Below are 143,822 nucleotides of genomic sequence, written 5' to 3'. Positions count from 1 at the left end.
TCGCAGTTAATCTAATCCAGAGAGCTGCTTCTTCTCCAGCTGTTTATATTTTTGTGGAAAGAGCAAAAGTGTGACAGACAGGTATTATACCTTATTTTCCAGTATACTTTATTTTATAATATTTTTCTCCATCGTAGTTGCTTCAAACTGTGGTGTTCTTAGTCTTTTAAATCCATCTGTGTAAGTTCTATAGTGTGCTCATCTCAGCTGTTATTACCAAGGTTTCTTAGAAATAATCCTGAGGCAGGTAGGTAATATGTCTTTATCAGCAGTAACACTCAAATTGTGTAGTAAGGACAAGAGATTTTGAAAGATCCTTGAAAGGAAAAAATGGGATATAGTTAGAACTTAATAATCACTGAAACTTAGTGGGACTGTCAGCCATTTACTCTCTATATCTACCGAGGACACAACGATGGGAACAAGCATCTCAGGAATGCTTTCTGATGCCGCTGTAGTGAACTGTCAAATAAAAAAAGATCAGAAAAAAAAAAAAAAGGTTACCCACATTTACCTAACTAACCTGTTGCATATGCTTCAATATATGAACCTGAAAATGTTTTCATGGTGTGGATTACATACCGAAAATTGTGATATTGGATGTGATAACATTGCCACACATTTTGTAATTTTACTACACATCTGGGGCAACAGATTATTTACTGCACATCTGGGGCAAGTAATTATTTCTATTAGGGCAATATTGTATCTTCAGTTGTTTTCAGAGAATTTGTTTAACTTTCATGGAGGAAAAAACCCTGAGCATGATGTAATTAATGCTTCCTAAATTATTGGCAGGTGCTCTGCAAGACATAGTAATGAAAATCTCTGGAAAATCATCAGGGAATTACTTTTTCTGCCGTGTTGCAGCTCCTGAAGGAGTTGCACAGCTGGTGGAGCATATTGCCCGTCACCGTGCCAGACTTGGCATTTGAAAGGCTGCCAGCTTGCTTTGTGCTGTTGTGCGAGTCATGGATCAGCAGTTTGCAGCAGTATGAGGAGAGTAAGCATTTTATTCTTTGCCCTCTGTAGGATCACACAAGTTAATACTGCATTTATAAAGAGTCCAATTTATTTTCTGAACCTACCAGGTACTTGGGTTGTGTTACCTGATTAGATTGACCTCCATGCTGCAGGAATCTATAGAGAAGTTATGTTTTTGACATACTCTAGTAAAATTTCTCTTACTATCAGTGTTTGGAGTCACTCTGCATAGCCTGCTTTTCATGTTTTATGTAATTTTATTATGCTTTAGTATTTCTTTCATAATCTCCCTGATTTTACTAATGCACAATATTGCAAAAGCAGTATAAAACTAGTCAACAGACTTTAAATCATTCGTGTATCTTTAAACCTCTTATGCTGATTAAAAGTGTTAAGGCTATTAGTATTTTTTATGTAACTGTGTCTAAATTTAGTGTCTGTTGCAGTCAAAAAACACTGATATTGCAAACCATGATCCTAATCTGCTTCCTTTTGGAGTTGATGGTGACATTTTTTCAGCATAGCTTTTGTGTTTCTGTGCACTAATGATTAGAATAGAACTAACCCTGTGTTTATTGTAGAAATCAGTGTGACTTTTGATTTTCTGATTTCTTTTCCAGGAGTGTCAAAATACTACTTTTGTTGTGTGCAATATGATTTTATTTACTTCTGGGCATTGGCTTTGGTTTTTTATTTTTAATTCTTGAATTTTTAAAAAGTGATTTGAGTAGCCCATAGGTTACTGTTCCATTGGAAGGACAGAACTTAATTAAGAAGTTAATATTTTTCCTTACGTAAAATTCTTCTGGTTCTGGTATGGAGAGGCAAAAAGAAAAATAAATGTTGAACTGGATGAAGTTGGATAGCATGTATGTAGTCCATACCTTCCAACTGAATAGCTGTAAAATACCTGCATGACAGTCTCATCCTATAAAACTGCACCTAATGTCCATTCTGTGTAGTCTGGTCTAACTGTTTGAATAACTTAATTATTATGAAAAAGTAACAAAGTCGTGCCATCATTTATGACTGATTTTATTTCTTGCAATATTGTGCACTGCCTTTGGTCATGTGTGGTCTTAATTTTACATGTACATGAGTTTTATGTCATAGCTGACAGCTTGCTGCAAAAAGCCATCATAAAAAAATAAAGAAGACTGCTGGTGTGGAGGTATTAGAACATCCAGTGAAGGAAATCATGGCTCTGTGTTCAAGGAGCCCCTTGGAAAAACTGAACATTTTGAACATTTGAGTAGTAGCCTTGTTGCTATTTACATATAAAAATGAGTGCCTTTAAGCTCGTGTATGGAAATGGGTAATTTACATTATTTAAACTCAAAATTGAAGATTGTATTTCTAATGCATGTGTGCATGATCTCAAAACCAGCTAGAGACTTGTGTGAGCTGTACATACAAGTCAATTGTTACATACCTAAGAGTACAGCGCTTGAGTGCTTCTAGTAATTTTACTCCTACTTTGGCAGGACTGTTCCACTGATTGTTTTCTAAGAAACAAATAGTTTCCAAATTATACAGTTATTTTTTGATCTGTGAATGGAATTTTCCTTTGCTTGTCAGAACATAGGCTCTAACAGTGCTGAAGTGCTTCTAAAATAACTCATCTAGTCAGGGGGCAGTACGTTTTCTGCAAAGTGAGAGACTGCAAAGTCTTTTTTTTTGAGACTGGGAAAGGATATATTTGCCTTGGTATTATTGGTTTGGAAATACAGTATGGATGGAGTGAAGAAAGAGCTTTAGGCAATGTGGAAGGAAGGAGAAATTACCAAACTGTGATGACTTTTCTAGGGAGATGGTGTTCTGCTTTGCTTGAGAGAGCGATGGATGTCTTGTCAATTATTCCCCATAGAATTAAACATGAGTTTAAGCTTTGGAAAGGTTTAGTGGCTAATTTTTCAGCTTCTGCAAGCCTGTCATGTCAGAAGAAGATAATGGTGTGTGTTTTTTTCCCGGATGAGTTTACGTTAGGATTATGAACAGCATCATAAAGAATTAAATCCATTGATCACACAGCAGAGTCGGCAGGTCTAGGTTTGATGGCTGTAAGTTGCTTATGAAGCAACTTGAAGTTCTGTGCTGGGTGATTTATTTGATTCATGCTTCAGGTTATGGCTAAGGGCAGGGTTAGGGGCACCAGGTTATAAATAGAATTTTTGTGCAGTCTCACGGGGAGAAAAGCAGAAATGAGGCTTAGTATAGATGCATAAGAGCACTAAAGGCAAATCATGGGTGTTCTTGGAAACTTCCACCCTATCAATTGATACTGGGTTGACACCAACAACAAGAAGTTACAAGACTCTTTATTTCTTGTCTATTCATAAAGTTTTAATAAATTCAGCGCTCCACTGTCACTGGTCAAAGTGTTGGTCTGTATGGTTTTGAATACACAGCTTTGTGTAACTTGTTGGATTAGCTGATATTTATTTCTGCTTTTTATTTCATTATATTGATTATACCATTCTGCCACTTAATTATTCATTAGATAGTTCAATCATATGCAATGTAATTGTATGAAATCCAGAACCAGAGGGAATTTTTATTGGGCCGCTCAATACTGAGAAATCTTCCTTGTGTTAAAGAACTTTTCATTATGATATTGCCCTTTTTTTAATTCCATGAGCTTTCTGAAATAGTGTTCAAAACAGTGCTAATTTCCTAAGCATATACTTCTGTAAGTCTTGATTTCTGATTGCAAGTGCTCTGCTGTGTCTTCTGTGTATTGTGGTCTAGATGCAGGGAAATCTTTGAATACACTTTGAAAGTCTGCTGCCTACTGATGTACAAGTGTAAAATCTCTCTTCTAGCAGTGCCACACACTGCTTATTGTACAGACCTTTGGCTTCTTTTGTGTGATTGATGAAAACTGCTGAAATATAGTATTATTTACAATATTTTGAAAATTGTCAAGTCAGCTGCTTTGTTTTGACTCCAAGGTTTCTTTTTTCCATTGTCTAGCAAATTTGTAGCCCTGGAGTTGGTAAGTAGCTTGTGTCACTATGCAAACAACTGAAATTTAGTAGCAAGGCACCTTTAATATCTAGTCTCATTGGGCATCTATCTATGCTAAAAAATGGTATGCTTTGGGGAAGGCATGGGGGAAAGATGGGAGTGGGGAAGACAGGCAGATTCCTACTTGGCTGTCTAATTATATTCCCATGGCAAGTACTTAAGAATTACTTTCTGGATCGTCAGCTTCAGCCTATTTGTGATGTATGTTTTTAATACTCTGCTGTAGCATAACTACCTCCTCTGGGCTTTTTTCTCTTAGTCGGATGGGTAGGCATGTTCTACTCCATGATCTGCTGTGGTGTGTGGATAGAAGAGCACTTACTCTTTTACTAACCCCAGGTATATCATGTAGGTGAATAGAAGCCTAGAGCTCCCTTGCTGCTTATGCAAAGTGGAGGATGTGATGCAGAACATGAGAAGCTAAGACCTTCCCTTGGTATTATCTGGGTTTTTGCACCATGGCTCCCGGGGTCTCTGTGCATTTTTTCCCCTTAGGAGTCTCTGTTTATCCATGGATACAGTAGATGGATGGTTGTCTGAAATGCCCTTTGTTTGTTGTTTTATTTTTTAATTAGGGAGACTAAGCTCAAGAAAAGAGTACATTAAAACAGCATCCTTGAATTTCTTACTCTAGTTTACAGTTTCATACATTCTGGCTCTTTCAGACACCTCGTTGGTTCTCTTGGGACACTCAGAAGCTCTGCTTTTTTGTTTTTTTTCTGTGAACTCTTTTAAGAAACAAACTCAATGCTTTGTTGTTTCTGCTTTTCCACTCTTTTCAGCTTGTGCCAGCAGCAGTCCTGAAATTGAGCCAAAATTAGGATGTAGAGTCTCAGTAGCTCAGAAAGCTTGGGGTTATCTTGTAACACTTGTGGAGTATTGGCTGTTCATTGAGAGAGGAGTTGTTGTTCTTTGGGGATGCATGGATGCCTGTATGAGGAAAGTCTGTCCTTGGTTTGAATGCTTCAGTCAATAAATGGGATATTGAATAGAATAGAAATTGTCTGCCCTTGCATTGCTGCTTGTTCTTTAACTTCACTGTCTGATTAAACTAATGCAATTCATGGAATAACCATCTTAATAATACAGTCACAAAATGTGTAGAAGTTACAAAGACTGTCAGGCACTGTTTGAAGCATGAAGTTTTTTCCTTGGTTCTATTCTTCTGGGAATAAAAAACATGTCTAATTTTCCATGACTTTTACTGACATTTGATGGGCAGAACTGTCTTTTCAGAATATTGTATTTCTGAAGATAATAATGCTGTCTTGAATGGTAAAATATGAAGGAGGTTCTAGATATTTTTGAGTGCTTTCCATCATATCCAGAAGCTGTAGAAATAACTAATTTTAGAATCCTCTTGGCTGGTTACTACTTACAACATCATTAAAAGAACATGGTAGAACACATTGCAGTTCAGAGATGAAAAGCACATTCTCCTGCAATGGTCAGATGAAAGTAAGCAAAGAATTTCAGTGCAAACACTTTCTCTGTGCCTTTCATGTATTTGAAAAGAATTCCCAATATAAAAGCAACTGCAAGTCATTTGATGGTTGAAAAACCACACCAAAAAAGAAGAAAAGGCAAAGTTTGTGATACAAGCTGGGCAGAAATCAAACTGGTATGGCTGGTATTAGTGAAGACCAATCTTTTGTGTAGAAACCCAGCTCATGTGTCTAGGCTGTGATGTCTTGCTGCCACGTTCACCTGCCCAGTTCCAGGTTCTGTGCTCTAGAACATGCAGCACCATCACCGCCCAAAGTCTGCATTTGTGGCTGCAGGGCACATCTTGTGTCTCAGGGTGGTCTGAGGCTGGAGCTTTGAAGGCCAAAGAACCTTGATGATGCAGTTTACTGTGGGCATTAAGGAAGCTTCTTTGGAAAAGCAGGATGCCTATGTGTCTCTGGTCCAAATAAAGTCCCTTTTCAGGAAAGTACATTATTGGAAACAAAGAAACTTCCTTCTGAAATGGCATGGTGTTTGAAATTACATTCTGTGTCTGAACAAACTCATCCATTATAACTTTCAAGTAATTAAAAAAGTCTCACTTCTGATATCTCGCTTAAAAGGATAATTGATTTTTTTTCCTTTTTAGCTCCCCTTTGTACAGTTATTTGAAACCTCCTGCAGAAAATGTGAATTTGTTTTCAGTATGTATATTTTTAAAATGCTAGTTCCTTAGCAAGTTATGCAAGCCTTTAAAACAAAAGCTACTATGAAAAGAAATCTGAATAAAAGAATTTGCATAGCAATAGTTGGTATATGTGCAGAAACAAATGGAAATCTGCAGAGGGAAAAATACCCCAAATCTAGAACAGAAAAATAAATCCAAAGTAAATCATGAGAGGATTTTCCACAATTTCATGTCAAAGACTGCTGAAGTATTAGTGCTGTGCTACTTTAATATTATTTCAATATTTTGAAATATCTAGTGCTGTAAGAGCAAGGGTAGACTGCGATTGCTTTGCTTTTTTTTTTTTTTTTTAAGTGTAGAGTTTGTCTCTACACTTTTAAGCTGTGTGGTGCAGAGCAGCTGGGCACTGCACAGCCATGTGGGGCTGCCCTGCCTGGCACGGGGCCATGGCCTGCCCCAGAACGGGCAGCCCGTGGCATGGGCAGCCCATGGCCAGCAGTACTGATGCCTTTGAGCAGGAATGGCAGCTGAGAGGGGCCAGAGGTACCATGCTGTGAGGGTCCTGCTCTGGGAAGGTGACCCACACCAAAGGAAGGATCCTTTGAGGGAGGGGGGCTGTGGGCGCTTCACCCCATCGAAGTGGGCACAGTGAGCTGGAAACATAAAGGAGTGGAGTGGCAATGGAAAAACAGTCAGAAGGAAAGAGCAGCAGGTGAGACTGCAGCCCCAGCCACTGCCTCAGCAGGGCAGTGGGACAGGCTGACTAACTGGGCTGTGACCCATGAGAAGCTGAGATTAGAGAGGGGCAGGAGAGCTGTTCATGGGGTGTTTATGCTTTCCCACCCACCCCCCAGCACTCAGATGAGCAATCAGAAGTTGGTGTTAACTGTAAATAAATTACAATAGGACAAAAATACCCAAGTTCCCAGGGTGTTCTGCTGGTGGGAAGCCTGTGACTGCCCACCCTGAGAGTGTCCCTTTGGGCCCACTCATCTGACCAGTGGATACAGGCTGTGTAAACATCCAGTGCTGTCAGCCACTGGTGCTTGATTAGCAATGTTCTAGACTTCATGAGCCATCCTGTTTGCTATGTCTGCCTTTGGAAGGGTTTTGCCAGTGTATGATTTTTCACCAGATAAGTAAATTACATGGGATTTCTTGGAACCACGGTGCAGTTGGGTTAGTCGTGTTGCCTGCAATATGGGTAGGCAGGCGTGAGCCAGCTAGCGTCAAAGCAGCAGATAAACTTGTCATTTAGGAGCAGGCACTAATGAAGTGTGAGCTGCAACCATATGTGGAACAAACATCTTTATGGTGTCAGTCGTGACTTTCTTGTTGCTCTTGTTGAGCTGAGCACTGTGAGGCATTGTCTGCTCTGCAGGAGGCACACGGGGAGGGCCTGGCTGCATAAGCTGTTACAGCAAAGCACTGAAAGTCAGGGGTTAGTGCTGAAGCTTTGGGTAACATGGGATTTCTGCTAGCATTGCAAGAGAATGGTCTTTTTTTGTTTCAGCTGGTACTTACAGCCTCACACATAAGGAGTCCACTTGAATTTCTGTATCCCTAAATTTTTATTACTGTTTGTCTTAACTGACTATTTAGAGTTGTACTGCCTACTATGTTGTTAAATTTTGGAATATATTTATCTACAATCATTTGTATCTTTCACAATACTGATGTTTCTCTTTGGTATTATTGTACTCTTTGCAGCTGTACTACTTTTAAATGTGTTGGACAAGGGCCTAATAGTTTTCTGGAGTGGTGGATGAGGGAATGTGTAGGTTAATGTGAGTTAGGAGATACTAATCTGGCTGCTGGAGAGCCAGAACCTGCCCCAGGGAGACTGCAAGGTGAGATGGTGCTGGCTCTTAGTGTCGTCCCCCCCCACACCCATGGTCTGAAGAGAATTTCTTCTTTACCTTTTCTCAGATCAGAGCAGTCACATCAGTTCTTGCTGCTTGCTGGAGAAAGGGAAGACTCCCATCTGGTCAGGGAAAGAAAAGAGGGGCAAAACTCTCTATCAGCCTGTTGGCTTCTGCCCACGTTAGCATCTTGGTTAGGGGTAATGGAGCCAGCCTTTGTGGTCAGGGTAGTACAGAAATTTAGATCATGTGATATGGTCACAACTCATTGTTTGGAATGGTGTGCTTAGGCTTGGTGTCTTGTAAGTCTAGCAGAGTGTTGCTTGTTATTTGTGAGCTACATGCTCTGATGAATTGCTTAATGAGAATCTGCAAGTTATTTTTCTCGTGCTGCAGCTGATGTTCTAAACTAGCCAGCCTGGGAGGCTGGATCCTCTGGCCAAATATTTACCCAGCTTTTTGGATGCATTTTTCCAGTATCTGCTGGGATTTATGTTCTGTATTAAAATCCTGATTTGGGTATGATGCAACTACTTTTAAAACTAGTTGGCTGCAGTCATAAAGGTAAAACCTAGTGATGGTCCACACTCTGTGAATACTAAAGTGGTCAGCTCTCAGTTTGAGTGTGTCCCACCATTATGTTAAAGCTGAGTATGGTCAAGGTTTGAGAGAATGCCAGCCCATATGTAAGCAACCTGGACAGGTGCTGCAGGTGTGTGGTGGGTTGAATAAATAGAATAAACAGAACTGGGTTGTATTGGCAGAAAGGGTCTGCTTGCTGCTGCATTTGATGTTGGCAGGACAGGGATGAAATACATGTCAAATGGTTTAATCTAGCTCTCGCAGTCTGGAGATGTGTTTTTATCTTGGGATATAATCTTTTTCATATGACCTTGGGTTCATGGAAGCCTAAAGGTGGCTTTGAGTGCCAGATGGGCCAAGAAACATAGCTTGAACTGAGAAAAGAGCATCATTTGCTCTTTGGTAGGTTTTATCTACTTTGGTTTATTTTCATTTTAATAAATGTGCACAGACATGCTGGCGTCTACAGAGTTCCCTTAAGGATATATACTAAATTCATCTGGATAAAAATGGGAGGAAGTAAGAGTTAGTAGTAGATTTGCATGTGCACTTCATTGACTGACTTTCACTTAAACAAAACATGAATAAGAAATGCTGTTATACAAAATATGATTTTTAGGTACTCTTTATATCTTCCCAGTATGTCAGGAGTTCGGGAATCTTCTGACCTTCACCATTCTCATATTCACCTGACCTTGACTCAAGTGGTGAGGTAGAGGCACTCAGGCATTGGTGGTAGGGGCATATGAAAAAACTGGAAACATGAGCCTTTTCTCCAATAAATGGTTGTGTTAGGGCTCACATGGTAATAGTGCTGTCACTTCAGTTGTGTGTTGATGTGTGGTATGTGAACCTTTTTTTTCAGATGATCCTGACTTTTATCTTCAAGTGTAGGGGATACTTGCAGGGAACAAAAGAAGTCAGCTGGCCAAATTTTGCTCAGCTTTGCAATCAGAAGCTTTAGAAACAGGGTGGCAATAGAGGGGCATTGATATCAGAGCATTTCTTCAGTTGAAAGCAAACAATTGTCCTTTCACCTCTAAGGGGATAAGGGGAATTGTTAAGGAAAAAGAAGTCATGAAAAATTGAAAAACAAGGCCACATGGTGTGCAGGGAGTGGACTTAATTGGTTGCACTGGGAAATCATCAAGAAAAGTCCCTTCTTTTGATTTGACTCACTCCAGACTGTCTTTCTCAAGTTGTCACTTGCCTGTGTGTGCTAGATTAAATGGTATCTGTTTCATGTTGCTGTAGAGGTATGTCTGAACACAGGAAGTAAAGGTTTTGGTTGATCACATTCTTTTCTTAGTACAAGGTTTCTAGGGGATCATCCAATAAAGACTGGAAAGTACTACTATTAGAAATAAATGCAGAGCCCTTGAAATCAAATAAAGCTCGCATGTAATTATAAAACCCACACAGATGGAAAACCAAAGCCAATTAGCAAATGGTATCATTTGCCTCTCTGGGATTATTGCTTACTGTCTCCAGTTCTATTAGTACCAGCGACGACTGTAGATTTGGTTGTCAGTAATGCTACACTATTTTGCCTTAAGGGATAAGATGCTGGGTGTTCCTATGTGCCTGTTGAGGAGACTCAAGTTTTACAAATCCTGGTGTGGGTTCACCCAGCAGTTAAGCACCTCAAGGGAAGGTGCTGCTCTTGCCATCTTTCACCAGCAGAGCGATGTCCAGCCAGACTCTGTGCAGTGGCTATGCTGGAAGATGTTCCGTCCCCTACCCCAAGATTTTTATCTCTGAGCATGAAGATGCACAGTATGGAATGTCCCTTCAGCTGGTTTCTGTCAGCTGTCCTGCCTCTATTCCCTCCCAAATCCTTGCCCACCCCCAGAGTGACAAACGAGAAAGCTTTGATGTTGTGCAAGCGCTGCTCAGCGGTAGCCAAAACCACTGGGGTGTTAAGTAACACTGCTCTAGTCACAAACTCAGAACACAGCAGGGCATGTCCCTGTGAAGAAAGTGAACTCCATTTCAGCCAGTGGCTGTATACCACATTTGGATACAGCTTTTCAAAATGAAGAAGTCCTTTCTTAGTGAGATGAATGAGGTGCTGCAGGTCTGATGACTGATGAGGATATTTCTGGCTATCTGAAGCAAGGTAAAATAAGGACAAGTCTGGAAATGTGTGAAGTACCAAAATAAGAATCAAAGTTACATAAACCTTTACCTAAACTTAGGTTAAAAGTTTCACTTTTTTTTTTTTTTTGTCTCCCTCAAATGCTTAACAATTTGTGGAAATATCTTACAAATGGGCTTTAATCAAGTATCCTGACAATTAATAGACCTTCTGATACATTTTCAAGAATAAACTCCAGAGAGTTTGAGCACTGAGAAGAGGGAAGAACTTTCTCTATTGCTTAAAAATGAGATTTGAGTGGGAGAAGAAAGGAAAAAAGGAGGTGAGAGAAGGAAAAAACAACTTTCTGATTAAATCTTACTTAACTTTCTGAAAGCACGACAAATAGCAGAACAGAAAATCAGATTGACTGAAGGATCTGAGTTTTCATCCAAAGGTGGCACTAGCCTTTTGCTGTTTGAATTTTTGTTGTGAGCTGGGAAATGCAAATACCAAGAAGCCCTCAACTAATCCAACGCTTACCATTAATCCCAAACAAACCATCATTAGTATCTGGATTTATCCTGCTTAGTCCTTGCTGGATAGTGAATTATGTAACCTTTGTTTTATTAACATTTAATGGAAGCTTATTATCAGGTAGGTTACCTCTGGAATAAAAGGAAGGCAAAGAAATGTAAATTTTCTGCTTTTATTTGTTTTTTGTTTGAGGGATTTTTGAGGATTTCTTTAAGTAGTGAGTGGATACTTAATGATAGTTCCATAAATAAACTGACTCAAAACTCACATTGAGTACATTGCTTGGCAAAAAACCCCAGCTGTTAGGAAAATTACATAGCCCTCTTCTACTTAACTAGGAGATAATTTTGATAACATAATTTAAAAACTAGTCTTGGTAGGAAAGAATTTGATGTGATGTTCAGGTGCAAAAATAGATACTTAAAAGTCTTTTTAACAAACGCCTTTTCTTGTGTCCTCATATATTGTTGCAGACTAGTTTTAGTAGGTGTGGTAGAAATAAGATGACAGAATTTCCACAGTCACAAAGCTCATGAGGCTCAAGATCTTGGCCTACTTAGGGGGAGGAGTTGGTGCTGGAGTTGTAAACAAAAGTTGCTAGGTGAGCACTGCAGGGAGGGGGAAGGATTTTGAGGTTAAAAAGTATGAAGGCATCCAGTGCCATAGGATGTTAGGATTTTTGCATGCTCATGATGCAGTATTGCAGTGCTGGTATGCAAGTGATTTTGGAGTAGTTATCAGAGTTGCATCAGACTAAATGCTGATAAAAAGGAGAGAAAAGTTTTGTAATCCTTGATGTAAATGTGTATGCTGAGTAGCAGACCTGCAGATACTCTGTGATTTGAGCATGTCTAATGTGTGATAAGAGAATATCTTTAATTCTATTTACCAGATGTTTGCTTCAATTTCTCTCTCATTTTTCCCAAATGATAATGGTTCATTATCAAATTGTCAACATTTTCTTAGTTTCATAAGACTCCAGAGATGGGAGTAGTCCCAGCAGTCAGTCTGAAGCATTATTTCATGCCTGAGATAGAAGCAGTCATAGAGGCTCTGTGTTGGTGCAGCTCTCACCAAAACCAAAGGCTGGACAGTCCTGACCTGATGTGAAAGCTGAAGAAGCTCACTGAAGATCTCGAGTGCATTTTCAGCTGAGTCTTTGTGTCCTTCTGAGCTTACACAGCAGTTCAGCTCCTGCAAAAGGCTGAAGGTTTTAATTCCTGGGGCAAACTCCAGAAAGATGTTTTGCTCTGCGTGTGAGGTATTGCATCAAAGTTGTGCCTGCACTTGATTGCCACATCTGAGATTATCACTTGGCGCCCTTTGATAATGATTAAATTCCTTTCCAGAAGTGAGAGATAAATCAAAAGGAAATTTATTTTCTAAAACTCTTCTTGAGAAGATTTCTGGTTGGGGGGTTTTTTTTGTTTTTTGGGTGGTTTTTTACGTTTTTTTGGGTTGTTTTGTTTGTTTGTTTGTGTGTGTGTGTGGGGTGGGGGTTTGTTCTTTTTGTTGTTTTTTTTTAAATAAAAAAGCTAGCTGTTCCACTCACATAGTAAATGGATGTTGATGAAAGAACACTACAACTGTAGATAATCATTCCTAGTATCAAGTCAAGTTTACCACCTCTGTCTTCTATGAAAACTTACACTGAGAATAGTATAAAATTAGAGGAACTTCCACGTGATTTTGAAGGCAATGTTTGATGTAAATAGAAGTAAAAATGTTCTGAGGACTATGTTTGCAACTTCCTTTTTGTTTTGCTACTGCAAAAAAACCCCAAAAAACTGTAATATTTGAATTATCCAAAAATTACTCAAGACATTTTCAAAATTCAGTAAAAAGAAAGCAACTATTTTATTAGATTAGGTCATATATTTTAAAAATAGAAAGATTTTAATAAATACTTTTTCTTTCTAATAACAGATTCTGGTTTTACCAACAAATTTTTTCTCTGGTGTTGTTAGACCATCATAGCTACTGTACTGATTTATACTCATGAGAAAAAATTTGAATCATACAGAATTCTAATGAAGGTGTTTTGAAGTATCTTCACAAAGTATGAGTTTAATCTGCCTATTTCAAGAAACAAGCATACTAGGATAATAAAATCACTGAATTACTGGGATAAATGCCAGCAATTTCACAGACTCACTAACACAGCATTACATGAACTTTCCTGTGACTCTTGATATCTGCACATATCTGAGCATATCTGGTTACTCATTTAGATTATTTTGAAAAGTTCTGAACAAAAAAATAAAGTTAGGTATTTGCCAGATTCAAGAATTGAATGTGTTTGATTTCAGCAAGCGTGTAGGAAACCTAGAAAATTGTGGATTTTGCACACAAGGTGATTTTTAAAAATCCCAATGTTAATCTGATTCCCAGATTAAATGAGTCAAAATTTTTTGCAAATAATTAATTTTGACTTGACCATAATATTTAGTAAAACTCATAATGACAGTTCCCTAACCCTTGAATCACAGTATTTGTATTAGTATTAGTTCATCTGATGAACAGTTCTTTAGCTCTTTAAAATACTGTTCTAATAATGCATGTATTCTACCACCTTAAAATCTGTATGCTTGGATTTCCTAGCACTTGCTGGTTTGTGTTGCTGTTAAATGGAATTAGAGAGAAGCAGAAGTGTCAGAGGAAAGCACCAGGGGCCAAGGTTTGAGTATCGAGTATCAAGATCCTGCAAGATATGCTTGACTTTATTGCCTTGTGTAGATTGTAGATATCAGCTATATTCCTCTTTCCTCTTTGTCAATTGGAAAATAGGGATGCAAGAGTAATAAAAATATGGCTGGCTTAAAGGAAAGGTTAAGCAATAATTTATTCAGCTGATAAACATCCACATTGTGACACTTACACTCATAGAGTGTGCTTTGCTTGGCAGCTGAAGGGATGATAAAAGCCCATCATCTCTTGGAAATGAAATTGCACAGGAGGCACAAAGCAAAGCATTAACAGTGAAGGTAATTAACACTCAGTGCAACAGCAGCTGACAGGGTAGTTTCCCCACTGGGTAGAATTTCAGTTTGAAGGTGGAAGTCTTATGAAGCCTTTCTTTAACTCCAAGTTTTGAGCCTTATAAATAGTGGATTCAGAACTGGACCAGCCATGTGAAAGGCTCTGTTCTGAGTATGTGTATATAAGATGTTGGTGGGTATCTGATCATCCTTTAGGGGGGAACTGTGAACATGAAGTCTGATGCTTTGTAATGTGTTCCAGCAGCCTTGGCTGAGAGACACAAATAATCATTCATTGTGGTTATATCATCTACTTTATATCATTCTAGATAAACTAAATCAGCTTGAATTGATTGCATGTAAATTATCTATAAAATGAAAGCAGAGGATAAATTTTGCTTCTTGCATTTAATTTTCTGATATACATGGATAAAGGGGTGAATTCTAAAGATCATTGACAGCATTAAACCCTTGTATTAGAATGAGGATGAACTTCTGATCCATTAATTCAGAAAGATGTGCAAGCACCAAGCACTTGTTGATTCTGGAGATTTTAATACTGAGGAATCACCAAGGATGTTAGCAGAGTCAAGTTCTCAAATCTAACAATTGCATTCAGAGAACTTGAATCCAGCTGGGACCTGAGGCTGTTTCCAGCAGGTGGAGTTGGTGCCAGCAGCATGTTGAGATGGGAGTGTGTTTGGAGTGGCTGGCAGCACGAGCTACTTGTGGGTAAAAACAGTGTTGTCTTATGCCAAATCCTAAAAAGGTCTCTGTGTGCCAATGTTCTGATGTCCCAAAAAAAGTGGGGATTCCTTTGATTTTAAACAATCCACCAAGTTGCCAGCAGAAGTGCTAACATATGTGGTTTATTCCTGCTCTCCCACCTCCCTTCTTTACTATAGGAATTGCTGTAATGGAGAGAGATCACCTATATAATTCAGATGCCTCCTTCAGTGGTTTTGACCCCCAAATGAAACTTTAGTGGCAAAACAGCTCCCATATGGTTTTCCAGTCACAGGTTCGGCAAAGAAACACATTCTCTTGTAAACCATATAGATAGGGAACTTTTTAGAGATGTTGATAAGTTTCCATAAGTGTCATCTCTATTATGGTTTTAGGGAGTTGTGCTGTATTCTTTTACTTTCTTTCCTAAACACCAGGTATTCTCTGCTTCAGATTTGACAAGGTGGCAAAATGCTGCAATAGAAGAGAATCCTAAAGTAAAGTATTTAGGCAGAGCAGAGATCAGTGTCTTCCTCCCTAGCACCAGTTATGCTGAGACTGTGCCAGGTAGTGGGGAAAAGGTGAGTGTGCAGCCCAGTGCAGCTGTCAGCAGCAGGGCTGCTGATCTCTGTTAGAGATCTCTACTGAGCAGCAAATGCACGTGAAGTAGCAGGTGGTTATCTGAGCTAAGTTAAGAAAGATGTGCCTAGGCACATTAAATCCAGCTCAAATAATCTTCACCAGTGAGGACAGCAGATTTATGTTCCTATGAACAGGCTGTGTCTGAAATAGCGGACACAGCTCCCAGAAGGGATTTTCACAGGCTTTGGCAGGCAGTCTCCAGAGGGATTTTCACTGGGTGGGTGTTCCCAGAACAGATCGTGCGCATTATTTTAAGGGAAAGTTAAGAAATGAAAGCATTTCCCCTCCACTCGAACCTTGGCCAAGGCTGAAATCCTTCCTAGTCGGGTTCCTGCTCTGCTGACCTGCCTGCAAGATGCCTGAGGAGTGTAGATGAGGCTGGGGGAAGTTCTTGCAGTGTAATGTTGGCTGTCCTTGTGTTAGGGACCCAGGGGCTGTGCTGTGCCTATGTGCTGTGTATAGGCCCTGCAAAGCTGAACTGGATGATGCTGGAGGAAGGGCAGCTTGCTTTGCTCCCTGAACCACAAGCTGGGTGTGCTGCCATAACCACCCCAGCTCTATCCAGTGAGAGCACTGAATGTGACTCTTTTCTAAGCCCACCAGCACATTGAGCCTTGTAGCTGAGCAGAAGGGAATCAAGCTAGCAGCAGCACCAAGCACAGAAGCAGGACAGAGGGAGGCCATCTTTCCAAAGGTCACAGCTCCCTCCTCTGCCCTAAACACACGGGGAAACTCTCTCTGCCAGTAGTTTCTTCTCATGGCTCTGTCCCTAGCTGCAAACCAGTCCCTGACTAATGAGGAAGCAGCTTCTAGAGAGTTTATTGAGTGTCCTCCTCGCCAGACCCTGTGCTTCTATCATATCTGTCTGCCTTCAGGCCAGCTGGGTTCTGCATCTTTACTGTGCAAAATTGGATCTTGCCCTGGGAAGATAATGCGATTGATCTGGCAGGTGATTTTCAGGATCAGTTCCCATAATGCCAGGTAGGTAAGGCAGGACACACTGTGAGAAGCCACACAGTCCCACATATGGGAATTACTCTGGGTTTTTTCTCCAGGGCCTGAGGAAAATTGTGAAAAACTCCTTTGGCCTAAACATGGCTGCTTCTTAATTCACTCTTTCTTATCTATATACTAATGACAAACAATCCCTAAAACAATCCCTCTGGTGTCCTGGAAGTGCAATGGCTGCTATGTGCAGCACTGGTGACTCCTACTGCAGCACTGCCCCAAGGCACAATATCCAGGATGTGCCAGCTCAGAGTGGTGCAATGCTCCATTTTGCTATAGTTTCTGAAAACCTGATTAGTTTAAGGAAGAAATGAAAAAGTTTTTTGGTTTGTTTCTATAACGACTTGCTGTGCCATCTGCTGCTTTTTATTCTTGGGTGCCACTCAGCCAACCAGCAGCTCAGGTGCCTGCTTTCACAGTAGCAGTGGGACCTGCAGCTAAACACCAGCAGTCCTGTGCCCTGGAGCAGCATTGGCAGGATCCCCTTGCTTCCAGGGAAAGGTGGCCAGCTTTCTCTGTGCTACACAATTCATATCTGTGTCATTTCACTTACCTGTACTTTGAGGGTCTGGCACATACAGTCATGCTTCAGATTATAGTGAACACTACCCTGCTGATGTCAGTCAGCTTGAGTCCCTTGGAATCAGAGAAGGCTGTTTCATTCTGACTGCCAAAAAAGTGCATTAGAGTTTAAGATGTTGATAGTCACAGCCACAGACATTTTACATCCTCAGTGATCAGTGGAAGTGAGATGAGAGGCCTTGACTCACCCTTGTGCCCATTTAATGCAAGTATAGTGCCTCTGGTTGTGGTAGGACTACTCCAGATTTGTGTGTGAGAGTGGGCATGGGGACTTATGTTCTGCCCCACATCACTCAGTGACATTTGTACCCAGATCAGAATCTGAGAAAGCAATGGCAGAACATGCATTGGACCACACTGCCCATTGGTGTGGTTTCTCACAGTAGTTTTGCATCATGGTCATTTCAGGGAATAGTTAATTATTTTTTATTATTATTATTACTGCTATTATTGCTATTGCTATTATTTGAAATTAGTTGTGAATGCACTGTTGCTTAGAGAACACCTCTGGATAATCAGGTAAAAAAAAATCTTCTGAACACTGATGGAAAGTCTCTCATAACCATATCTTTCCAGTTTAGCTAACTGGAAATATTAGCCTCTGCACTCCTATTCAAAATTTAAGTTTTGAATCAGTTTAGTTTTTAACAGTTGCCTTCACCTGTAGTATCTTTTTTTTTTTTTTTGCTATTTTGATCTAATATTTATTGATTTGAATCTCCTAATAACTGAGGGAAGTCCACAGACAGAGATAATGCAGAAAATGTGCTTGATGGTGTATTATCCATATTAGAGAAACCATCTTGGAGGTATCCTTGCCAGGTGTTTATGTTAAAATCATAAATCAGTCTTGGAGAAGACAGTGGTTTTTTTTATATTTGGATTTTGACTTCTGAACATGCTGCCCAGTGAAGTTGTGCAAGCCTTTTAAGCTGGAGGTTTTCAAGCTCCAGTTCAACAAAGCCGTTGTTGACCTTTTCCATTGTTGGAAATGATCCTCCTTCAAGGGAGAGATTAAACAGTCCAGGAGTCTCCTTCCAATGGAGATTTCTGTTATTTTGAATCTGAATTACATTTATCATCTTTTTCCATGGTCATGAAAACTCAACTTTTACATCTACATGAGGTCATGAAAGCATAAAGGAAACCTTCTAAAGCTGAGACTTGAAATAGCAGGGATGGCAGTGCTGAAGAACAGCAGGGCCTGAGAGTCACTTCAGAGCAAACTCGAAGGCAGTCTCAGCAAGTTTCCAACTTCACCTTGAGAACTAGCCTGAAAAAGATACTTTGGAACCTTATTTTGGGCATATTGAACAAGACAAAGTGACACCCAATACAATAATAAAGATCTGTCCCAGCTGTATAACTTCAGGATTCTGTCCAGTGGGGGATTCAGCAGGAATGATTCCCTGAGTAACATGAACATAAACACTTTGCTCTTTATAGAAGTATGTGGGAAAGTAAGGCTGTCAGCTATATAATGTGCTGTGGAATCACCAGCACAACAATTCTGATCAGACCTGACACCTCCCATCTGTTTCTATATGCAGTCTGCTCAGCATAAATCATAAACAGATGGTGTCATGGTGTCAGTGTCTCACAAGTCATGCTGCAGTCACCGGGTGTTAGCTAGGACTCACTCAATGCCTAACTTTGACACTTCACCCTTAATTGTTGAGTGTGTTTCATCCATAGAAATAACCTTTTATCCCTCTGAAGCCAACTGCTTGCTGGTTTCCATGGTGTGGGTGGCCAGAGAACAGGTTTTTCCACCAGCCAAGCTGTTCATCTTCCAAAGCTCCCTGGCTGCAGCACCATTGTCAACAAATTTTTCAGAGGATCAGGGGCTGGTAATGCATATTGACTCCCTCCAACCCATTTCCCATCTCTTTGCCACCCACATAGTTAGCCTGATTCTCAGAGCAGCACATGCTTTCACTCTCATCCTACTAATTTGTTAGCTGGGGTAGCCAGTCCTTTTGCTTTACTCCACTTGATCTCCCAAGCTAGGCAGGGCTAGGTAGCCTACTTGAATAGCCTGCCTTCATGTAAAAAGCTTCCCATCAGTCAAGGGTTTTGAAGGATTGGATAATGGCGATATAGGGCTTAACCCTTATTATTTATGACTACTGTTGAACATCTGGCACTTTAGTGGGAGTTGTTTCTGGTTCAAAATCCAATCAGCTAAATTCTTCTTCTGATTTTTCCCTGAATTTGCAGCTGAGCATATTCAACTACATTTGAATGACTGAAATTAATTTTTCTCTTTTGTGATTTCCTCTTTGGTCGTATCAAGGATTGAGTTTGAAATTCATCTCTCTAATGCTCTTAGAGCCCAATCAGCAAAACTGTAGGAAATTCCAAACTTCTTAACTCTTCTTGATATTGCTGAGATCCAGAGTCTTGGCTGTCCTGTTCAGCAAGAAACTGCTGCTTCAAAGCTTGGATCGAAGTCTGGACCTGATGAGTTCAAATAGGTGGGAATCAGCTGTGCCTCAGTTTAACTGATACCTCTATTAGACTCCTGGGCAACTCCTTTTAGCAGTGCAGCTGCAACTGTGGGATGTGACATTGGCTGTTGATGGCTCTGTCCCAGAACCCATGACACAGGATGGACTTTGTCCAAGAGGGAATGACTCTTAGTTTGCAGAGGCAAAGCTTCAGGATATTAATTCCTCACCTCAGCAGCAGCTCTAGTTCTTCCTGGATTTCTCCAAAGTCTGTGTTTGAGAAAACCACCATGTGAAAGTCAACAGCATCTGAATGTCTTGCAAATCAGAGCAGCCAAAGTTCATCTGCTAGCCTGTCACTTTGACATGTGTGTCTGTGTTCAGAAGTGAGGCACTGCACCACTGATTTATTTCAAATCAAGCAACAACAGACAAAACTCCAAAGCAATTTTCAGCCTGAGTAATCACTGCAAATTTGCTCCAAATGCTGAACAGATGGAATCTGTATATGACTTCTCTGAGTATAAACACAAGCACCCTCTCATATTTCAATTGCTGATGTAACAACACAATGTGGCTCTTGCTAAAGGGAAGGTACATGAATTTGGGGGTCTGATTATTTGTTTTCTCACTGCAGTAAAAGATCTGGTGTATTCACTTGCAAATAACACATGACACTTGCCAATTGGTTCCTCTCCATTCAAATATTTAATCAGCAAAGCAGTAGCATGAGTTCACTGCAAAAGGTGTATCATTGATATAAAAACAAACTTGGGCTTAATTTGGCTTCCTCTTGCCACATTTGGTCACTTCTGATATGCACACTGGCCTGAAAACAGAAGTGGAAGAGGGGGGATTCTTTTCTTGAGTTGTGGCCTCCTCCCAGGCTGAAGAGGAAGTAGCCTGGCAGTCCCCAAACAGGGCTCATCCACAGTCTCCTCACTTCCTCTCTGGCTTTAGGAAAGTCTCTACACCTCAACCTACTCATGGTTGTGTCTGTGAACTGAGAATAGATGGTTTGAGATCTGTTGATGAAAAACATACAAGTTAATTATCTGAGCGTTGTGGTTTAAGATGGGGATTTCAAAAGGGAGAGTGAGGCTCTGTTCTACCTCTGCTGCTGGTGTTTGAGGCCCTGCATAAACACTGTTGTAGCAAAGGAGGAATAGGGATAACACCCTCTCTACTTCTCAAAGGAATGACTGGAGAACCCACAGTCTTCTAGTGGGTGTTCTGGGACAGGTAACCCTGACTCAACAAAGGTGCTCCCCAGAAGGGACCTGTGCCCTCCTCCCCAGTGCCTCCAGAGGTGATTGGGATCATGGCTTCCCTATGAGTGTGTGGAAACCACATTGCTGCTCCTTCCCTCAATGCCTGGCTTTAAGCTCTCTATTTTCCTTCTACTCCCATAAATGAGCTGGGGTATTCCTCTCACCTTCTTCCCTTTCGCTGCACTGTTCTCACCTCCTGAGCACCTGAGATTGCTGCCCCTTTTCCTTCTTCCCCGCTGTCAGCTCCAGACCTGTGCCTGGTGGGAGGTACCCCAGTACTGCCCCACTTGCTGAATCCCCAGTGCAGCAGGACTCTCAGAAAACTTGAGCTGCTGCAGACAAGTGACCTAAGCTTTTCCTGCCACCTTTTCCATAAATCCATTCCATCCAAAACATATCCTGAGTGGAAGAGGGGCCAAGCAGCCAGATGATTGCTGTAGCTGATTGCAGCATCTGCTGGAGCCTTATTAGTGTTTTAGCTTTCAGACGTAGTTGTGGGATAGATTTGCTAGCTTCATTTGCTTCCAGCGAAAGCTGCTTTAGGCTTACACATGAGGCCAAGTACCCCAAGGGAGGATTTGACATGGCAGACCTATGTGTTAATGTTTTACATAATGTTCGATAAGAAAACCAGCTGTTATTTGCTCTTAGTCAGTTGACTAGAACTTCAGCAATGATGGCAAATTTACTTATGGCAAATTTATTTCCTGCTGAAGATGCTGAAGGTGTCAAAACCTCACACATAGTATCATGTTTGGGAATGTGCCATATTCTGAAATGTGTACAGGATTTTCCAGCTTCCACTCTTTCCTTTTAGATCTTACTAATATCATCTGTATAAATATAGAGACATGCAGATTTTCACACCTTAAACTTCTTTTACTTCTCTGTTATGCTCCTCTTCTGTTTAATAGATGCTTTTAATCTCTTCATTTTTGGCAGGTTCTCCTCCACTCTGGATCTAGTTACATCTGCTTGATTTTTTAAACTCTTTTTATTATTTTTTCCTCCATTAGAAAGAGAAGGGAAAGGAAGGTTAGAGCAATGTTCCCAGTAGTTGTCTTCTAAGGGACTTCTCATTTTGTGGCTGTGGAAATCAATTGCTGGAATCTCTCAGCCTGCTATTGCTGTCATAAAGTGCAGAAGTTGGCCCATGAGTTTCCTATGGTATCACTTGCTGACTCTGCTGCCTTGTTAGTGGGCTCTGGCTGAACTGATATTTATGACAGGCACTTGCTGTCTCCCCTTTGAAATCTATTATACTGATGAACTGACAAAATATATATCAATAATATTTGTAAATGAGAAAATATAATCTAGGGGATAAATAGCAATTTGCAATTTTGGTTTTCTCACCTTTGCTATCCCAAAGGCTGCCCTCTCTGTGTGTGTGTGCCCCCTGATATAGGAGCAATTACTTTCAAATGTACTTGCTTTCATTACTTTCAGATTCAGTCAGATTTTAGTTACTTTGAGTTATTTTTTGCTGGTTTTCACTGATGAATGCTGTGTCATAGCTTGCAAGTCACAGGATGGTCTCCGGATTCTCACATGATCAAGTAAAGGAAATTTATTTTAGTGCCCCAAAGCTCCTGCTAGTTCCCTGCATGCCATGTACCTTTTTCAGTTATGTGCTGAGAGGCTGCATAAATCTTTTCAGGTCGTATCACTGCTGAGCCTCAATATCCTTTAACTGGAACCTCATCACCCTAAATGGGCTTTCATCTTTGCTGGCTGGTTTCCATTTGATGTTCTGCTGCTGTGAATTGGGAACTGATGAGTTTCATCCCACTGTTGTCCACCTAATGGTGGATTTAATAACACTTTGCAGTCTGATACAGCACCTTCCCAATAGCTAGGTAATTCTTCTAGTAATGCTATTTATGAGAATTAAGTGAAAGCACATTCAAGGATATAGGTATCTTCTAAGCGATGGAAAAAGATAGTCTTGCTTTTCACTCTGCTCCATGATACAGAAAGCCACAACTGAAAAAAAAAAATGCAGACTTTGGAAAATCAGGATAATAAAATCTTGTTGAAAAATGATCATTAATGTGTTCAGGGCTGAGATTTTTCTTGGACCTTGTGTAATGAATTCTGTGGGGAGGGTAGTACCAAATGTTATTGCTCTGATGCTGTGCCTTGGAGCTTTATCCCTCCTCAATATTGCTGCCCAAGGGTAATCTACAATACCATGGGTCTAACCCAAGCTGCTTGCAGGAGGAACAGCCTTTAACCCTGCATGTTTCAGCTCCCAAGGGAGATGACTTGTCTTGTAGAATTCATCTGGTTTAATTTTTCAGGACCCAAGTTATGAGCAAGTGGTTTTCCTTTTTACCAGTGTCACTGAGAAAGTGCTCACCTTTCCTTTTATGGTTTAGTATCAGATGGAAGATGCTTTTCTGGAGGAAGAGCATGTCCCTGATGACCTGACCTCAGTCAGGATGTGGTACTGCAGATGCTGCTGAAAGAATGACCACTTGAAAGATCATGAGATCTGTGTAGTGTTTCAAAATCTATCTGCTTGCTCAGCCAAAGGAAACATAATAAAAGGGGTCATGCTGTATGTTATCACATTGATTTTACAAAATCAGAGTATGTTTTTTTGAGTTAGGTAAACTTCTGTGCATGTGTTTTGTCATCTGAATAATATTTAGCCCCATGGTCACTTTAAAATTTTCTGCATATTTTCAACTGCTGCAGAATTTAAAATCCTTTCTATTTAATATAGTTTTCACTGTTTGAATCCTTGAAAAAGAACTTGAAGTGTTCCCTGTACTTACACTTTTGAGAGCTGAAGCTGTGCCAGAATGCCTTCACAGATCCTGAAAATGGTAATTATAGAAATGGAAGTTAGATGTATGCACCAGGAACCTGGGGAGCTGCAATGTTTCTAGCTGCAAATAGATACATGGCCTAGGAAAGTTCAGCATGGTGATTCTTGACAACAGAGAGGGATGTAAGAAATGTGGACCAAAGCAAGTACTTTTCCTTCTTTTCCCATTATTCTTGTTATTTGCAGTATTACTTTTGGTCACTCATGGCTTCTCAGAGGAAAGCCTCCACTTAAGTGTCTTACTGGTCTGTACTCTATAATTTATGTGACAACTTGAGCTGTGCATGTGAAGAGAAAGTAGGGCTGTACTGGGGAGAACAGGACCAAAAGGCTCCTGGGTAAGCAAATGCCAACTTAGACATGGTGAAATCTTCTTTTTTCTACACGAAAAATGTTAATTAAAAATAAAATTTATAAACATCAGTGAAGTTTTTTTTTTCCATTTTTAGCAAATGAACTCCAGGTAACTCACCTTAGCCAAATGTATAAATATTTTTGCTTTCCAAAAGAAAAAATGTATTTTAAAAAAAAAGAGTACACAGAAAAGTATTTGGCTGAAACATGCTCTAGTTTCTCTTTAGATCATATAAATCTTTCATATAAAGTATATATTCTCTGTTGAATAAGTTTTGGAATAAAATATCTGGCCAGCCTCAGTGTTTGTAATCAGCACTGCAGCTGGTCTGTGGCCTCAAACCAAGTGAAATGTAGATTGTAGTCATGCTGCAAATGACCTTCTTCCTCCAGTGCTTCTGAAAGTTGCTGCTTTTTCACTGAATATTTTTGACTTGGTTGTTCCTGGTGTGTGGCAGCTTTGCATGTAACCAGAGCACATATCCTGTGCTGTATATAGCTGGTGCTGCCAGTGCTGCCTCTCCAAAGGCAAGCCTGGGGGGATGAAGCCCTAAAGCCTGGGAGTCAGGCTGTGTTGTACTTGGTACAGGAATCTGACCTGCACAAAGAGAGCCCAGCACAGCACAGTGATTCCCAGGGTGTTGATGTTCTCCTGGCAAGTGTTAAAGCAGCCCCTACTTGGCTTGGCAGCACGTTTGCCTGGTTAGATCTCCCCAGGGCCCTTCTGCAGGCAATTTCTTTCGGCAGGGCTTGTGCCCTGGGCATCAACAGCACACAGAGTTTGTCTTGTCTTCTCAACGCTGCCTGAAGATTTGTTTCTCCAGGCAGAAACAATGTGTACCTGCTTCTTGGGACTTTTTTGTGGCATCTTTGTGTTCCTGGAGCTGTACACAGGCACAGTTTTGACAGCCTTAACCTAGTCCAGAAGAAATCAGTAGGAGAGCCATGAGGTCAGCTTCTCTCTTTAGTGAGCTATGTAATGTTTGTATTATGTGACTTAGAGAGAAAGGACACATTTAGCTTATGGAATCTCAACAAACAATCATGTCTTTGTGGAGTTGTGATGTTGCTGGAGACGAAGGTCTTGCATCACTGATCTCAAATAAGGGCATTTTCTGCAGCTGATCTTTGACTAGATGAACAGATACTCAAACAAACACCCCGAAGACATTTACCTATATTTCAAAACAAATTTAGTAGCTAGATATTTTTCCTAACAAATGACGGCTTGTTTATGATAATGGAAGTAATTGTTTTATTCTTCCTCCTGCATCATCTTGTGGTAAATCATTTTTTAATCCATCACAGGTCTGTTGAGAACATTTGGAGAAAAATAAAAATGTAAAAACCTTTCACACGCAAAGTGCTGCTCTGCCTCCCTGATTTTTCTCAGAGCCAATAGCTCCTCAATGCCCCAGTTCAGTGGAGATGGCATCTGAAAAGATTTCTGTTGTTTTCTAGAAACCTTTTTGTATGAACAGTACCAAAAAGATAACAGGGAACAGCCACATGTATTATTCTCTGTTAATACCAGTAGCCTCTTTTGGTCTTTTTATAGGCGACACCAGGTGAAGGAATCTGTGCCGACCTGCAACAGAGCAACCTACTTAGCTCTGCTTTGTGGTCCTCAGTAAAGGACTGCTCAAAACTTTTTTGCAAAAGCTATTCAGTAACTTTTCTTTTTAATCAAGGAAACAGTGTTGGGTTTTATAAATGCCTTATTTGCCTACAATCTTGAATAGTTTCTCAAATTACAAAAAATGGAATGGTGTAAGAAACTTTCACTTCTTTTTCTCTGATTATCTTTTAAATTTTGCCTGGAAAAAAAAATCTGATAAATTTTTAAATTTTTTTGAAATAGCCTCTCTGTGGCCTCATTTCTTTACAGGGCCATATCCACTGGTGCATTTATGTACAGCATGCTGTGGCTCTGCTTAATTCAGCTGTCACCCTTCTCAGAAAAACATTTCGATGGGATAATTTCCGCTGCAAATTCAACTTGTAGATTCATCCTTCTCCATTGTAGGTAACTAACCTAACTGAGGTTTTAGGGGGATCTTACAAAATTGTATCTCATTTCTCTCTCTTAGCAGTAGAATCCAGGGATGACAGAGCTCCTAAATTGTGTGGCTTAAGTTACATGTCTGAATACAGAAGTGTGGTGGGATGAATCCAGGTTACTGCCCCCTGCCCTTTGTCCATCTGGAGTGGAGTTAAAAACAGCATCACAGAGCACAAGGCCCAGCCTCATGTGTTGGAGGCTGCTCTTGTTATTCACAGTAGGGTTTGCAGCAGGATTTCCTGTGTGCTCTTTGAGTCCCCTCTGAAAGCAGAACTGGTGTTTTCTGGACAGGTTTTTTTCTAGTGCTTATTGTCCTCTCCATGCTCTGTGGACTGCAGTGAATTGATTGCTTCATCCCTGATTTGCTATTATTCACTTTTTGCTGATAGGAAGTTGAGGGAGGGAGGGAGAAAGAGCAAAAATATCTGTAAGATTGGGCTCTTGGGGTTAGAAGGTTATCTGCACTTTTAGAGTTAGTCTCTCTTTTGCTGACATACAGTCCTTTTCTGGAAGGGTGTTTGGGTATAAGACTCTGTGTCCACATAGCTAAATAAACCAACATCTGGTGGTGAGCTTAAGCCCTGGACAGTAATTATCCATGTCACTTAGTTGGCAGGTTACTGCTTGCTGTCTGTGGCTGGGCCATGCCAGTTGGCAGTTGGCATGGCTCAGGGAAGATGATGCTCCAGAGACCATCCCTCACAGGCAGGATGGAAACTACTGCGCAGTGTCTGACCCCTCCTCTGTCCCCTGACATGCTCCAGCAAGCCTTGCTTCCTCCAGCACTCCTGGAATGCCCTCATGCCTAGCTGCATGGCACAGATACTTCGCTTGCACTGGCTATAAAATTATCACTCTGCTGAAATCACATAATGTGTTTAAGTCATGTTATTTCAGGCCTTTTGAATTAAACACCATGCCCTGTCCCAGTTCTTAAGGACACAAAGCTGCAGAGGACATTTCTGATCTGGTCTGTGCAGTGTGGATGTGAAGATGAACAGGAGGCTGAAACACCCCTCCTGCACAGGGAAGCTGAGAGAATTGGTGCTGATCAATCTGGAGAGGAGAAGGCACCTTCCACTACCTAATGGGACTCAAGAAAAGTGGAGAGAGACTTTTTATAAGGGCATGTAGCAACAGGACAGGGGGGGATGGCTTCAAACTGGAGGGGGGTAGGTTTGGATTAGATATTAGGAAGAAACTCTTTATTGTGAGGGTGGTGAGGCCCTGGAACAGGTTGTGCAGAGAAGCTGTGGATGCCCCATCCCTGAAAGCATTCAAGGCCAGGTTAGATGGGGCTTTGAGCAACCTGCTCTAGTGAAAGGCATGGCTCAGGGCAGCAGAGATGGAATGAGATCATCATGAGGTCCCTTCCAACCTGAACTGTCCCATGATTCTGTGACCCACTGTGGTTCACTTGGCCCCAGCCTCAGTCCTGTTGTTATTCAGGCAGAGAGGCTGGAGGTCTGGAGCCAGGTACCTCTGTGGGGAAAGGGCAAATGACCGGGTGCTGGCTGTAAGACCTGCATTCCCAGTGTTCAGGGAAAATGGGAGATCTGCAACACAGAGGCACTGGCAAAAGGCTCTTTTCTGGGTCAAAAGTAATGTCATTTTGGGATTTATGAAAGCTGGTAGTTCAGCCAAAAAGTGTTGCCCTGAAAAGAAGGTCTAAACAGCCTCTGTCTGTTGGGATTTATCTGTGCTGTTTGTCCAGGCCTTCAGCCTATAGTCTAGGGCAAAAGTCACATTATTTATGTGTCCTATTTTAGGTTTCTAAAAGATCTTTAAATCTTAGTAAATAAAGCACAACCTGAAATCAGGTAGATAACTACACATGGATGAATGACTCTCCCCTTTGGGCTGGGGCTTCTGGGGAAAGTTGACAGAGTAAGCCCGTTTTAGCTTTTTTTCCCCTTTTTTCTCCTCAAGGCTATTTGGTACCAGAGTTAAATGCAGAAGTTGTGCCCACTGGGAGCTTCTGCACATTTGACACCTCTCTGAGGTCTGACACTGACCGCTAGAACAAAGCTGGAGTGAATGAACTTGATAACAGATGTGAATTTATCTATTAGATATCAGAATATGTCCGAAGAACAAAAACAAAAACAAAAAAAAAAAAACCCAAAACCAAACAGTTATTTCTGATAGTTTTCCTTCATATAAGTCTGCAAGTCTTTTCCCCTTCAGAAATAGAAAATGGGAAGTACTTTTTGGTCAGACATGTCCTCTAAATTCTGTGGTTTGTGCTCCTTATAACTGCAGTTGCTGAGTAGAAACAAGTGATTACTGTTTTCTATTGTTATTTTTAGAACATAGATATAAATGGTGCAATAAAAGCAGAAGGGACAAAATAGTGTAGTGCTTCAAACTTTCAATGTTTCAGAAAGAGCTACTGAAGTCAGGCTCATGCACTAAGCTGTGGTGTACCTGGTAATACTGTCAAGAGTTGGGGGTGTGTGTCTGCAGTGTGTTAACAGCAAATCTGAGGTGACAGGTTTTACAAGTAAGCTAGACATGACATTTGTAGATCACAACCTGTACCAAACCCAGTGGCTGCACTTCCTAAGGCTCACTAGGAAGGATGAGGCTGGAGTTTTCAGTAAGCCACTAGCTTTAGGCTCCAACAGTTGGAAATTATGAAGAGTGTTATGAACCAATGAATGCAGATCTAGCAGCTCACTGCGTGCTAATACTGCAATGCTGGGCAGCCCTCAAGGTCCTTTTTAACCAGTGTAACTTTTTAAACTCCTTATCCTTGTCTCCAGTGTAGAACAGTGGGTGATCATGTTTGCAGAAAAGATCCACTGATGAGGAGAGCCAGACTATAACTTGGGGGTATGGTTGTTTGCCCACAGGCTGAGCAAGGATTTTCTCTGTTCTTGTTTTGCAATGGTCTGCTCATCCCCCCCTTCCCCCTGTGGTGCTCCTTTAAAGGGTTGCCAGAGGGAGGGGCTGTAGAAGACAGCCTCAGTGATACCTGTTCTCCTGTGCTGAGGATCCTCTGACACTGATTCTGCAAGAGCTCACAGCCAGCCCAGTGGCAGGCTCAGCAGGGCACTCTGGTGTGCCAGCATTCTTCATTGTCTAGATACAGCAGCAGTTCCTTCCCTCTGCACCAGAATGTCCAAGCAGAAGCCAGTGCCCTTCTTTTGCTTGTTTTATGAAATTGAAAGTAATATTTATGTGACGATCATTTGGACTCTGAATTCCTCTAGGTTCACTTACTAGGTTTAATCAGCATTACTCAAATATTTTAGTAGCTTCCTACTGACCCTCAGGACTATAATAAAACCTGAAACAGAGCAATTTATTTGCAAGCCTTTAAGGACAATGCAGCTCTTTTCAGAAATGCATCCTCCAGGAGCATAGAAAGTAATAGCTTTCCCTTTCCCCCACAAAGAAGGATGAAGTTTCATTTTTAGTTAGGCTTTTGCACATTTCCAACCTTCCTCTCTAGGTTTTCTTAATAGCCACAAAGCTTTCCAAGCTCTCAGAAAAAAAAGCCAAAAAGGACTGTGAGAGGCAGAGGTTTCCACAGGACATTTGGGTTATGCATGGAATGCAGACATGGTCTTTCTGTAGCTCAAACATGGTCCCAAAGCCTCCTGGTCCAGCATGCAGCTTCCTGCTGTGGAGGCCCTGGGCGGGAGCAGGGAGATTGATGGGTGCTTCCACCACGGTGGGATGCACTACATGAGGCTCAGCAAAACTCAGCTACCCTTCCCAACACAGTTCTGCCACCAATTTTGAGCCTCACCTGCAAGAACTTCTGCCCTAACCTTTGCTGGGCTACCAAATGCCGCTGCCTGAAGTTTTATTGTGTTTAGACAAACATTCACTGACGTCTAAGTACTCTATCTACAGAGTCATGCAGGGCAGGGACATCTTCCCACTAGGTCAGTTTGCTTAAAGCCATTTCCCAACTGGCCTTGGACACCTCCAGGAATGGGGCATCTACAATTTCTCCAGGCAATGTGTTCCAGAGTCTCACCACCTTCATAACAGATATTTTTTGTCTCATTGCTAATCTAAATCTAACCTCTTATAATTGAAAACTGTTGCCCCTCCTCATGTCACTACAGGCTCTGGTAAAAAGCATTTCTCCATCTCTTGAATAAACCCCGTTTATAAAAAGCTCTCTTTATATAATGTCTCTCCAGGTTGAACAACCCCAGCTCTCTCAGCCCCCTGACAATTTTTGTGCCCATCTTCCATCTCCTACCTGGAATGGAATCTGTTTTGCCAAATACAGGAATTGCTAAGTGATTGCCCTGTCTTTATCTCAACACATGAACTTTCTTCCTGGGTTTTTTTTCCTGTTTTCTACCCCATCCTATTGGGTGTGTGAGGGTAGAGAATGAGCAGCTGGGTGGGAGTTTCACTGTCAACCAAGGCTAACCCACCAGAGGTAGCACCCTTGAAGCACATTTAAAATACAAATATAGAACATGTTTCTTTCAAAATGATTGCTCTTATTTGGCAAGAGTTCTTGCCTATTACACACTTTCAGCCCCATTCTTGGCGTAAAATGAGTCAAATTTTTACCACGCTGCCCTCTTGGCTCTGTAATTCTCTGGCTTTCTTCCTTCTCTAATATAGCTGTGATTTGGAAAGAAAAAAAAAAAGATGAAATGTTGGCTGGAACAGAGATAGTAGGGAAGAGTAAGCAGTGCACTGACTTGAAAGGCTGGTGTTGGCTACTGTCCTGACCAATTGTTTAATGTGCATATGTCATTGGAGGAAATGTATAAACAGCCCATGGAGCAGGAATCAGGATCTGGGGGACCACAGAGTTCAACACCCTTTTTGTTTCTAGGTGGATTCAAGGGTGTCAGTCTTTAGTCTGAGAGCCAGTCGTGTATGGACATTGTTTGGTGAAAAAGGACTCTGTCTTCTAGGGACTAGAATTTCCTAAAGCACCTTTGGCATGCAGCAGGTCTCCAGAGCTCAAATGGATCATGAAGGCTTGCATCACAGAGTTGAATTCCGTGCTCCAAATCAGCCAAAAGTGATGATTTGGAATTATCTAACAGTTATCTGGACCTGTTTCTCTCTGGCTTTGACCAGCCAGTTTCAGAAATGGGCTCACAGTGACATTTCTAAGCAGGCACAACTGCATGTTCTCCTTGCTTGGCTCAGGCAGCCCTTCGCTTGGTGTGCCCATTTTCAGTGAAGCCAGCTCTCCTTTCCGCTGGCCTGTGGCATTGCCTGGGGAGCCCCAAACACCCCACCCAGATCTGTGAGCTCTCTCAGGTTCTGACAAACTCAGATCCCCTTTGGATTTAGCTCTCAGGTCAAAGTATCGAATTTGTCTACTTTGTGATTGATCCTAATTTTAAAAAAAGGTCTCTAGAAAGGTGAAACATTAGTGTGTTGTATCCTCTAACTTTGCATGTTGCACAGGGGCAGGTTGGAGACTGTATGTCTGAGCTAAACAAATCTGAGACAAACTTCTTCAGAGATCTAACAGCCTGCTTAGTACTTCCTCAAGTCCTCTCTTCCTCTGCTAATCCAAACACCCCTTGACTTGAAAAGTCAAGAGGCTTGTGCTCCTCATAATCCCAACAAGATTCTGCTAACCTTGCTGCATTTCAATACTCTGGGCACTACCTAATCAATTGTTTTTTCATGGAGAAAAGGCAGATTTTTCTTGTATTGCCATCACTCCTGGAAAATAAAACAAAGAATAGAATTATTTCAATTGGAAGGCAACTACAATGGTCATCTAGTCCAACTGTTTCAGCCCTTGATGGCCTGTTAATAATGGAGCTGTCCAAAAGCTTCTTAAACACACTGACTGGAGGCATTGACCCCTCTCTAGGAAGTCTGTTTCAGTGTTTGACCACCCTCTTAGCTCAATATATTCCAGCATTTACTCACAATGGCATATAGAGAAGCACTTTGTCTGGGAAAAGGCTGCATTGTATGTGGAAGGGTTAAACTGGACAAGTTCTTCCTGCAGAGTAGTCGTATGTGGCTGCTTTCCTCCCCAGTCAGACAAGCCCTGCAGTACCCCTTTGAAGAGATAAATCAGGAGTTTCTGTGAAGCTCTACAGTGTGGGCTGTTAAGATCCCAGTTTTTTTGATCAGATGTGAAGTCAAATCTGCTAAGGATATGGTCATGTTCTACCTGAAAGGCTTGTTTGGGGTTTTTGTGTGATTTTTTTAACTCCTTCATGGCTTAGTTCCAAGTTCCTTAGTCTGATTTAGTTAATCGTAGACCATTCGTTGGGGTAATGTGTCTATTTTCTGTGACTTTCCTCTGAGTCATGAAGAGCTGGACAGAAAAGCAGCTAGCCCTGCTGGAAATGCTTCTGGAAAAAAATAATCAGAGTCCCAGGTGCTACTTATGGCCTCTTCAGATTAATTTTTCAATTGTCTTTTTAGAAATTATCAATTATGCAGATGCTAAAGAATGTCATAGAATATATGTTAAAGTTTTGAGTTGTCTGTACTTTCAGCAGGAATGGCTCTCTGTACCTATAAAATTGGAGAGATTGGGTGAAAACCAATGCAAAATACAGCATTACTTTTCAGTCTCTGGTGACAGATCAGATAGGCCCAAGAAGTTGGTCCATCCCTGCGGTCATTCTTTCTCAGCAGTGCTACATCTTATTGAAAACTTTTATTCTTGGGTTTTGAGTATGGCTTCAGTCTGTCTCACTGTGAATGCACAGTACTGAACAATTCAGCATTTTTTCTCCAATGAATCTAGTCATACTTCCTACATCCCAAACTGTCCTGATGGTTTGTATGCCTGTTCTGAGGTCATTGTGCTCTTTTGCTCTGATCAGGCACATGTGCTCCTACATAAGCAAATGCCCCCCTTCTGAGCTGTTAGCTCAAAGTTCTGCTCTCTTCTAATTTCAGAGAAAACCAAAACCTCTGTGAAATTTTGTTGAATTAAACTTTTATTTAGCAGAATTACCTTGAAAGCCAGAAATAAGCCAGAATTGAAACTTCACAGCTGAAATGCTTTGCTTATATTTATTTTGTCTGTGCCTTCCTTGAAGGTAACTTAGAGCCACTGCATTTTTAGTTAATACCGAGAAAGTAAGAGTTATAGCTATCTTGTAGAAACACAAATTAGATTCAAGTGATAGTAACATTTCTCTTCCATCCTCTCCATCTCTGGCTTGGTCGAAAACTTCTGTTATTGGTCTGAAAGTTTCAGTAGATTGAAAATTTCTTTGGCACATCCACATGAAACTTGTGGATGTTGTTTACTGCCTTAGGCTGTGATGGTAATTATATATCAAATGGCAGAGTGGAGCCTCTAGAGAATGGAATTTCCTCTGAAACATTAAGCCTGTGCAATGCTGTTCACCTTGTCTAACCATGTGCTCCTTATGTATGTGTACATAAACTTTCAAATTTTACTTATATCTAAAAAGAGGTTTTAAATTTTCTACTGATGTAAGCATTAGTTCTTACATGCTGCTCTTGCATGTCAGAGATTTAGTTCTCACCACACTAGGAAATGCTTTTACCCCAAGTAACTGATGTAAACCTGCAGCAGAGACCTCCAGTGTGGCTGCCATAGAGGAGGTGTGGTGAATAAGAGGCAGGGAAAGGCCAGGAGGGTGCAGAGCTGTGTCCAAGTCCTGTCTAACCAAGCAGAGCTAATGGTTTTGAATTGAGGTTGGGGATTGTTGGTTGTCATACTGGTAACAACAGGAAACCAGGAGCCCTCACTCTCTGCTCTTCAGTGACACCTTGTAAACACAGTTTGAGTACCTGGAGAGTGCAGAGTGAGGATGATTTAAATTCATTATTTAAATGGATACAATGACTATCTTGACTCTCAGTGTACTGTTTGTGTAGGAACCTCTGAAACACAACTCCTAATTAAACGCAAGGAGAAAGAAACCTTTGCATTTTCATAATGCTCCAATCTTTTATTTTATCTCATAGTAACTGTTTTGCTATTTTATTTCCTTTGTATTGAGCCTAAGACCAAAGCAATAACTTTGTTAAAAAGCAATCAATGATTTTAGTAAGCAGCAGAGGAAGTGCTTTGACTAAATGACGAGGGTGTAGCCAGATCTCTGTGGCTATGAGCCTGTGCTGCTGGCACTGCTCTGTGCTTCGTGTCTCAGCCTCCCTTGGTCCCTGCCCCATCCAGTCCCTGTCCTGTCTCATTGTGTTGTGGGTATGTGCCTGCTTTTCCCACTCTGAGAGCTTGAGCAGCTTTAAGTCTGTTCAGCTCACATGAGAAGGGCTTGAATAATTACACCTTGGAGACTTTCCTGGAGATGAGGGTAAACAGCAGGGAAGCAGAATTTTATTCACTTTTAAGCAGAACTTACCAAGCTCTTGGTATCCAGTGTGGAACCCACCAGTTTCTTACTTTTTTCACTTACCACTGTCCAGCCCAAAATGAAGCAATAAGTTGGTGCATAGGCTCAGGCCATTTGCTTCCTACAGCTTTCACATACCAGGGCTACATTTCTGGAATTCCTCCTACTCTTTAAAACATAAAGCTCCTGGTGTTAACAATTTCACTTGCTTTTCAAATTGTGCCACTGACCTGGAATGCCAGGGAAGAAGGCAATGACTGGCATTGGCATTAGCCTTATCCCCAAGATGGAAAGCAGTATTCCTCCAGTCCCATCTGACTTTATTACTAGATAATAGAGCAGAGTATACCCTCATCAAGCTGGGAAGAGTGGCTGATAGATCAGAGGGTTATGCTGTCATCTGAAGGGACCTTGACAGGCTGGAAAACCAGGCTGACAGGAACATCTTCAAGTTCAACAAGAAGAGAAAAATCCTGCACCCTGGGGACCCCCCAGCTGGAAAGCAACTTGGAAGAAAAGGACCTGGGCAATCTGGTGGATCTGCTAAGTTGAACAGGAGCCAGCAATGTGCCCTTGGGAAGAAGGGCTGATGGTATCCTGGGACCCATTAGGCAAAGCCTTGCCAGCACATTGAGGAAGTTGATCCTGGCCTTCTGCTCAGCACTGGTGAGACTATGCCTGGAGCACTTTGTCCAGTCCACCAAAGGCAGATGGGCAGAAGCTGAAATGCAGAAGGCTCCTTCTGAACATCAGAAGATACTTTTCCATGTGAGGATGACTGAATACTGGCACAGGTTGGCCACTCCATACTGTGCAGTCTCCATCCTTGGAGATACAAGAGTTCTCTGGATTCAGTCCTTGACAACTTGCCCTAGGTGACCCTCCTTGAGCAGAGGGTTGGACTAGAGGACCTTCAGAGGTGCCTTCCAACCTCAATCATTCTGTGATTCTGTGATCTTTCCCTGTTACAGACTGTAATGTAGGGGATGACCTTGTCACTCAAATTTAATACTGAATGTCTTTGCTGTAGCTAATATAATGCACGAGAACAGTTTCTTGGTGCAATGCTTTTCTGAAATCAAAAACTTGAGCTAGAGTGTATTAAAAGGAATCCTTTCTCTGAGGCCTTTGGGATGAAAGGAAGGACCCACAGGAATAATTTCTAAAAATAGATGTGGCAGGTAAACCTGAGTATATCTTGGTGCCAGCTTTCACATCATTCATGTTCCTCCTTTGTCACCCACAACTTCCTGTGGATACACCCTTTGGCCTGGGCAACATGAAAACAGCACTGGGGATCTTGCATCCTTCTTCAAAAGTAAACAGTGTGAAGGAATTCAGCAAAAGGTGACTCTCAGGCAGCAGGTGAGCAGGCAGGCCCAGGTACAAGAAGGTGCTGTGAGGCAGTCTCAGAGAGAGCAGAGCAGTACACAGACACCGAGTCCTTCTTTACACTATGAAAGGTCTCATCACACAGTACTTGGACTGTGCTCTTCAAAGCACACTCTGTATAGCTGTATGTTTCATTGAGAAGCACTATGAAGCTTAATCAATCCCTGCATGACTGTAATCAATCACTATGATGTTTTCTGATCGTGATGATCAGCTGGAATGTGCTATTTAATATGAAAGCAGCGTATACATAATTTCTACTATGGACTGGCACTGAATAGCCTCACAAATTTATCAAACTGTTAATTTGGCTTTAGTTTGTCTAAATGTTTCAGTCTAGGCTGTGAATTCTTGTACTTAGAGAGCATCCATCCCTTTTAAAATTGAGCACACTGCTTGCCTTCCCTTTTGAATACCTCAGCTATAAAACAGTTGCAAACACTAAAGTCAAATCAGCAAAAAATTGTGGGAATCAGAAGGTGAATACTATTATTTTAAATTTACTTTCAAATACTTTTCCTAACAGTATCAGGGATATATTTCTTGTATTTGATGATGCACATTTGCTGATAAGCCAGGTACTAATTAACATACCCTGCACTTAGGATTCCCTAGTGACAATCAAAGAACAAAGGTCTTGGGAATGATTAACAATCAAAGCTAAAGATAACAGCTGACTTCAGATCAGTCTCATCTTTACCAGGATGCATTTGGCTACAAAGACATGAAGTAACCCCTGTAATCCTTTAAGTGAGGTTACTCCAATCATACAGAGGCCATAAAAATAGCACTTGAAATTTAAGAGGTTTATCATGGCCAGCGCCCTACATGAAGAAACATCAAAAAGAAAATATTCATCAACTGTTAAGTCTGCTTAGGCTGGAGAGGCCATCTAACAACTATGGCACACACTGCAAGCTGGGAAAATGCACTTCTTTTTCCTATCCCGTACACAACCAGTTAACTCTCAGTTCTGCCTCTCCCTCTGTCCCCTCATCTTCACTAAATCCAAGTGATCTCCTCTTATACAACATTTAGGTGACTTACTTTCTTTTGAGTGTGCTGTCACACTCCACTCCAAATATGATCAGCTCTTTGCTTTTTCACCCTAATGTTCTGCTCTAACTATGCTGAATCTTAAAGCATATTCTATTTTGGGAGTATGCTAGCTTTTGGCATGTTTATAAATCAAGTCCTCAACAGCCTGAAAGTGGAGTGATGGTTAGTGTCCAAGGCTGCAAATCAGCTTAGCTTTGTTGCTGATAAATATGACAGAAACACGTGTCTGCAACTAGTAAGTTTCTCTTGCTAGGACATTTTTAGGGGCAAAAAAGGAAGACTTTAACACATCCAATTGAAAATCTCTCCCAGACATGTTATCTATATCTTCTTAACCTACTGTTCTGGGGCTGCTGGTGTAGAAAGAGCAGGGAGAACAATTTAAACCTTACTGAAATTGAGCAAATTGGATTGTGGCAGCTAAGTTCAAGTGAAAGCTTCTTGTAAATGAAGAGCTTACGACTATTTGGTTGGCAGAAAGCCATGTGATCTTACTCATCTAATTCGCAGGAGACTTTGAGATAGTGACAAATCCTACTGCTCCAGTGGCTGCACATGTGCAGGTGCAAAATCACAGAGGTACTCCAATGATTAGTGAGGCATGAACAGCAAGAAGGGGAGACAGGATGCTGCTGCTCTGTTGTCAGTGCTGCCTGTGACAATTTTGTGACTGTAATTTCTTATTTGTCACCTTAATGTCAAAGAATCAGGAATGATGGACTCAGTTCCCAGTGTGGTAGGTACTCTGCAAACACAGAACAAAAAGGCAATTTCTGCCTCTAGCCCCAAGCCTGCCATCTAAGAATAAGATACAACCCAGCAAGGTGCAGACAGCTTAATAGGAATATGTGGGATCCAGTGGAGACATTATTCTCACTGTCAGAGGCAGGTTGCTCCAGCTACCAGCAGCCTGGCTAGCTGGTAACATTTTGGTGACATCATGGCTAAAGAGATTTTAAGAAATGTTTGAGGGTACACATAAGCACATCTATGGAACTTCACTGACCACTCATGTTGTGTGAAAGCAAGGTAAAGAATGTAAAGGTAAAGAAAAATAAAAGAAAGTGAAGAAAAATAAAAGAAAGTAAAGAAAAGTAAAGAAGGTAAAGAAAGAAGATGTTTTAGGGCTTCCAATGAGTGGGTCCTGCCACAGTCTTTTTAGAAGCATATTTGAATCCCTGTGAGAATGACTAGAAGACAAGGGCTAGACAGAGGTAGAGGTCTGAAGAGCTGTGAGCGAGAAGATGAGAAAAAATACATAAATGCCATGCAAGGATAGGAAAAAGTAAAGGATCCAAATAGCATCACAGGAAAAGGAGGATTTCTAGAAGGATTTTGAATGAGACAAATAGATAGCAGGGATACTGGTAAGAGCAACCTGTCAGAGTGAGATGTCTCCTGGCCATGGAGACAGAAGATAAGACACAGAATGGCAGGGGTGAAAGGCTAGCAGTGTTTCCCAAATGAGCTGGAGAAAAAAAAAAGGAGAGATAGTGGGGCAGATGGTAGCTCTGTTGACTCTATGTTAGATATGACATGTGTATAAGCAGCTATCAGACTGACAGATTTGCATGTAAGTGAAAGGCAGGCACAGGTGAGGGGGCACAGGTGAGGGAGTGCAGCATTTTTATGGACAGAGGGCCAGAAGAGGTTGAGGACTCCAGTCCAAATCCAGTTCCTAATGAGTTTGAGAGAATGTCTTACCCTCCTCTACACTCCCTGTCATTCAGCTACCTGTATAAGACAAGGGTAGTGTTAATTGGATGGCAGGAGATTTAACTGATCCATGTGCAGTGCTTAGAAACCTCTGCATGATTCTGTTATCAAAGTGCAAAATATTATTTACCCAAATCTAGAAAATGCAGTCTTTCTTTCACGAGTTACTTTGGTGACTTCCAGACACCTGCTATTGCTTCATTGCACATAAAAGAAAAACCCCACCAAAACGACGTTCTGGAGTTTCAAGAAGCTTCTCTACTGTAAAGGAACAGCCTTGAAGACCACAAAGTTGTGGGGCTGAAGATCTCTTCAGTTTCCATTCTGAAAGGCACCTTAATGTAGCCAAACCTCTCCCATGCATTAAGCCAAGAGACTTGCCGTGGTTTCCCAGGTTACAGTTCCTTAGTGTCTGTGTCACAGGAGGCCAGGAAGCACACTGAAGTGCAATGCAGGTTTCATTGTTGTGTGGTGCTGACAGAGAACTCACTTCTCACACAGAAAATTAGACAGGCCCTGGTACTTCAGGTATTTTTAACTCATGTTGAGAGTTTTAGAAATAGGAGAGGTGGATAAAGGAGTGCACGTTAATCCATGGTTCACAGCATAAGGTGTTGCTCTTTCAAGCCTACGGCATCTGACAGCTGCTGTAATAAATTCCCACATGGGGAGGAATGATCTGCTGAGCACTCTGCTGGACTTTGCTTTCTAGAACATGTGTGCTGGTAGGTGTTCCAACTAGGGGAGATGGCTTGGGGCCTGAGGGCCTGCCCAAGGGTGCAATCACAGAAAATAAGCACCCTTAGCACTCCTCCAACCCTCCCAAACCGAGGAAGTATCTTCTTTAGCTCCATGACAATGTGCTACCTAAAGGCCATGGGGAGATTTTCTGCATTTTCATGCATTGACATGACTTGACCTTGGAAGGTGCTCCCTGTGTGGAAACCACAGTGCCTGCACAGGGCTCCAGCAGGCTCAGTGGCCACCTTGTACGTGCAGCATCCACACATACAGAGCACTTTCCAAGGACCAGGGCCATCAGGAATCAGGGGCTGCTCATCTGCTAGAATCAGTGCTTGTCATACTAATTTCTGCTGCTCCAGTGGTCCCTGTTCTCTGCTCTCTGGTATCTCTCCAGCTGTCTTGCTCTGGCTCCTAGGGGCATGCAGCTTTGGTGGTCAGTGTTTCATAGTGCCCAACACCACAGGTTCCAGCACAGATTAACAGAAGTAACAGAAACAGGCACGAGGGAACAGCACCTTCTGTGCTTGGTACGGTTTGAAAAGAACTGCATAGCAATATACACCAAATATCTGGAGTCTGACTTCAGAGACATGAAAAACTAATTTTCATAGTGATTAAAAGCCACTGAATAAAAAGACGAGCCTGGAAAATTAAAACAGGCTTCGTCATTCCATTTTCCAATTGTCCTGAAAGGAGGAAAAGGGGTCTTTGTAGAAAGTCTCTAAGAAAAATTCCCTTCCCAGTTACTTTTCTGGATTTGCTGATGGATGGGACAGCTCACCGGAGAGGTTATTGGTACATTCAAACATCAGTTTCATAAGCCTGTTATTACTAGAATCTGTGGGATAATTAATGCTTGCATGAGAAGTTAATGAAGGACAAAGATTCTTTACTGCTGATGGTCTCAGTGAAACAACTGTCTGGAACATATGAAAGAGCTATTGTCAGTAACAAATTACCATTACAGAGAGCCACATGAATATAAATCTTTCAGAAAAGGTGACATGCTCTTTATTTTGCAGCTCTTATTCTAACAGTGACCCTACTGTCCACGTGCATTATCTCTCTGATGCACTCATTTGGCTTCTTGGTGAGTGTCTGTACTGTTGAAGGTCTCATCATTCTGCAGCTCTGACAGCCCCATTTACCTGCCACCTGAGTCTTGTTCTTCTGTCTAAAAACTCCTCATCTCTTCTCAGTCCAATTTAACTGTCTTATGTGATCTCTGAGCCAAATACCCAGATGTAGAGGCCAGCATTTTAAGCAATATCGATGTCACTGTTGTGTCACTGAACAAACAAATGTCATGTATCCTTCACCTGTGCAACGTGCTTCTGTAGAGTGCTGCTAACTTGACCTTTCATTTGGGTGGTAGCTTTCTCTCTCTAATGGCTGAGGGTCAGCAAACCTCTGGATACAAACTTGGAGGTAATTTAACTCATATCTAGTAAATCAACTGGATAAGAGTGTGAATAAGAACACAAATCCTGATTGAATTTAGGCAATCTAAAGGTAACAGGATAGAGAATTGTGGGTCTGGTTAACACTGTTAACATCATCTGCAGACAGGACTGTGTTTGCTACTCACTTTAAAATGAAATGTGACCTACAAGCTAGTTGTCATCCAAAACTACATTTTCAGCACCTTTCAACTTCTCTTGCATATTTAAGAAAATGTTATATAAAACAGAAATGCTTTCCCTTCTGAGAAAAAAAATGAAATTCTTCTGAGTTCTAGTTGGCTGGTTAATGAAATGACTTTCCATGTGGGTAATGATTATCTGGCTGACTGAGTATGAGTTGATCCTCATCTCATCAGGTTGTGATTTTTCTGTGATTGCTGCAAATCCCACACAAGTGCCTAAAACCTGTCAATTTTCCACTAGATTTAAGTTAGTTTAGGTTTGTAAAGCTGCTGGGGGGAAGAGAGCTCCTTGTGTATTCGGCTGCTTGGAGAGTTCTTGCGCATTGTTTATCCCTGCTGGTACTTGAAAAGACTTGCAAGGACAAATTGGTGCATGGTTTTGCTCAAGATGTCTGTGCATTGCTTAGACTTAAACCCTGAAAATTAATACTGGCCAGGGGAAAATTCTTTGAATGTGGCCAATCAAGCCCTTTCATATAAAACTAAGCCTAAAATACAGATAAACAGGTCATCCCACAAAACCTGCTCTGCTGCTTTTAGCTATAGGTGACCCTTTATACTTTTAATTCTCTTTTGGGAAGGCAGTTCATGTGTAAACCTGGATTCTGGACCAAACCTTTACAGTGTCACCTCTCTTGGTCATCCTTCACTGATCTTGCTAAGACAGGAGCCCGTACCTTGCTTAAAGAGAGGTTATTATCATGTCATTATGTCAGAGTGGCTGCAGTTCAAGGGAGAAGTGTTTTCACTGAAGAGGGAGGGAAGGGCTGCAATGCTAATATTGGCATCTTCAGCCAGTGAGAGCACACAATGTGCCAACACAATCCCATATGTATGGAACATTCTTATATATATCCACAGAGGGATAGCACCATAGTATGACCAAAGTTTTTTAAGGAATGTTTAAAAAATATCTTTAACATAATAGGGAGCAAAACTGGCTTGATATCTGTGTAACCTAGAGGAGGAAGAAGGGGAAAAAATAGGAAGATTTTTTCCTGTCCTGCAATGGATGTATGTCAGCTTGAGGGGCAAGATACTGGTAACTTTTCTGCTGCAAATTTTATTGACCTCATAATGTTCCCTGTGCATTTGTATTGCTCTAGACCAGTCCTTTTTGACAATTTAGTAATCTTGGAAAGATGAGATGAGTGAACCTTCAAAGCTCATGCAGGAAGTGTAGAACTGAGCAGGGTACTGACCAGTGGTTTTCAATAGACATTACTCAATACAGGGGAAGCTGTTGAATGATGATACCTCAAAGCTCAAGGAATTTTGCTTTCTGGAAATGCTAGATGAGTGGACAGAGTAACAGGAGAAAGAACTTGCCTGATGCATGGTGTGGGATGTCTGTCTTTCATAATACTAAATAGCATAGACGAAAAGAAGAAAAAAATAAAATCAAAGAAACATATTTATAGCAACTATTCATTTTCTATTCTTGCAATGCTGGACTTAAGGGAGGATCAGTTTAGTAGCACTTGTCTGTAGACATAATGCAAGTCAGAGTAACTCAGCCATATCATCAGCTGCAACTGGTAAAAACAGCTACATGTGTTAGCAGGAGCATTGAAACAAGACAAACCATAAATCCCAGTGATGCTTTAAAAATCATTTAATCTTTAAAAAGATGTCATAAATAAAAGATTTCTTCATGAGAAAAGATCTGGAAAAACTATAAACCAGCATATCACAAAACAGTCAGCTCTACACTATCATTTCTAAAGAGGTAGAAGTGTCAGAAATTATAGGAAAAGACAAATGTGCTTTACTAAGCCTGTTCAAGGAGCTGACATTAACTACTAACAGCCACAGATATGCACATGTGAACACATTCTTCTGCAAATGCTGGACATAAGTGGTGAAGAGACTCATGTAATTAGTTTGCTCATGAAAAGCATAGAAAGTACACCAATCCTTGTGCAAATGCAAATGGCAGAAGCAACAAACTGAATATAAACAAAAACATGAAAATACACATGAATATAAAATACACTGAATATAAACAAAACCAAAAATATGATGGTGAGTGATGGAGAATGGAAAATGTTTTTTGTTTTTGGCCACATGCAACAATTGTTGCAGAGTTTGCAAACAAATAAAATGAAAAATAAATAGCGCTATACTAAACCAAAAAAAGCAGCAAATTCAAATGTGAGATTGGTTGTCTATAACATGATAGAAGCTAAATAGTTTTCCAACATCTGACTGGCCTTAACTGCAGAGGTCAGACAGGGGTACACAAGTAGTGTAACATCAAAAGAGAGGGCACAGTTCCTTTATGATCAGGAGGAGAAACTGGATCATCCAGCAAAATGAGTTATGTAATAGAGAGAACCAAGAACTATAGAGTTTGAACCACAATAAAGATGGGCAGCTTTCACATCAAAATAAAGTAAAAGCAATCTCTTAGGAATGCTCAGAATCCCATGTGATCTCGGGAGAAAGATGTAGACATCAGGTTCTCTATTGCCAAGAGAATAAAAGCACCCTTGACACAGTGCAGGGTGTCCTGTAATAATGTAAGGACTGGAAGGATATGGAAGGACTTAGATTCAAAAATCTGAGGATGGGGAGAAATTCAAAGCTGTTCAGTGCTGTCATGGGGAACCCAACATATTTTTGGTAAACTGCAAATCTGCTCTGCATTACAAGAAAGAGAATGACAGGTGGGCAGATAGACAACTGTGTTGCCTTATCAGGAAGCAGCCTTCTAGTATAAAAAAACAGCAACAGAAAATAAACTATGCAAACAATACAGACCCCCCTTTCCTGTGAAACATCAATGAACCAGTGAGACAAGCATAACATCTGTACAAATACAGCTGACTCTTCACACCCAGGTCATTCTTTCAAACACCAGCAAATCATCCAAACATTGATACTTAGAAAATGAGATTATAAATTTTCCAGGTACATTGGCACAATGGTACCTGGAAAAAGAGGGCAGTTCCTTACTGAAATAAGATGAGCACAGACCCATGCAGAGATCTAACAAGCTAGTTATGGATATCTGACACAAGATTAAGGCATCTTTTATTGTGTAAGATGAATCAGAATAAAAACCCTTACAAGAATGGGCAAAGCTCGACAGACAGATAAATTTGCTAAGAATTTAAAAGAGGTCTGCAAAAAGCAAAGAAAATGGGCAGTAAGTTGTTCCCAGGTAGAATATTTGGAATAGTTCATGGTAAAGGTAACCTGTCACAATGTCTGATACTGCAGCTGGGATTGCAGTACCAGCACTACTCCAGCTCACAAAAATGGAAGAGGGACACTTGCCAATCAGCAAACTCAAGAACTCTGAGTACTGTGAGGTCATATAAGGATCTAACTGTTTGGGGGCAAAAAGGGCAGACTTCTATTTCATGGGGACATGAATATGTATAGTTAGTACAAACAAGAGGCAAAATCACAGTGATGAAAGGTGGTGAAATATTCAAATCTTGAGACTTGAGCATCAGTTCTTAGAAAACACAGATCTAACAGCAGCTGTTGGAGGGAGCACTCAAACCTGAGCTGCAGTGGCAGGAACAACAGCCAAGGATGTCCTGCATTTCCTGGAGACATGCACTCATGCCACAAGTAACTTCTCTGGAAAACTACCTGGTAATAAAGCATGAAAGAGCTACTGTTCTAAAGTAAGAGGAAAACATTCTCTGTTGCTAAGGGAAGTCAGGGCTTAGTTAACTCACCACTTTTTTCATAGCAGATACACATATATATGAGTACAGAATATGCCTCATGATGCACATTCATGGAATGATTGCGATGTGAATTGATTAACTCCTTTCATAGACACGATTCTCAGATTTAGTTTTGCTGTTTACATTCTAGTAAATGCCATTCTTGATTTCAGCATGGGGCGATGTTCCTTCTCTACCTTTTGAGAGCTGGATACTCTGAGCAACCCAGCATAAGGTTTGGTGACAGCTGATAGGGGTTGCTTTCTGGCTTCTTATGCAGGTGACATTTAGCCACTGGGTTATTCTTACTGGTGTTCCTTCTTGAACTCAGTCTTCATAGAGAGAGAAAAGAATTTTTCTGTATTTTACATTTTGTAAATATGCCAGCTTTAGGTAACAATTTAGCTCTTTCTGGGACAATGAAGTATCATCTGGTGTAGTGAAAAGTCAAAGGTACTGTGATAACTCTCCAAATATTTCTGGTTGTTAATCTTGGATTTTCAGTCTCAGGCAAAATGTACACACATCATAAATATAACTACAATGTAATGGCAACACTTGTCTTTTGCCTCCTCGGTACTGAGAAGTTTGAGGCTTAAAATAGTGATGTGCTTGCCACATGGATAGTATTAGATAGACAGATGGTACACTGTTCTCACTTTGTAATCATACAACCCATATTTCCATGGACCTACCTACTGCCTGATAAGTCAGCATGTGAATACAAAAGGTTACCCTGTTAGGTGTGCCCTGGTAATTGGAGAATTGTCAAGTGTCTTCTGCACTGCTGAGCACACTGGTGCATGCCGATTATTTTCTAGGGTTTTAAAATGTATCTTACTCTTTTAATAACTCTTGCTGGAATGGAGAAACAGAAACTGATGTGCCTTCCAAAGAGAATTCCTTCTCTCTCACTGGGAAAGTTGTGTTCCCCTCATGCATCATAGCTGCTGACTTGGTGGCATATCCTATGAATGGGGTGTGGTTTTCAATTTCCTTTGGGACTCCTTCTAACATACAGACTCATGTTGTAAGTGTCCTGGCTTGTTTTTTATCACTTTTTTTTTTTTTTGCATTAAAAAATTCAATTAATTTTGTAAATCATTCACAATAGTGGCTGCAGTGATATCACTGGTTTAAGCACCTTTTCCATTTAACCTTGCCAGGATTATATGACTTTCAATCCCTACTGTGTAAGCTCTGTGTAGCAGTTGTTCTGGTTCCTTTGTAGCTAAGCTTATCTCAATGTGATTTCTGTTTCTTTGTTTCTGAAATATTACTTTTATTAAACTTTTGCTTTCTTAGATAAAGTCTGAAACAAGCATTTCAGAGGTGCATAGGGAAACCCATTGTATAAACAAGCAGTATCTTATGAAGACATGAAAAAAACTCTTTGTCTGGGAACTCCTCAGATACACAAAGAGAACAAAACTCTGCAATTTCTCTCCATGAACAGTCTATTGGTTTTGCTGGGGTATCTCCAAATGAAAAATCAAATTTCAATACTGGGTACATATTTTCCAACATGCCCAGAAGTATGTTCCCAGGGTTCTACATAAAGGTTTTCCTTAATTCTTTCTTCTCTGAAATAGTCTTGTTATACAAGCCTAAAAATGCTCTGGGAAGGATTAGTGAAGCATATTATCTCTGATTTTTTCTGTTTCTCTGCACACAAGTTTATCTAATCAGATGGTGATTGCAGAAGCCTGGATCCATCACAGTTGTTAACATCAACTGAGGTTTGCAGAGTCCTTCCTTTCATCTCTCTTAGCTTGTCCTGAGACAGCAGTTTCCAAATTGATCCAAAGCAGCTATTGCTGGAATGACTATAAGGAATAGTTGAATAACGATGGTTGGGCAGAATTCATTTATTATTATTTTCTGCATGGTCATCTATTTTCTATGGCTCACTATGGTGTAAGGAAAAGATCTGATTCCTATTAAAAAAAGAAAAAAATATTTGTATTGATTTCACTAGGTTCTTATTCGGGTTCTGTGGCCTCTTTTAGTCATGACCTTGTTAGGGTCCTGATTACAACAATTAGTGCACTATGCAACACAAAAACAGTTTGAATGCTGAGAGCTGTAAATTGACTAAGTGACAAGTGAATCCTCAGATTTTATGTTCTTCAAAAATTTTGTATGATAAGGTTGGGAGCTATTCAAAGTTTCAGTGTTTTGCTGCTAATGAGAGCTTTTTATGGTTTTATGGATGCGTATACATAATGGTATGGGACAAAGAAAATTATCAGCCTTGTTAGGGACTGAGTCCCATCTGTATTCTGCAGCACACAGCTCTCATTCTCTATTTGTCTTTTGTAGGAAAGTGTTTTAATTCCTACTGGAATTCCTACTGTGAAATCACTTTTGGAGAAACAGAGAAACATACTAATGCAGAGACTAATACATCTGCCTTGAGGCTATTCTTTGTTTTTCTTTTTTTTTAGCACAACTGGCCTAGCCCAGCAAAAGGAAATAAGATGATAGAAAAGGTGAAATGGTTTCTTCGTTCTTCCTTTTTCATAAACAAACAAAATGTACTGACAGATCAAACTCCTCCGAGTATCAGCATTTAAACCAGTTGCCAGCTATCTGGCATTAAAAACAAATCTTCTTGTTGAGACTCAATCTCTTCAACCTTGTTTTGCAACCTCCAGTACTAATTGGTGCCCAAGATACACGGTGGACTAGCTGGCTTTTTTATTTGTTTTCACCAGCAAAGCCTCTCTCTATCTTCAATAAATTATTAAGTCCTTTGTGTGTATGGATGATTATTAATACTGATTCTTACTAAGCCTTTACATACACACACACATACAGATAAAAAATGTGCAATTGCTCTCATTTTACTTAATGAAGTTATAGAGTGATCTGTAGAGACATGACACTGTGTGCATGTTGTAAATAATTCAAGAGTGAAACAAGCTGCCTGAGCCTTCAGAATAAATATTGCACATCACCTAAAATCAGACAGACATTTGATTTCACTTCTTTAACATTCTTCAGGTAGCAAAAGAGAAATGACTGAGAAGTTTAAAAGTACTGCTGAGCTAGATCTAAAACATTTTCTCTCTCTCCCTCAAAGTATGCTTCTCAGTGAAATCTCAGGCTGTAAAATATTTTACTTGCTAAATAGCATTAAATTTTTAAAAGTGTGAGGATGCCTTAGTACCCTTGAGTTCAACAGAGAAATCGTGACTATTCATTCTAGCCAGATATTTTATCAGGGCAAGGAAAAGATTTTCAGTGTTTTGGATTCTGTTACAATGATTTCTGGTTGAGGCTTTTTCAACAACCTGCAAGTAAGAAAAATAGCAGTTAGGATACTTGCCTGTTGTAAGTTAGCATTTGAAAATCACTGGTGGGCGTGCAAGTGCTTGGTGTCTGCAGGTAACTCAGTGTGATCCCCTGCACAAAGCTCTTGAGTCAGGGGCACTGTCTCAGGGACAGCGAAATGGTCTGGATTTCATGTAACTCTACTCACATGAATTGGATCACCTGCCTGTTCAAATGTGGAAAAAGTATCAGGCCCAGAGCGGAATTTTTATTTTGTGTGTGTGACTTTTAAGCATATTTTTTTCCTGGATGACTGGCTTGCTCACAGTTTTGACAACGAACTGGAAGAGTTATTTTTCTCAGGACTTAGTCCAGGGTCCATCACTAGGGGAAGAGTGGTGTTTGTGCTTCTGAGCTCCCTCACCACCACAAGCGGCGCAGCAAATCCCCAAAGCTGCGCCTTGCTGCGTGCCCAGCCCCGGCAGGCAGCACTGCAGGATGTCTGCCATGGCACAGGGCACTCACACAGCCACGGCACAGGGCAGAGGAGGCTGTGCCAGGCATGGAGCAAAAGGAAAGCAGGAGGCAGCCTGGCTCTTGAAGTTTCTGATCTCTTCTGGGGGGACAAACACAACTAAAACAAAGCTGTGCCCTTGCACTTGGTTTTCTTGGCTGAGCCTCTGGAGATTTTGTGGGTTTGCTCTGCATATAATTAAAAATTCATTAATTAAGGTTAGCTTAAAAACTGAAAACAAATTTTCAGGCTGGTTAAATCTTCCAGAATTCTTGCCTTTTTTAAAAAATTATTTTATTAGAGTTTGGAAGGCTGACATAGGAAACAGTTCAGTTACACAATAGCTTGCTATGAAACATTCACCTCAATGATCTGATTTATTCCCAGCTTATCAACCATCTTGATAGCTCGGGCAGGAAAATTACAATAGATTTCCAACAGCAAGAACAAAATATGGCATAAAACACCACCCCACCTCTCTTTTCTTCTCACAGTCAATGCCAACAGCATAACCAATTCTGTGAGACTCCATCAGTCCCCAGGCTAAATTCAACTTTTTAAAATCACTGTGAAAGGGACAGCAGATCACTTTTCTCCAGATAAACATTTATTTAGCTGTATTTTTATGCTATTATTGAAGGTGTGTGTGCATAGAAATAATTGTATAAAATTATTTTTTCAAAAGCTGTGGTGTGAGTGTATTTTATGACAATCATTACAAGCTGTCTGATGCCATGGTGCTCTGTTCTCTGGCTGTTCACTTCCCTGTGCCTCCAGGCCAGCTGGGTATGGGTAGGATCTGTTCCTCGGGGTTTGCTGTTGGCAGGTCTCACCAGTGTTCCAAGCCTTAGCAGAGCAGCTCCCCCATGACCCACTCACAGCTGACTGAGGCTGTGGGCTGTGTGGAGATCTCATTTACCATCTGACCCTCCAGGAGAAAGGTGCTCTCAATACTCCATGGTCAAATCAGTGTTTCAGCCCTGTAGGATCTGCTCTGCCCTCCTTCACCTCAAAGGTTTCCTGATGTGCAGTGGCAGCTGTTTACCTGAGCAGAAAATACTGACAAATCTCGAGCAAAAAGCTCCACCAGTGATGCTTCCATCTCCTCGTGGATCCCTAAGAAGAAGAAAACCATTGTTTCAAGGAGAAGGACCTTGAAGGAGCTGAAAGTCAGTAAAAACCTCAGTGGGTCCCAGGCAACACCAAAGGTGACATTTTGAGCATATTTTGGCACCTTTCCTGGGGAAGGCAGCTCTGGAGTAGGTCCTTTAGGCCACCCTGGGCACCACCACACAGGTGTTCAGTGTGCAAGTCAAACCAGAGCTGGTGGTTTTCTAGAGGTGCATCCCATTCCACAGTCTGCAATTATAAAATTTTTCTAGTGGCCACTGATGGTAGGAATGATAATTCTTTTAATCATCAAGACAATTTCTTGCACTAGGAAGAGGTTTTAGACATCTCCCAGGTCACTTTCTTTGCCCACAAATGAAAATTTGATAGTCTAAAACATGGTTTAAAAGGCTATAAAGAGCAAATAAAACTCAAGTCTCTAATGCTTTGTTTCTGAACCTGTTCTGAACAGAACATTTTGTATGGAATATTTAAATCTTTAAGTGTTTCTGTGGTCAGTTTGCTGATGCCTGAAGAGAATATGATATTCATTACAAAGGTTTATTCAAGTTTTCTTGCCCAGAACACAGTTGAAACATTGGATTTTCCTTTGTAACCTTCACTACAGGCAACACATAGTTCAGTAAAGCTAAGGCTGAGTAAAGTCACAGGGAAAGGTTTTATGATGTGAGCACAGGCAAAAGCCATGAGTTGTTCCTTCCCATGCCTGAGAGAGGTAATTATGGTGTTTCAGAATATATAGTGACAGATGGACAAAGGTACACTTTTAAATTTAACCACAAGTATAATTTAATACCCATTTCTGAGCAGAATTGCTCTGTGTATTCATTTGCATAATTGGAAGGGTCTTGACATACCTAGCTGCACTTTCACTTCCAGTAATGCTCATCTTGTTTTTCCCATGGGCTGATTAAACTTTGCAAGCATCTTGTATCACAACCCTCCAATGCTCACCCTGCTATCAGGAGGGAGTTTGGATTTGCTCGAGGAACCTGGTGCTGCTGACCCTTAACAATTCCATTTCAACTGCCTGACCTTGCTGATTAAGTAACTCCAGTGGTCATCTCCAAAGGGTGGTATTATCCCTTGTGTCAGAAAGGACTTCAGCTACTGAAAAGTGTGTATGGGGAAGTTTTATTTTCTTGTCACATGCAAAAAGATGAACTGTTCTCACTTAGAAGAAAGCAATAAGGACAAACAGATGCTCAGCAACAGCCCAATTAATTATCCATTTTATAATTTAAAGTTACCCCAAAGCATGTCTCTGGTTTTACTGACAGTTGACTTACTTTTATGTTTAGCTCCTTCTTCACTCCATTGTTTCCATGGTAACACCTCTGAAACATTGCTTCTTTCTGAGGAGATGAAACGTAAAGTGGCTGGAATATCTGAGTGTTTAAATATTAAATGAAAACAACAGAAAAATGGTGGAGTGAGTCAGACATTACAGGCAGGTGACACCTACAGTATCTGCTAGTAAATTGGACTATGGGGTAGCACTACCTTTATTGTTCTCCTACTATAAGTTGAAAATAGCAGCCAGCTCTTAGGAGTTGTCCTGAATCTGGGCTGTCCTGATGCTGAGAGGCAACTGAGCATGCTTATGACCAAGCCTGGCTAAAAGATCCTGCAAGGAGTTAGGAACAGCAAGAAAGTTAATTTACAGGAGTGCTGTATTTATTATTTGTCAGTGATAAACATTTCTTGTTAAAATTGGCAATAACTGCAAATTTTCTTGGTATTTTGCTGTAAAATCTGTTAGGAAGCTAACACGGAAATAACTGTAAAAAGCATTCCTGCCAGTGTTTGAAAATACACCAACATTTGCTTTGACCGTGTCTTTTCACTAATAGTAACAAACATCAGTTATCTGGGTTTGGAGAGGGCTGTGCTGCAGATCTGGCCAATTTTGTAAACTTAGAGGGAATTTCTATGGAGGATTCTTAATGTGCTGCAGCTACAGTGATGTCTCTCTCCTGCTACACCAACCCTTTTCCAGTTCACAGTACCAGACTGGATCTTCAAAGCAGACGTAGTGGTGCTCATTTCCCCAGTCTAGTTTGTTTCACTCACCCTTCTGATCCACTTTGATTCAGGTTCCCTCTGCCTGCTCCCACCACAGACTGGGCCCAGCCCACTGGCTTAGAACCATCTCTTGTTCTTGTGTACCAAAGCTCTCCTTCCCTCCCTTAAGCGCCTCTTTAGACAAAAACCTTTCTCCTTGCTGTTCTGAACCTGAATTTCATACCAGCCTTCTCAGTTCTCTCCCCTCTTGTCCGAACATAATGGGAGCAAATTAACCCCCCTTTATTATCTTTTCCACATGAGACAGCATGAAACAACAATGAAATAAATGCCCTGAATTCCTCATACAGAACACTCCATTGAGCACTCTTCTCACTCACTTGATTTCTCTCACTGCCATTCCCTCTAGACTATCATTTTACATGATTTTATACACTGAATTTATTTTCCTAGGACAAGGCTGTTTTCTTCCTTCTGCCTATAAAAGAACCTGATTTCTGCTAACTTTACAGAAATAAATGGTAAGAATATTCTTCCCCTTCTCTGATTGACAGAGGTACAATTCCTTTTAGCTTTAACATTAGGTTTTTAATAGAATAAACCTTTGTTTTTGAAAATATGTGGTCATATGAGGAGGAAAATTCCCAGAACTACCCAAGCTCTGCTCACTAGCAGTGTTAAAAAAAGATGCCAGCCAAAGTAGGAGGTGTAAATTTTCTTAACGTTTTTCACCATAATTTTATTTTAAAAGTTTTGATAGGCAGTCAAACAGCAATTTCAGTATAAAAATGGGTATTAAGTTTCAGAACAAGCCCACTCAACATTAGGGAGAGTTGGTGTTGCCTTAGGAGAAGGGAATTAACAAGATGACCTTTCCAGGTTCCTTCAAGCATGTGCTCTACAAGTCACAGAATAAAGACAGTCCTCACCTTTCCAGTATTATTGTTTCAAGGACATCAGTTTCAGGACATGTCCCTGCGCTCGTATATGCAGCGTTTGGAGTTTCAGTTGTTTTTCTCCATAGTCACTAAGGATGAATACTGGCTCTTCTCTTTCTAATCTAATGAGGGAAAGGAGCTGCCCTGTCAAATCTCACCCAACTACCCCAACAGGAATTTCACCCAACCTCTTTGGACTTCGGGCTTTCAAGCACTGACACCACCTGAGGCTTTTTTTTTTGGTGAGAGAATTCTCCAAATACACAGGAGGCTTCCTCCTGTGTATTCATAAGATCCCAGCAGCCTGTGGTTTGCACTAACAACATATAACTGTTGAAAATTTTTCTCACTGTAATGAATCAATTTTTGCTTAGTTAATGATCCTTCTCATTCTGAGGGACTAGCAAAGGATTTTGGAAATAATTCCCAGCAGATACGAAAGCTGAACAAAAGGGCATTTCACTGAGGTGTGTGAAGATGTCTCCTCAGGAGCTGTTTTGAATTTCACATATTTCAGACACATAAAACTTTCCAAAAAGAAAAAAAAAATGGAGAGCATTTTATGGAGCTGAATTTAGTTTCTTTATCTGGGAGTGAAATGAGATTATGAAGAGCAAACGAATGTGCTGTATACTGATGGAAAAAAGTGCTGTGATGAGCCCCTGTCCCTTGTGTTTAGCATGATGTCAGCTAACCTCATTCCTTACAGTTAAGGGTAAGCACAGTCAAACTCCCCCAGTCCTTTGGCAGCAGGGCTTACAATCAATACAAAGCTTGAACCCATGCGTAGATTTGAAGAGGAGAAAAGACTTCTGTTTACAGAGAGAAGAAGGAATGAAAAATTTGCACTGGGCCTAGAAAATCAAGAAGTGGGGAACAAAGTCATGTAGCAAACAGTGGGAAAGCATAAGGGAAGCAGAGAAATAGGCAGAAGAGAAAGTGACTGTGAGAGCAGAGAGGAATAGAAAACCAGTGGCAAAATGAAAACATAGTAAAGTTAATTGACAGTGGAATTCACTGCAGACGGCAAACTTGAGAAACTGAGAAAGACAGTATGTGTGTGGGGAGCATATGCTTTGTAACAGTCCCTGCAACTTAACCCCCATTTCAGCATGGCTTCATGCACGTGCACGAGTTCTTCAAATCTGGCAAGGATTTAATCAGATGCCTATATCCCTGAGAAATCTAGAGGGCTTTAAACATAGATGCTGGGATGAATTTGGAGGGCTTAGATAATATTGATTTAAGGGTGCAAATATTGAGGTTTTTCTAACAAAATCCCTTTTTTAGCTAGATGTTGATTGAAACCTTATGAGCAGAAGGACACATTGAATACCACTGATATGCATAATGTCTCTCCTTCTGTCCTGCAAGAAGACATTTTGGTGGGCTTGGAGAAATGAAGAAAGCTGATGTACCTAAACTAAAATGTGGGAGATAAAGAGTCAAGCGATCTTTTTTTCTTGTACTTTAAAGATCACATCAAGTGTATACATCTGGTTGGTGCCATTTGCACTTACTGTATGGCAGGAAGATTATATCCATCAGCTTGACCTCCTTCCTGTGCTGATGTGAGCTTGTTTGTGGCATGAAGGATATGAAAAACTCCTGCTTGTAGCATCCCTGCATACTCTTTGTTGTTAAACGTACAAGTAGGGTCTTGGTGAGCATGTGGGTCCTAGTTAAGTGTTGGATGTGGGGTGTAACCACACAGGCTCATCAGTAATACAAAGTAGCATTATCCAAGATTATTAAAGAGAAAACAGCAGTAGGAAAACTGCATGACATAAAACACAAGGGAGGAGTTGGGTAAGTGAAAGGAAAATGTGGTTCCATGTTACAATATGAGACTGACTTCTTCATAGCATTTAAATTTCAGCTCACAGTTCAGATATTTACAGCCTTGAAAACAAAACAAAGGTTTGAGTTAAACTGTAGAAATAACTATTAAGGAATACTTCTGCCCCTGAGGCATGCTAAAGTACTATGTGGTAACACAAGTGGCAACTCTTCACGAGAACTGGGAGACAAAAAATCTGAGAATGCATAGAAAGACATGAAGGATCTCAGCACATGGATGAGTCCTGAGTACCACAGCTGGAGCTTTTCTGTAATATAGTGGTCCCAGTCCTGGGTTTACCCATCTCAGAGGCTCTGGCTGAACCCACAGTCCTGATGCCAACAATGGATCTGCTTTCTAAATTTCAAGTATGACTCAGCAAAGCACCTTCCACCAGTGCTTGAGGACCATCTGGATATATATATACACCTAAGGAGGTGGGGTGCCTAGAGTTACAGTTCAACACTTAGATATTGATTTGCTTTCTCTGAGCTTGTATTGTAAAGTCATATTTGTGTGCCCTCCTTTGCCAGGGACTTGGTCCTAAATAAACACAGGATTGCCTTTTCCTTGACAGTGCCAAACTAAGGCTCTCTCTATGGCTCCCTTATATGAACCACCTGGGCCAGCTAGAAAAGGCAGGATCCCAGTCTCTTTGCTCACCAATGCCTTTCCTCTCAGTTAAATTTGTACGGCTTATGGGAGATTTTTGGGTCCTTTTTGAAGGAAACGTTGGCTTTTCTTTGGTATTACCTCTTGGCCTTGCAGATGAGACAGAGGTGTTGATACTGGGATGCCAGTTGTATCAGTCAAAACAGTCAGACTTGAAAAGGCTCCAAGGGCTGGTTGGGTACCTGTCACAAACACCTTCTAATCATCCAGAGCTTCCCAGCTCTTCTGTGCTGGAAGAGTCTTCATGGCCAACTAACAGGGCCTCAGTTTCCAGCAACCGTGCATGCTGCTGCTTTTTCTGCTCCTTTTAGGGGGTGCCATAGAAAATTAATCCAAACATACTTCTCCTTCAACTCTCAGCAGCATCAATATTTTCTTCTCAGATGAGCTGCTTTCATGGATCTCCTGTGAGACACTTCCCTAATTCAAAGCTTTTTTGGCTGTTTCTCAGTTCAAGATACTAATTGTGCTTGAGATGAAAAACAAGCACATTTGGCAGTGCTAAATGAAACTAACATTAGTATGTGCTTCTAGTGAGACATTTTGGCGTGGGACATACACAAAAGTTAAATTATCACAATGATAAACACAGCAATAAGAAAGAAGATTTATTTCTTGTGTTTGACTTAAAGACAAGTGCTATTTAATATTTTCTTCCTCTATACTTTGTTTTGACAATGTTTCTCAAATACCTTTAATTTTCAAAACGTAATTCTTTCAGCAATCCTAGACCTAGTCTGGAAAACATTTTGTTCTGATTATACTGGAAACAGAACATCTGAAGTATCACCAAACCACTCACTGTGAAAGCATCACTCAGAAAACCATGTGTGTCTTACTCTTTTTTTTTTTTGAGACTATTAATGGAAGCCTTCACTGAATTTATATTCAGTTGTTCTTCTTGCAGTAAGAGATAGCAATAACTTAAGATTTAAAAATTAAATGCAAATTTCTCTAGTGTCACCCTATGCAGAAAACATTTGCTTCTTTTTTGCTCCCCAACACTGTGCCACTGTACCCTCATACACAGCATGGATGTCTTGAATCAGATGAAAGTTCCAGTACTGGACATTGTTCCAGTAACAACCTCCATGTGAATGGCTCAAAGGTACTCAAACAGACCTTCCTGGCGAGAGGTAACTGAAGCTGAATTCTGCAGCACACCTTTTCCCTCTGAGACATCCTACACAAACAGTTACCTGACACATTTCTCAAAAAACCCTCAGCAAAATAAAAGTGATTTGGAATTCTGTTCTGAAAGTTTAGTATTCAAGAACAACTTTGAGGCTGCCCTGTGATCACCAGACTGATTAAAAATGCTAATCAGAAGCTTGTATGATTAGGAGATTAGTACTGTCTGAACTTTGATCTGCCTCATTTGTGTACACTGGAAAGGGAGAGACACACACCATCACACTGAGAACTGCTCTCATGGTAGCAGATTTCTCCTCTGTAAGGAATTCATGGAGGCACTCCTCACTGTTCTGGTTCTTGTTTCTTGCTTTCAGGGGTTCACAGGGAAGGCCACAGGGATTATATAGTCACTAACTGTTAACTTTAAACCAGACAACTTTTTAACAGCCAAGAAAAGGAAAAAGCTCTATGTCAAAACAGGCAATATTATAACTGCATTCCTGTTACTAACCATGTGCTTTGGTTTGATCCATGTGATGTTCATAGGATCCGACAGAATTAATGAAAATCCCTCACATGTGAAACTCAGGACCTCTAACAATGGTAAACAACATATTGACATAAATATGGAATATCTGTCAATAACAGCCTCAACTCCAGACACAAATTTACCTCAGTTGTGGCAAACTTGTCATTGCATGTCTAAAAATCAATAAATCAATACCTCTTCTGATCAGGGGTGCCATGGCTTTGAAAATGTCTTCAGTGTAAAGAATAAATAAGTAAATAAACACAGTAAACATAAAAATCACAGGCAACTTTCATCAGTTGTGGGAAGAGACCCAGCCATTAGAACAGCCTCTTTGAAGCCCTTATAAGTGAAGAGTGGCCAGGCATTGGAACAAGCTGCCCTGGGAAGTGGTGGAATCACAAACCCTGGAAGTGTTCTAAAAATGTGTAGATGTGGCACTTGGGTACATGGTTTAGCGGTGAATGTGTCATTGCTGGGTTAATGGTTAGAACTGATGATCTTACAGGCCTTTTACAACCTTAATGATTCTATTATTCTAAGTAGATTATAAACTTATTTTACTAAAAACCAAACAAATCTCTGCAATCTCCTCCAGTGTCACCATCCTTCCATTGCTAGATAAAATCTTCACACAGAAAACTACAGTCTTGTCAGCACTTCAACTCTCATTAAACACACAAAAAGGGGATGGCAGACTAATATTTGCTTTGCCACTTTGAGTGGATGGGCAGGCTTTAGCCCCAGAAAAGAGGTGATGGAAAACCACGTGAAGAATTAGCTCCCATCTATTACAACAGCTGACAGGGTATAAAGTGGCATCTCTACTGACATGGCCTACCAACACCTTCACTGGAGCCTAAAGATCTTCAATTAAAAAAACAAGTCCACTATAAATAAAGGTGTTGATCTACAGACCTTCTGTTGTCTTTATTCGTCTTCCATTGCCTCTGTGTCTAATTAGCCTGTAAATTCTTCTGGTCAGGGATAGCTTTCACTGTTCTGGGTTCAACTTTGAGATTTCCTATCTGGCCACAGAGAGAAATCAAGAGACATAACCTGATTTGTAAGCTTCTCTATTACCTGTTTGTGCAGTAGGCAAGAGCTCTCGCAGTTACTGTTCCTCTCTCAGCAGCTATAAAGGGGATGAAAGAGAAGAGACTAGAGCATGTCTCAGTGCCATTCTTCTGACATGTTTTCCTGCTTTAATGTAAATCAGAAAGTCAAAAGCCCACAAGAGCCTAGGTGCCCATGGAGCTTGGACAGTTAAGAAACACAAGTTTCTGTAGCTACGAGCATGTAAAGAAGCAACAACACCAACACCACTGCTCCTCTTTGGCTCTCCAGCTTGAGGAATGCCTTTTGCACTTGAGACAACTGGCAGTCTTCAGCATGAATTCAGAGCAATTTCACATGCAGTGCGTACCAGAGCATCCTGAGCATTGTGCTTCTGCATCTTACTATAGTGGATAGAATTCACAAGCAAAACTAGAGAACACATTTGATTGATGGGAAAACAAAGAATTGGTGATATTTTATTTGTGATTATTTGTTTATGTGGGTATTTGTATTATAATTTTGAAGCCATGACAAACAATGCCAGATATGTGTTGTATGTTCTGAAGAATACAGACAATGATCCAGAGGGAATCATCTGAAAGGCCTTCTGTCATAAACCAAATGCTGTATCAAAAGGAAGATCAGATGAGTTAATCCCGTTTTGTCTTCATGTGCTTCCCCATGCGTTTCTGGGAGGAATACAGAACCGATGCGTGCGCTGTAGGAGGAAGTTACCACGACTCGTTGGCTGACAATAACCACTTAAGTAGTGTAAACATAAAATTTTAGTTAAAAAAAAGAAATGAAATCTCGGTGGCACAGCCTAGAACTAATCACCATTCCACAAAATGGGTCATTAATTTGCCATCCGAAGCCCCCCGCGTTCTTTGCGGCGCAAACTGCGCGCAGAAGCGCCATTCTCCCCGTGGAAGCCCATCCTGAAAGGCACCTCCTGAGACAGGTGGAAGAGCCCCGAGCCACCGGTGCTCCTCGCCAGCCCCGGGGCGCTGCTCGCGTTCCAAGGCGCTGCAGCCCCTCAGGGCACCCGGCCCCGGCCCCGGCCCGCACCTCTGCACGGCGGCACCTACCGCTGCCCGCTCCCCTCCGCGCAGCGACGCCAAGCGCGACACCGAGAGCCGGGCATTCCTGCGCCGTGCGGGGAAAAGGATTAATTTCGCCAGTTAATGCCTTCCCCCCGGCCCGGCGGTGGGGAAGGGCACATGCGCGTTGCCATGGGTGCCGGAGGAGCACCCAGAAAGTTGCGGGAGAGGGGCGGGGAGAAGGGGCCGAGCCGCCCGCCGGGGCTGAGTGCCCGCTGGCAGCTGCTGTCACCGCGGCGGCTGAGTCGGCCACCTGCCGCCTACGGCTGGCGGCGGGGGAGGGAGGGAGGAAAGGGATAAACTTCAAACTTGGCCGGGCGGGCAGGGAGCCGCATGGATGTGTCCGTCCTTCGGCGCTGACTCGCAGCCCGGGGCGCGCTGTGGGGCGGCCGCTGCCCGAGGAGCGCGGGGCGCCGCCGCGCCGCTTCCTCCGCCGCCGGCCATGGGGCGCGGGGCTCGGCCCGGCCCCTGAGCGCGACGCCTCCCCCCCGCTCCGGGCTGCCGCCGCCTCCCGCCCGCCGCCACCTGCCTCTCCCTCCGCTGCGCCGCTGCCGACCTGAGGCCCTGGGCATCGGCTTATCTTCGCGCTGCAGCCGACCGAAATGGAGCCGTCCGCGGGAAGCCGCCGGGAGTGATCCCCGCTTTCCCACCGACCCACTGGCCGCCCCCTCGGCGCCCGCGCTCGCTCCGATGGAGCTGGAGGAGACGCCGCTCGCCCCTCCGAAGACCATGCTGCTTATGCTGAGGAAAGTTCGCAAGAGGCGGGAGATGCTGCTGCAGCAGCTGGGCTTCATCTGCGCCATCCTCTTCTTCGCCTGGTGCATGTCCAGCCTGCTCTCCAGAGCGGGTGAGTGGCAGCGGCGGCGGGACCGGCGGACCCCGGCCGGCCGGGTGGGCGGCCGGGGCGGTCCGGGGGGGCTGCGGCCGCCCCGGGGCTGCCGGGGTTTGGCGGGGTCTGGCGGCGGCGGCTGTTCCCGTTTGGGGTCTCCCAGTGGAAATGCCCCGGCGCGGGTTCCTCGGAGAGAAAGCCCCGCGCCGGGCGGATGCACGGCCGCAGCCCGGGGAGAGGGAGAAGCTGCCCGGGAGAGGGGGCAGCTGCCCGGGAGAGGGGGAAGCTGCCCGGGAGAGGGAGAAGCTGCCCGGGAGAGGGAGAAGCTGCCCGGGAGAGGGAGAAGCTGCCCGGGAGGGGGGGAGATGCCCCGCTGGCGCCTGCTCGTCCGGGGCTCCCCGGGGCCGCGCCCGCCGCGCCCCTCGGGTGGGGAGCTGCCCGGGCATCGCGGGGCAGCGCTGTGCCTCCGAGCGGCCCTGGAGGAGTTTTCCCCCTGCCCTTGCATCAGAGTGGAGTTCTCTCCAGCCGCCTGTGGTTCCCTCTGCAACTTCGGGCTGCCTTTCGTTTTGTCTTCACGTTGTAAACCTCCATCAGCTATAGCTGCTTCTTTTCCCAATCTCACACGCACCCCCAACACCTGTCCCCCCGTCACAGTATAGATTTGACAGAAAATTCTGCATTTTAGGCTGCGAACGGTGCTAATCTTGGGTTTTATAGAGAGAGTTTTGTAACAGAGTCTTTTGCATCATTTGTGCATGTGCTGTATTGATAAATTGATGCATTTATAATTAACCATATCATTCCCATTTGCTCCTATGCCTGCTGGCACAGCTTGGGCTGTAAGTATGCTGCTTCAGGCCCTCATTCTGCAATATGTTTTACATCCCTCAAATACAAAATCTAAGATTGCTGGGACAGCACTTGGGTCTCTAGGCTGTCAACAGTCCTCGAAGATTTAAGAACAAAATTGACCAAGCCTATTACTAAGCATCTACATTTCATATAAGAAACTTAGATTTCAGTGCAGTTAGGATGGGTCATCTGCTTAAATTAAAGCTGAAGTTCAAGTGTGTGCTTTAGGGAAGGAAAATCTGCTGAAACTTGTCATAGTTTGTAATGCTCTTGTGCTCAAATTATTGCCTGGCTTGTTTGAGCTGTATCTAGGATGGCAACAAGCCATCCATATAAGAATTCGGTGTCTTAGACCATATTAACATATTGCTCATCTTAAAACTTTGAACTTGGAAACAAGTAATGGGGGTATGAATATGTTTGCATTGCTTGAGGGACTGTTTTTGTTGCATTTGTTGTTTTCCACAACTTTTTTAGGTTTTCATGAAAAATGTCATGAGTAATGAAAGTTTTTAATCTCCTGGGTTATCATCTAAATCCCTCATAACCTAATTTTTGATAGTATGCTGCATCAGGTAGGGTTTTTTTTCAGCTGGCTAATTTACAGTACATATTATCATAAACACTGACCATCTGTTGTCTGTGTTTCTTATAATTGTGGCTCGGAATATTTTACTCTGGAAAAACTAACTTCCAAACTAGATTTATTTTTTTCAGGAGTCACTTAGAAAACACAGGCATTACATGATGACAGTATAAACTCTAAAATTGGCCAAGGAAGAATTTTTGTTATTACAAAATGTTCATTTGAAATTGATAAGATTGAGGTGGAAGTGGTTTAATTAAAGGGTTCTATTCTTTCTTTGATTATTATAATTGCATATGGCACATGATCTCCCAAGTGCTCCATTTACAGGTTTTGTTGAGAATGCTTCTGGAAGATGTATTTTGGTAAAAGCTCCACTGACTTCTAAAAAAGTTTTTATTTTTTTAAGACTTATGAGAATTCAGTGCGATTTCCATTTTCTTTGACGAATTATGAACAGTTTGATATTATTAAGCATACCCAAGACTGAAAAGTTCAGAATAAACTAAAATGTAACTGGAACATATCCATATGCATTTTTATTTTTTCATGAAAGCAGTAATGTAATATGTGCAAGTACAGATGACTAAATGGAAGTGTGATTTTTGCTCATGTCAGCATAGCTGGGCTGGTTTCATCTATAGGAGCTGCAAGTGTTGACTTTCACAGGTACAGGCTTCAGCATTTGCTTGCTGCAGAATATTTTCCTGCTGTGGGTCACAGCCAAGTGTTCTGGTAGCTCTGATAGCCAGAACATGCCAGCAGCTCAGATACGGTGCCCAGCTGCACCCTTTGGAGCATGGAGCACGTGTCTGTTGGCACGTGCTCCAGTCACACCTTGGATTTTGCCCCGTTTGCATTCTGATGGTCTGTCCATGCTCCTTGTTAGTGGGCGCCTGTAGTCCAGCTGGGATGATGCAGGAAAAAATTGGTGCTAGTGGGCATAATGTCTTTTTATTTAATGTAGGCCAAGAATCAGCTGTTGCAGACAGAAGCATTATATCAGGAATATGGAGGAATAGAAGGTTGATGGCATCACCTAATGGGACACATGAAGAGAAGAACTGTACAGAGCCAGGTAAATTGGGAAAACTTTGTAATGTCCTATAAGCTCTTGAGATGTATGGGATAGTTTTGTCATGACCAAGCTGCAGTGATGTGTAAACATCAGTGTTAAACTTAAAAAACCCCAACAAATCAGGACTGTTCTGTGTAGAAATGAGGTTTACTGTGTTACATAATGACATGATTTTATGTATCAGAGGCAAAAGGTAATATGTTCAGATTATGGGCATGTTTAGGGTCATTGTGAGACTAGTGTGCCGACAATTCAATTTCTGTAGCTTTGTTCCTGCAGTGATTATTCATTTCTGTCCAGCTGATGTGTGTATATTGCACAAGTCATGAGAGGTGTGCTCCTCCTAAAACCATGGGTAGCTAAATATGCAGTGCTTTAGATGACATCTGAGCTCAGTGATTTATGTTCATTACTGTTACACAGTTAATGATGGTTTGCTAGTTTAGTGATAAACTGTGTATTCAGAGTAGGAATTTATGTTATGTGGAGGGAGTTGATGAGGTAAGTGGTATGGAAACCCTGGAATCCATTTTAACTCAGGATGTCTATCTTGGCCAAGCAAAAAGAATTGATTGAGGGCAGGAATAGATGATGCATTTTAGTATCACTGTTAGTCCACAATGCTTTCATCTTCCCATCTGTCTTTCCAGTGTGTATTTCCTTTCTCTCTCTCCTTGCCTCTCTGTGGTTTATGGTGTGTGGGAGATGAGACATTTTGCCAATGGCACTAGCCAAGTTAATTTAAAGTTCAGATTTTTTTTTTTTTATGTGACTCTTTGATAAACTCGGTGGTAGCAATGGAGTGTGCTCCTTCTCGGCAGCAGTGTCAGCATGAGTTCTGGGATGCTGTCAGCCCCAGGCACGAGGAGAGTTTGGAGCAGTGTTCCTGCCCTCACTTACATGTTTGTTGTGATACTGAGGTGCCAGTTCTATAGACTGGGGATCACTAGTGTGCTTATACACTCCTGAGAGAGGAATGGAAGAACATAGCTCAAAGTGTGTGGGTCCAAAAGTTTTACCTGTATCCTCTTGATGTCCAAGAGCTTCCCTATTCTTTTGTTAAGAACTTTGTGGGTCGGTTTGCTCTGTTCTGCATCTGTAACATTATGATGCTCTTGATTTGTCTAAGTTGGTAACAAACAAGAAAAAATACAAAAAGGACCTTTTGGAAACACATAGTGATTCTTGATGAGTAGTCAAAAATACTATTCTTTCCCACTCCTCTTTAATTTTCTTCTGTACATGTGGATGCATCAATGTGATCATGTCTGAGCACATACTTGTCAGCACACCTGGAGTCAAGGCAATGGAGACCACAAAATTACAGAAGCTAGATCAGAAAGATACCTGTCAAAGTTCTGGTCGAGACTTCCATTTAGCATGAATGAGAATTTTTTCACAATTATATGATAAAACGACCAAGGCAAAAACAAGGTTGCATGTGAATTGGAATTCTAGAAGTAATACTGACTTCTGCACATGTTTAAAACAAATAGTTCAGCTTCCTCCATTCTTCTAAAGTCATAAGATTACTTTAAGAACAATTGGAATAGATAAATACAGGTGGGTCATTTTGACGTGCTTTCTGAAATTCAGGTCTCTGAGGTGCACTTTTCTCTGTAACCACAAGAGATGGACACAGGGGAGGCCCAAATATGTTTAAGAAAAATATCACAAGACTTGCATTAAATTAATAATTTCCAGCCACAGTAATGGTAGTCGCCTTTCTTTTAAAAAGTGTTTCTTCAGTTAGAACACAGATTTACAGATCAAATCTGTCACAGGATTGCAGTTGTAGCATTTTTAATCACTTCCTATTATTCTGCAGTTGTGTACTGCTTATCACTGTGTATCTTCTGCAGCTGAAGGGGGAATTGAGATGCTGTAGGAGTGACTAGATGTAAGCTGCAAATAAAGGGAACATCTGAAAATAGCTAAAGTTGGTGTTTGTGGGTCAGGAGTGGGTCCATAAGAAACCATTATTGTTATTGCTCAGTAACAACTTCTGTCGATTTGGGGTAGTGTTCTTTGTTGGCTTTGTTTTTTGTTGTTTTGTTTTTTAGTGTATGGGATGTTGACTTGCTATTTTTCTATTTATTTTTTTCATTCTTGTCTGGTAGCCAGGGATTGAGATTTGTCATGTAATGAGAAGGTAGCAATGATGGAACGCCTATCAGAAAGGAGCAAGTAATATAGCTCATCTCTGTGGGAATGTAGCTTGTGTAATCACATGACTACAGAGACAGAAGTCCCAGGAAAGTCAAGAGACTTGATGGAGATTGCATTGAAGATTGGTGAGAGTGTGGATTTTCAGTTGGAATATGAATACACAGTTCCCTGTGGGCTCCTTTATGAGATGTACTTACTCTCACCTGTGTCATTTCTGTGTCTGCTCTGAGCATGAGGAGCCATACAAATGCATGGCTGTGTGTATGGTATATAGCAGTTTTCTTTTGTTGTGTGGATGTTTTTATGTGTGTGTTTAGGATACAAGAATTTCATAGTACCTTGAGAAATGCAGGTTCTTGCTGAGAGCCCGTTAATCCCTGGTGTTATTGCTGTACTCCCTTTTCATTAGCTTCCCACACAAGTCTTCAGCTTTACCTCCCTTTTTCCAAAGGCATTCAATGGAGTTAATATATTTACCACTTTGTGTGATTTTCTTACTTAATGTGAGTGGAAAAAAAAATCTCAATTGTTAGAAATGGCAGCTATAGAAGTTTATAAGACCATAAGATCCTTGCGCTTCATGACACTGGCAAGAAAGGCTCACCCTTTGTAATATATGTTGAGATAAAAACTCTGTAAGGTTCTAGAAGATAGTGAGAGTTGCTATCTTCTAGAAGCTCACATGTCTACACTGTTTTAGATTAGTCTCATTTGCTGAAGTAGATAATTTTGTATTGTGTTCTTCTGCAAACATTGATAATGTTTCTGGGGCATTGTATCAGAAGAAGAAAAATGCTAAAGTCTCAGCAATGCTGCTTTAAAAAAGGACCAGAGGAGTCTGAAAGAGTACAAGAAAATACATGTATGTGTATGTAACTAGAGAAGAAAAGTTGAGGTTTTTGTATCAGAGGAATGATAATCATGAACATCTTAAGAGGTGCTCCACATTTTTTCTGATAGCAATATTCTGCAATTGTGAAGAGTTACAGATTTTTATACATCTCTACCCCATAGCAGTGAAGGAACTGAGCTGCAGGAAGGAGGTGGAGCCTTGGGAGCACCAAGCCAACCTTGGTTCTAGTCTGGACCAAGACCAAATCCTCACCACAGTTAAGATGTTCTGTAGCATTTTTCTATTAATCATTCCTGGCTTTAAACTTCCCCATTGTTGAAAGCTTTTCTGCTTCAATAAGATACTGGTCTTTATATTGTCCTGGAGAATAGAGGGCTTACAGATTGTATGTAGAAGCCTCTGGACTTCGGAAATGTCGTTAGAGCCTTGGATTTTTGAATTGTGCATCGTATATTTATTTGGTATTGAGTAACTCTCTGGATGGCTTCCTCTTGGAAGGAAACCAAGCTACCTTTTCTTCATGGCTCTGGGTAGATTTCTGTGGGAGGAGGAGGTGACCTGACCCTCACTTGAAGCAGAGAGATCAGAAAAGAGTAGTTGTCTCTAGCATCTTAACATACCTCATTAGTTTGCAACCGATTTTTTTGCCGTATCCAAGCTCTCGCTTCCATCTGCCATCAGCTTGCTAGCTTGCAGTGCCATCTGCCCAGAAAGTCTGATTTGTAGCTTCTCTGCTCCAATGGCTTGCCTCTTGTTTCAAAATGTTCCCATGACTCCATGTCCTCCAGAACTCCAAGGAACGTTTCCAGGGCACATACACGGTGGGGTGACTGGGTGCCGTGATGTTTCTTACCACGTGCCTCCACTGGGGCACGTCAGGCTGCTGAAAAACTGATCCAGACTCTTTGCTGTTGTGAATATTTTCTAGTAATCCCTGTATATGGGTAGAATTTTTTTTCCTGTGAATTAGAAATGGGAATATATTGTCTTCTGACACTAGTTAGGGAGTGGCCTTGAAACAGAAAGGCAGTGGGATTTTCTTGACTGTAATTTGTTGACCATGGACAGTTCATGAACTACACTGATTTTAAATAGGTGGCAGTTTGGTTCAAGTGTGCTCCTTCCATTGCTATTAGTGGGTAAAGATGAATTGTGGACTGGGGGAAAGACAGGGTTAGCATTTCTTCCTGAGCCATGCTGCATTTTTAGTTTAGCATTAAAAGGCACGTTGTAGCAATGCTTTGTGCACCTGCAGTGAGAAAGACTCAGTCCTCTACAGTACAGTGTGTTTCCCAGTAGCATGTGTGTGAGTTCTGAATCAGGATCAAAGTCATTAAGTCTGTGTATATTTTACACAGTTAGTTATAACCTTGGGGACTCATGTAAGATGTCATGCATTGTAAAGAAACTATAGAAGTCTTAGACAGTTTTGTTAGTGTACCATAGAGAGAACAAGAGCTTGCTATTTTTTTCAACAAAAATCAATTATGACTGGAGAAGACAGGACTGATTCTTCCAAGCAATTTTCCAAAGGGGCAGAAAACATTATTTCTTGTACACTTGTAGTAAAGACAATATAGGAACTATTGATTTCCTTAAGTTGTATTTAACAAACACAGTGCTCATAAATGCATAATTCTTAACATGCTGGATTGATGTATCCCTTTTTTCCTTAATCCTTATAGACACCTTAATCTATAAGATCAGAAACCTAGAGTAATAAAGGCTGGTGGAATATATAATTTTCTGGTGACATAAATTTTCTTTAAATGATGTGATAATATGTATATTTGTATAATATATATATTCTTTTAAACAGTGATCTTCCCTAGATCAAACTTCCATTTTGTAGCAGGGATGAAGGCCTCAGACCTCTGCTTTTAAGGATGTGGTATTAATAATTTCATTGTAAACCTTAGTTTCATGAACAGCCTGAGTTTGTAAGCTCAGCATGACCTGCATGTGCTCTTACTATGCATTCATACAATACGTGGCACAGAAAGACCATGGTCTCATTGAGATGCTAGAGACAATTATTGTGTTCTGTTAGTTTGTAAATATTCCCCACGTGCATATTAGTCAGACTTCCTCTCTGCCTTGATGCACAGAATATGTGCAACTATTGTAGTATGATAGATTTATTGATAGTGCATGCATATGGATTTAAAATATTTTTTTACTCCAGTGTGTTGTGCCCTCAAAGACCAGGGAAGTTATCAGCCATAAACATTCTATTTTCATGTTGGTCTTAAAGGAAATGAAAATGAAGAAAGGTTTAAGAAACAATTTCTTAGTTGCTTTCTGCATATAGTATTCACATAACATATAGATGCAGAGTCCTGTGAATGTGTATTTATTTATGTAGTTGAGAGACTTACTAAATTAGCTGGCGTGGAGCTTTTCATATAGCCATGACATGGCCACTTGTCATATGCTTGTGGGGTTTTATTTGTTTTGGGTCTGCTTTGGGTTATTCCCCCTCACCCAGTGATTCCAGACTCCCTCTTGTCCCTGTAGATGCTGAGTGGTAAACTTTATTGATTTTGATCTCATTTGTATGGCTTCTGGTTATGGGGAAAATAGATGTGTGACAATTTAAAACCACTTTTAGTGGGGTAGTTGATGGCAAATGACAAACATGTTATCACAAGTTTTTGTTCTGTGACTGCCAAGTCTCCTAAATCAGAATTCACACCTAGGTTGAGATTGAACTTGTGACATCTTTGCATGGCCTTTGGGTGTGAGTATTAAATGGTTATGCAGGTAGGTGTAGTTGAAGTTAGTTGGGAAGCGTGGTGGGGTTTTTCTTTGTGTTGGGGTTTTTTGGTTGGTTGGTTTGTTTGTTTATTGTTTTGTTTCTGTGTTGTTTTTTTTTTTTTTGTGAACCAGTGTAGGAAACGAGCTTTGACTAAACATAAAATTTGAAAAATAATCATCCTTCTTTCTGAGCTGTTCATTTTCTAGCAGTGTATTAAAATTGTCATCCAAAATACTAGAAAGAAATGAGACAAACATTTCTCTGTGCTTTGACTCAACCTGCCAGCAGCATCCCTGGAGAGCTGAGAGCTGAAAACGAACTCCAGGGTAATTTATCCATTTTGCTAGGTTTAGGTGTCAAGTTTGCTGGAAGCAGTTTAACACATGGTAAATTAAGGTCTGACTAAAATGCCATGTTGAGATGTAGTAAACAAAGGCAAATTTAACATATTAAATAGTATTTTCTTATGTTACTGTATATTCTTAAACCCAGTAAAAATACTACTTAATATAATCTTTATTTCATATGGCTCAGATTTATTTATAATTGGCTTGGGTTCAGTTGAAACACACTGTGGATAAGGACTTCTACAAGCTAAGTCTTTGCTTTGGAACCAAGAAGCAGGCCTGAAACAAAAATCAAAATTTTTAAAATATAGCCACTTCAGAACTAAATGTAATGTCTGTGAACACAGGTTCATACTTGAAACATCCAGGCTGAATGCTCTGGAGTGCTAGACTAAGATCTCAAGTTCCCTGTATTAGCCCAGCTCTAATATTTAGATGCCTGATTTGCCTGTATTTGAAACCACATTACCTAAGCATTGGTCAGGCTCAGATGTTAACGTACTAGTAGTGCAACATTTCTTTTTCTGTGACTACAGACAACTCAGGCAGAGAGCAGCTGTGTAAATTATTGGCCTGAGGTCAAAGAGGAAATACATGACAGAATCAAATCCAGATACCTCTGTTTTGATTTAGGCTCCTGGAAAAATGATGTTTGGACCTCCTGAAGTTCCATCCAACCTCAGTTGTTCTGTGATATGGTGTGGAAATCAAATTAATAACATTTCACTCAGGACATATTCGAAATCCTGAATTGGGGATTTCAAAATCAAAGTTAATAAGACTTGGACATGCAACTCTCCGTGGTGTTGCTGACCGACTCACCTTTAGTGGGGGATAATGTGTGTGTATTTGGATATGTTCTCTGGTATGACTAGGGAGTTAGAGCATTTTGTAGATATGTGCTCCATTTCCCACTTAGCAAATGGTGCTGTTGCTATAAAAGCTGTGTTCAAATGGACCTATCCTTGTCCGTGGCAATTTTGATTTCTTTGTCACCTTGTACTGCAGCTGAGACTGAAAGCGCTGCTGTCCTGCCTTGTGTGACGTGCAGCTCCTCCCAGACCTGACTTGGCTGTTGTAGGAAGTGGGTTGGAAAGGCCTTGTAAATCAGCCTGTGAGCATTAATCCACACTGCAGGGGTTGGCCTGGCACAGTCTTCATGAGATTCTGGGTTGCTTGACAGATGCTAAAACGCTGGATTCATTTCTGCATCTCTGTGCACTCGGCGTTTCATCAGTCTCACTTGGACCACCAGTGTCCAAGGAGGATTCAGACAAAACTCTCCAAGTGCAGAATTGAGCTGCAGGGAAGTAGAGTGTGAACAGCACCTGGAGATGGAAGATTGTCACCAGAAGCTGCAAGAGGGATAGAGAATCTGGGGGTTGTAACTGTGTGGTAGAAAGACTAAGATTATCCTGTCAGGCATCCTGGAGTTGGAGGATAGATGAAAGAAACACGTGAATGAAGGGAGACTCAGTTGGGATGGTGAAACACAGGAGAATCTTGGGAATTGCAAGGCAGAGAGGTAGGCCCTGGGAAGTAGTAAGCAGAGAAAGTGATATAACAGAGTGATAAAGTGATAAAAATCAAAATGTAGAGAGAGGTTTGGTTTTGGTTGGGCAAGAAATTACTAATTAGTAGATTAGTTGTAAACTTTGTTCTGCTAATATTTGTGATAAGAACATTTATAATTGTTCTTTGTGAAGTTACAAAATTTTGTTATACACATTTAGTTTTGTATTCGTTATGCCACTGCCATTTTACAGAATAGATGTGGTTACCCACCTAGCAGGCTAAAAATTACTGCATGAACCTGCTGACAATTCAGCTGGCATCAGTCCTGTTCTACAGGGAGGCAGGAGGCAAGACTTTCAGGCAGTAAAGAGTGGTGGTTTTCTTTATTCTTTGAAGTTCACAGACAGTGAATACATTCTGGTAGAAGTTGTACTAGCCTTAGAGACTGAGTCAGATTAACTCCTGCTGGAACTCTACTGGTAAGTTGAAGTACAGCAGAGCAAACACTTCAGGTGGAATGCAGGTTACCATGTGTGTGTTCAAACACTTCAGGTGGAATGCTGGTTACCATGTGTATCTTGTCAGCCAATTGTTTCTTTTTTCAATGTGAGATTAATGGTTTAATGGTAATAACAGGCGCTGCATTAACCGTGCTGAGGGTGACGCTATCTACCCATAGTGAGGAACAGTGGTAAACTTGCTTTCCTGCAAACAAGAAGAGGATAATTTAGACTTTGCCTGTTCAGTTTCCATACATGTTTGTTGGAAAATTCTCAGAGATTGCCTAAACCTGATGAATTACTTTTCCCCTGCATATGATGCATTCAGTTGTTTAGTGGGTTGAGGGCAATATGATTGAATCTCTTGCTATTCAAAGGTGTTTAAACCTATTAATAGCAAGATGTAAGGTATTCTCAGATGGTGGGAAACATTTAAACTTCTGGAATGGATTTTTTGAATGAAATTTATGTTTAGAAGTTTAAATTGACTGAAATGTGGAGAATAGATTTATTACCCACTCCCCCAATTAACTGTGAATCAGTTTGTCCTGTGAGTTTTGTGAGCTGCTTGACCAAAAGTGACTCTGAGAGAGGCAGTTGTTGGGAGCCTCAGGGAGCATATCTGTGCTCCCTTAACTCTGCCATCAATACAGCCACGACAGATTACAGCAGCTGAGGCTCTGCCCTACAGGTTTAGTGCTGGATGGTGGAATGATATTTCTGGTTTAGTTCTTTGCTAAGAACTTTCTCCCTTTACTTTTTATGCCTTTGTAAAGGTTCCATTCTTTACTTGTTATGTGTTATGTGTATGTTATGTGTTTTTAAATCCCTCCATAGGATCTTTGACTGCTGTTGTCTAAAATTGTAAGGCTTTTTCTTACCTTCTGTAGCCTATTGCAAGCCTTGCTCTTGTCTGTTGCTGCAATCCTTTGTCTGCTTCCTTCACCTGCACTGACACTTCGAGATGTTTCCAGTGTCCATTTACCTTTTCTTGTTATTTTTATGCAGACACTTCCAGAGCAGAAGGTGAGAGAAACTTATCTGGACTATTACCACTCTCTTCTTTCTTGAATCTCACTTGAGGAGCCATGAGTACTGTGGTGCTCTGAGAAATTGGCCAGCCAGGATTGGCTAGACAGAGAAGTCAAAGCTAGCATATTAATTAGTCCTGTTTGAGTGACGTTTTGCTAGTTGAGGGTGGGAAGTCCTGTAGAGCTATAGTGTTGTCTGTCCTTGTTATGAGATGGAGTGGTAGTCCCTAAGAATGCCTAATGAAAATGAGCAAGGAAAAGAAGATGAAAAAAGGCAAAGTGTCTTACCCAAAGTCTGCAGAGAAGGTCAGGAGCTAAGCTCCATTTCTCTCCCACATAATCATAAATTGTAGCTATATTAAATTCATTGAGCCTGGAGCTCAATGCCACCATCAGCACTCCTTCCTGGTCAGCTCATGATTTGACTCTTTTATTGTGCTTGTTAAAATGAGATACAACTTTTCACAGTAAGTAAAGAACTAGAACTCCCCAGCTAGTTAAAACTGGTAGCTCAATTCTGCACTACAGAACACTTCTGAATTCTTCATGTCTTCCACATAGAGGGAGAAGAAGTCTTGGAATTTATAGATCTTAGTTGCTCCATAGAAGAGGGTGAGTACATTCCTGGCTGATCCATCATTGGGCCAGCTGCTCTCCACAGAGAATGGAGATAAAAAATTGTGACTAGGGAGGTTGCAGGTCTCTGCTGTGGTGATGTTTCTGCCACTTGGGAATTCTTTCTGGGACTGCTGTGTGAGAGGGACTGTGTAAAATGCCAACACTCTGTTGCCCTACCAGGAGTAAAATGAGGACCTCCTGCTGCTTGCAGGCTGAAAAAGTAAAGAAAATGGTCAGCAGTATTTTCTTGTGTGTGAACAAACCTCTGCTTGTGCCTGACTCAAAGCTCTTTGAAAATTTTTTTTTTTTGTATTTCATGGAGGGTGAGGGGAGGGTTTATTTAGGCCAATTGACTTTTGAATGTAGAATATGTACTGCAAATTTGAAGGTGTTTTCAATACCGTATGTGTTTACTATAGTTATTTGGTTGTACAGGATTGTTTAGTAATAGCACGTGAGGAGGGAGTTCTTACTGGGAAAGACTATCTGGGATCATCTCCAGAACTGCTTTAATCTGTGGATATTTAGGGCAACTAAGTTTAGTAAGTACTACTTAGGTAATTAAAGGTTGGAGCTGGGCTGCTTTCTCTGCAAGACAGCGGACTGGTAATGGGAAATTAGTCAACTTGGTTCGCTGTTATCTTCTGAACTGCACCGAGCCTGGTCATCCAACTCAGTTTTATTTTTCTATGTCTTAGGGGGGGTTGAAAGTCAAAATAATACTGTATTTCATGTGGTCTAGGAGGTAGCAAAACCTCAAATTGCTTAGGTTGAAAGGAGTACTTACAGCTGAAAGCAGTCACGATACCCATTTTGCACTCTGGACTTTAATTTGATTTAAAGAAAAAAAAAAATACAGACTGGCTAAAGAATTATTAAATCTCGGCTGAATAACTACTTGTGAAATTCTTTTTACTCACTGTTTAACCAGTTGCTCCTTAGATACAGGTACAAAACCAATTTGCACATGTAAGAAAGATGTTATTTTGAAAAAGGATTGTTGACCATATCATACAAGCTTTTCTATGTCTTAAAGAAGTTTCTGTATAAGCTCAGTGTCTTTTGAAATTGTTCAAATTTGGTGGAGTGCATGAAATTATTTGCAGAGCCTTCTGGTTTTGTTGAAGACTTTCAAAAATTGATGTTTTCTCCTTCATTCTACCTGTTGCTGGATTGAATGCTACACAAATGCCACTTGCATTGCTATTATTCTTGGATGAAATTACAGGTGAGATGGGAATAATGATTTATGTACTCTATGCTTCTTACAAATAAAATTTTAATCTTCACAACTAAAATTCCTCCTGTCCATTCAGCAACCAATTCCAAATATTTTGGTTGTGCTGCATTGCTGGCTCCAGGCTGCACTGTGGATTGGGCGCTGCAGTTCAGCTCTGAGGAACCTCTGAGCATACTTCATGCCAAGGGCTCAGCTCTGTGGGTAATTCCATCCTCCAGAGGGTTTTCAGCTGTGAGAGGCTGCACATCTGATAGCTCGTGGAAGAGATGAGAACCTCCTATATCCAAAGGGTGGAGGGGAAAGGGCTCTGTTGGACAATACTGGCTGTGTGCCTGTCTGTGCTAAGACTCGTGGCATCTCACTGGGCTCAGACTGTAACAGGGTGGTATGTCCTGATTCTGGAGTGCCTACAGACATCACCCCAAACTGACATCTTGAGCATTGTTGTGAGAAACCAGATTATTGTCTGTTCTGTATAGAAGACTAAGTTCAGTCACTAAGTACTAAGTGGAGAGAGGTTTTTTTCTTTACCTTATTTAGAGTGTTTTTACAAGAAAATCTTGCATCTCATTTTGTAAGTAATAGATATTTTGTAAATCTCTTGTTTTAATAGCAATTTTATTGTAGTAGCTGTAGAATCAGTAGTTCTGTGCATTGACATGAAATGTACAGAGCTGCACAATAACCTTATACACCAGTCTTTACTGCAAGAGATTGAGATCCAATGTTTCAATGTGATACGGGGACCAGAAAATCCTCAATTCTAGCTGTGCCTGCAGCAGTGAATTTCTGTGCAACTTCACCTTATATTCTTTCACTCCAGAAAAAAAAGGTTTTTTTTATTCCCCAGGGAGCGAAAATATAATTCAACACTAGCAGGGAACCTTGACCTCTATTCCTTCTGTAAAATGTTACCTATTTAGATCGGGCTCTGAACATGGAAAGCATCTTCAAAGTAGTAAGCCTTGTTCTCCATAGAGAGTGAAGATGATCTTGGATTTCCCAATGGTAGATTTGCAACTACTTAGGTGCCACAATATAAATTCTGATTTAGAATTAAGTGCAAATACGATGTAGCTTGTCAGTGAGGCACCTGTTTCTTGTCCTCAGATTATTCAGTTCATTGCTCTGATTATTTATTTTTTTCCTCTGCAAAAATACCTTTCCTTCTTTTCTGTCTGTAAAATGGATGTTTTATATGGGAAAAGCAAATAGATTGCTTGTTTTAAAGTAATGTAATCACATTAGGCATTTACAGGAGTAAAAATTCAAAGTTACAGTCATTATGTTTCCAAAGAATGCATTTATATTCTGCTAGTAAATGTACTTCAATATTAAGGAAACAATAGTAATCTTTCTCTTCTTTATGCAAATGGTGTCGCATACCCTTTGGTGTCTTGCTATTTTAGTTGCACAGTGACTTTATATACTTAATCTTGAAGAGGCATTTGGATCGTATTATTTAACAGCCATGGGTAAAAGCCTCTTGCAATTATGAGATTAACAAGAGTTACACTATGTTTTGATTCTTTCTTTGATTATGTGAATACATGTGTGCTTTGACTGGATACATGTTTGACTTCATTTTCTCTCTCTTTTGGCTTTTTCTCCCCTATTTTTCCTTTAGAGAAAAATTCTGTTATCTGAAAGATTTTCAAAGAAATGTAAAAGGCATAAATGCCATAGGTGTTCCTTCAGATGCTTCTGTGAGTGCCAGACACCTTTATAGCTGCAAAGTAACAAAACCCACGAATAGAAATTTGGAATTTGGCTTTACTGGCTGTTGAGCTGTGTGGTGTATGCTCTACGGGAGGATAATTTGGATAATTTGATTTTCCTTAAAACAAACTTGGGAAAGTAGTATACTTTTTCTCCCTTTTGGAAAAGCCTTCACTCTCCAATAAATGAAGTTTCAAACACATAATTAAAGCTGTGAGAAATATCCTAGTGTTGTAAGGTATTAATAGCTGGTAAGTTTATGCTAACTGTAAAATAACTCTGGCTTTTTAGAACATCATGCATCACTGTATTTATTAGTTCCTAACTATAATATTTAACTTGATAATGTTGAATAATTTTATGGGGAAAAATATCTGCTAATTCAGAGGCTTGAAAATAGCACTGGGTTGGCTTTCATAAATCGGCACAAGTTCCTATTTCTTGATGTTGTGTAACAGCTGTTGATGTGATGCTGCAATTTAAACTTCAGAAAAAGCTGATTAGTGTAAACCTCCCACATAGCGTTGAGGACAGGCTGGAGGCAGAGCTGAAGTGAAATGACCCATGCAAACATGGTCACACTTCAGTATTCTGGGAATAGTCCAAACTTGCAAAGTTAATCTGAATGTATGTCTGGGTTTAGATGTTTGTATTTATTTACTTTAGGTGTTTGATTATTTTTTTGTTCCATTTATATTTTCTTGATCTACTTTTTGAAACCAAAAGTGTGGAGTGGAGTGTTGGGATTTAGGTACTGGCACACACACAGCAGTAGCTGGAGGGACCATTTCTGCTTCAGGTCAAAGCTGTCTGGAGCTGGAAGTTGTTGCAGCACTCCAGACTACGGTGCATTCATTTTGGTTTGAAGGGCAGTTTTTTAAGTAAGGTGGATCTAATTCATGATTTCACTTGGCTCACTTGAGACAATGTTCAGATTTAGTACAGCATTTATGCAGAACTTTAACGCTGAACACGTAATTGACCTGAAGTTGTGGATCTTGTTGTGAACTGAGACCTTTCCAATGCCTTGAGTATTCATTGGGATCATTCATGTTTAAGACAAAACAGGGCCTTAGGCAGAAATTGAAGGTTTTGAGTTTGTTGGGGTTTTTCCTTCTTTAGAGGGATATTTTGGTGTTGTGCTCTGCCTAAGCCATTGCTCACATCAGTGGGACCCCTACAAACACAGCAAATTCAGCACTGCCTTAGCAGTGTAAAAGGTAGGATCTTGCTGTTATTGTCTGGGAATATTACCTGCATGCAGCTTCTCTGATTTAGGTGAGGGATGATATGCACTTCAGAAGCACTGCTGCTCAAAATGGGGAATGGAGATTTTATATGTCTTTTGTCTATTATATTTACATGGTCTGTAAATCTAGTGTGGGAGCTGACCATCTAATGACCTTTAAAAATGCAGCCTTTGGAGAGATGAAGAGGGATTTGTTAGTTGGCAGATTTGTGCTAGCAGGCTTCAGGTTATTTACGGAAGTCTGGAATTTTGTGCTCTTGGATTTAAAGAATACTGTGTAATTCAGATCAAAGGCAAAGTATTAAAATCTTAATTCCACTGGGAGAAATATCCTTTATTTTGGCATTCTCAGACATTATTCTTGATTCATGTTACTAATGTACCTTATAAAGAGAAAAAAGTTAAAGTTTTCTCATAATTTTCTGTGAAACAATTTTTATTTCACAATAGGACTACATAGCAGTCTGTGAAGGTTATTAGCAATTTTACATAGTGAAGCTGCTCTGATATTAAGTCAGACAATCATAATTACTGTCAGGTGTTTATATTTCCTCCATTAATTATATAGTGAAACATTGACGTGCTCAATTTCATTGTTAAATACTGAAATATCCCTGTGTCATCAAAACTGTTAGCGTATAGGTGAGGAGGAGGAAGGAAGGGAACAAAGGGAAAGGACATTTCAAAACTATTACAGTTGCTTTTCTAGAAGAGTGTTTAAATCTGTACAGATGGAAGATGCTAAACTGCATTTCTGTGGACTTTTATGACCAACTTAAAATTCATGGGTTATACATCTGAAAAGATCACAGTGAAACTAATTTGTCTGGTGGAGAGCGAAGTAACCATTGCTAGAAGTGTTTCCCTCTCAAATGATGAAAACTGATCTTACTGTGCTGTCTAGTGCTCAGAAGTAACCTTGAATCTTGTTAGATGACTTTGGGTGGTAAAACAGAAACTGTAAATCTCTGTGTTTGAGGCTGTTTGTTGTCCTTGGCCCGTGGAAAAGTGCCAGATGATGTTAGGAATTGTTCTATGTGGTCAGAAAGCACTGTGTCATCCTTAAGGTTTAATTTCTTTACCTATTTTTGTGCATCCAAAGCTGTGGAACAGTACTGGCAGTGTAATAAAGCAAAATGTTCTTGCAGTGTGAGTTGTACCTCTGTCCATAGAAATTGTCCATAGAAAATCTCTGACAGGGAAATAACTGGGTGTATTACTGAAAACTAATAGGTTCCATTCTTGTAAAAGTCAGTAAGGAAAATTCCCTTGAACAGGAAACGAAAATGGGATGTAGAGTGGGATTTTTCAGGACCTCAGTATTTAGGTGTAGATAGATTCTTTATGAAGTCTTTGGAGTAAATGTGCTCAATTCTCTGGGTTTCAGTTGGAGTTGGATGTCTTTGGCAGTCTCACCAAGTGCATCCTTATGTACCTGGGTACCTTGGCACTTCAGCAGTAGGGGAAAAGTTAAATAAAACTTTCTGCCGTGTTTTTGAAGAACTGTATTTTCTTTCTGAAGTGATGTGGGCCTCCAAACCTATATACCTGCAGTGTGCCCACTAAATTTGGTGAGGAGTTTTGAACACAAAAGGAACTTTTGGCAAGTGGATGAGTTGCCCTCATTACAGAGTCTTTCACAGTAGACATGAGGGACAGTAAAGCAGCAGAGAGCAAGAGTCTCTGACTGTGGCAGAAAACTCGCGTTCAAAAGTTAGCAGTTCTTGTGGGCAGGCTGGGAACTGTGGAGCTGTTTTGTCTTGCTAGCAACACTTTCTCACTCATTTTGGACAGACTTACTAGTAAATGTGCAAAGATACAAAAGTATTCTGCTGTATGAATCAACTTTAGGACTGTAGTTGACATAGTTACAGTCTGTATCTTTTGGGTTTTTTTAGGAGAAGTGACACTTCCTTGAATTAGTGACCAGTGAGGTGTGAGAGAGCTAGTCTGGAAGTGGAAGGATTTAGGTTTAACTTTTTAAATTAAAATGGCCGTAGTAACAGTGGCTTGTGCTGAATTCAGTCTTACTGAGGTGTGTAAGGAGTGCTTTGGATACACCTATTTGATCTAGTCTCTCTGTTTCAGTGATGTTTCACCTAGCTGCTGGAGTGTAGTGTTGCTCAGGTGCAACATGATTTTCTCTTTCCCTGCAGAAAGGTAGCAGCTCTGTGCAGCTGAAAGTGCCTAGGGAACCTGCAAGATAAATAGGGAGGTGCTTTATTTATGCTTCCTCCAGGGACAGGTGTCTACTAATGCAAACTTTCTGGATAATTTCTTTATTTACACAAGTTCTGTATTAATCCCGGTTTAGCCCCAAATTTGGTCGTGCTCATCTAATTCTGTTTCAGGCCTCATTTGTGGACTTGGCCTAAAAATACTTCTATGTCTCACAAATGTACAGTGAAGTTTTGTGCTTTAGACAGAAATGCTATGCTAAAATAACGAAAGATGCAGAATACTACAACAGAAAGACAGTCATAACCACAGAAGGCTTGATACTAGGCAGTTATGTTATACCCAAGATACGCTTAAATTGTGTCTCAAATAGAACATTGCATCTGAAATAACTCCTCCCTGAAAATACTCAATGACTAAATTACAGACCTTTCAAATTACATACCACATCTTATGCTATAGTTATTTTAGCTGCAAATTTTAAATAATATTCACATGTTCAGAAACAGTGATGACAGTGTTGTTGAATTTTTTTCTTTACCTGTTGAATATTTGGCTCTCTAGACAGTAGTGAGCACTTCCCATTAAAAATTTGGTTCCCTGTAGTGCATATTATGTTGGCTGTTTATAGTAAGTGTAGCTTGCAAGGGACATTAACTGTTTAAAATTGAGACTGATGGCCATGTAGACCACCATTTATCCTCAATGGAGACAAGCATCCCAAAAGACTTGTACACAGGTCTTCTACATTTCTACACTAATTCATCTACATCATAGATGAATTTGGGGTCTTACCTTTCTGTAAGGTTATGTGAATGAAATTCAATTTCCAGAGACACAGTTTTAAGTACACTTTGGTAATGGCCCAGATAAGATGGTGAAAAGAAATGTGACCAACTTCTTTCCTAATCTGCTGTTGCATTGTATTCCTTTGCATTTTGTCCATGACTTTTCATTTTGCTTTGATTTATCTTAGGTTTTTGTGAGTTGCTGTCTTCAAGAGACTCTTCTATGTTTTTAGAAAAATTTGTGTATATGTGACTTTGAATGACATTTTGCTGTCTCATGTGTTCCCGCAGCAATCACTAGTCTGTCTCATAAGAGGAAGTGAGAAGAGATGTGTCATAGACCTGGACGTTTCCTTTATTAATTTCTTATTGACTATATATATATATATATATATATATATACACACATATATATAAGAGGGAGGAAGTTTAGGGAGTAAGAATTAGGATATTGTGCATACTGTCACCATCTCCATATGCAGAATGGGATTTAAAAATGGCAGCTGATGCTTTCTGCCAGGATTTGGATCTCATATTGGACACTAGAAATATTTTAGGACTCTTGTTCTCTCCTTGCTCTTCGAGAGTGGCAATTCATCTTCTAAGCATTCTTAATATAGAGGGCTCTAAATCTACTTTTCTCACCAAGCAGGCATTGCTTACTGCCTCCTCAAATGCTCATCACCAAATCTGTCATGCAGGTTCCTTTAGCCAGGCAGCCCAGCCACCAGCGCTGCTGTTGCTCACTGCCCCGGGCTGCAGCTCAGTTCTCTTCACTTGTTGTGAAACCTGCGCTGAAAGATTCAATTCTTCAGAAGACCAAGTCTACAGAAGCTGAGACTGTGCCTTAGACACTGTACTATCCATCATCTTACTGGTTATCTTCTAACCAGTCTACCTTTGAGTGGATTTTTTAGTAATTTCTTGTTGTTCTGAGCATGCACACATGATCTGTCAGTAGCAGCATTACGTATCTTATTCATACTATATATTTTTCAATTATGTATTTAAATGATTTCCAGTCATATTCTCATTGTACATTATCACTAGCTCCTGTGTGGAATGTCACTAATATGTGTGGACTACAGGCTTCCTGCATGCTTCATTACTTACTGGTTTCCCTTGCAAAGTATCTTTCAGCTGAGTAGGTAGTAATTAGATGTCACAATTTTTAGGCACACATAGTAATGCTTCTTCCATCCAAAGAATGTAAACTGTAATAAACTTGGGGCACTTACTTTGGTGTGGATCTCTTTAACTAGAGGAGTTGAGAGAGTGTTTTTATGGGAAATCTAAGGAAATTGGCCCATCACAAGAAATTGATGTGGTGCCATTTGTGCCTCTCTCCCTCTACACTTACAGCTCCCCCCTCACGTTCAGTTTTTATCTTACCCCTTTTGGGGGAATGCCCCTCACCTCCCAGACCCATGCATTAATACTGGCATGGTTCTGTCTCTTCAGTAGTAGTAGTAGGGATGTTCTGATTGATTGTATTTGACTAGAAAACAAATACTAATGTGGTTTTTTTTTTAACGTGAGTGTATGTGTTTGTTGAACATAAAAGCTGAAATACTTTGTTTCCTTTCTTTATAGTCTTTGTAGCCCTACCATGTTCTGTTCTCCCCTCTCTGAAAAACAAGTCAACCTCCTCTCAGTCTGATGGGTGCACTGTAGCACAGGGAGTAGAAATTTATCTGGCCAGCCAAACTAATAAAAAGGAGTGTGTACAGTACCTGAGTGGGCACACTCAAGAGCAGTGCTTGTAGCCATGTTCCTCTGCCATAGGAGAGCATTTCCATTATGTCCTCTTACCTTTGGAGCAGCAACCAGGCCTGTTCTTTTCAGACACCCAGTGGTCAGCGTTACTTTTATGATTTTGGACACTTGAATGTAAATTGTATGCCTTAAAGCACTTATTAAATATGGATTTCTTAGGGAAAGAACTCCTTATTTTGACCTCTGAGAGACAAGATGGCAAGAGCAAGCCATGTTGCTTCACCCCTACAAATCGATGGGCCCTGACAATATCTGCCTGAGGTTAAGGGAACTAGCTGATGTCATTGTGAGGCCACTCTCCATAATCTTTGAGAAGTTGTGGAGGCCAGGGGGCATCCCAGAAAACTGGAAGAAGGCAAAGGTCACCCCCTCTACAAAAAGGGCATAAAAGAGGATCCAGGAAATTGTAGACACATCAGTCTTACTTGAGTCCTTGGGAAAATTGTGGGATGAATCTTCCTGGGGGCTGTCAAGTCAGATGAAGCACGCAATTGGGAAAAGACATCATGGATTCACCAAGAGCAAATTGTGCTTGACAAACTCTGTCATGTTCCATGACAAAGCAGTAATCTGTTTGGCTGATGTAAGGCTTGTGGCAGGCTTTGTCTACCTGGATTTCTCCAAGGCTCTCACTGTGGTTTTCCACAGCCTCCCCCTAGAGAATCTGATGTGTTGGGGTCTAGAGAAGTGCTGTGTGTGGTGGGTGGGGAACTGGCTGGCAGGCAACAGCAGGGTTGGGATAAGTAGCTCCTTTTCAAGCTAGCAGCCTGTCACAAATGAGGTCCCCCTGGGATATTGGGGACAACACTTTAGTATCTTCATAAGTGATCTGGAAGATGGGATCAAGTGCACCCTGGTGAAGGTGGCTGATGATGCCAACAGTGGGGAAGTGGACACATGAGAAAGGAGAGTTACCCTGCAGGATGGCTTGGACAGGCTGGAAGCATGGGCTAAGAAGAACCTTAGGAAGCTCTACAAGGCCATGTGCTAGGTTTTTGCACCTAAGAAAACATAATCCCGGGGTGCAGCACAGGCTGGGATGTAACCAACTGGCAAGCAGCTCTGTGGAATGGCACCTGGGAATGGGATCCTGGTGAACAAGCTCTGTATGCGTGAACAGTGGCTGCTGTGGAAGAGTAAAGACAGCAGGATGCTGGTTTCCATCAGGAAGGGCATCAGCAACAGAGATAAAGATATCACTATCCCACTCTACTCAGTGATTATCAGGTGACACCCCAAATAGTTTGTTCAGTTTTGATCTTGGCTATAAAAGAACAGCTGTGCACAGGCTGCAGAGGGTCCAGAAAAGGGCCACAAAGGTGATCCAGGGACTGAGAAGCTGGCTATATGAGGAAAGGAGCAGAGAACTGAGTTTGTTCGGCCTTGAGAAAAGAGGGCTTAGAGAAAACCTTATCACCAGTATTTAAAGGGTGGCTGAAAAGATGATGGAGACTCACTTTTTACAGGAGTCACGTGGAAAAGATGAGAGTAATGAGTAAAGGTTACCCCTGAGGAGACGCTGATTGGATGCAAGAGGAATATATTTCACACTGAGAACAATCAGCCACCGGAATCTCTCCAGGGAAATGGTGAATTCCCAAATGATGGACACTCAAGATTTGTCTGGAGAGGATGCTGGAACATCTTATTTGAACCATGCTTTTGCCAAAAGAGGTTGGACCAGGTGATCCTTCAGGTTCACTCCCAGCCTGGTTTCTATGATTCTCTGTTCCTCTGCCCTAATTGTCAAATCCCATAGGGCTGATTTGCCCAGGTGGGAGATCCTGTGGTGTCACATGCCTGCTATCACCAAAATGTCCGTGTCTGGTGAGGAATCTAAGCAGGAGCAGAATGTGGAGCTGTGTTTTGTCATGTGAACATCTTGTTAGTGTTTGCAGTGTTTGGATCTGCTAGTGGGTAATAGTTGTCATCCCAGGTGGATACAAATAAAGCCTGTATAGTACACTGCATCCTACATTTTGTTTACTCTAGATGGTAAAGCAAAATTGCCCTTAAGTAAAATGTTTAGAAGGTGGTATTTTTTCACAAATATATATTTTCCTGTCTCCATGTTCTACTAAGCAGGCAGCCTTAGTAACCATAAGTCCAACAGCACAAGCTTCCAAGTGATGAATTACTATTAGTGCATTTTTGCAACCTCATTAAATAATCTAAAAGAGCTTAATTATATAAATCTACATCTGTGGATGTTTCAAGGAAATATTTCAAAATTGGCTGCCAGCTTGATTTCATGCAATAGGTAATTAAATTATGGCCCTAATTCAGGAGAGCATTTTAGCATGTTGTTAGGGTTCTACCTTCTGCTGAAGGTAGAAGATTTAAGTGCTCTAAACTGAGGCCTTGCATAAAATGTATTTTATATTTGAGCTGATGTTACTTGGGGAGAGGGATGCTCTTTCCCAAACCAATGAAAGGTGAACCATTACCCTTGGAAAGAAAGATGTTGTTTCTTCTTATACAAGCAGTCTATCTTATGGATATTAGACATTTAGTGCATATATTGAATTAGGCTCAAGATTAGCATAGAGCAGTACTTCTAATCTTAAGGCGTGAACATCATGTCACCACTTCATTTCTTTTGTTCTGAGTTTACAAAGATCTGGATGTTTCTTCTTGCATGAACTACTGATCTCATTCCAGCTATTTCCCCCAGGTCCCCTGGCTAAGTCCTTCTACAGATCATGTAGCATCTGCAGAACTGGTCAGCAGAAAATAAATCAAATATTTGGAGCTTGCAGAAAGAAAAGAAAAAAGTTGGAAGAGTATGTACCTTACCGTTTTTAGGGATCACCCCATCAGTATTTTTGTTTTTCTCAGTGATCTTTCTGTTAAGCAAAAGTATGAAATAAGTATTTGTCAGAAAATTGAGTCATCTGTGAACACATGCTATAAGAGAAGAAATTGGGATGTACATTTTGATCAAAACCCCATTGTAATTGTGAACCATTTTACAAATGTCTCTTGAAACAATGTACCTGCTGTACTGCAAGCAAGATGATGCCTGCTGTTTGTTACTACTGCAGATTACTAGATGTGCTGTTTTAGAGTGTTAAGACACCTAGATGAAATTTTCTTCTCAACACAATAATTTCCAGCTTTTAAAGGGGGTGTTTTGATTCTGTTCTTATTGTGCTTTCTGGTCATATATGAGCAGAAGTGCTGATAGTGAAAGGAAATGGAGTTCCCAATTACTGAAATGCACATTAATTGCATACACATGCATGGATGCCACACGTCCATTACACAGTTACACATGAGATACAACAGAACTGAATGAGAGAAGAAAATCCATCTTACCTCATAGAAGATACAGAGATCTACTTTTATAGCATCCCTGTCTGTATGGGTGAGTAAGGGCATTTCTACAGCTTCCCATATGCCAGTACAGGCAATCTGTCAGAGCCTGGCCTAAGGCAAGAGTAGTACACTTAGGCTGCTGCTTCTGGAGCATGGCAGCATGGTAGGAATTGTCTGGAAGAAGGTGAAAGCTTAAAGCTCCTTCTGCAAGATGCTGGCTCTGGTGATAAAACTGACTGAAGAAGTCCTAACCTTTGACCTCTTGTTTATGACTTGTTACTCCCGTTTATTTTTGCCTTTGTTGTGCTTTAAGGCAGCTGAGGTAGTTCTAGGTAAAGAGCTATCCTTATTTGAGGGTATCTCAAAGTAGGGGTACATGCACAGCTTGGATGGTAGGGAGAAAAAAGGAAAAAATGGAGTGACAGGACACATACAAGACAGGATACAAGACAGGAACTTCTTCCTCCAGCTTTGCCACCACCTGAAACTTGGTGGGGCTTGTTAGTCATGTGTGGATTTATATCAGTAGTGCAGCACCTCCTAGGAAGGCTCATCTCCTCTCCATTCAGCCAGGGTTTGATGTGGATTTTTTTTCATGCCTCAGACCTTATGATAATGGTGGCTGTGCTGTTGGGGTTTTAAGATGAAACTCACTTTGTAACTAAGGAACATTACAGATTTATTTTGTTGTGTTGTTACTGGCTTTACCACTGTTGGCCATGCTGTGGCTCTCACTCTTTGGTTGTATGTAGTAGTGGAGGTTTGTGCATAAAATAAGAATTTTGTTTAAAGAAATAGCTTGGTCTTTCTGTTAGTAGAATGCTGGTAATGCAATGATAAGAAGCAACTGCTGCTCTACTTGATACATCTTCTCTCTGCAATTAGAAGTATTTTTAATCTTGGAATAAACTGGACTTCAGTGCTGTATGTATGCTCAGCTCTCTAAACTCCTTTACATGTATGGGTCTCTAGTTTAGATGTTCTGGTAGCTGTTCAATCTTACATATTTCTCACTCTGGCCCATAAGTGCTTTTCAGTGTGATCTCTTCACAGTAGTGCCTATTCCTCACTGAACACTTTGGAATTATTTAAAGAGAATCCCTGTACATCTGGCCATCTAGCTGAAGAGACTGGGAAGAGTGTCTGTGGATGAGGAATGAAGAGCAGAATCTCTGCACCTATACTGCCCTTTTAAGTGCGTGTACTCAAAGGGCCTTCTCACAACGTGTAAATGACATTTTTGCTTGTTTTGAAGTACTGTTAATTCCTGGGTTTTTTTCTAAAGTCATTTGTTACAGCTGTCATCCTTAGGGATCCCTCAGGTGTCTGTCATTGGTACTCTTTTTTCTCTTCACTGCTTCACTGCCATTTATGGCAGTGACTCTCATATCTTTCTTTTTGAGTTGCTTCTTGACTGTCATCAAAATGAAACTGCTCCTAAGTTATCTCTTCTCCAGTCATGTTGGAAACTTTGCTTTTATTCACTAAGACTGTCACCTCTGGTGAGACCTCGGGAGAGAGACAGCTTGTTGCTTTGTCTCATATGGCTGGTAGCCAAACACATCTTTTTAATTGTCATTATTAGGTAACAATAAGGAGTGGGGCGTGGGGAAGGTAAGCAGGCCAGTAAGTGTGTTTGGAAGGCCCATTTTTCAGGGGATCTGTGATTCTTCTTCTCCCTTCCCACCCCCCAACCCCACCCCAAGTCTTTTTCTTCACTCTCTTTTCATTGCAGATACAAATGATGAGTTGCTGAATCTGACCATTTCCCTGTTACTGCTAAATTTTATCCTTTCGTTCATTCCTAATATTCGTTCCTCCTCTACTCCTTCTGTGCTTGACACCATTCATGCTTGCAGCGTCAGCACTGTTTTCAGCACATATTTTCAGATACAGAAAACAGCTAAAACATGTAAACACAGCAGTCACCTGTTACATGGGCATGTTTTTGATTCATATGGATATTAGTAATTGGGTAGTAATTAGCTACTATTAGCTAATTCAGACGCATTTTTTCTCTTGACATTGAAATCCTCACTCCTGAAATATTCTTGTTCTCTATATATAAAGTTTGTTAATGATGTACAATATAACCTACATTTTCCTTATTAAAATTATTTATGTGTTTGATGGCAGAACTTGACATTTTGTTAAAAATAGGATCTTTTAAAATGTGCTATTATCACACCTGCCTGAGATGACTTTGATTGTGGAAGTTCTTTGGATCCAGCTATTTTCTTCATGTTTCACAGTATGGATTTGGTGCAGTAGGAACTGTTTTGCCCTTGTGACCCCTGAGTGGTGCATCTGGCATTCAGCATCTCAGGCAGGGACCAGGTGGCAGCAGCAGCAGCAGCACTCCCTGTCAGGGGAGGCTGAAAGCCATGGACTCCTTCCAGTCCTAGTCACTGCACCCCTTTCACTGTGGTTACTCCATATCTGAACTGGAAATCAGAAGCAGTTGTCCAGATGAGGTTTTCAGGGTGTTCTGAGAAGATGTGTGGGATGCTGCTTTCACAGGACAGGTGTTTCTCTGTGTAAAATATGTGGGCATATGAACCTAGCAATTTCCCTTCTGAAACAACAAAGAAGAATGCAGGTAAAATTATCTGCTTTGTGTATATAAGACCTAGGTAACTGTTATCTTGCCTAAAAATCAAGTGAATTAGTTTGCTGCATTTGGTAATTACTTTATGTTTGTGCAGTGATGTTTAAGTATGGGTCTGGAACTAAGTTATTCTAGGGTAATAAGATTTTATATCACTAAAATGTAATACTGTTTGTGTCTGTAATATGCAGATATACTGCATTGGCCTCCAAGAGCAGGAATAGAACCTGCTTTTTACAATTATTTATGGAGATAAGCTTGTGTCTGCTTCTGTGACTCAGGAGCACAAGAACACCCATACCTGACCAAAATAGCTCAACATAACTTTTTTCTTTTTTCCAGAACTGAATGCCTCAATGAGCATATGGTTATAAGAAATTTGAAATAATTTATTTGATAAGTTGTTCAAAATCCTGAAGTTTTGTATCTCATCATGTCTTAAGCAGTAATGATACAGAACTATACCCTGGGATATGAGATCCTGACTTGATAGAAATGAGGGTAACTGTCCTGAAGTCTTTAAAAAACTGGTACTTTAATCTGGCAGGAAATGGAAATTACCATCAAGTCTATGATAATTTCACAGTAAAAAGCAAATGAATGATTTAACAATGAGCATAATCCAGCTTCAGAATAGATTAGTTAGCAATGTAATGTACTGCCTTTAAATCCCCAGTGGATTAATAAAAAAATGATTTTGTGTGGTTTCTTGGCATATCCTATCCTGCTGTAGGCTAAATTGAAGATTAGGATACCTGATTAGAAAGGTCCTTTCTGGCTCCAAAATGTGCAGATCTATGAAAACTGATTGGCAAAGGGGCAAAAGACCAGCATTCGCTGTGATAGAAACTTACGCTTGCATGTCACCTCACTGATTTTTGCATGTGTTTGTTAAGTTGATATGAAATATTCAAAGAACAAACAATACTGTGTTTCTGATTTGAACACTAGGAGATTACCGAAAAAATGAGCCCCTATCAAAGGAACTGTTTAAAAGAAACCACGCCAGCTGTTCTTTGAAAGAAAGGTGGTTAGCATTTAGAAGCTTGATTGTAAAAAATAAAAAATATAAATCTTGTCCAACATCTGATCACCAATTGATATCTTGTCTTCTTTTTAGTTTTTTGACTTAATTCTCAGGAAATGGGAAAGTATACACTAAAACTAAATTTATGAGTTACTGAGGGAATGGGCATTCTGCCTCTTCCTTTTTGAAGACTGTGAGTCTTCAGATTCTCGGACATATGACTGCAGTTGGGTTTTTTTGTTTTTTAAAAAAAGACTTCAGCCTTTTTGAAGCAGGACTGCCCACAAATGAAGCATGGAATTCTAATATGAAACTAAATGGATTTCTTTATCCTTTCTAACATGAAAAGCAGTGATGGCTAGGCTGGAAGACATTTTTCCAGGATCCCTGTGTGCTAAGAATGACCAAGGTGTTTCATATAGATGGATTTATATCAGTAGGCAAAACATTATATCCCAGCAAGCTAAACACCTCCTATGCAGTTCCGAAGAACTATGAAACGTCTCTAAACCTATTTTTGCACATACTTGCACATTTTAGGTAAATGTTTATATTCTATTGATAGATAAGTAGAATAGAGTTAGTAATTTTTTTTCAGGCAGTTTGTACTATTCTTGGTAAAAAAGCATTCTTGAGTTATTTTATGGTAATTTTGATTGATAAACTGTAAGTTTAGATTTAGAAAATTTATACTGTGGTTGGGATAATGATATACATTAGTGCAAGTCCAAAAGCACTTCATCTCTCATTTTCTCTTTTTGCTTTGTTTGTTTTGTATAGCAAAAGAGAAATTTGGCAATTTGCATCTTACAGAGGGGATGAAAGGTTCTTGTCAGCTTACTTTATCAAAAGCATAGATGTAATTGTTTTTTCAGTATACTGACAAGGATTTACAGATACTTTACTCACATCTTTTTCTTGCAGAGGGAGTAGTTTCTTTGAAAATTATTTTCAAAATTGTTTGAGAGTCTTTTACCTAATTTAATTGCTGGCTGTTGATGATGTTCTGGCAAAACATACTTTCTAACTCAAAGAAAGGAAGCTGAGAAAGTAAAAATAGACTAGTCCCAAGGGGAACTTTAATGAGTTATGTATACATAAAATTAGACATGAAGAGGGTAAGTAAACAGCAGAATGAATTTTGAATTGCCACTTGAGCATAGTGGGTATTTGTGACTAACATTCATGATTTTTCTTTCTTTGAAACATGCTCCTCTGTATTTCAGAAAAACTTGGCAGGTGGTGTTTTTTGTGTAACAGATCTCCAAAATGAAAACTGTTCTAAAGAAAATTTACTGGTACCTTTAGACTGTTTCAGGTTGAGTGACAGTGTTAATGCTCAGTCTGTTTTTAAGGGGTCATCATACAGGACCGTGGGTGATGTATGTGCTCAAGATTTTTCCAGGCAGACTCAGAACCTATGGAAGGGATTTAACTTCAGCTACTTTTTGTGAAGGCATTGCAATTACAAAAGAATGAATTTAAAAATTGCCAAAAGTGTATGTCAGAATTTGAGAGGTAATTAGAAACTTAGCAAGCGTCTGGATGTAAAGAAAGGCCTGTCTGCAAGTTGCTTGGCCTTTGTTCAAGCTTTTGACAGTGACAGCAAGACTGTTGATAGTATTACTACTGAGTGTTTCAGAAAGCAGCTGTGTCCATCCTTCAGTGCTAGTTTCTTTTGTTTGTATCTCTAGTGAGATATACCAGCTTATTCCTGGAAGTTGTATGTGTTGTCAAGATTGCTCTTCCCCTTGCAGAATGGAGGACAGTGGATTTCCATGGACAGGAAAATCCATTTTACAGAACATTTAGACACCAGGATTGGGCAAGAACAAAGATTATTTGTGTTCTGTACTAAATTTTGGCATTTTGTTTCACCAGACAGATGCCAGCTTGCTCTGTACCTAGCCAGAAATGCACCTCCCTACCAGTAGCCTTGGACAAAAAAATAAACATAAGCACTCAAATATGTGCAGCACAAAGAGAATTGATGTAGCTGAGCACACCAACTCACTTGTCTTTGACAAGAGACTGGTCTAGTTGATGGAATAGAAGCTTTTGGGACAGATTTTCTGCTAAGCTATAGCAGTTCACATTCTATTTAATTTCATGCACTTTGTCATGTTTGACAACAGAAGACTTAAATAAGGCCTTTTGCTTTTTAGATTAGGTGTGCCCTACACTAACTTTTCTCTTTTAGCAGAGAAACTAATGGGAAATGGAATACTTTATAAAGCAATGCATTGGGTGCCTGTGTACCAGATACTCATGACATGCTTGAGACCTTTTAGTGTGTTCCTGACCTTCTTTGCTGTCTGTTGTAATATTGATAGAATAACTAAAGTATTAATTTATCTTTTATGACTTGCTGAGCAGCTAAGCATGTAAACAGGTAAGCACAATGCAATTAAGTGTGCTGTGTAATCCTCTGTGTAATCTCAGCAGAATGCCCCTTCATCACCTGATAGAAAGATCTTCTCTCATAGGATTTGAGGGGTCATGCTGCTTTGTATCTTGATCTTCACTAATCCACCTTATTTTTTCACATTGAGATTTCACATTTTTCTGCTTGCAACACTTAATCAACTTCTATTTCTAAGAAGATAGTGGCATGTTGTCTTGCATGCTTGACAGTCACCATGAAGTGGGAAGTCATGGAGTTTATGAACAGCTTATTTGTTAATTAAAACTGAAATATCAGTCTTGTGACTGGAATTTTATTTGCTACTTCTACATGAAATACTGCTCAGAAATCTGATTAGATATGAATTATGTCTTCCAGAACAAGTGATGAACAGAATTAAAAGCACAAAATGTATGTTACAGTGATGTAATCTGCACTGGTTTACACGTAAATTAAATGACCTGGTAGGTTTTGTCTGCTTAAAATCTGTATCCATGGCAATCCACACCAGGTGGTGCTGTAATACATAAGCTTTGCAGTTCTTATTCCTAGCGAGTTAATGCTTCCTTTGGAAGATAAATTACACATTGGCACTTTAATTTTCATTCCAGATTCTCTTGAAAGGGAATGGTGGAAGAGGTGAGGGACTAAACTTGAACCTTGATTTTTGTATCAGGGATTCTGGTTCTTTACATTCAATACTCTTAGTGTCAGTATGGCAGCTTCTTGGCTGGAGATATTTATTCTGTTTTACATGACATTTTCAATTGTATTCTGACATAATTGGCACGTTTGAATTGTTACTTGAAGACTTTCAAAGTATGGTCTTAATGGAATTTCTTGTTAGATCCAAAGTGTTGTGACCTGTACTACAGTGCTAATGGAAAATAGGATTTTCTGGGGCTATACTGTAGTATAAAAGAGAGCTATATATTGAAAAGACTAGGAAGAATATATAGGAAAATGTTATATACCCTTGCTTTGGCCAACAATCTGTTGAAATTAAAAGCCTTAAACCAACACCCAAATACAGTCTCTTTATGTTTTCTTACAGCTGTGTTTCATAACCACTTTCAATCAAATATGTTCTAGTTCAATAAAGTAAAAGCAACCTGAATATTTTTCTCTGATGATTTTTTTTCTTCTAGGGGTCTTTAAGTTTACAAGATGGCCAACAGGATACCTAGAGAGATACTTATTCCTGTGCCCTGCCCCAGCTTTCAGCCCCAAGCACAGTCCCAGACTTTGGCTTAGTATCACACATTAATGTCTACCCTTACTAGAGAAAGCAAGTTTAACCATGTTTTAAGGTGGCTCCCAAGATTAGGATCTAAAATAAAAAAGTAGAAAAGTGACTGTCATGAAAGAAGTTCCTAGAAAAACACAGCTAGCACACATCTGTTTGATAGTGTTTACTGAGTTTTTTCAAAAATTCAAGTAATAGCAAGCCCACTAACAAAAGTCTAAATGATCTCATCTCCTAGATTTCAGTAGATGTCTTGAAAGAGTATTTCTTACTCTTACTGGCATGTTTAATAACAAGGAAGGTATTTTTGTAGCTCATCCTTTGGACACTTATTTACCAAGACACTATTATTTACCAATTCTTCAGCTGCAAAACCTCATGTGCCTCCATCATCAAAAGTGACAAAATGGTGAGATGTGAAATGGTGAGATTAATCCAAATGGTTTATTCAAACCGTTTTTGACATTCAGAATATGTCAGTGTATTGCCTGAGTTGCGGACAGAACAGCAGCCTAACAGCTACAATTTATTAATTAATACTGTTCAAAAGTCAGCCAACAAGTAATTTAGATTTTGGCAGAGAAAAGTTTCAAAAGTCTAAGGAAAAATTATGAGTTGGGCCAAAATCTGTAGTCATGTTTCAGGGAAAAGCCACTGTGAAAATAATTGGGCTTAAGTACTGCTGGGTTTAATTTACTGTGTTTTAGAAGTCACCATTAGAAATTGTTGAAGTACTTCTGAGCATCTGAGCTGAACTGCAAGTTTTACCTGACTGATACTGTTCAATCAGACTCATTACACTATTTATTTTTGTGGGTTCTTTGATGGGAGTTACCGTGTTGGTGTTTTGGTTAAAATGTTTTTAACATCTGTGGCCCCCATAGGTTCACTCCTAATGAAATATGTGGGGTAATTGTGATTTCTTTGTGTTTCTTGAGTGAGATCACTGGGACAGTTCTTGATCTGTCTGTGTATTTCTGCTGATACTGATTTCACTCTCTTTATTCCTTTCACTTATCTTCTTTGGTGTTATGCTCTGTTGGATATCTTATGCTTTACTCGTAGTTTACTTGCCCTCCTTTTTATTTTTCTTTTGGCATAATTCATGTTTCTTCCTTCTGTTGCCTTGTTTTTAGCATCTTCATCTCTGCTGGTTTCAATCATTGCTTCTTTGATGGTTAATTTCCAAGTGTGTGTATCTGTGCCTGATTCTCACACATTTTTCAGGCTTTTCTTCCGGGATGTCCTTGTGTGTCATTAGCACATCCCTGAATGTTTAGTCAAAAACGGCATTTTGCCTCTTAGTAATTATTCCTTACTGTGCACGTTTTGTGTAATTTCCCACTCCTCATTTAGTTTTCTATCTTTCTCTCTGTATGTTCTGCACTTGTTTCAGTCTTCTCTTTCTTAGCTCTTTGTGTCTTCATAAAAAGTCTTTGATTTCTTCTTTGAGAGCCCTGCATGTGATGCAGACGGAGGGGCGAGGTGCCGCGGGGCAGGCGCTGTGGGAAGGGACCTGGGGGTCGATGGCGAGCTGGACACGAGCCAGGAGGGCCACCCATGTCCTGGGGTGCTTCAGGCCAGCATCACAGCCAGGCAAGGGAGGGGATTGTCCTGCTCTGCTCTGCTCTGCACTGGGGTGGCCTCACCTCGAGCCCTGGGGACAGTTCTGGGTGCCACAATATCAAACAGATGCAGAGCTGTTAGAGTGTCCAAAGGAGGGCAATGAGCAGGGGAAGGGCCTTGAGGAGCAGCTGAGGTCACTGGGTCTGTCCAGCCTGGGGGACAGTGAGGAGAGACCCCACTGCAGCTGGAGCTTCCTGGGAGGGGAGGAGGAAGGGCAGACACTGATCTCCTCTCTGTGGGGCCCAGTGACAGTGAGGGAATGGCCTGAACTTGTGTCAGAGGAGGTTCAGATTGGATATCAGAGAAAGGTGGTTTTTTACCCAGAGGGTGGTTGGACACTGAGCAGATTCCCCAGGGCAGTGGGCACAGCACCAGCCTGACAGAGTACAAGAAGGGTTTGGACAAAGCTTTTGGACACTTGGTGGGACTCTTGGGTATGGTCCTGTGCAGGGCCAGCGGCTGGACTTGGTGATCCTTGTGGGTCCCTTCCAACTCAGAATATTCTGTGGTTCTTACATGTTTTTTTTTTTGTTAAAACCTTTTACTTGTGTAACAATTACTTTATCAGTAATCTCTTAATCCTTTGTAGTGTTCTCCATGATTTAATTTTGGTTTTATGACATTAACTATTTTACTTTGTTCTGTTACTCTGTACATAAGTTTTACAAATAGTGTATTTGGAATAATTAATTTTAAGAATGCTGTAAAGATAATCCACTAGTTTTCTTAACAAGGAGAACATTCCATAATGATGTGTATACTGTTTATCAGCTCTACTTTGTTGGACTTGAATAGTGAGAAGTTCTTTGCAAAATTAGGCTGTTACTTTGATTATTTATTGATTAATATGTACAGGGCTGTGATCTCACTTTCATTTCACTAGCATGTCAGTATGGTAGTGTTTAAAGGCTTATTGAAAGTGCAACTGACATTTAAGCCAAATGCATATGAGCTGGCTTTTGGAATCTCCTCTAAACACTTCTCTCCTGTGTCCCTTAACCTAGACTATGCCAGTGGAGTGGGGTTTTTTTGGGGGTGTTTTTTTTGGGGGGTGGGAGGAGAAAGAAGGGGTTGGGTTGGTTTTTTTTGCTTTTGGTTTTTTTGGGGGCTTTTTTTTTTTTTTTAGGTTTTTTTTTTTAGGGTTTTTTTTTGTTTATCTTGGGGTTATGCTGTTGTTTTTGTTTGGGTTTTTTGTGGGGAAAATAAATGAATGATTGCATATCAAATGTGTGGAGAATTGTGGCTTCGTAAAGACTATGGTTTTGTTTGGGGTTTTTCAGTAGGCACTCTGTAGGCAAACATTGCTTTGTATCCTATATCTAGTTTTCCTACAGGACTCTTGCTTTATATATATATCCAAAAAAAGCACCGTACCAGTGCTTTATTTGGAAGGCTGTTCAATGTTCTAATGCCTTTATGTGGCTGCATTTATTACCAGGGAAAGGTTCTACTCATCTTTTGATTGTTCATGTCAGTTATTCATGGTGCAGCGTTCCCTCTTTACATGTTAATTTTAGGCAATTACCTGCTCCTCAGCTTCTTCCAGCTGCTCCTGACAGCTCCTCAGCCTGCTGGCACAGCTGTCCCATCCTCCTTTCCTTGGAAGCTGTGCATTCTTCAGGTCTTCAACCAAATTTCTTCCTGCTCAATGAGGTGGAGAGGAGCCCTCTGGACCTTACCCCATCACTCTTCCTTGGCTGCAGCCTTTTCTGTCATTACTACCGGTGGTGGTATTTGTAAAGTCTGCAGTTATTACTCTGGGTGTCAGAATGTGCAATTTTCTTACAGTTTCATAATTCACAGCCCAGTCTTAAGTGTGGTGTGTCCCACCCAAGGGCAGGCCTCTTCAAGTGTGAAACACCACTTGCATCTGAGTCCTCTGGTGGTCTCCTGTGTTCCAAATACTTCCACAAATGATGGAGTTTATTTCAGTCTGGCAATCATTTCCCTAAGTGCTGCAGCATCCCTTGAGTGAGAGGGGTCAGTCCTATCCTGTGCTGCTGTCCCTGTGTGTTACTGGGTATGGCTGAAGCTGAAATTCTCTGACTCTCGGGTGTTATCCCTGCATCCTCAACGGGTCATGTTCCAGTTGCTTTCTGAGACATTTGCCTTGGGTGAGGCATCGCATTTTGTTAGTGACTGAGTAGTTTGGAGCATTCCAGGGCTGCTGCTGCTGCTCCACCATGCAGGGCAGAGCACAGTGCCCGCCATGCCTGGGTTAAAGGCTGCAATAAGAGCCCAGTCTGACACTGATGTCTCCGGGCTTTTTGCCCCTCAGCTGTGTAGAAAGCCTTACATTATGGTATGGCCTGTGAACTAGCCTGTGCTGCTGTGTATTTGCATGAACTATTAATGGTGTGAATCCACTGGAAAAGGGAACCAGCGCCATTGAGTATAATGGCTAAATTGTCAACATATGTTTCTCAATATTTAGAATTTTGTTTTGCCTACCAGTGGTATATTTGTAATATATCATTGGTATAATATATAATTATAATTATTTCTCAGTGTAAATAGTGCTGCAGTCTAGCAGAATGTAGTTTTACTGTTTAGTTACAGCTGAAACTGTGTTAAGTGAAATAAGTGAATTAAACTGCAAAGGCAAATATGTCTTTTCACAGGAAGTTTATCAAAATAGTTAAATAGGTGCCTGACTCTAAAAAGAAGAACTTTAATTCAAATGAGACCAATATTAATAGGAACCTCAGTAACTGATGGGCTGGATTTGTGCTGATGACCTTTCTTGGACAGAGCACTCAGCCCATTGTGGAATCTAGGTCCTTGATTTGTGCCATGTAGTTGTTATGATGCACCATAAAAACTTTCTTTTTTGAAATGTATAATCCAAATAGTTTTTCTACTTCAGGATTCTTTTGTCTAGTTCTAAACTCAAACTTGAGAGCGACATCATGCACTTACAATGTTTGCACTGTTTATGCCTCTGAACCTTTCTAATTAAAGCAAAATATGTGGGCTGGAATCTCAAACTGATGTAAATCAGCAGAGCTCCATTAACTTCTGTAGAACTATGCTTCTTAATTTCAATATTAGCTTTTCAGCAAAAATGTGTTTAGGAAATGAGAGTTAAAGGGAACCAAAATTGAAATGAGTTTTACTCTAATTTATGTCTGCAAAGTGCAAATATGTTAAAATCCCCATGTTGACAAAAAAAAAATCCATACAATTATTTTGCTCACTGAACCATTTAAGCTGTTGATTCATCTGCAGACACATTTCAAAGTCTCCCAACTGTTAAATTTAGGAAGAAAAAAACCAAACTGATAAAAACAAGCTGTTACTTGGTTAGCTGCCCGGCCTTGTATTGAACCACAATATATGCTTTCGCTGTAAGAATGGGAAGAGGTTTTTCTAGTGGATGGAACAACTGCTGGAAATCAAACTGGTACATGTCATTCCCAATTGTGGCATTAATCACACCATGCAGTTGGGGAAATCATGTTCTATCATTCAGCTTGTGTCTTCGCTGCAAAATTGATTTGAATGATCTATCTCGAATAGTTTAACATCGATGAGAGAAACTGCGCTGGAAAATAACGCACGGGCTTCACTCAGTGATGGAATGACTGCAGTGGTTGTGTTAGTGGCTGATGGGAGGTGCTGAAGTAAGCAGTAACTAGTGCTTTCTCACAGACTGGCCAACTGGAATCAAAGCCCTGCCACGCTCAAGTTAAGGAGTTTAAAAGGCATAATCCATTATTAAGCAAGAACGGTTTATCAGTTCTTACTGTTTCACAGACCAGGTGCAAGATTTTATGCCCGGTATTTGTTGCTTTTCAAGGAGCAGAAGAAGCATTTTCATACAACAGAAGACTAGAAAAGTGCTACTCATCTGGTAGGGTCCTTTGGTGTTTGCAAACCCTTGATTCCAGGTAAATTGAAGTACACAAGCCTGTCAGTCAGATTGCTGTCTTTGTCAGCTACATTGTGCTGAGCTGTTGAAGGGAGTTACAAAGACACTAATAATTTAAGTTGATAGATTTAGTAATCCAAAATGGGCATATAAAGAAGTTTTGAAATGTTAGCTCTGGCTCTTTGGGCAGATGAGATATAATTGATCAGAGGCATGCTTCCCTTACATCAGGTGAAAGCAGATGAAGTTTGTGGTGAGGCTCTGCTGTCTTTAAGTACTCACTGTCATAGTCCACATTTCTTCATTTTCTGACCACTCTTTCAGCCAACTTCTGTTTCTGCAGCCATATTCTGCATTTTTATGACTGACTGTGTTTTCTGGAGCACAGCCGGAATACAACGAACCTCCTTATTTGTGCATGTTGGGGCTTTTTCTCCTGTTTGAGGAAAATATAAATACATATAGAGTGAATATGAACAGAATATACATACATACACACACATACATATATATGTTCTGTGTATTTCTGATATATGTTAGGAAGGTAGGATTTCCTCTTCAATTCACCTAAACTAGTTCTAAAAGAGCAAAACCACTTTCTGAACTACATGATATAATGAGATGAAGATGATACAAGCTTATTTTAAGACAAAAGAGTAGTGCAGTGTTGTTCCTACATGGGCAGAAGTGAAAGCAATCTGTATATTTTGCAGCTTTATGTTTAAGTTCCTTGAATGGCACTGCAGAGTGTGATGTGGGTAACACAGGAGACTTGCCTCATTTAGACCAGACTCAAAAGCATCCTTTGATTGAGCAATTTCTACATGTATTTTGTGGGCACCATTTTGGTGTGATGTTTCTTAAGACAATTTTGGGTGTTGTTCTGGGAGGTTTTTTAATTTCATGTATACGGTTTCAGAAAGTGCTTCATAATAATATATGGCCAAAATATGTGCTGCTGTTTGGTACGATTAGATAAGTATGTAATTTTCCTATTGCTCCTCTTGTTAAGAATTTAGTGCATATTCTGCCTTCATTAGCTTTCAGATGCTGATTTTTTTCCTACAGTGTTCTGAGACTCCATAATTCCCTGTCTTTATTTTTGTAGTTACCTCAGTGATATTTATAGACTGTGATTATTTCCCATGGTGCCGTTCTGATGGTTCAGGTAGATGTACCTTTCTTGCTTCTCAAGGCTGGACAATATAGTTTGGTGTGCTTGCTAAGCCTTTTGCAAGCATCCATCAGGTACAGATACATTTTTGATGTGTTGGTTTGGGATTTTCTGCAGAATGGTACCTCATAGTCTGTATGCAGACTGAGTAGTAAACCAGTGCAGAATAAGGTGGAGAGAACTCATCAATTTGCTTGTCAGGCAGCGGCATGGAAAGAAATTAAAACTGCTGGCACTGTTAAAATTGTGTGCACTATTGATGGCCGCTTGGGCACGAGAAGAGCGTGCATGCAGTACAGTGACAGTGGGATGCCTGGTTTTACAAAGCTACGCTCCAGACATGCAGCTTGAGAATTTGTGCAGAAAAGGGGAAATACCTGAGTTCAGGAGAGCTATTTGTAGAACCAGCAGCCGTGAAGCAGGAGCTCCAGCTATGACCTATATATCCAGGCTTCCAGCTGGGCTTGTGCCATATGAGCTGAAGCTTGTGTGACAGTAGCTCCCCTGTTAATGGTGTCTGAGCTGGCTGGGTTAAAGAGAGATGTGTGTAGTGTTTAACTGTACTTTCTTCTACACTTAACTTCTAAGGTCTAAAAAAACTGTACAGCTCTTTCATGATTGGGCTGTGACATTACTAAATTGACGTACCTTTTTCCCCCTTATTTCCTTCCTTTTGCTCCTTTCACTTCAGTGGCTTTTGGCCTTGTATTCCCCTTTGTCTAGCATTGCTCTAAGTAGAGTTTGTCTCTCCTTCTTTCTGTGAATTGGTATGAGCTTTATTGCAACATTTATTTACAGATACTAAATAGCCATGGAATAGCGCGTGTGTGATTGAAGACAGCATGAGAAGGACTGTAATTTTGGATTGTGAAATTATTGGAATGTTTATCTTACTACTTTCCAGTAGTGGACTCTCCTACTGTTTGCCCCTATTCTACATTGATATGACTTTTATTTTGGAATAATTACTATGCATTTAGGAGATAAATCAGTTTCCCTCCCTGAAATCTCCAGTGCTGCTTAGTAGGCAGTATTAGTATGTGGAAGTCTCCAGATCGTCTAAGAAGCTGGTTTTTACTTACCAGATTTCATATTGAATATGAGGATATTGAAATACATAGTAGAGGCTAGAACTTAAAAGAGATTGTTCTTGAAGCACTGCAGTACTGTTTACAGCTTCTTACTGAGTTTCTAGACTAATGAGAGAGTGCTCCAAGGGGTGTTGTCTGGGGAGGACTGTGCAAATCTGCCATTTTAAAAATTATTTATGCAGTAAAGGAATTGTGACATAGGAGCTGGAGGATTGAGTCTTCATTGCCTTGGGTGGGATTACCTGTGTGGGAAAGGTGAAGCAGATTGTTCATCTGTGGCATAGGAAATGCATTGATGTCATTTTTCATTATTGAGCAGAAACTGCATGCTGGAACATTCACGTGTTTGTGGCTTTGAGCTAAACCATATGAACTGAGAAGTAATGCTAGTAATCCTGTGTGCTCAAAAAGTGTAAACCTGGCCCCACAAAATTGTGATGTTTGTTTAAAAGATAAACAACAAGTCTGGGTCTCTTTTTTTGTTTGTCTTCTGGGTTTTGTAAATCTTTTAGGTTTTTGGGCTTGTGCCCTCTTCTAGAAACATGAAGGCTGGAGGCAGATTTTTTTTGTCTTAAGTGAAAGCTGATGTTCTTACATAATTGCATGATTTCAGGACCATGGTTTCAGAAGAAGTAAAAAACCAAATATTATGTGTTTTACAAAGGAGTAATGAGACTTGGCTATACCACATAAGTGTGGCTCACACGGAAAAACTATTGTGCTTCTGATTTCCATATGAAAATGATTCTTTCAAAGCACCGAGGGGTACATGGAACCAAAAGTTATACTGAATGCTTGACTTCAAAGCCTGACTTCATCCAGAGGTTTTTAACACTGTTGGAGGGTTTTTTTGAGAGCTTATTTGGTGCAACTTAAAATAATTTTCCAAAATTCAACTTCCTTCCAAGAGAAGAGCAAAATTTGGAGAGTTAACCAGCAGATCACAGTTTGTGGCATCAATAGCCTCATTTTTTAAGAGCTGGATAGGGTTTCTGAGTTCCATGAAAATGCTGGCTTGCCTGTTCTGAACTCTCTTGGATATTCTGGCCTCAGTAAGGTCACCAAAGAGGCTTTAAAGCCTCTGCCTTAGTGTAGCATCTTTGAATTTTACTGGTTCCCTCTTGGTTAAAGGAGTTTTTTGGACAAAGTGCAGGAAAACTCACTGTTGGAAACAAACCTAAGTTGGCAGGGGAGGAATAAATGTCTTTTTACAACTACCTTCCATAATTTTCCTTTTATATCTAGAAAGAGAAGCTTCTAAGTAAGAAAAGTAAACAATACCCATGCATACCCATTGTGTGCCTTTCTCTGGCCTTAGTAGGCCTGACAGTCTGTTGTTACTCTGCTATCTCATGCCCATTTGATTCTAGAAAAGCAATTTGTTTAACTTAATCTTAGCCTAGGAGAATCTTAGCCATGTATAGTTTTTGTGCTGTTTAAACTTGAAGAATATCACAATTTTCCTAGATGGTTAAAATTCCTGCTTGGATCGGGTGTGTTTTAAGTATTAAATTTCGTTTCCTTTTCTATGCATTTGGGGGAAAAGAATGGTGTGTGCCAATACAGCTGCTTTTAAATGAGCCATGCTGAAGCTTTTACAGAAGCAGAAGGGATTCAAAAGCTTATTATTATGCATTCACTGTACTCAAGGCACAATAGCACAGTTTCATTTAAAGTGCACTTCTGTTCTGAATGATAGCTGCTGTGCCAGCTCTTGTGGTAGCTTAATTATTTTGTCTCAGTGTTTTCTACATGTCATCTGTTCAGTTTTCAAGTAACCTGGTAGCTTTTCTGGCTGCAGCAGCTCAAACTTAATCTGTGGTCTGACTTGGATCCAGTCAATTTTGCCAGTGCATTTGCCATTTGAATGTGGTTGCCACTCCTACTGAGGGTGTACTTGGCAGGTAATAGACCATATTTTGTGTTATTTGAGGTCTGTCTCCAGCACATGTAAGGAGGTAGGGATCACCCAATTTTATTCACTGAAGAAGGGTGGGTAAAAGGAACTTGGTTGTACAGAAAAGTACCTGTGTAGTAATTTTGTAAGCAGAGGTGTTCATGGAACAGATCAGCGATATTTTATAAAGAAACATATTATTTCCTGTCACTTCATTTATATCTGCTCTTAAATATAATCATCTTTCTTATTAGCTCTGCCATGGTAGCCAGCTTCTAGTTTTTGAAGGGCAGTTTTGATCCCATTGCTCACGTGGCGTCAATGGAATAATGTTGGAATGGACTAATCCCTGTGCCAGATGAGGTCTTCAGCTGTTCAGAAAAAACAATTTCTACCTTGGACCAAATTCATTTAACTGATCCCTCTTGCTTGCATATTCAAGAGCACAAGGAAGATTTTCTCCCTGCTATGAAATTCTTTAGTGTGAGGAAATCTGCCAAGGGCAGCTTTTTTGGTGGTTCTTGTATACTGCCTGCTGACAGAGTAATTTTGGAAACCAAGGAAGAGATAGTGGTCTGCTCTGATTGTCAAGCTATTCATTAGGCATAATGCAACAGTATTTGTAAGAGCAGCTCCGGTGCATACTCAGTAAAAATATTTGTTAAAGTATTTTTAAAAAATACTTTAACTGGGGCGTTAATACCCACAATGTAGAAGTGTCCATTTGTGCCAAATGGAGTGGGTCATTTCAGAGGGGGTCACTAGTCCACAGTGTCTTAAAATTACGTTACACTTTTGGTAATCCTTTCAGTGAAGTGCTACAACTTGTCTGCTTGATTTCAAAGCCCATTGTTACAGAAATCAGATTGTAATTTTTCCCCTGGCAGTACAGTTTATGACTAGACCTGCAGCAAAATCCCCTTGAAGATGCTCTTGACATGTCAGACAAAGCAGCCTCTTCTTGGTGTTATTGTGAGGTGAATAAGCTGAGTTTATAAGCGATTATGCTGAACAATTAGCATAAATACTTTCCATCCTTTAGTTCTGGAAGAGATTTTTGAGTCTGACTGGGAATAAAAGAAATTCTAAACAAGACCTCATTGAGCTTGAGCTGAGGATACCAAAACCTCATTGTGTGTGATGTTTGATTCTCCAGCCTGTTTGCAGCTGGAAGGCTTGCCTGTGAAAAACATAAGGAATGATTCTTTTCTGAAGGGCTGAAAAGTAGCCTGACCTTTTAATAACTGTCCTTTTTATGTGAGTCACAGCACTGATTGTTAATCCAGTCATTATCCTTTTTCCAAAAGGTAGTCATCTTGCCAGGGACATCACTTTTTATCTGTATTTAAAAAGGACACAGCCAAACTGAGTCCAAAACCCAGCACAGCCAAAGGCTCTCTCCTTCAAATGAAACAAGATGCTGTAGACCATAGAAAATTTCAGGAACGTCTGTAGGCTTTCAGGAAGCAAAAAATGAGAGAAAGGTGGAGAGGGAGTGTCAAATGTATGGAGCTCAGAATGGGAAATTGCATGTAGAGGCAAATTCCATGTAGAAGACAGTTACTTACTGGTGACTGATGTCTTTAGTTAATTCCTAGGACAGTCAAGAGGTAGTACAATTTAAACTGCTTGCATTATTCCATGGTGTTTATTCAGTCCTGAGAATCAGAATTATCCCCCTAGAACCTGGAAATGACATGTCATATCTGAAAAAGCTTCACCAGTGCTGTACCCTGGCAGTATTTGAACTGCTTTGCCAGCCTTGGCTGAGAGTAGTGTAAACAGAGTATGAGCCAGTAAGTGAGAAAGGGGAGAAGGTGAAAAAACCCTGGTTTAGGAATCTGACATGTGAAGTAGAAAGGTTGGGGTCCATAGGTGGCATTCTGAAGAATACTCTCATGCTTAGTGGAAATCTGGTGTCCTAATAAGAGAAGATGCTAGAACAGTTCAGAAGTCATGTGAATGGTCTGGAGGTCAGGGAGAAAAACAAAAAAGCAAAACATAATTTCAAACCTTGGGAACCTTTTACAGTTTTTTTTTTTTTGAGTAACACAAAGGTTGATACATGAAAGGCTGCTCTCTGGTATGGGGATGCATCCTTGTTTTGCAGTGCTTGTGTATACTTGTGTCATCACTGAGTCCCCTAGATCAGGAACTGAAATTTCATCATACCTTTTAATTTTTTGGTTGATAGATAATTCTTAATGTGCTTTTTCATTGTTTGACATCAACTTAATGAGTGAAAATACTTTTCTTTTTTTATAAAAGAGAGAAGAAACTCAGTGTAAGTCTAGGATTTAATGTGGTATTAATTCTACTTTTTACTCTAGCTAATCCAGTTTTCTGTAGGTATTTTCATAACTTCATTCTGATGGAAAGAGAATTTTCAAGGCTATTTCATAAATAATACCATTCTTTACAATCATATATTAAATGGATTTCATGGTTGAGAGTTGAATCAGTTATTTGCTTCGTAAGCTGCTACTTTTCCATTGCACTTATGATTGCACTTGGGAGTCCTCTTTTGGTTGAGCAATGTAAATTGAATTAATATACCAGAGAGATAAAATTTGCTCATAATTCTACTGTTTATGAGGTGAGGGGTATGGAGGAGGATGCTTAGTGTGCCTCCTGCCAGATGGTACTTTGCCTGCAAATAGAAAGCTTGATCTTTGGCATCACAGAGTTTTACATGGATGCACAAATGCCTCTCAAAGAAGTTGGGCTGTGTTTCAAATAATTTCATTGCATTTCATTTGAATTATTGTTATTGTTGTCTTATTTTTTGCTCAGGTGGTATAATCTGTGAGACAAGTTTGCTAAAGAGTTATCTCTACTGATATGTCCTTGCAGAATTCTTCAAATAAACATGTGAATTTCTTTGAATAACCCATTCCTGATTTGCTGCCTTGGTTAGTATGGAGCAAAAGCTGAACTGAGCATGAGGGAAAAGCCACAAGGCATCCTGCTACAGAAAACTGGAAACAGCTGTCTAGTGGGAATGGAGATTAAAGCTTGATAATTCCTATTTTTTCCAGAGGGCATCTGACATGATCAGTGAACTGTTCTTTATTTCTTCTTTGGTCCTTGTAAGATTTGTATGTTACCAGCTTTCATGTTTAAATGTGCTTGCTGAGTGTACTGTTTTTCTTCAATGCCAGTTTAGAGTTAAGGGCCTGTTAGCGTGTGAAAAAAATATACCTTTAATGTACCGTGGCACATTTATGATTTTTCTAATGACTATTCAAATACATTACATCTAATTTAGGAAGTATTATTAAAAAGGAGGACTTCCATATGACACATTTTATATTTGAGTGAACTAGTTTCACTGTGATGGTAAGATCTTTGGGTTTGGCTTTGTTTCTGGTATTCATACTACATTGCATTACTAAAGTCAGTACTTCTCTATGAGCAAAATCCGTCTGCTATTCTTTTCTCAAGTACACAATTACTATCACAATATTTACAGTGCACAGGTTGTGCAAGAGGATTAGCTGGGTGTATTATGGCGTTCCCTGAGACTACCTACATGTACTGAGGCCATTGCTGTCCTCCTGAGACTGTACCACTTCAGCACCTGGAGTGATAGGTGAAACATGACAGGGGACTGACATTCATGGTAAAGAGAATATGGGAGTATGCTTTCAAAGTTGCTGACTATCTTTCTGTAAAAACCTTCCCAGTTCTGTAAAAACCTTCCCATTTTGAAGAGCAGTATGGGCTAAAGTCGCAAATGTTCTAAAAGCAAGAGTAGTTGTAAGACATACTTATGCTATTCATTGCAACTCAGCTGATATGGGACCCTTGCATTCAGGGAGGTGTTTTTGGAAGGAGTGATGATTTTCTGGCTTTCAATCAAATCTTGCAGCAGATTAGTATGGAATTATAATTTAGTGTCATTTGCAGTACCATGAAGTCTGTTGCAAGTTCAACTCCTGTCACAGGAGCAGCTGATATCTTGCTGCTGACACCAGGTAATGATGCATGCATTTGCTTGATAGGTGCAGAGGAGCTCACTTCTGCACACAGTGACGAGTTTGTTCACTGTCACTGAGGCACAACTACTTGTGTAGAGACACAACACCAAGCCTGGGGAAGATGAGGATCTGGAATGTGGGAAGGGAATTGCACACAAGCAGAAATATACTTTAGTGCAGAGGTGCCTAAGGCTGTTTGCACTGCTTAAACAAATGGCACACACTTTCAGTATTCAAGCCAGCTTGTGAATATGATTCTTGAATGGGTAAAAGTGGAAGTATCTAATTCTGTCTTCTGTCTATCCTTCGTCCCCCTTCGTCTGTTCTGAGTGAGTCTGATGATCAGCAGTCCCTGAGCGCCAGGGTGAAGGGGTAGGCATTGCAATTTGTAACTACAGCAGGGCCTGAAGGGACAGAGAAGCAAGATGTAGGCATTAAAAGGGGCATTGAGCTTTTGTGTACATCATGTGCCTAACCCCCTTCCTGCAAAGGCAGAGCTGACTGCACATAACCTTCAAAAATCTACAGATCCATTTTCCCTGTCAGGAAAAACCTTGAAGAGTTGTAGCAGGCTTGAACACTTAGCAGGTGTTAAGACTTGGCATGTTTGTTGTGAGTAAATCAACTGCTAATAAGGTGAAGAAATCACATGTCAAGGCAGGTTATAAAACCACAGATCCACGTGGTTGCTGAGATGGTTGGCAGGCTTAGGGGATTCTGAAACTTCACTTCATTGGCAGCCTGCCTGTCAGGGTATGGGTAGGGCATGTGGGAACAATGCTCTCAGGGCACCCAGAATTAATCTGCTCACAGCCTACGTCAGGGCAGGTGTCACAGGCATGCCGGGGTTGCCCCAGCTGCTTCGTGCCAGCTCTTTGCTGTGCAGCCAAGCAGGGGCTTATGCTCTGCAGCTGCCCTTGTGTTCTGTTCTGAGGCATGCTCTTAGCAGGCCTTGCATAGCTCTTTAGCCACAGACAGCTCAGCCAGAGCTTTTTATCAAAGGTGAATCATGCTTTCTGTCATGCCATAATCAAGGATTTTTTTATGTCCATGACTCAGAGAAAAAGGCGGTGGTGTCCCCTCCGAGTCGTAACTGGATAAGGTGCTGCTGTTTCCCCACTGACTTAATGGCTGGAGAGAGGGAACCAGCTACAGATTGATGGCAATTCCAATATAGACTTGGCTTTCTTGGTGCCCTCTCTTCCCCCTGAGATGTGTGCTGGATAAGATAGCTGCAGGACCCATGAGTTTGCAACAGTACCAGCAGGATAAATATTTCTGTATTTCGATCTGGTTTTAAGATGATGGGTGTATGTTCCCCTCCTTTTTTGGCAAAGGTTAGCCCCATTAGATGTACTGCTCTTCATTTAATCTCCTTCTCCCATCTGTTCTGTCTCTTTTCAGTAGAAACCAAGGAGATGTAGCTCCCACTCAGGCAGACAGATAACTCCATCTCCCATACATGAGAAAATATCTCTGTGTGAAGCAGAGCAGTGCCTTGCTATGCACACATATCAGTTGTACCACGAGGGCAGACTGCTCTCTCAAACTCTGATCATGTCATATTCCCTCTGTCAGCTTATACAGATGAGGCAGTGCCACTGCCCGCTTCAGTTAAGTGTTGTTGAATTCCCAGGCCTAAAATAGGACCCAGGGGAATCCAAACAGCTTTTTCCTGAGAAACCAGGTTATCACAGCAGTAGGTAAGAAAAACAAATAGTTTAGGATACTAAGGCCATGGTACAGCTAGTAAATAAAGAACAGTGCATGTAGCTAAGGTATAGAGAATTTATAGATGATTGTTAGACCAAACCTGTGGTTATTTGGATAATAAAGCCGTAAAGACAGCAAGTGTTTATACAGTGAAACTCCATACTGTACCTTGGAACTCACTGGTAGGTGGCCATTTTATTAGGGAAGAAATCTTGCCTACCAAGCTCCAGAGCTTTGTTTAATTTCCCTGACTTTTATAGAAGATTTTTAATTGTCTCATTGTGAGAAAAAAATGAAGACCATGAGTTCTTTGTAGAGACCATTATCTTTGAGAAAAGCTGTCTTCACGTTAGTTCATGTAGCATTACCTCTGTGAGACAAGCAGGTGTTCATTACAAGAAGTTATTTATTAATAATGCTGTTATCACCAGAATATACTGTTATCACTGTCCATGAAGCAAGGCAGTTTGCAGTGAAGCTGCTTTGCTTTTGTTTTGTGATTAGATGCCTACACTCGTTTTTTATTTTCTGTCTCTTACTTTTGATGTCCTCAGGACTTCTGATTTCCTCTTTGGTATTAACTTCACAGAAGTAAAGTCACCTTAGAAAGATTAGAAAAATGATGATTTTTATTCATGCTTCTGAAAACTTCAGTTTCTACTAACTTAACAGTTCTAAACATTTTACTGTGAGATATTATACAGTCATCTGAATGAGATTACCAGGTAGGTAATAGCTTCCCAGATGACACATCCAGTTTGCCAAGATAGGGAGCAGGGCTGTATTCCTTCTGCCATATGGTGGCAGTGTGGGGATGACACTTGTGGCACAAACACCTGTGCCTGGAGCTGCACACCTTTGCATCCAGTTTGGTGAAAAGATCTGCCTCATGTGCAGGATCCTGTATCATTGCTAGAGACTCAGGCCAAGGCTCTGTTCTTGCTGTCCAATGTGTGTTCTCACAGCCACAGCTTGAGTGGAGGAGACAGAGGCCAAAATGGGGGTTGCAATGTGAATGGTGTGTGTGTGAATACATCCACGGGGCGTGGTATTTCAACCTGTGATGTAAGAGCAACCATATTGTGGAAGCAGCTGTAGATCTGGGTCTTTTCTCCCACTTCCCTTCCATTAAGGAAGTTTCCTCAATGCATTTTTTTCAGGTAATATTAGTCTTTAAAAGGCAGAATTTATTAAAAACACATGCCTTGTGTGCTTACTGATTTTTTACCATACATTATTTCATGTGGTAGAGAATAACTTCTCTGAAAAATTTTGCTTTTGTCAGCTGATGTAACTGACAATAAGTTCTTAGAGTTGATGGTATTTCAGTATTATTCCAGAAAGGTATTCTCCTCTCATGGAGAGAATGATATTACATGGAGGGAATGGTATTTTATTATACTCGATATTACTATATTACTATATATAGCAGTGTATTTACTACAAGGAACTTACTTGGCTGTTACATGCATATATGGCATATATGTTTCCATTGGCATCTTAAAATGTTTATAAAACATATAATAGATTAAAGTATTGCAGATTGCTGCATCTTGACCAGTGGTTTGTGAATTATCCTGTACTGTGTTCCTGTAAGTGTGTCAACTGTGATTACACAGTGTGTCAAAAGTACAGAGCACTAAAGAAATTCTGAAATGGCAAGCTGTAATATAATACATCAGAAGAGGCACTTATGTTTGGTCATATGTTTCTGCAGATGCTTCCCTATTTTTTCATTCTTCCGTTTATACATGCTGTGTACATTTTTTTAAAGAAGTATGTTTTTCTTTCAGCCATTAATGAGTTTCCTGAAGATATATTTACAAATAAAGAACGTCAGCAAGGAGGAATTCTGCTTCATATCATTGCTGTAAGTTTTTTTTCTACTGTGCTTCTTTTTTGTTTTCATTTTATGTTATTTATTCTATTTTTAAATAAGATATTAATCATCATACTGACCTTACTAAGTAGAGTTCTGTATGTATCTACAAGTTTTTAATACTTTGATTTGAGTATTTCTAATACATCTATATAAGTACAATTTCTTAAAATGTAATACCTTGGGGACATGGTATGGTGGTGGACTTGATATTGTTGGATTAGCAGTTGAACTTGATGATCTGAAGGGTCTTTTCCAATCTAAATGATTCTGTGACTCCGTGATTTAAGAAAAGGATTCAAGTCTGAATTTGCAGTACCTACTCATTCATCCTCTTGGAGATAAAGTCCTGGCAGAATGGATCCCATGACTTGTATTTCATGTTATATAGACAGAGTTTGGTATTCCTTCATTGATGACATCGAGCATGATGTGCAAGTTCCTTGAGGCTCTTTCTTTAATTTTGTGCCTCTATGCAATAGATGCAGTTATAATTTAAAAAATCCCAAACCAACCCTGAAGAAATATGGAAAATATAATGTGGAATTTTATTTTCTATTGTATTAAAAAACAAAGCAAGTGAGGTCTGCAGGCTCCAGTTTTTCGTTCCCAGCTCAGGGAAAGTATAGTATAAAGGAGTTGTGTGTGATGGACAGCAGCAGGATCAAGCCCAGTGCATGGGCTCAGCACATAAAGCTGCAAAGGACAGTGGGAGAATCACATGTATGAAGGGAACCAGGATCATTTCTAAGTGTTTTGGTGCGGTGATCCATGGCCAGATTCCACTTATTTCCAGGTGTAAATATTTCCCGAATGTTGTTAATCAGCCTGGTTTTACTTTCTATTTAATTACTTGGTCTGATAATTAGTTAAAAATACAGAGGATAACTACATAACTTTGTAGCTTTACCTGTTGCTTTTCATTATAGGAAATCTGTTGTGACATCCTGTTCTGTTGAAGTGTGGTACCTTTCATATTTTAGGGTCTGACAAATGTTGCAAATGAGATTTTACATTCAAAAATCTGGTTTTATGTCATAAATTTATCAATAGGGAGATTTTTGTTTGGAATTATATAAAAATTGAAGCTATATGTTTCTGCTGAATAAAGGTAGCACTACTTGTTTTCCTCTTTTCATACACAGGAAAAATCTAAATTATTCCTTGAATTTATTTTCTTTCCAGGCTCTCTATATGTTTTATGCTTTGGCCATAGTATGCGATGACTTCTTTGTTCCATCCTTAGAGAAAATTTGTGAGGTATGTTAATGAACATTATCACTCTTTCAGAAATCTATTTAGAGAATATTATTTAGAGATACCATTTCCCATTAAGAAAATGAACCAGTGGTCTGTGCACACTTGTTTCTCTGGCCACACTCAATCAGAAAAAAATCAAAGATTTAATGAGATTGGATGGCAAAACCCACTCTTAACTACCTGAGGCATGTAACTAGAAGAGGTATGGGTTATGGATGGGTTGGATTTATTATTGTGCTCCTTTTCTGAAAAGTAACTTGAGGAAAGATATCATAGAAAATTTAATGTGGTGGCTATGCAAATCTTATTGCACATCTACCACTGTGTCAGCAAGGAGAAAGGAAGTACATGTGGTCCTAGCATAAAGTGGAAAAAAGAGAAAATGTGTGAGAAAAGTATGTACCTTGAATATGGAATCAGAATACAAATTTTATATGCAAAAAACAAAAGTAGCATAATGGCTTTACCTAATCTTTGAGAAGACTTTACAAAATTACGTTTAGGATTCTAATTGAGTTGATTGTGAAAGAGTAGAATTAATACATGGCATGTAAATGTTGTGTTGAGTATGATTTTGGTGAACAGAATAAATACATAATACAAATGTAGATTTTAACTCCTTTTCAAACACAAAATGAAAATCTCATCTCCTTTGCTTTTAAACAAAAATGAGTGACCATTTTCTGAAAAACTCCTGGGGTTTTTTTGTAGCTATTTTAAAAGTCTGTTTTCCTGTTGCTAAATGTACCAAATACCTGTGGTGTTACTCAGAGTTGTAAGCTTACACTCATCAGTAGAAGAACAAATAGAATAATAAGGGAATAGTAAAATAAAATACTCAGTTGGGATCTTTTCTTTCCCTCTCCAGATGTTCAGTATTCAGCATGCACCTTAGACACCATATTTAGATTATAAAAGTTGGTTGTACCAATTACTGGCTACTGATCCTTCATAAAATCTTTACATTTTTACATCTTTACATTTTGTCTCACATTCTGCTGCACATCTAAACAGCTGCCAAGAGTTCAGACAGCACACTTAGGTTTGATTCCTGCAGCAGAATGACTGGTAATAGATCATATTTGTGTTTATGTTTTATGTTTTTTCAAGAAGTGTAGGGTGCTATTGTTATCAGCTTAAGATGTTTTCAGGCAGACTGCTTGAAAAATATAGGAATTTGTTACTTCTCCTTTTGTCACTAGTCATTTTTCTATCCTTGAAAGAAAAATAGTGTACTAAACATGATCCTAGAGACTCTCAAAAAGGAAAAAAAACTCCTCCATAAAACCGTATTTATAGTTCAAGGGAAAGATCTTCAGGCTGCTAAATTGATGCAACCCACTTGTGGACCTGCACGTGTTTTTGCTGGTCTGAGAACTCTAAGTTACCTATATCCTATTAGAGCTTAAGAGACACCATCATAAAAATAGATCTCTCTACCGTGCACAGCCCTCTCTGTGTCTAACTGGACTAATTTTATCTGTGTCAGCAGAGGACTCACTTTTGATTAACACAGTTGAAAAGTGAAGCCAGAATCAACCCTGCTGTTTGTAGGATTTATTCACAAAGGTTGTATTTTTCTGTTACCAGTTTTCATTTTTGAATTTTAGAAGTTGTAAGAGTTGGGGAATTGAATGACTGTGTTTAGAGGTACAGAAGTAAATTAATGAAAACAATCTGAGATGTTTACAATCCTTTTGAATCTGCAGAGATACTTTTCTTTTATCAGCTCCATGTAAGCCACAATTGACTGTTCATTTACCTATAAAACTGTAGAACTCCACAATGTAAACACAGTAGCAGTGCTGAAATGACCAATTGTTATCTTCTAGAAACTACATTTGAGTGAAGATGTTGCTGGAGCCACATTCATGGCAGCAGGGAGCTCCACCCCAGAACTGTTTGCATCTGTTATAGGTATGGAACCCACACACAAGCTTTTTTGAGATCTGCTGTTAAAAAATCAGCAGGAGATCAAGCACAGGTACCCATTCTTCTGACAATTTATAATCAGCAATTGCAGCTGTCAGCTAGTCTGTGGTTCATGGTATCATTAACTACTCAAAATATCTCATGAAACTGTGAGTCTTCTCTCAAAACACAGAGAGGAATGTCTGATTCTGAGCACAGGACGCAAAAGAAGAGATTTATTGAAGTCCCTTGAGAAGTAATTTGATATATTTGGAAATAGATTAAGAGCAGCCCTGAGGAGAAAGACTTGGGGGTGTTGGATGATGAGCTCATCATGATCTGTCACTGTGCAGCCAGTGTGCGCTTGCAGCCCAGAAAACCGGCTGCATCCTGGGCTGCACCAGAAGCAGTGTGGCCAGCAGATTGAGGGACTGGACACAGCTAAAATCTAAGCTGTGAAACAGAACTTACTGTTGAGCTAACTAGTTTAGAAATCATTTACTAAAAGTATATATGTAGAGGTACTAAGCCACAGCTAGCTAGACTAAAAGCACAAATTATTACACAGAGAATTGAGCCTTAATTATGAAACCTGTTTTGGTTAATCTTTGAAACAGTCTCTACTGCACAAGTAGTACCTGTTCTGAGTGACCTACAATTAAATGACAGAGGTAGTTATGTATGTTTTGCTCCCTCTGCAGGTGTATTTATCACACATGGAGATGTAGGAGTTGGGACCATTGTTGGTTCAGCAGTTTTCAACATCCTCTGCATTGTTGGTGTCTGTGGACTGTTTGCAGGACAGGTTAGTAAGATACTTGTCTTTACATAGTTCCGTTGCTTACAATTTAGAGGTTTCCATGAGCATATGTTAAAAAAAAGGCCAAATCACAGACAAAAATGGCATTGTGAAAAACCTCAAAGATTGGAAAGAATATACAAATACTTTACAAATAGTGAATGTTTCCAAAAAGTCCAGCTGTAGTGTCAGCACTCTGAACATACAGCATACAGAGAAAACTGGTTCCTCCTAATACAGTACTGTGTTTACAATCAGCTGATCATTGGAATCTGGAACACAAGCATGAAATTTGCTCCATTTACTCAATAGATATTTAAATTGTTTATCATATTTTTTCAGGTAGTAAGTCCAATATATCCACAAATAAAAGGAACAAGGAACAATTGATTTGCTGTAGTACAATGAATCTTACTTTACAATTGAAATTATGACCAAATCAAGTATCATTAGTAAGAAATGTATTTCAATAATGGAAGTTTCTAAATGATTTTTATTACTGATACTTACTATAGATCCATTGTCTAAGAGACTGATGCATCTTCATGGTAGCACAAAACTGCATTTGGTTTCAGAGTTGTTGCTAGCAATAATAATTACTCTGCTCACACACCTGAGTTATTTTAAGATGGGACCTTTTTGTTTGTTTGTTTGTTTTTGAATTCCCATGTTTTTGTTGGCTGAAGGTGTGGTGTTTTTCAGGTGGTTTGTCTCACCCAGTGGGCTGTGTTCCGGGATTCTGTGTACTACACAATATCCGTGATCGTACTTATTGTGGTGAGTGGCTCTCTTACCAGTTACTGTGTTTCATTGCTTGAATTCTTGGTGGACCAGCCTGCTCACTATACACACTGGCAAATAATTATTTTCCTAGCTAGTTCTAGTGGCATCTGGAAGTGAGAGTGAACTCCACAATGTTGTGTAAATATGCAAATTTCATACAGCCCCGTGGAATATGTGCCCACCATGTCCATCAGTGTCCATTCATTTTGTACCTAGGGTTTGTAAAGTTCTGCAGGCTAGTGGGATACTGTTATGCAGTGCAGATAGCACTCTCCTCAGACCAAGGAAGACTGCTTGATGTGAAGGTGAAAAGTTTTGAGCTACACATCTATTTTAAATAGAGAAGGTGGCTGTTTCTTGCTTCTACACAGTAATCTTATTTCTGATTCTGGGTAAGCTTTTCCGTGTAGAGCACAGGGGAGATACCACTTTGTTCATCCAGAGCAGTGTAGTAGTTCCTGAATGTACACATTTAATGTGTCTGGTGGCAAGGCAGGGCAGAATCCACTTAGTCTGCATATTGTAATACAAGTGAATCAGTAGCTGTGTATTCAGTTACAGCAGTTACACAGGATGGAGTAAAATTTGTATAACCACTTGACCCAAGAGGAGAAGTAAAATAGCTGCCTATTCTGCTAAAACTAGTCTAGCTGTTAGAAAGACTCAAGAGTTAAGGTTTTTTGGAATAAGTGATTTTGCTGTCATTTGCACAGCATAGCATGTGGGTACATGAGTACCCACAAATCTGTCTTTCACATGCTTGCACCATTTCCCTTAATACTTCTTAAAACAGCCACTGACAGGGCTCCAGACACTGTTCACCAGGTTTGTGTTTTGTGAGGGGTACAGTCCATACAGTGGAAGTGCTGGTTAGAAAGGGTCAAAACTTGAGTAGGTCTCTCTAGATATGGCTGATACTTGATGAAGAAATTTGACTGTTTTTTGAGATTGATCAGAGAAATGGTCAATTGATGTGTTTCCTTTTTTCCCCTCTTCTAGTTCATATATGATGAGAAAATAGAATGGTAAGTTGTGTAAATTATTCCGTGCAGTCCTGTATTTGCCATGAGGTTCACCAGTAAATAGAGTTGTGGTGTAATTGACTTTCATTCTGCTCACTGAGAGTATGAGCTGGATTGAACACTTGGGAAATCCTATGTATTTTGTTTGGGCTTAGTTTTTATGATGGTCACGGAAAACTGAAAGAAAATGCAAGAACCAGGAAACATTAAGGAGGTACATGGGCTCTGAGTAAGGCCCCAAGATTCCATGTGCAGGGAGGGTAACCAAAACTCTTCTGCTCTGATTCTGACTGTTAACACTGGTGGGGATGCCAGGTGTTCCAATGAGCACTCCAAAGTGAGTCCTAGTGGAAGATCATAGGCACCTTCTCACAGTGCTCTCAGAGTGCTTGGCCTGTGTTTCTGCACTGAATTGCAAAAGGCCTTGGTGTTACGATGCTCAGAGGGTAGCTGTGGTTTCAGCCTGCATAGCACATTTCTGAAATACATGCATTGCAGTTTATTTGCATGTTTATTGAAACTTGAGAGTCTGCTTCCCCTCTCATTCTGCTGAGACACCATCTAATCTTAATGATGTGAGTCCTGTGTGCACAAATGTGACTTGTACCAGATGTTTAAGGCACACTCCTACATAAAACTTGTAAAGCATACAGCTGTTTGAATGGCCTCCTAACACTTCTTTCTGTCTTTTTGAGGTGGGAAAGCCTTGTACTCATCATTATGTATTCATTCTACATACTTATCATGAAGTAAGTACTTCTCCTTACTGTACCCTTTAGATGTAACTGACCATCATTCTTTTGGTCTTGTTTTGTCCTTGGCCTTTCTGCCTGAGGGCAATACAGCCAGTCATGTTTCTGTGTTAGATCTGTTGGGTTTTATGCTTAATCAATGTAATTCTAGATTTGTGCTTAATCAGCAGCAAATACTTTCATGCATCCTTTTCATAGTGCACAGAGTTAAAGTGGCTTTCAGAAAAAGTTGAGAAAAATGCCATTTATACAAAGGTATATGAAAAGTTTGCAGGGTGCTCTGGATTGTAAACACACATCATGTCAGCTCTTACCTATATTTTGTACTGCCTGGAGAATGAGTTCAAGGAACATTAGATAGAGTGCTAGGCATATATTTGTCTTCAGACCATCTCATACAGGTTGTTTACTGACATCTGTTGTGTCACTGCCTCTGACAGGAGAGTCAGAGGTCTCACTGTTACTGCAGGTGTCTGTGAGTCCACCCTTCTATTGCAAGTTGCTTTGACAGCCCTCTTAGGTCCCACCCTAGTGCTAAAATAGATTTATGCTGTCTTTAGAAGGGTATGGTCAGCAGTTCCAGAAATGCTCAAGAATCCTCCCACAGGGAGCACAGTACTGAAAGAAACAGTGAGGTGAATTGTGAGCTGATGCAGGAGGAAAGAAGCTGCAGTATAGTGAATGTCCTGGCTCCAAAATCAACAGCTCCAGTGTTGTGCCTTCACTAAATCTGCTCTAGTTCCTTTTTGCAGTTTGCTGTATGTCATGAGAGAGAGGTGCAGTCCTTGCTTTCCTGTCAGCTTGCCACTGAGTTGGAATGTCTTTTCTCTTCACTTCCTGTTAATTGTCAGAGAACATGCATCTAGGCTTTACTGCTTACCTGCATAAGTTTTTCTCAGATGGTTTTAAAGTTTGCCAAGAAAATGCAAAAATCCAACTTTTTTAGAGACCTTTTCTTTGCACTTTCAGGTACAACGTGAGGATGCAAAATTTCTTCACCCTTAAAAGCAAGAATGTTGGAAATGGTGACACAGTCAACAATGAGCTGGAAGATGGTAATAAATGTTATGCCTCTAGTTGTGATGACCCATCCATTCCATTACTATGGAAAGGTAAGGCTGAGCAGACAGGACGTGAAAAAAGAGTAGTTCACAGGATATCCTTTCTATTTCTTTTATGCAGATCAAAACAGTGTCACTATTCAATTGTAAACAGGGTTAACTGGATAATTCAGCAGTCAGATTGTCACATTAAAAAAAATAGATTTTTTTTTTCTATATTCTGAAAACAAGCTGCTTTGCACATTGGCAATTTTGCTCCCTTTTTATCTCCTGTCCAGTGATGAGCTACAACATCTTTGTGAAAGAAATACCTTTTTTTTTTAACCAAGAAGAAAGCAATTTCCACTTCAAAAATTAGTTTGGAATGCGAAGTTAAGATGTGGATGTTGAAGGAAAGGACATGGGCAGATCAGTGGGCAAGAGATACGTTGAGTTCAGATCCTCAGAAGACTGGTTTTCACATGCCTAAATAGTCTGTATACATCACCAGACACATATGTAAAATTGAAAAATGAGGTTCTTTGCTATTTGTGTCTTTGTCATAAAGGAAATAAGATGATATACAGCTTGTGGTACTGAAAGTAAGCAAAAATACCTGGGTATTTTTGGCTTGTTTTCTAAGCCTGTTTTTATCTTTCTAAGCCTGTCTTATCTCTCTTCTCTTCCATTCTCTCTTTTCACTATAGAGCAAAATCATTCCACTTTCAAAGCACAAACCATGTAATTTAGTGAGCACTTGGGCTGCTCTTAACAAGTGAGGTCTCCTCACTTTGCTCTTTGCACACATCTCCCATTCTAGGAGGCTGAGCTCATCAGCACTGTTGGTAGCATTGGAGAGATCCCCACAAATAGTACCAAGCAGGAATTTAGAGCAGACTCAGAGGATCCCACTCTTTTCTGCTTTTACTGCTTAGGCTGGGATTTCTTTAAGGTAGATATTGGTAGCTATACCTGCAGGTATACCTACCATAAGGCAAATATAGGTTTATTCAGTGACAGCACACTGCTACTCTGGTCCTAGATCAGGTGTCTAGACAATGCTAATTTAAAATTATTTCTCATAGGACATTATAATTAAATGATGGTGACTTTGAAATACTTTCATCTCATTTTATAATGGACTTTTGGGAGCATTGGCTCTGATATAGTGTGGTCTGTCCCTTGCATGTGGATTTGTGTCCATGCAAGGTTCCACAGATGCTTCCTGTATTCAGGTGGAGACATGGGAGAAGGGTAATGCAGTTAAACACCACAGATATTAGTGGCTTATACTTTTGAGGAATTTCATGGGTTCTGATGTCATCTCCCAGCAGTCTCTCCTCTCTAGCCCTTGTGGTAGAGAGACAATAGCACAGACTACTAGCTGTCTTATTTTCTTTTCAAGGAAATGTGTAGATTATTGAATTCTTGTGAAGAACATGCAGGAAAAAGCATGAAAGCTCCACTAGCAACTGTCCACATCAGATTTCTTTTCTGATTTTGCCTCAAAGAGGGACTGATATGCAGTTTCAGTCAGATTCCCTTGGCCTTCTCCAGCACCCATTACACAAATACACGCTGCATTGGAGGCACAATTGTTCAGAGAGCCAGAGTGTAGATACTGTCACAGGCAAACGTGCCTGAGAAAGTTCAGAAAAATGAGATTAAGGATTTGGAGTGAGCAGTGGGAGGGGAGGATGGCAGTGTTAGCCTAACTGCTTTATGTGTCAAGATGCTGTCCTAGAAAACTGTCACATGGCTGCCTCTAGCTTCTTCCCTCCTGTTCTCTCAAAATATGCCGTGGCCCATCAGTGACTCCCTCTTAGTTGACACATGCTGGCTTCACAAGCTGAGCTGCCTCTTCCCCCAGCAGCTTTCAGAAAGGAGCACTGCTAACAGCAAGGAGAGAACTGGGGCTGGCCTCTGCCTTGCACTGCTCAACAGTTTGAGCATCCACCAAAAAAGCCTTCCTTGGCTTCACCAAGGTGTAGGTTTGACCTTAATCTGATTTTGCACAGGAGGAAAGCCTGATTACTTCCCATGGAGGAACAGTTGCTTTGAGTGAGGAACTTTGTTTTTAGCAGGATAGTCTGTTGCTCAGGGTGCCGGTAAAAGGTGTAACCCTGTAAAACTCTTTTATGCTTGTAAGTCTCATTGCTTTCAAGAGCTTCCTGTGGTACAATATAAAACCTTCCATCACTCAAGTTTCAGAAAGAAAAAGGAGGGATTTTCACCATAACAAAAATTTCATTTCAAGGGTGAGTTCTGCACACACAGGTAAAGGCAGACTAGATGTACTTTGTGAATGCTGCTCCAATTTTCAAAGTACAAATGTGTACGTATTACCCTTGACTTTTATTGTGTTGACCCAAATTTCCACCAGGTGGCATGGTTTGACCCCTGCCTGAAACCAGAAATTTGGACAAAGGAGGGTTTCTGAGGGACTGGCTTTCAGAGCTAAAGTCACCAAAAAACTTTCTGTTGATTTTGACAGGGCTGTTGCTGAACCTTTGGTGGTGAGCAGTGAGTTTGTTGGAAAGAAAAGCTGTTCTCAGTAGAGTTTTTCCTAAGGTTTATCACAAAGGAGAAGTGCAAAAGGCTTTTCTCCTTTTCACATTTCTTAAAACAACTTTTAGGTGGAGTCCATACTGTGTGGGGCTAAGGTATGTTGTTTTTTACAGGCTTAGGGAGTAAAACTGAAAATAATTAATATAATAAGAGCAATGTGCCACAACAAGTCAGAATGGCTGCAGTGCTTAAATACATATTTAGTATGAGGTATTCTACAGCAGCGCTGAGTTTTTAATTATTTTCATTTTTATCAAATCTGAGTGTTTGCTCACTGTCTTCATAGGGTTCTAAGAAACAGTTTCAGAGTAACTTCAGTGCTGCCATGTTTTTCATGTCACTGTAAGATAAAGCATTTTGGTTAATTCTCTGGAGGAGCTCACTTAGGAACAGTTAGTCTGATGAGACTGTTAATACCAGGCCTTTTTGTCTCTACCAGCATTGCTGTCAAACATTTATTTTTCTTTAGCTAAAGCAAATGTTATTTGGTGGAGTCCTTTTCTCTGAGGACTGATTCCTAGGAAACCTGTTTGGCTGTATATTCCTTCACAGAAAAGCTGCTTCACTCCAAGGGTCACTGGAGTGGATGTGCTCCTTATTTGCATCATCAGCCACAGTACTAAGCAAGGTTAATTTGGTTTAGATGTTGGGGTAGAAGAGGATAATTGCTCCTTTACATTTAGCAAGTGTAAAATTGCTACTAATTCTATTCTGTATGAGAGATGTTAAGCTGCAAGCAAGACTCCAGAGTGGATTCTTTGAGTAGGGCACATTTCTTTGTGAAGCCAGAGATCTTATATTTATGACACTTAGGTGACCCCAGTGCACTCACTGAACCCATTTTAGTGAAACAGAGGAAGACACTCAAATGCTTGGAGGGGTGGAAATTACAGATGTTTATTGGTGATTTACAGGCTTGCTGGTTTTTCTTGTTGAATCATTATGGAGAATGTATTTCTTCAACTGCAACTACAGCTATGCTAGAAGATGCTTAAGACAGCAAAGCCTTATTTTGCATGATGTGACTTAGATGCATGAGTGGATCCAGTCTTCCTGAAAAACAAATATATTTCAACACTGTAACAATGCCAAAGAATAACAATATAGGCTTCTGTGTGTTTAGAACAGGTCCATTTTAATTCCATTGTTTGAGTTGAATGTTTTCTTAGATTTCCTTTGCTTCCTGACTGGAACCATGCACTAATTATCTTTCACTTCCACCTCCTAAATTCTCCTCCTCTTCCTAATGTAAGTAACAATACCAAAGGGGAGGGAGAGGGGGAGGCCAAGCTAAGCAAAGCAGAAAACAAGCAGCAAAGAATTTTTTTCTGTACATATTATTATATGTAATAATTAATATTTATTATGGTCATGTATGTATTTCCTGCCCTGCTTTCTAACACCACATGGGTATGTCTCCTGTCTGCTGAGCCTTGCTCTGCTTGATATGTGTAGTCTGTAGCATTTGTGAGAATATTGGTTTGTTGGTGAGCTCCTAAAATCCTTGCCTGTACTTGTGTTGATTCCCAATAAAATTTTGTCTCTACGTGTTCTTAACATGGTAGAATTTTGTTAACTTTATAATCTTGGTATGGGTTCCTTTATATTAACAAAGGCTTACTTTGCTTGTTAGTTAGAACCATAGATTTGTTCTTGACAATCCTTGTCATCATTTCAAATTTTTCTTGTGAGAGATACTGGTAATATTCTGTGAAGGTAAAGTGAAGATTTCCAGAAGGAGTGAGCACAACATTAGGGCCTTCTGCATGTGCAGCATCTTGATCCAATGGAATAGTTTTAGAGGTTTCAGGAGTGCTGTCTACACTGCCACAGTGCAAACACTTCTAGAGAAAGGGTACAAAACTCTAGTGGGACATAAGCAAATAAAGCTGGTACTACGGCATGAACAGCTGGGCAAAACTGCTCCCACTAATCCCACAGTGGCTTGGTGGCTGCCTTAGTAGAATGAAATCCCTTTCCAGCATGTGATCTTAAGAAAGCACACAACTGATGAGGAGATTCACCAGGCTGCAGAAATATTAAAAGAAAGTCACTCATGAATTCCAGCATTGAGATAAATGTTCCCCCCACCTGAGCCCGAAAAGACCCAGCTGTGGATGGTGGGATGCATGGTGGGGCCAATTCCACTGCTAACTCTGTCCATTGTGATCATTAGTGAAGGGGATACAGCAGTATGGCAAAAACAGTGTTGTGATGGTGGATGAGATAATCTGCTCCAGTCCTCCCAAGTACCGGTTCCCTGAAGCTGGATTACGGATTATGATCACAAATAAGTTTGGACCACGCACCAGAATGAGGATGGCGAGCCGACTCATCATTAATGAGGTACGTTCGTTAGGAAAACAAAGTGACCACGAGGCTGAGGGGTCACCAAAGAGCTGTGCTCATAGTGACCCCGAATTTACATTCTCCTATGTTCCTGTGGCTGGGAGAGATCTATGTCTTTCTCAAGCAGCTGTATGTGAACAGATTTGAAGATTGATTCCCAGCTGGTGATGTTGCCTGTTTTAATGGGAAGGCAGTCAAAAAGGAAGGACTACCTTATTTCCCTGACAGAGGATGTTTACTTCAGTGTGTGTGTGTGTGCATATGTGCGCATTTAGATTTTATTTATAGAAGAGGAATTGGTTTTGTTTATTACAAAAGTGGTTAGGTTAAAAAAGGATAATGGACAAGGCAACCAAAAATTTTAAAAACTGCTCTTGTATCATTAACACTTCAGGATCCCTTCAGAGATTTGCCTACCTCTTTAGTATTCACTGTAGTCCTCAGCTCAGAAGAAAAATGGACCGAAATATTTTCATGAGGGGAATTTGCCCTGGACAGTTTCAGTTCTCTCTTACTCGAGACATTGTCACGAGTGTATATTGCTTGTTCCATACCCTGCAGCTGAAGTGACAGGACTTGGCAAATGTGACTGTTCTGAACTTGCTGAAGCACTAGGGGTAAAACCTACCTTAGGTTTTATGAAGGCAGGGTTTTATGGTTTGCTCCCACAATATCAAATATGAGAGGTATTTTCTCAGGCAAGTAAATAGATTTCAACATCATAACACAGTTCATGTGTTTAGCCAGCCTTATGAATTCCACAATAAAAGAAAGCACCATTAATATATTTGTAACAAAAATCCAGTTTGACAGTAAAATAGTGAAAGGTGTTATGGTCAGGAGTAGAAGATCAGACAGGGCACATGGCAACAATTGACTTTGTAATCCTTGAAGTCAATTCATTGATCAGAGAAAAATTCTTAATGGCTGTGTGGGTAGAAAGCTAATTCTTGGCTCTTTAAACATCTGCAAAAAACATTCTCTAAACTTGAGCATTTTGGATGTATGGTCTTGTGTATTCTCACTTATATATTCATAAGTTTTGCAAAGTATTCAGATAGGGTTTTTCTCTGTTTTTCACTAGAGTATGTTGATACTGTTTTCAGAAATTTTTTTGCATGTTGAGCAGTTACTTTATTTTTCAAGGCATTTCAGAGCACTTTTTAGGAATTTGCTAGTTTGTCAGGAAAAGAGAACACTTTTCAACCCTGCATTACCTCATCTAATGAATTTAAATAATTCTTTTTTAATAAAAGTATGAACTTACTGTTGCATCTAGCATTCTCTAGTGCACAAGTGGGTATATTTGATCATGTTTAAACCTATCCTTGTAATTGTTGCACTGTATGTTGGAACTGCAGCAGTTCTTGTATGTGTCTGCAGGGCCAATTATGAGCTTCGTGTACTCAAGACAAGGGCAACAAGGATTAGTCTTCCTTTTGAAATTAAAAATAGGAAAAATTACCTCAGTGAATGGAGTTGAGAAGGAGGGAGAAGAGAAGAGTTGGATCTGAGAAGGAGAGCTCCTGGATAATGAGTCATTCATAAGCCAACGCTAATTGTGCAGAGGTGTTTTGAGTGTTGCCATTTGATCATGGTGCTATTGCTGGTATGAGTGGGAACTGTTGAGTGAGAAGGGCTTTAGAATACCACATTGGTTCAAACATGGGTGGAACAACAAATGTTACAACATTCTCCATCATGGCTTGAAAGACTCCTGCCAGTAATTTTGAAGTGGATGGTTAACCTGGTGAAGCCTGATGCCTGCTGAAGACAGGTAGGCCACTGGCAGGTTTGTTGTTGACTGAAAGGAAAGCTTTGAGGAGAAACTTCATGGCTCATGTGACTGGGGCTGGACAGAGAGCAAAACTCAGATGTCACAAAGTAAATACTTTCTGAACTCTGGCAGTTCTGTGTTTTGACACTGCAGCGCCAGCGGTTAATCCAATCTGCCAATGGCTCAAGCAAAGCACTTCAGAACAGGAGACAGGAGAATATCGAGAATGGAAACATCCCTGTGGGGAACCAAGAGGAGGAGAATGAACAGGACAGTCTGACTCCATTTTCAGTGCCAGGTAAGGCTTACTTTCTAGATGTTTATAGTCCTGGAAAAGAAGATAATTTAAATGCCAAATCCTGGGATGTAAGAAAGACAACATCAGTGGGGAGAGAGGAGGAAAGGGATTGGTTTGACTGTCTGAAGGATGGATTTGCTGACAGTAAAACTGGGCTGGAAGGTGGGTGGCTAAAAGCAGATCTTTGGAAAGTGTTTTCCAGTCATGGACAGCAATGGTAGAAGTGCTGATTTGCCAGTGGTGAAGGGAAAACAGGAAAGGGAAGTTTATATTGAAACATGTCAAAATGACCTGATGAGCGCTGCACTACAAGTAATTTTGAAGCCAACAGTTAATTATGACTTGCTGGAAATTACTAAGCCAGAGGCACCTTGGTGTACAAATATATAATGAATAGTGACTGTACTGGGGGAGGCTTCTTGAATGATGAAAAGTAGAATAGATTTAGGGAGAAGAAAGAGTGTTTAAAATTGTTAGAATAGCTGTATGCAATATATTCACCTTTTGAAATTTTTTGGAAATTCTTTGGTGTAAAGGGCTATGTATAACCAACTTCTTGTGCTGGTGCCCTTGGCACATTGCAGGTTGACTCCTGCCCAAAAGTTTTGGAGATTAGACAGCAGAGATCAGATCAGCCCTTACAGAAGTCTTGCACATCTGTGAAGTCTCGCACATAATTACTGTTTAACATAAGAATTGCTTTGCATGGATAAACACCACATCCGGTGAAAAAGAGGGATTTTCCATGTTATATCTAACTTCTTTGTGATCCCATTGCTTCAGTGGCTGTCATTGTAGAAGAGATGTTTTTGATTGAACAAACATTGAAGCATACTGTGTGAAGACTAGATGATACTGTATGTTTTCCTGTGTTACTGGCTTCTTGCAGTCAGCAGTTATGGATTGGAGTGAAGAATGGAAGCAAACTAATTCACTGAAGATAGGCCCCTTAGCTGAGCTTCTGTTCATTCATGAGATAGTGAAAAAAAGTATTTTTATTGTGTGGTGGACTAACAGGATCCAAGTCAGCAATATGCTTGTGCACATGAGCATGTTAATGATAAGAGTAGTAGTAATAACAGTAGTAATAATAAGAACAGAAACTAATAAACAACTCCTGAAAAGGAAAAATGTCTCCCCAAACCATCTAAACATCATGGAGTCCTAGAATCACTGAGGCTGGGAAAACCCTCTGAGATGATTGAGTGCAGGCGTTAACCCCGCGCTGCCGTGTCTGCCGCTGACCCAGGTTCCTGAGACTGTGATTCCACTGCTTCCCTGGGCACTCTGTTCCAAACCTTGACCACCCTTGCATGGGTTGGCAAAGAAGACTTTTAAATTGAGATGGTTTTTAACAAGTTTTTGGATACAAGTTTTGATTAGGGTAGTGCAATCATGCATTTCTTCTTACTTTCCAGGCAGCTTTTTAATGAATAAAACATAGGTAAATTCCAGATAAGAGCTCCCTAAGTGTGTGACATTCACAATAGACAAAATGCTTTGAACTAAAGAGGGAGTTATTAGATATGTCACTGGTCTTCTTTAAATGCATTTTTTTCTGCATTTTTGAGAAAGTCTTTAAAGGTTAAGTGAGGTTTAACAGGCCAGAGTGGAACCACTGGTGATTCAATTCATACTGAATGGAGCAAAAGTTCAACATGAGCTCAAGAGAGTTGCATAAAAGTGAATAAGTGATTGTATAAAATCCTCATCATTACCTTCAGGCAGTCACTCCTGTTGTCTGGAGTAGATTATCCATTGGTTGGATTCTCATTGCTCAACTCATATTCTGACTGAGAATTCTTTCATTATGCTTTCCAAAGCACCACTTTAATAAGTTTGGTGAAAATGTGAGGACCCAGCATCATTATTTGCTGTTGTTTAAGTACTGTGGCACAATACGTAGCCTAAAAAAATCCAGGCATTTAAAACTGGCTTCAGGGAAAAGGTAGTTTGCAGAGAGTTTCCAAGAATCCCCTCTGGTCTTCTTTGATTTATTTTCAGTCTGGGAATAAGGCACATACATTTTCTAAAGATCAGGAGTTCGTGTATTTTTTCAGTACTGGAAAGTGTTCTCTGAAGAATAGGCTCTCAGTTTTCAATTGACTTCTCAATCCAATTGGTTGTGGTGTCCTAGGTAAAAAATCCACTCTTGTATTTCAGGAGCTGCAACTGCAATGGCTGTGGGTTGGCCCAACCCCTTTTTTTGTGCTGTTTTGTAGTCACATTCTTTAGCCTAATTTGGGATTTTACTTTCTTTCTTCAAATTGCATATTTTAGACACTTTTGCAAGAACAAGTGTGAGTTTTTTTCTGAAACAGAAGTAAGTGAAGTATAAAGTTTCATCTCTGAATTAGTTTAATCTGATGACAAATTTTTATTTGTCGTCTCAAAATGCGTCTTTTGCGTTTTGTTCTTTTTTTATCCTCTGTCAGCAGGAGTGCTCAGCAATAAGTGTGAGGCTTTAGCAAGCAGAAATAGAGAATATATTTGTTACATGAAAACAGCCTCAGACTATTCCAGCATATATCCCCTTTGTCAGACATCCAGAGATTTGCTCCCGGGTGTGGGTGTGGTTCAGGCCCATCCTGAAAAAGGAGACAACATACAGCTTTTATGGAAACTGCATATGATATCATTCAAACAGCCTTTGCCTTTGGTTTCTGTGTGGGAAAAACACATTCTCTTCAGAAGAGGAATTTCTTTCTTGACCTAACCTTTAGACTTTGATGATTATCTCCCAAGAGAAAGGCTCATTTGAAGCTTTACAGTTTGATTACTCTACAGTTGTTTGAAAACAGGTCTTAAACTTTAAAAACACACCCCACAGATCAGAATAAAATAGGACAAAACTGGGCAGGCATATGTTGACAGCAAAATGGCATGTTAAAGCCCTTGCATGGCTCAGTGGTCTTTTAGAGCCCAGACTCAGAAAAGTACTTGTGTGCAGCTCTTAATGGATGCTTAAATCCCTTCCATTGTCACATGTTCAGCACCCTTTAAAATACTCTGTGATCTCAGCTCCTGATCATTTCACAGGAATGAAGAACTACTTCTCTTACAGAATTGGAGCATGGATGCTTTATATAAGTCATGATGGTGTTAGCTAAAACAGGAATAATAATTCCTCAAGCTAAAATGAGATGGCAATAAAGGAGATTAGCAATCCTATCCATTTTTGTTTGGATCCAAAATACAAAGATAATGTGTAGGATAGAAGCAAAAAAAAATAAAATTTACAGTATCTACTAAAAACATGTAAAATGTTTGTACTTGGTTAAAACAGACATCTCAGTATTCTGACTCCAGCCACGATTTTATGAAGAAGCCTGGGGAAGAGAGAGACAGGGCAAGTAATTGTTAGCTGTTTTCACCTCAAGGAACTTCTTGGTCTGGATGTAAAATTTTGATCTAAAATTCCTCAGTGTGTTTCTTCTTCATTAACCTAATGTTAATGTCTTAATTGTCATTGAATCTTTGCAAACATTTAACACCCACAACATCCTTAGGGAAGGAGCTTCATGATTTTGTGAAGAACCTTTTGCTAACTTTAAACCTGGCTCCTGCTGGTTTCACTTGATGTCTTCATTTGTTGGAAACACGGTGGAGAAGGCAAACCCAGTTCACCTCCCTTGAGCACTCAGGAGGCTGTGGCTCTTTGTTAGACAGCAAGGTTAAAACTTGGCCAAAATCCAGCCAGGCCTGCCAAGATAGGGGGAGTACCTCTGTTCAGTTACATCTTACTTTTCTTGAATGTTGTCTTGTGTAAACCTGTGGTGACGCTGAGAGTAAAGCCTTTTCCTGTGCACTGGAGCAAATTCTTTTTTGTAGACCAGTTTTCTCTGTACCAAAAATGTGTATTTAAGAGAAGATTATTGGCATAAATCCAAATATTCAAAGCGTGGTAAAGGCACAGGCTGAAAATAGAAATCTGAGTTGTTTTGGACAGATTTCACAGTCTGGAATTTGGAACTTGTATTCTGGAAAATGAAACTTCCGAGAAGAGTATCAGTAGGTTGAAAAATAGTCTGTTTTGGATGAGGATGAGAAGTAAAACCTTGGTATTTTCCAAAGGAAGAAAAAGTTTCCAAAGGTCTGTTGCAGGAGAACTGCAATAAAAATATTTTATTATGTCTGCTGCCCACTTGGAAGCCTCTTTGGATACTGTTTTACACACTACATTGCCTTTTTCTAGCGTGTTCATACAGAGAATCTCTTGCCTCCACAATTTTTAGGTTAATTTGCAGAGCTGAAATCAATAAAAATTTTCCAAGAAGGTGGAGAGTCAGCTGCTGTGTTAATTTTCCTAATAAAAAATTGAAAGCCATTTTCTAACAATTTTTAAATTATTTTGCAACAGATATTTTTTTGTGGAAAATAATCCTGGTGGAAAATTCACACTAGATCTAGTTTGTTATATCTGCTTCATTTTTTTCTATATTGTGTACCATACTTGGGAGAAAAATTAGTATTTCTCTGTTGTGTTTTTCATATTGGACATGACTGGAAACTAATTAAGTTTTCAAATTGTCTAATTTACTTATATTGAAGTTTTCCAATCAGTCTGAACTCTGATGAACAGCACTTTCTAACAGAAATTTCCTTGCTGTCTGGGTTATTACAAAGTTCCTAGTGTAGAGGCATATGTGTTACTTTTACACATTTTTGGGTTGAGGATTGATTTGATATTGATAATAATATGTGGGTGTAAATTCTACTTTGTAAATACAAAGCTTAATTAGAACCAAGGGCACAGGTGTTTGAAAAATCATTTTTAATTGGAAAAAAAACACGTTGAGGTTTTTTGTTTGGTTGGTTGAGTTTTGTCCTTCCCAATTGAAAAATTATAGAGATTTAAAAAGATAAAAAAGGAATTAAAAAAATTAAAAATTATTAAGTGAAGCATGAAAAATTTTGCAGTAGTAATTTTTTTAGGTGAGCCTGGATGGGCCTCTAAGTTTACCATCAACAAAAAATCCCTGGACAAACAGAAATTGGTAGAAAACTTCAGGAAGCCTTTCTCATTTCAGTTAGAGAAAAGCTTTCCCAGTTTCCAAGTTACCTTAAGAGATTTATATGAATTCACAAACATACAGTTATGAGGCTCCCCTGTGCCAGTTAGACTCGTGCCTTTCGGGGATGTTATAATTTTTTGGATCAGTCAGCTGGTCATTGTTTGGTGTAAGGAGATGCTTCTTTCACTTGGGAAGGTTTAGGCATGTTCTGAAGTAGCTAATGTTTGGAGCTGGGATCTGTGCCTGGCTGACAGGCTTTTACAGGGAAAACTAAGTGGAAAAGCAGTCAAATTTAACTAGCTACAATGACTTAGATGTGATTCCTTATGGTCCAGTTACAGACTCCACTCTGTTTAAACTTGAAGAAATGTTTTCTCTGCAGCTTATTTACTGGGACATGTGGGCTGTGTGCACTGTGTGCCTTTGGAAGTTCTGTTCCAGACTAGCTCTATCTTGGTCCTGTGGATACAGCACCCATTATTACTTGGAGCACTTTTGATTTTGTGCCTCTGGTTCTGCTGGTGTGATTCAAGGCTGCTCCATGTTGCAGACTAAAATTGCAAACCAGATAACTCTAAGTGGGGTCAATAAGTGCATTTACTTCAAGAGTACACTTCTGATCTAAAGGTAAACACAAATGTCATTTCACACTTTTATACTGAGCTCCTCTCAGCTGCCTGAGGGTGTTGCAAATAGGACTCTGGTTTTTCTGTAGAAAGTGTGTTCTCTAGTTCCTTAAGGAAATACTTGTTTCTTCTGAGTGCTGTGATATGTGTTGCTGGCTTTGTTCACCAGGACACACTCTCTGTAAGTGAAAGTAATTATTGTGAGCAAAACATCTGGAAAGATGACTAGCCCAGGAATGTGTTGAAAATTAGCAGAGCTCTTTGTTGTAGGGCTGCCACTTCATTTTCAGAAAGATTGTAATCAAGCTCTTTTGTAATGATACCTCTCTGAAATACTTGGCGTGCTTGGCTTCCAAATATCTGTGGAAACAGAAAAAAATGGATGTATGAAGTAGTGAAAACAACTCCTTGCAACACCCCCCTCATCTTCTTGTGTTACAGCAGAGTGTTGTGGACAGAATGTAGACCAGTGTTTCTTTCTGTAATAATATTCTGTAATATTCTTTCATTATTGTAGGGGATTGTGTGTGCAAAATACATCTTTCCTTGCTGGTGTGGGTTTCTGCAGGAGCTTTTAAAGCCAGGGCTCACAGGAGTGGGTGGTACCACTGTTAAAAGAACTGCACGGGGGTCTTGTATGGGACAGAACAGCTCTGTATTGAATAATGGCCTAAATGGGAATGACAATTTTCTTCCTTGCAGATGTACTGGGGAGCTACTCAACAGTTGTAAAACAGTTGGTCATGAGCTATAAGCATACTTCACTGTAACATCTTTATCATTAAATCTTTTTAATTGTTATTTTAGAGTGGGTGATCAAAACCAAAACAACAGAACAACAAAAGTACTTTCAAAAGAACTAAAAAAAAAAAAACAACTTTGCATCTTCTAGCTGTGTATTGATTGTGCGTTCATCTAAGACAGGTGAAATGAATAAAGTCATCAGTTTCCTGAAAAAATAAAGTCTCACTTCATTGAGGTTGCTGCTAAATGTACTTGAAAGTCTTAAAGTTGCAGCATAAGAGTAGACTTCTTTAGCCCTATGTGCCACACAAGTTCCATAACCCAGAACACCAGGACCTGAATGAAAAGGCCTGAGGTGAAACCAAGGCCAGATATACTTAAGGCTTATATTATATAAAGTTTATAAAAGCTAGAAAACCAAAATACAAGAGAAGCCAGTGCAGAATGTGTCAAGTAAGCTGCTTTGGCCATGGCGGTTCCAAAGTATTCCAGGGTAGCTGCACATGGCCACGGGGCTTCTCCTTTTAACCCAGCAAACCTCAGAATTACACACTGCTCTTCCCCAAAGTCTCAAGCCTGTTGCCATGTAGTGAATGCAAATATCACTCCCACAAACCATCTAGCTAAGCATTTTCAACTCAAGACATTGTGTGGGGAAAACATCACCACTAATAGAGCCAGGAATTTTAATCTGACACACATCCATTCAAACTCAGCAAAGATAATGGAAAGGCAAGCCCTCCTCCACTGGTAATTAGGTTTTCTTGGAAATGAACAAACATAGCTGTGCCAGTGGTAAGGCATTATGCATTCTCAGTTAAGCATTTGTTTGAGTAATTCAGGATACTAAACAGGATCCCAGACAAGATGTATTCTCCAGCAGAGGCTCTATTTCTTCTTAAGGCAATTCTGTTTTTTTATGTTACTGGAAAGAGAAATGGCAGTGCCTATGTGTAGCCGCACCAAAGGCAGTCAAATTGCACCCACATAAATCAGAATTGGATCCACAATTTTTTCAATCAGTCATCCACTGACCCTGCATTTGGGATTCTGTGCTGGGGATGTTACTGGCCTAGACCATGCTGACTTGCTGGACTATGAACCAAGCTTAGCAACTTTAGCACTCAGAGTAAAAATTAACTATCCAGGAGTTTTTAAGTAATCCAAACTGTAACAAATTAAGCAGGAGCAGGTATAAACTACCACAGGATATTTTGTAGAATATTTACAGCCTTGTTAACAATTAAAGAGAGAAGTGAGCGAAGAAGTGTCATTTCCTGGACAGAAAAGGTAAAAGATAACTGTTTTAAAAAACATCTGAGCAGAAGTATACATAAGCAGAGAGAAAAAGGTCTTCCCTGTAAAATCTGTAATAGATCCTCAGTGACATGTAAAAGTCTAGAATTAGAAATGAGCCTGGGACACTTCAGTAGTTTTATGCAGTAGAAGTTCCACAGCCACAAGCTATAAATGGGACTAAAGAGAAAATCTTAGTCTAAGATTTCCTGGTGAGTTGATGACCTCTCAAAATTCACAAGAAAACTTCAAGTTAGAAAGCTGTTTCATAACTCAAGCAAGAAAATATAGTTCTAGAATATATACAAAAATAAATTATAAAGATGTTTGGATGCAACAAGTTAAATTAAACTAGTAGGTAGCCTCATAAATGATAAAATTATTATTAATTTTTAAATGTTAAATATTAAATTTCATTGCATCCTGGTGCACGTTGGTCGAGACGGCTGAGTTCAATCCAATTAAAATTAATAACAAAAATTCCTTTTAAACACATCTTAAATCCCAAAATCTTTGCTGAAAGAAAATTACTGGTGAAATGGATAGGAGCTGGTTAGTAACTGTTCTTTATAATGTAGCTAAATAACTTTGCTGGCAGATGTACCTGATGATTTCCTTCAATGTGATCAATGATTTTATTCAAAAAAGCGTATTTTAGTACATCTCAAGCATAGCATCATGAGTTAATGATGGAAAGCCCCTACTTGGGTGGAAACACAATGTAAAGAAAGCCCAAATGGCCACGATGTTGGTTGTGGTACTCCCACTTAGCCTGATAGACAAGTTTGTCATCCTGCTTGAAGGATGCCTCGTGAATAGTCCCTGAAGAGTCCCCCATTTACTGATGGCCCAGGTATAAAATAGTTCTGTTTTATGTATTGAGATTGCATTTGCAATACTGTAAATTTAAACAAATGACAAGGGTGTGTGCCAGCCTTCAGTGATGGCAGTTCTTGGGTATTTCTCACCAGCTGATTTTGGAGAGCTGTACAAGGGAGGTCACTCCCTTGTTCCTTTTTCCAGAAGTTTTATTTTACCTTTTCAAGGTGGTGTTGTATGCAGATAGAGAGACTTAACAAATCTAGATCTTCTAAGTATTGGTTTATTTAAACTTCTGCCCAAGTTAGAACAATAAGGCACGTAAAAAAATTTGCCATGGTCATAGGTTGGGTCTTGTGCTTCTGTCTTCTGTTGCTGCACAGAATGTACAAGTTATTTTCACCACTTGGACTTTGATATTTCTATTAAGGTGAGAGGGTGGGCTGTTTTGGTTGGTTGGTTTTGTTGTTGGGTTTTTTTTTTTAATTCTGGATTGGTAATAATACATTTAAAAGAGCAACAAACTTGACTTAATTTTGCTTTTAATATCAGCTGTGATTTTAAATCATTGTAATTCTTCCATGGATTTTCATAGATCTTGGCAGACTTAACTATAAGAAGATTCTGGATGAGCATGCAGAACTTGGCTGAAAGTGACTAGGCCAAGTATAGTTTAAAGGTACCCTTGGAAATAGCTGCCATGCATGATTGTAAACTTCCTTCTGGAATCATCTGCCCTGCTCAAAGAGGTGTAACTGAGCCTGGGATAGTGATGGGAAAGCTCAACTGTTTCTTTCCTTTGTCCTGCAGATGGAAAAATGAACAAAGTTAAATGGCTTTTGACGTGGCCGTTGATATTCGTGCTGTTTACCACAATTCCAAACTGCAGCAAACCACGCTGGGAGAAGTGCTTCATGCTGACATTTGTCTTGTCCACTCTCTGGATTGCCTTGTTCTCCTACTTCATGGTGTGGATGGTAAGTGTATGTAGTAGGACTTCATGCTGAGTGAAATGTGCATCTCAAAGCATGTAAAAATCTTCTGTGCATTTGTCAAAGAAAGGCATGTAATTGTAGTGCAGTCTCTTCAGCTCATACAATAATTATGATAATTTTAGATTTTTGCTGCCTTTTATTCTGCAGAAGTAATTGGGCCTTTACTGTACAGGGCACAATACAATACAGGAAGGTAGTGGAGAGCATCTCTATTTTCCTCAAATGCCTGTCAGGCATTTGAATACCGCTTTATGTTTCTTCTCATGAAAGGTTGTGTTTTCTGTATACTTTTTACAACTTTCTATATAATTTTTGCATTGTAAAACATAATTTTTGCATTGATAACATAGACTGTGTCTAAGAAATTCATTTGCCAGCCAAAGCCACACATTTGTATTGTATAATATGTCCTTTGGAAGGTCATGCTGTGTACCTTGGTTCCATATATAGATATTCCCTTCACAAGTGAGAGAGGTGCTCATTAAGGCTGCAGCCCATACTGCTTTAAGAGGCAGCTGGGCCACAGCACCTTGTTACCAGTCTCAGCAAGAGAGTCATGCTGACTTCTGTTCTTGGGCCTCTGCTTGCCCCTGAAGATAAGGTTTGTCACTTGAGTTCCTAAAATACACCTTTTCTCCAGCGCAGGGTCCAGTTTTCCTCATGTGGTAGACTGGCAAACTATTTCAAGAAAACAACACATAGCCTAGAAGACTTCCATCCTTAGCAGTCTCAGCAGGGAAACAGCTGTCTGTCCTTGGTTCCTTTTCAGCTGCCTTTCCTTGATGTTTTTTCAGCCCACTTTGGATGTTCCAGCTAAATACAGTTCCCTGTCCTTTCTAAGAGCTCTGCTGCAATCCTCAGTGATTCCTTAAGCTTTTTTCAATCTGCATCTGGAATATCAGGGGACGGTATAACCCGATGTGCACACTTTAGGATTATAGGAGAAGTCACACAGGAAACTAGTTCTTCATGTGTTAGGTTATAATAAGTTCTTTATATCTCTGCCACTATATTACAGTATAATATTGGTTGCAGTCCTTTTGAGAATAGAACCAGTGAGAATCCTGCCATTTGTGGAAACCAAAAAAACCCCAGACCCACAGATTTTACTGTATCTCCTTAAAACAGCAGTATGTCATGTTAGTACAACAGGAAATGGAGATTTTGTTTGTCCATAGAATGTTGAATAGTAAGACCCAAAGTACTTTTCCTTTGCACAGGGCTGGTTTTAGGCTGGTTATTCCACAAGTATTTAATTTGCAGGATGAGTATTCTGAGTCTATTCCTGTTAGAGTCCACACCAGAAATCAAAGTAAAAGAGTATGCCACGACTGGCATCCTCTCCTCATTGGAATGAGGAGCCTTTCCAAATATGATAAGTTAATCTACCTTCCTCCTTGTTCAGGTGACTGTGATTGGATACACCCTTGGGATACCAGATGTGATCATGGGCATTACTTTCCTGGCTGCAGGAACAAGTGTCCCAGACTGCATGGCCAGCTTAATCGTAGCAAGACAAGGTACTGTGTCTGCTGAAGCATAACTGCAATCTTACATATGTAAGATTGTTTCCTCCATACACACAAATTGTCAATGGAATTTTATAATTTTATTTTAATTTTTACTGTTTGAGAACCTCATTAAAATTTGCTAATTATTGTGAATATTATCTTTTGCTTATTGGGATGGGGCATTCTAGAAGGTGATTCAATCTCAGATGTCCCATGCGTGTTGTATCAGTCAGGGTAAAAAGACAAAATTCCTAGACAAAACTAAAATATCAGCTATTAAAAACTACTTTGAAGCAGTAGCACTGACCAGCACTTCTCCATGTAAAACTTGTATTGATTTCTAGAAGACCTCTCAAATCCAAGTGAAATGCTTTGAGAGGATCCAACAGAAGTGTTGTTGCTCCAGGCAGAGTTCTCATCCAAATGCAGACCTCTTTCCCACTGGAATAGCTGCACTGGAAAGAGTTTTGGATTACTGACACCTACATTCTCCTCAGCTGTCCATTTGAAATTGTCAAAGGCTTTCTCATTCATATTTTAATTTTAAGTTTCATCATGTGTCCTTTTTCTATTTGTAGGATGCTGGTAGCAGCATCTCTTCCTGTTGTTGAAAAACACAGTGTGATCCTCTGCACAGCAGTAGAATAAGAAAAAGACCTAATTTTATTCTCTTCCAGTATTTCAATGCCCACAGCTTTTTTTTTTTTAATCAGATAATGATATCTCCAGTGCACATCATTGAGCAAACAACAAGGGCTTTTCAATGATAAATTAAGTACTCAAAAGCCCCACCTCTGTAATTTGAGATAGGAGTAGTGCTGTTAAATGTTGCTTGCTTGAAAAGCAACATTTAAAAGCAACATTTCTGAAAGTCTTCAGAATTATTATGGAACCACCTCCCTACTAAATTAATTTTGCATGTGTATTAATTAAGCAAACAGGTTTTCTCAAGAACAAGGAGAACGTTACATTTTTAAATTAACAGACTGCTGCTTTAGATTAGTTCTTCTGTTGTACTAGACAAAAATACGGCAAAGATTGTTTGCTCTGAAAATTAAGGTAAGCACTAGATTGACAAAAAGGGGCCCAGTGCCCTTAAAGACAGTACAGGGACTGCACTGCTTGAATTCAAGGAGTTGTCCACTGACAGGATGCAGACAGGTATAGATGGACATTAGATCCAAAGCATTACCTTGCAGATCATGTATTTATGGTATGGTACTGTCTGTCTCCTCTCTGTTTACTCTGAAACTGTATTTGGGACATCTCCCATTTATGTCAGAGTTCCTTTCCAGTATTCACTCAGTGAAAGTGATTAAATAGTTAGGCTAGGTCTAAGGGAAGTTAGCAGGGACAGAAAGATTTTGCCTTCCTCTTGTCCACTGACAATGGTGCAGAATGAGATGCCAGCCAGTGGTGAGCATTAGAAGCAGATTTTGATAATACTTAGGTACTTTACCACCATTTACCTTTCTTTTCCTTTCCTGTAGTATTTTACTGTTCTTGTAGTGGAATTATCACTGATCAAGCCCCACAGAAGTACACAATATCTTTGACTGTCATCGGGTTGGTTATTTTCAGGATCTCTTCTCATTCACAGGAGAAAAAGGTCACATATCCCCGTAGTAAATCCAGTACATAATCTTCAGGGTCCCTGTGGCTGCAGGCTACCTAGAACAAGACTTTTACATAGACCTCGGGTGCTGCATGGCTACCACACACCCTGTAAAGGCTGGGCAAGACACAAGGGAGGTGTAGTTGGAGTGAGCAATTTTTGCACACTTTTCAGAAGTCAGGCCAGTGTTAGGGAAATTGTCTCCCTACCTCAGATACTCTGGCCAAGGGGGATTGGATCAAAGTGGATCATTCCCTTCTAGTTTCCTCCAGTGCACAGACTAATGGCCGTGTACTTTGATTTTATCCAAGTTTTTGTTTGTTTGTTTGTTTTCTCTGCAGGCCTTGGTGACATGGCAGTATCCAATACAGTAGGGAGCAATGTCTTTGACATTCTGGTGGGACTTGGTGTTCCATGGGGTTTGCAGACCATGGCCATCGATTATGGATCAACTGTATGTATACTTGGCAAATCTTTCATCTGCACTTTTATTCTATTTTTTAAAAATCCTAAAAACAAAGCATACAAATAGCATACATTTAAAACCAGCCTGTTGCTCATGTTATTAGTTGCTAAATAAGGTGTTATTTCTTTGCCAAGGAACCCAGTTAAGAAGGCAATTTGTCTTCCACAAGCTGCAATTAATTTCCAGTTTGTCTACTGGAATACATACTCTGTGTAGCAGAAAACTGTTGTCATGGATGGTTCATGGCTCTATCATTTTCTTGCTACACAACTTCCAGTAAACCTGTCTCCATGTATCTCAGCGTTTTTGTAACTGAGACCAAATAACAGCATATCTCTCTCTTCTGAGGATTTTTTGCACAAAATCCATTATAAATGCTCACTTCTTTTTTTAATGGAGATGGGATTACTTTACATTCGGTCTGATTCCTTAATCTTCCCTTTCTTCATTAGGATACATCTGTTACGGATTTGCATCATTTAAAATATGTAAGGCACTGTTCAAAGCAGAAGGTGGACTTTAAATCAGTAGATTGATTTTTGATCTCCAAAGCACAGTTATATGGTCAGCATTTTAAAAGTATTTTCTGATTTCCACAGGTTAAAATTAACAGCAAAGGATTGGTTTATTCAGTTGCACTTTTGCTAGGATCAGTGGCACTTACTGTAAGTATTGGAGCATCTACAAGTATTTCAATTTGAAAATACTTGTTAGGTATTTAAATGTTTCAGAAGGATAAAATAGAAATACTTAGCATTGATTTCTTCTAGCAGCACCATGAGTTGAAGAGCTACCATTGTCCTCAGTGAGGACTGCAATCTGGCATTTGGTGCAAGAGATGCTGGATATGTGTAGGTCCCATGGATTTCAGTGGCAGAGTTGAAATTTTTGAATCCAGTAGTAATTCTCTGGTCCTATGTCCATACCCCTGGCCTGTCTCTGGGCTGAGACCAGACCTGTTGTGCTTCATCACCTTTGCCCTTGTCTCTGATTTCCAAAACCAGCCAAAATCAAGTGCTGTAGCCTAAACCCTGTGAGGACTGTGAGGACTGTGAACCTCAGGACTTGGATGAGACATGCTAAATGTGACTCAGCATGAGACACCCTTGTAACCCATGACTTCTTGAGGTGAAACAATAATTCTGTTTGAAAAGTCAATTTTGCTGGCACTTAAGGTCTGTTCCTGCTTGACTCCCAGGGAACGCTCTGTAGGAAGAATCAAATCAGGTATAAGGAAACAAAAAGGTATAAAAATATCCACTTATACTAACATCTTTCACTGATTGCCTGTGGAGGCTTTGTAGAGGAGGTGGTCACCACTGGAGATTCCCCACTGTTGCATGACTAAGTCTTACAAAGCTTCACATCACCTGTGCATGACTTAAGTGATAGAATGGCCAGGGCTGTTCACTCTGCTACTAACTTCTTAATGTATCTGATCTATAAGGTGGGAGAATGTGTTCTTTCATTTCTTATCCCCAGCCTGCCATACTGCACAGTGCCTGTGAAGCAGCACTGGTGTTCTGCACACATTTGTATCTGATGTTGCTGCATGCATATTGTTCATCAGCACATTGGGAAAAAATGGGAGGATTGTGCAGAGGCACTGCTGTGCTAACCTTTCATGCTTTTCTGAAGAGAGTCTTTTTGTGGCAGATGCCAGATCACCTGAGTTTGAGGCATCTGTTACAGCCTCGTTTGTTCTGCTGAGTACCCTCATTTGCACAGCCCCTCCCACAGCAAACTCAGAGCAATGTTTTGAGCAAAATAAATAACAATTTAGAGGCACTGAACACCGTGGAAAATAGATGCCTTTGGGAGGATTTTGTTGCTTTGCTGCCTGTAACTTTTAACCCCTTAGTTCTGGAGCTCAGCAAATAAGCAAGTAGAGCACCTCTTTTGAAGCTGTTGAAAGAATGGGCGTTAGGTGCTGGGGTACTAGTGGGACATCAAGGATTTGCAGGGGAACACTTGAGGGAGGGACATTAATTTAGTTTAGTTAATTGAATATTTTGTAAAACAGTTGTAGGACAACTGAGACTCAGAACCAAGTCAACAATGTATGTTGCCTATCTGATCTATAAAATATTGAGAATATATTTTTGTCTTCCTGCAAGACCTCTAATTCAAAAGACTCATTTTTAGCTTATAATGGTTGTTTCAAAAAGTCTCCTTCAGAACTTTATTAACTGACACTCTGTTTGCTTGCAGGTGTTTGGAATCCATGTAAATAAGTGGAAACTTGACAGGAAGTTAGGCATCTACGTGTTGCTGCTTTATGCTATTTTCCTGTGTTTATCTATAATGATAGAGTTCAATGTCTTCACCTTTGTCAACTTCCCTATGTGCCGAGAAGAACTTTAAATCACAGCAAGGAGAGACATTGAAATTCTTCTGATTACACACACTGTAAATGACAGGAGGCATTTCACATTTCTACCTTCTTTCCATCAATAATTTGAGTGTCATTCCTGCTTAATCAGCTAACGAGCACTTTTACCTATATGGAAGGGGAGCATACCTTTCTTTTAACGTGCTAGCTGAAGGCAACCAAAGCATTTTCCTCATCTTTGGATATTGCTGCTCTGTCATAAAGCTACATGGATCTTACACAGGACTCTAAAAGGACCCATTCCTGGGCATTCTGTTGTGGTTTTCTTTCTCCTTCTGCAGACAATCAACCACCACCATCAGGGTTAGCAAGAGGATGGAAGAAAAATCTTTATAGTTCTTTTGGTTTTGACATTTACTTTCCATGGAAGGATAAGAGGCAAGTTCAGAACCTTTCTTGGCTCAGTCGGAATATTTAAACTACAGGACCAGAAAGTCCAAGGCACATATCATGACATGCACTGCTGAGGATCATTTCCCCCTTCAAGTGTTCTGCTTATAGAGAAACTGCACTGACAGTTTTTGATGGAAATGTTGGATGTTATCACTCTGTTCAATGAACAATGTGGCAGAGAAAGAAGAGGAAATGGTTGTATGTTGTATCACTTGTGATGATGCACACTAGAAGTCAGAGTAACTGCATACTGAAGAAGAGAATTTACATGCAGAAATTCATACTTGAAAAAATATGTTTTATTGTTAATAAGGAATGCTGTATACATAGATATAAACTGACATTTGTGGAATATTACACCACAAAAGAAACTTTGCATTGGCCATTGTAAGCCCATTGTGTAAATTTAGAAAAAACTAAAGAAATAAAATATAACTGGGTGCTCAGTAACTATCAGTTATTGTTATCAGCTGGGAGTAGTAGCTGAACATAATCCAGACTTTCTGACAACAAAACCCACCCTGATTATGATTTGGTTTGATTCAGTTTGATTGGTGAGAGGAAGAAGATTATTTCATCAGTCAAGAAGCTGGTGTATTCTTCACCATTTTTTCTTATTCCCAGAAGCTTAATGAAGATGAATGTCTGACACAGAGCAGTGCAGATAAGAGTCACCCTGACAGAAGCAAGTCTGTCAAGAGAATATGGTCCTTGATTTGATTGCATGCAAATTTTGAAGCATGATATACTTCTTTTTAACCCTGAGTAGAAGCCAAGTTTTGATATCCTTTCCACCAGCATAAATCTGATATAAGGAATTACTCTGGATATAATTGACAGCAAGATCCGGCCCAGAGTATTAAAATAGCAGGTAACATTCCACAATTTAGCAGTGATATAACTGTAAATCACTGAGACAGCATATTTTGAATTGCTACTAAACTTTAAAAATATTTTGAAGCTGTATGTGAATGATCACATGAAGTTTCTAAAGAAGCACAGTTACCTTTATACATAGATTTTTAAAATTTTTTAATGTTTATAAACCAACCAAACCTATCAACTAACAGTTGATGTGTTTTTAAATGTATTAATATTTTCCATTAAGACTAAATATAAAAAAATGTGTCAGTGAGAATGTGCTATAAAAACTTAGCAAAAAGCACTTACTCAGAAAGTTCCTTCTTTTGACGTATATGACAAATAATTATGTTTAGCCAGCTGACATGCAGAATACTGTTTACACCAGAATGAGTTTACAACTAAAATTATTTCTTAAATTATTTTAGAATAAATTAAAGAGTGTATGCTGCTGGTGGTGTTTTTTTAAGAATTGAGTCCATTCAATGTGATTCTAAAGAGAAAAAGAGCAACACATTTGTTATTTGCTTTACATTTTGTTACAAATGTCAGTATTAGTATCCATTTAGGGTTTCTTACCTTAATTAAACTGTTGTGTCATTAAGCTAAGAACTAAAGATGGACACAATTACAGCATTACTGAAATGCTTTGTTAAATAGTCAAGAATGGTAGTAAACACATTTTATCTCAAGTAAGCCAATGACCCCATTTCCAGGCATTCACGACATTTTTGCTGCAGTATAAAGCTGAGGAGACGGAATTCATGTTCATCTTGGAGTCTTCTGTTGCAGAAAGGCTGTGAAAATGCAGCATCCTGCTGCACCACTGTAGGAATATCCCTCCCCAGTATTCCTCTCTCTGCTGCTGTCTTTCAGGAGGACAGTTTACTGCTGAAAATCTGGTGATGACTTAGATATGAGACTGAAAGGAGCAGAGAGAGAGGCTGAGTAGATGGGTTTTTTCCTATATTCTGCTTTTGTGGTCTTGGAGAACTGTCTCCAAGCAAACATTTGCTCTCCTGTGCACAGTTCGGGCAGCTCCGTTGTCTTTACATAATAGAAGCGCAGTTCCAAAGTCTGGTTTTGAATGCATAGTGATCAGCTGAGTTGACAGGGATGAGGACATCAAAGTTTATAGTGCCAGATCTAGAAAATTGTATTTTACCTTCATATTTCTGAGCCAGGAAACTTTAGAAGAGCATGGGCAGCATTTTTTCTGTAGAAGCTGAATTTCTGCCCAAATACACATGAATTTTCTTTGCTAATTCCATAAGTCCTTCACACATCATTTAAAATTCCTCTGCCTAATCTGAGTATCACCTGCTCCAGAAAACCAGTGTTGTGTTGTAGCAGAAACAGTCTCAGAATCCAGAACAACAATCTAGTTCCTGTCATCTACAGCTCTCCCTGAAACATAAACTCACTTCAGGACAATTTATATTGAATTCTAATGCTGCATTTCATGGGGTGTTCTCATCTGCATCTACTGCTATGAGACAAGTATCATGCTGTACTTATCATCATAAATAACATTAGTTATTAGTTATAGGATTCTCCTTTGACAGCACCACCACATGACCAAGGATGTATTGTTTGCCAAAGAATTATGAGATGCCGTGTCAGGGCTTTGATGACACATAATCATATGAAGTACTTCAAGAAGCTCCTAGGTAGTCCATGTCCATATGCTAAAATAAATAATTATGCTAAAATAAATAATTATACACTAAGCAATTATACACTAAGCCATGCAGGTAAACTGAATGGTCCAAGAAAGATCTGATTGACAAACTGTTGTATTGCAGATAAACCCACATCAGAATGTATCAGTAATTCAGGAGGCTATTGCCGAGTTATAACAGACTAGTGCCTTTCACATGTATACAAAAAAAAAAAAAAGCTTGTGTGGTCAGGAAACCATTAAAAATGATGCCATTTTAGTCAAGAAAAGGAGTGATTTGTGCTTGGGTCTCTGCTGTTAGCACAGTTCTATATTGCAGCTGTTTGGATTGTATCTATAAAATTTTGCAGCCATTTTGTTTCATTAACCATTGCAAAAGTTATCTGGCTGAGTTTGGAATGTATGTCACAATGTTCTGTAAGTTAATGTTCAGCTCAAGAGTGAAAAGAAAGCTGGTGGATGTGAGAGAGAAAACTGTTAGTGTGATCTGAAATTTGCCAGCATACTAACAGTGGAAAGTAACACAACTCAGAAAAAGATATCCCATATCCAGCAAAGCTTAACTTCAATAGGTTTGATTCCATTTTAAAGCTAAGCATCTATCCAAGTGCCTTGCTGGATTGTGTCCTAGGATGACAGCAGAGTATGGTTTCTGGGTTTCTTATCATAGTCAGTTCTTTCCACGTTCTATTGCTTTTGTCGTCTAAAGATTTTATTTCTTTCTCAAATTAAAAGATTTGACCAGAATCTTGGACTTCTGCTCTGCTGATACCACTTTAGATTTCCACTCTTGTGAATAAGAGAACTTGTTCCTTGTCTCAGATTTCTGAACTGTGCATCTGCCCTTGTGTATGAGCAGGATCAAAGCTGAGTTACAGCTGGCCAAGGAGGGCCTTTAGCAGCTCTTTTGAGCTGCAGTTCCCTAGGGTAGCACAGTCCCACACAGACCCATGGAGTGTAATCCTCTCTGTACAGGGAACTGGGAGTGTTTCCATTGTGTTCAGCAGTGTTTGGTTCCATTTATTTATCATAACAATTGAACTGCATTGTAAAGTATTGCTCGAGTAAAGAGTTCAAGCTCAGGATCTGCATGTCTAAATCTAAGGAGCTCCAGGTATGGTTATCTCAATGTCCCTTTGATGCTCTAAGGGCTTCTCTCTGGGCTGAAGTCTAACCTAGAAGAACACCTGAAGTCTTCCCAACAGGTACAGCATAGTCAACCATCTTTCTCTTGGCTCAGTCTTTGGTGTGCCAATTTTATTTTGTTTTTATATGCTTGCTACAGCTGTAACAAACAAAGTTAGCTTCTGGTTTTAGATTATATTTGTAAGCTTTCTGTCAACATGTAAACAAATGGTGAAGGTCTTTACTAATCTAATACTTAGCAATTATAAAGAAGATTCTATTCTGTCTTTGTTTTCCCTTGTGACTCTGCTTTAATTACACTTGTTTCTATTATGTGTTTGCTCTAGGTGCACAAATGCCTCATGAGTTTTGTTGTCTTCCTTTCTTGCATTTCTTGCAATTTTAATGCCATTTACTTGTGTCCCACTGTTAGTTGGTTTTGGTAGAGTTCTTTAAGCTGTAGAAATACTGTCTGATTATTCATGCCAAGGAAAGATCAGATGTTATGTAATACGAAACAGACACTAAAATAACTCTGATAGCCAGGTGAAACCAAAGAATCTTCCTAATTGAAGTACATCACCTTGGAACATAATGTTCTGTCATTGCAAGCCTCAGATCTCTCTGTTATTTGTGTTTAAACACTCAGAAGAAAATCTCTGCAGCTCATGCATTTGCTGCACAATTTTCTTTCTATTTCCATGAGTCTGAATGCCACATTTTTCATTTTGTTAGATGGTGAGATTTATGTGATGGTACACAGGTAAATGTATATGATGGTTACACAGTGTTTAGTTCCAGCAATTCTGTACCAAACCCATTATTATTCCATTGAACCATTTGGAAAAGCCTGTGTGCTAGTGGTCAACGTCCTGCTGAAGAAGGGAGTGTCATTCCACTGAGGTGTGTGTTCCACTTTCTGACCTACTGTG

General features: G+C 40.1%; 1 protein-coding gene across 1 annotated transcript; it reads left to right on the top strand.

The window, feature by feature from the left end:
• Positions 1-59,562: 59,562 nt before the first annotated feature.
• On the top strand, positions 59,563-138,802 carry SLC24A4 (solute carrier family 24 member 4; the record flags this gene model as incomplete). Its single annotated transcript, XM_084208630.1, has 17 exons — positions 59,563-59,719; positions 62,107-62,217; positions 108,707-108,783; positions 109,978-110,052; positions 111,885-111,969; positions 112,665-112,768; positions 113,465-113,539; positions 114,545-114,570; positions 115,263-115,316; positions 116,289-116,431; positions 121,104-121,273; positions 123,207-123,351; positions 132,662-132,828; positions 134,252-134,366; positions 136,314-136,426; positions 137,038-137,103; positions 138,650-138,802. The coding sequence occupies 17 exons, from the start codon at positions 59,563-59,565 to the stop codon at positions 138,800-138,802; spliced, it is 1,836 nt and encodes a 611-aa protein (XP_084064756.1).
• Between the last annotated feature and the right edge of the window lie 5,020 nt (positions 138,803-143,822).

This window comes from Fringilla coelebs (assembly GCF_963513975.1).
Source record: "Fringilla coelebs genome assembly, chromosome: 6".
Lineage (NCBI taxonomy): Eukaryota > Metazoa > Chordata > Aves > Passeriformes > Fringillidae > Fringilla > Fringilla coelebs.
Note: the sequence above shows the minus strand (reverse complement) of the source record. Positions and strands in the feature narration are given on the sequence as shown.